The sequence below is a fragment of the Piliocolobus tephrosceles genome, chromosome 14 (assembly GCF_002776525.5).
Source record: "Piliocolobus tephrosceles isolate RC106 chromosome 14, ASM277652v3, whole genome shotgun sequence".
Classification (NCBI taxonomy): Eukaryota; Metazoa; Chordata; class Mammalia; order Primates; family Cercopithecidae; genus Piliocolobus; species Piliocolobus tephrosceles.
In genome coordinates, this window is record NC_045447.1 from 99,939,058 (window position 1) to 100,066,567 (window position 127,510).

General features: G+C 40.3%; 2 protein-coding genes and 1 long non-coding RNA gene across 16 annotated transcripts; 1 reads left to right on the forward strand and 2 right to left on the reverse strand.

The window, feature by feature from the left end:
* Nucleotides 1-21,766: 21,766 nt before the first annotated feature.
* ISCA1 (iron-sulfur cluster assembly 1) lies at nt 21,767-36,903 on the reverse strand. Of its 7 annotated transcripts, none has more exons than XM_023229559.1 (6): nt 36,525-36,903; nt 28,243-28,296; nt 26,096-26,201; nt 25,310-25,368; nt 22,112-22,192; nt 21,780-22,018 (listed from the first exon to the last, which is right to left on the reverse strand). In XM_023229559.1, the coding sequence occupies exons 1-5, from the start codon at nt 36,744-36,746 to the stop codon at nt 22,157-22,159; spliced, it is 477 nt and encodes a 158-aa protein (XP_023085327.1). In that variant the 5' UTR covers nt 36,747-36,903; the 3' UTR covers nt 21,780-22,018; nt 22,112-22,156. The 7 variants fall into 7 exon arrangements, with proteins under 7 accessions (XP_023085322.1, XP_023085328.1, XP_023085325.1 ...); XM_023229558.1 differs by having other exon boundaries at nt 21,780-22,035; XM_023229554.1 differs by lacking the exon at nt 25,310-25,368 and having other exon boundaries at nt 21,767-22,018.
* LOC111554181 lies at nt 36,345-41,815 on the forward strand. The gene is made up of 3 exons (XR_004228438.1): nt 36,345-36,921; nt 37,755-37,827; nt 41,101-41,815. It is a non-coding gene; the product is annotated as an uncharacterized LOC111554181 (long non-coding RNA).
* Nucleotides 41,816-41,853: 38 nt separating this feature from the next.
* Nucleotides 41,854-106,635, reverse strand: TUT7 (terminal uridylyl transferase 7). 8 transcript variants are annotated; one of them, XM_023229546.1, is made up of 29 exons: nt 106,499-106,635; nt 104,805-105,355; nt 98,442-98,623; nt 97,814-97,930; nt 97,123-97,300; nt 95,191-95,279; nt 93,122-93,173; nt 92,153-92,222; nt 91,224-91,350; nt 89,817-89,936; nt 80,738-80,887; nt 77,740-77,920; nt 75,278-76,350; nt 74,723-74,873; nt 71,980-72,066; nt 71,356-71,456; nt 69,638-69,695; nt 64,841-64,944; nt 64,056-64,145; nt 63,578-63,691; nt 63,326-63,403; nt 62,581-62,758; nt 59,347-59,394; nt 59,011-59,102; nt 57,068-57,183; nt 55,179-55,504; nt 53,108-53,181; nt 52,683-52,746; nt 41,854-42,867 (listed from the first exon to the last, which is right to left on the reverse strand). In XM_023229546.1, the coding sequence occupies exons 2-29, from the start codon at nt 105,322-105,324 to the stop codon at nt 42,800-42,802; spliced, it is 4,608 nt and encodes a 1,535-aa protein (XP_023085314.1). In that variant the 5' UTR covers nt 105,325-105,355; nt 106,499-106,635; the 3' UTR covers nt 41,854-42,799. The 8 variants fall into 8 exon arrangements, 7 of the variants coding, with proteins under 7 accessions (XP_023085314.1, XP_023085313.1, XP_023085315.1 ...); XM_023229545.3 differs by having other exon boundaries at nt 106,389-106,632; XM_023229547.2 differs by lacking the exon at nt 106,499-106,635 and adding an exon at nt 105,573-105,888.
* Between the last annotated feature and the right edge of the window lie 20,875 nt (nt 106,636-127,510).

Consider the following 127,510-nt stretch of genomic DNA (forward strand, 5'->3'; position numbering starts at 1 on the left):
GAAAGAAAGAAAGAAAGAAAGAAAGAAAGAAAGAAAGAAAGAAAGAAAGAAATGTCTGACTTTTCCTATAAAAACTTGTCTATGTAAGCCATCAGGGAGTTTGGTTCTTAAGCCTGAGAACCGCCCCAGTCTCCTTGCTTAGCCTCCTATAATACATGCCTCACTTTCTCTTGCTACAATCATGATGTCAGTATTTGGCTTTGCTGTGCTCAGCAGACAGACCCAAGTTCAGTTGGATAACAATCTCCCTCCCACAACCAAAGCCATTCTTGGCACCCTGAAATAGATGGGGATCCCCCACCTGGAGAAAGGAGGATGGGTGTCTCCCAGGCAGGCCAGCTCCAAGCAGGACCTGGAACACGCAGCCCCAGTTCTCTCCTGGCATCTCTTTCTCATGCCCAGGCAGAAGCGCCTAGGTTGTGCTAAATGACAGGGCTGAAGTGGAAATCAGAACACGTTCTTGTAGAAAATTCTCTACTAAAAATAGAAAAATTAGCCAGGCATGGTGGAGTAGAGACGGGACTTTATCATGTTGGTCAAGCTGGTCATGAACTCCTGTTCTCAAGTGATCCTCCCACCTCGATCCCCAAAGTCCTGTGATTACAGGCATGAGCCACCATGCCCGGCCTCTTGTGGAGTTTACAGGCCAGCAAGGGGGAACTTACAGAACATCATGTGTAATTCATAAGTTTGAAAGCTGTTAAGTGCGATGAAGGTTACCAGAGAGATCAGGGTGAAGAGGAGTGGGAGTGTGGTGATGGAGGGTTGCAACTTCCAATAGGGTGGTTGGGTTGACCTCACTGGGAAGGTGACATTTGAGCCAAAGCCTGCAGAGGTGACAGTGAGCCCTGAGAAAAAGGAGGGAGAACCTTCCGGGGCAAAGGCCATGTGCTGGAGGAAGAGCAGGTTGCAAGAGAAACAGGAGAGACGGAGAGAGGAGGGAAAGGAAGAGAGCCCTGTCTTCTTAGGGCCTTGCAAGGAGGGAACTGAGGAGCCACTGCGGGCTCAAAGAAAGACAGGAGCCGGCTTACACTCGTGTTTTTTTCCTCTGCCACAAGACTTTCTTTGTGCAGCAGGCTGAGCTGAGTAGTTGGCACAGATTTGTTTTGTTTTTCTAACTTACATTTATTCTTAAAGGAGCACTCTGGCTGCCATGTACAGCGTATAATTTATCAATTAGAAACTTAATAAAAGGCCGGGCGCGGTGGCTCAAGCCTGTAATCCCAGCACTTTGGGAGGCCGAGACGGGCGGATCATGAGGTCAGGAGATCGAGACCATCCTGGCTAACACGGTGAAACCCCGTCTCTACTAAAAACTACAAAAAACTAGCTGGGTGACATGGCGGCGCCTGTAGTCCCAGCTACCAGGGAGGCTGAGGCAGGAGAATGGCGTGAACCCGGGAGGCAGAGCTTGCAGTGAGCTGAGATCCGGCCACAGCACTCCAGCCTGGGCGGCAGAGCGAGACTCCGTCTCAAAAAAAAAAAAAAGAAACTTAATAAAAATGCTGAATACGCTGGGCGCGGTGGTTCACACCTGTAATCCCAGCACTTTGGGAGGCTGAGACGTGCAGATCATGAGGTCAGGAGATTGAGACCATCCTGGCGAATACAGTGAAACCCCGTCTCCACTAAAAATACAAAAATTAGCCGGGCATGGTGGCGGGCGCCTGTAGTCCCAGCTACTCAGGAGGCTGAGGCAGGAGAATGGCGGGAACCCAGGAGGCTGAGCTTGCAGTGAGCCAAGATTGCGCCACTGTACTCCAGCCTGGGCAACAGAGCCAGACTCCGTCTCAAAAAAAAAAAAAAAAAAAAAAAATTGCTGAATGCATGCTAACAGTACTTGTACAGTATGAGCCCACCATATAAAAAATGAAGCCAAATATGTATTTTATGTAGGAGAGAAAACATGTTTGTCTATCGAGTGAGAATCTATGCATAGTTGTGAATTCAGAGCTTCCTCTGGAAGGACGCACACCACGTTTTTTCGATGGAGTCTCACTCTGTCACCTAGGCTGGAGTGCAGTGGCGTGATCTCGGCTCATGGCAATCTCTACCTCCCAGGTTCAAGTGATTCTCCTGCCTCAGTCTCCTGAGTAGCTGGGATTACAGGTACCCACCACCACACCTGGCTAATTTTTGTATTTTTCGTAGAGATGGGATTTTACCATGTTGGCCAGGCTGGTCTCGAACTCCTGACCTCAGGTAATCCACCCGTCTGGACCTCCCAAAGTGTTGGGATTACAGGCGCGAACCACCACGCCCAGCCCTGCAGGCCACATCTTAATAGAAGGGACTGAGCAGGAAGGCACAAAAGCGGGACTTTGGCACTTTACTATTTCGAATGTTTTCCACTTTTTGGATTTGTTTTTTATAGAAAGCATGGGTTCCTTCGATGATGTGTTGCAGACCAGGCTGCCTTCCTGTTTTGAGGAGAAATTAGTCTCTATGGAAAGTGTCTGTCGAGTTACTATTATACTCAGTCCCATGACAGACCCTTTGGGAAAATGAAACAGTATTTGAAGCAATTCCTACTCTCGAGAATAATTTTCCAGATAGATAAGTGGGCATAGGGGATTTTCTCTCTCCCTCCTGAATTCAACATGATGATAGAGAATAAATTAGATGTTCAAGTATAAACCTTCCACTGCAACAGAAACGACTGTGGTATAATTTGAAATATATTTGGTCTCTGTCCCCAGTTCTGGCCATAGAGCACCTAAAACCCCTGCTTTTTTTTTTTTTTTTGAGACAGAGTTTCACTCTTGTTGTCCAGGCTGGAGTGCAATGGCACGATCTCCGCTCATCGCAACCTCGGCCTCCCGGGTTCAAGCAATTCTCCTACCTCAGCCTCTCAGACCCTTACCTATGATCCCCCAGGCTCTAGCCACCTAACAGGTGACAAAACTGCATTTAGCAAGCCACCTCGCCTGAATCTAACATTGAGAGTTCAGATTCACTTTCTTGCAGGCTTCCAGCACCATCTGGCTACATCGTTGTTAGGCTTTTCTAATAACAGCTGGTCCCCATACTCACAGACAGTTGCTTTGCAACTACCGTATTGCATCAATGTCACATTTTCACATTTCTGAAAAGCAGGCTGCATCTCACAATCAATCGGTCTCACACTTGATGCTGGCCCAGTGGCCTCCAGACTAGTTCCTATGACCTAGATCTGCATGAAATTGGACATAGCTGTTCGTAAGGCCATCCATTCACCTTATACACACACATATTATGGAGAGTACAAGTTGAGTTTAATTGCTGTTTCAAGTGCTTTCTAGATCTGCACCATCCAATACGGTAACCACTAGCCAAATGTGGTTACTGAGAGCTTGCGGTGTGAGTAGCCCAAATTGACATGTGCCGAAGTATGAAAACAGAATGAAAAGTATCTCCTGAGGGATTTTCATATCAATTACACACAGAAAAGATAATATTTTAGACACACTGAGTTAAATAAAATATAGTGTTAAAATTAATTTTGCCTGTATCTTTCACCTTTTCTCTTTCAAAATATTTTTTTTTTTTTTTTTGTAGAGACAGGGTCTTGCTTTGTTGCCTGGCTGGTCTCGAACTCCTGACCTCAGGTGATCCTCCCATCTCGGTCTCTCATAGTGCTGGGATTACAGGCGTGAGTCATTATGCTGGCCTCGTTCACCTTTTCTAAGCTGGCTATCTGGAAGATTTAAAATCACATGAACGACTTGCATTCTATTTCTATTGGACAATGCTGATCTCAAAGATAATACTGATTTAGTAGTGGTCATGACAGACACTGAATAAGGCAGTGGATGTATGATAAAAATCAATGCCTAAATAGATCTAAAACAGCTCTTCTTCTCTAAAACAAAGTAGATATGAAATAAAAATTTTAAGTGATTACAGAGCATGTCAGAGTTTAAATGGGAGTGTTTTCTTTCTTGGTGAATGAATAATTTTAAAGGTCTGTGAGCCCCAAACCCAGATGAAGAATGTTGGGAACACCACTGAAGCCTTCTGTCTCCATCCTCAGTTCCATCTTTCTCCCTCCCTAATCCCAGGGATAACCACTCTCCTGAATTTTGTGTTTAGCATTCTCCTTTTTTATTTCCATTTTTCACATGTGCATGTATCCCTGACAACATACTATATTGTCATTTCTGCATGTGTTTGAACCTTATGTAAACAAAAGCATCCTATAGATTTCTCCTCAAACTTACACCTCTCTTTTTTTGAGATGGAGTTTCACTCTTGTCGCCCAGGCTGGAGTGCAATGGCACAATTCCAGCTCACTGCAATCTCCACCTCCCAGGTTCAAGAGATTCTCCTGCCTCAGTCTCCTGAGTAGCTGGGATTACAGGTGCCTGCCACCGCAACCAACTAATTTTTGTGTTTTTAGTAGGGATGGGGTTTCGCCATGTTGGCCAGGCTGGTCTTGAACTCCTGACATCAGGTGATCCACCCACCTTGGTCTCCCAAAGTGGTGGGATTACAGGCATGAGTCACCGTGCCCAGCCACATCTCCCTTTTAAAAATTTTATTTTTAATCATGGTAAAATACATACCACAAAATTCACCATCTTAACCATTTGTAAGCGTAGTATTCAGTAGTGTTAACTGCATGTGCATCACTGTGTAACGAATCTCCAGAAGCCTTTCATCTTGTAAAACTGAAATGTTATACTCACTGAAAAACTCCCACTTCTCCCTTCCCCCTAAACCCTGGCAGCCACCATTCTGCGTTCTGTCTGTGAGTGTGACTACTCTAGGACCCTCATATTAGTGAAATCATACAGTATTGGTTTTTTGGGGACTGGCTTATTTCACTTAGTACGATGTCCTCCAGGTTCATCCACATTATAGAGTAATACTCCACTGTGGGTTGCACACCTCATTTTGTTTATCCATTCATCTGTGGAGGGAAAATTGAGTAGCTTTCACCTCTTTGGATTGTGAATAAAGCTGCTCTGAAGGTATATGCTTCCTATTTTTAGTGTCACCTGGAATTAGGTTTTCTTTTTTATTTGCCTGCAAATCACTCTAATTGATCTATTCAGGGCATCAGCACAGAATTCCAGGCAAGTAAAAAGAAAAGATTTATCACAATTCTCAAAGTAAAAACATGACTTTACAAAAGATGGTTTCCTGTGAGCAACAGGGGATGCTCACATTCCTGTTTTCCCCTAAGGAATCCTGATGATACTTGGGCACTGGGTCAGTTTGTCAGTTTCCACATCCCACAGCTTTCTTTTCACCTTATTTCTATTAATTTACAAAACCTCAGCTCCCAGTTATAAGTCTCCTGCAGTGACAGCTAGTGTTTGGTGGCCCTGTCAGGTGGCTTACAATTTACTCATGTGACAAACATGTCACCGAGTTCTCTACAAAAGCAAACATTACGGGGTGATTTCCCTCTGAAGTCTCCTCTCACTGCCGTGTCACGTTCATCTGCTGAGCAGTTGATCGTCTCAGCTGAGGACAGCTTGGCAAAGAGATAATAAATCCACGCTTGGTTGTATTTGACTTGGAAAGATTTTTTTCAGGTTCTCTTGCAGCATTTGAATGTAATTTTAAAGGACACTCAATCGCATGCCACTGATTTCTGTCACTGAGGGGTGAAGGAGTTTACTAAAGATTTGGAAAAAGTGAAGCCCTCTGCAGTGCAACCATTGTACTACAGCTTGGACTACCAAAGACAGCCTGACACGGCATCGACCACATTAACAGTGCAGACTTTTCAGTCCTGACAAGCAGGGTCAGGCTATAGAAGGTCATGATTACTTGGTGAAGACCCTCGGTGCTGCAAGCAGCCACTTAAAGCAGCCAAACTGGACTCGTGGATTAACACATGAAATAATTTTTTTAAAAATCTCATTTGCATTTCAAAAACCTTAACAAGTACTACTTTTCTCTCAACATCTAATTGTCTTGAGCAAGAAAACAGGGTATAAAGTGTATATGTGTTATTTAAATAATAAAAATACAAGCAACAAATAATAAAAATGCACTCACCAATGGGTTAACAGTATCATGAGACGTCTGGATGGCCATGTCCAAGTGAACCCCCTCCCTCCAACCACAGGCTACCCCATTCTCAGTTCTACGGGCATCATTGTCTTGTTATTCTCTGTAGTTTTGCTATCGATTTACATGTTCCTATCATGACAGTATTTACTTTTGAAAATGGAGTAGCCAGACGTGGATGAAAGGGAAAGCAGTGTTTCCCAAGCTAGATGCAGGCTTCCAGGGGATGGAGATCTGCACAGAGGCAGGTCCCCGTCTGGCTTCCACTTCCTGCGAGTTCACACGGGTCTCTTTGGGGAAGCCAAAGGGCAAAGTCTTGACTTAGTCCTGGATAACAGCACCACTGTTGGGACATCTGGTAGGACTCCACAGTGGGCCAGAGACAGCAATCCAGCCAAAATGCAGTCAGGGAACGGCACTGCTCTACATTTTTTGTATTTTCTGTAATTTTTGCTCCCTATGGCCAAGTATCAAATCTCAGGAGCAGATCAAAGCAGAACTCTTTGGGGTACAACGAATACTCTTTTTGCTCTCTCTCTCTCTCGCTTTTTTTTTTTTTCACCAGATTGCCAGGCTGTCTTTTTCATTGTTTTCTTGTGCACATTCCTCTGCTTTATCTTCTAACCTTCCTATTTTGTTTTCATTCACTTAGCTTATAAGAGTTGTTTTTAGGCTGGGCATGCTGGCTCACAGCCGTAATCTCAACACTTTGGGAGGCTGAAGCGGGTGGATGGCTTGAGCCCAGGATTTTGAGACCGGCCTGGGTAACATGGCAAAAACCTGTCTCTACAAAAAATGCAAAACTTAGCCAGGCATAGTGGTGCACCCGTAGTCCCAGCTACATGTGAGGCTAAGGTGGGAGGATCCATTGAGCCCTGGAGACTGAGGCTGTAGTGAGCCATGATCATGCCTCTCCACACCAGCCTGGACAACAAGCGAGACCCTTTCTAAATAAATAAAGAAGAAGATGATTTAAAAAGAGCTGTTTTTATCCCAAGTGTTCCTTTTCCTGTCATTCATTCACATTTCATGATGCAAAATTATCTTCTCTTATCCCTCAATGATACTCTGATTGTTCTTCTGACATTTTCTTCTGCCAACATCGTCTCTCTCTCTTTTTTGTCCCTGTTTGTTTTGGCCCCTACCTTCCATTATAAAGGCAGTCCTCTGATGGTCTGGGGATCATTGGTCGTCTGCTCAGTGAGAGTGAAATGCTAAAAAGCTGGCGGGAGGCTCTGCACATGTTGTTGGGACTCACAGACTTTGGGTGAATCCTTTGGGGGAGGGTCCCTTGATGTGATGAGTATCTTTAGGTTTTTCCTGAGCTGGTAGGATTCCCCGGAGATTTCCATTTGTCTGCACTGAGAGTAGAGGTTGCACTTATTATTCATTTATTTGCACAAATTATTTGTTTTTTCTACTTTTTGTTTGTTTGTTTGTTTTGAGACAGAGTCTCTCTCTGTTGCCCAGGCTGGTGTGCAGTGGCATGATCTCGGCTCACTGCAACCTCCGCCTCCTGGGTTCAAGAGATTCTTCTGCCTCAGCCTCCAGAGTAGCTGGGATTACAGGCGCCTGCCATCATGCCTGGCTACTTTTTATATTTTTAATAGAGACGGGGTTTCGCCATGTTGACCAGGCTGCTCTCGAACTCCTGACCTCAGCTTCCCACAGTGCTGGGATTACACCTGGTCAACTTCCCCTTTGCTCTCTGAAGTTAAGCTGAAAAATCAGCTGACGAAAGGCAGATTGATAGGAGAAATGGCATAGAAATTTACTAGAGTACATAGGGGGAAAATCACAGTGATTATCCTCCCACTTAATGGGGTACAAATGGTTATATGTTCATCTTCTGGGGGGCAAGGGTGATGGAGCAGTGTGGCTGATTTTATGGGGATAGTAAAAGATTTAAGAGGGTGGAATTCTATGGGCTTGAAGAATGTACAATGGCCTGGGACAGAGTCTGTTGGACACACAGAGCAGACAATGGTTTGTGACAAAAGTCTGTCCCAGTATGTTGACAGACTTCAATGTTTTTTTTCTTTTTAAACTTTGTTTTTCTTTTGCTCTTGAGAGAAGGTCTTTCTTCATGTGCTATGAGTTCAGTTAATGAGAACTCAGGGACAGGACTTAGAGGTAATAGTTTTTTTTGGCAAATCTGGACTCCAGGCAGGTAAGGGAACTTTGGAGAACAACTGTAGCCTGTGCTTTGGAAGGTGATACAGAATTGAGAGACAGGACATGGGAAAGGCCACAGAGGCCTTGAGGCTTCTTCCATTCAGCATGTCAAAGGGCCATATTCTGGGGTATTGGCTTCTGAACCCCAACAGTACCATATTTGTACAATAAGATCTTTGACAAAGCTGTTTGGCCAATAGCTCATTGTATTTTTCTCTAAGTATAACATATATGATTAACTCTGTAGCCAGGTTTATGATTCTTTACAATAATGTAACATGTATCTCTTTGTGTTTCAATAAGTAAGTCATTTGAATAATGTATTGGACACTTTTGTCTTTACTCTGTTTAATAATGAAATCAATCAGTTTTGTCCTAGAAAGTAATTCTTTGTTGTTTTTGTTACAGAGAAACTCTACTGGTTTATTAGAATGTTACTGTGTTTGTTTATTTAATACATCAGAAGTTTCAGTGGTGTTGTAGGAACAAAGGGAAAGCTTCTCCTCTACCCTCAGAAGGGTAGTTGAAAATGAATTGTGAAAAGGGTGTACAAATTTTTAATCTTCCTTTTTTTTTTGAGACAGAGTCTTGCTCAGTCGCCCAGTCTGGAGTGCAGTGGGGCGATCTTGGCTCACTGCAAGCTCCGCCTCCCGGGTTCACGCCATTCTCCTGCCTCAGCCTCCCGAGTAGCTGGGACTACAGGCGCCGCCACCACGCCCGGCTAATTTTTTATATTTTTAGTAGAGATGGGGTTTCACGGCACTAGCCAGGATGGTCTCGATCTCCTGACCTCATGATCCTCCCACCTCAGCCTCCCAAAGTGCTGGGATTACAGGCGTGAGCCACCACGCCCTGCCTAATCTTCCTTTTTTATTAAGAGACAGAGTCCTGCTATTTTGACCAGGGTGGAGTGAAGTGGCTATTCATAGATGTAGCCATAGCTCATAGCAGCCTCAAACTCCTGGGCTCAAGCAATCCTCCTGCCTCACCCTCCCAAGTAGTTGGGACTACAGGTGTGAGCCACTGCAGCTGGCCAAATGTTTAATAATAATTGATTTTTAGAATATGTTTACTTAGAAAAGTTTTATCAAATCTTTTTGGTAATAAAAACTCCTAGAGTTTTGCTAAGCTAAATAATGGATATTCATTAAGTATCTAGATGATATCCAAATATGATATAATGCCAAGATATTAATGATTAAATATGAGTTTATGCTCCTATAACTTTGGCTTCCTATTTTAGAGAAATAAAACTTATTTAGATCTGTTAGTAAATATGTCCTGTTTCACACTGAAATACTGTTTTGTTAGAAAGCCTATATTTCTAAAAATAATAAAATGTGTATCATAAATTGTTAGTATGTGACTAACAGTTAAAATTGCTTACTTTCTAGGTTTTCTAAGAGTTAACATCACAATTAATGTATATATAAACTAAAACTACCAAGTATAAGATAAACAATTTTGAATACAAAGTGTAATAAGAAAAGTAGAATGTGGTTTTGGAAAAAAATTATACAACATCATGAGAATGTGGTTTTTGTTAAAGGGAATATAATTTTGTCAGTTTAGAGGTTTTGAAAGTCTTTTTTTTAATTAAAGGAATAAAAAATAGATAAATCTAAATGGAAATAAAAAACTGGGGAAAGAAAGAATAAAAAAATTGTAAGAGGTTAAAGGTTTATGGAAATCTTATGTGTGGTCAAAACTGATTACAATTGAATGGATCTGTTTATCAGGTTTTATTAAAGTTAGTTTTAGCCTTAATAATACACTGATGCAAAGGCAAAATTCGGTTTCCTCTTTTAAACAAGATTTCCAGGTAGTATTAACAAGAGATAGTAAAAGGTTTTTCTTTAGCTTTTAGGTAACCTACACACACACACACACACACACACGAGAGAGAGAGAGAGAGAGACAGGAGATGGGGAGAAGAGGGAAGACGAGACAGATTCGGAGACAGATTCTGTTGGTCTCATGCTGTGGTTATTTGGTCTTTTTTGTTTTGTTTTGAGATGGAGTCTCACTCTGTTGCCGAGGCTGGGGTGCAGTGGGGTCATCTTGGCTCACTGCAACCTCTGCCTCCTGGGTTCAAGTGATCTTCCTGCCTCAGCTTTCCAAGTAGCTGGGATTACAAGTGTGTGCCACCACAACCAGCTCATTTTTGTATTTTTAGTAGAGACAGAGTTTAGATTAGAACAACTAGTTTATAGATACATTCCAGATGTTAATCTCTGTTTTTCTTCCGTAGAAATGCCTCTTATTAAAGATCTGTTTACCTGCAGAGTATAGAGAAGTCTAGCCCATCTGCAATGCCAACTTCTGGAATGGGAGAAAATGGTTTCACTGAACTGATCTATTCTCAGAACCAAGAGATTTGGCCAGGCACAGTGACTCACACCTGTAATCCCAGCACTTTGGAAGGCCAAGAAGAGCGAATCACCTGAGGCCAGGAGTTTGAGACCAGCCAGCCTGGTAAACAGGTGAAACCCCATCTCTACCAAAAATACAAAAATTAGCTGGGCATGGTGATGCATGCCTGTAGTCCCAGCTACTCAGGGGGCTTAGATGGGAGAATGGCTTGAACCCAGGAGGTGGAGGTTGCAGTGAGCCAAGATCACACCACTGCACTCCAACCTGAAAGATAGAGTGAGACCCTGTCTCAAAAAAAAAAAAGAGAAAAAAAAGAAAAGAAAAGAAAGAAAAAGAAATGAGACTAATTCAAGAATATATGGACAATATATTTAAATTTGCTTTTTCGCTTGTCCCAAATTTTTCCCACTCCTTTGCCTATCTCTTACAACTTCTAACCCAAATCTCTGAAAAGCCATGAACATGGCTTTTAATATGTGAAAGTTTTTTAAAGTTTCAAAGTAGGACAGAAATAAAAACAGTTTTACCCCCAAAATATCCTTCTCTGATACATTTTGAGGTGTCTGTTCAGAGAGCCAGCAAACAGAAGTAGCCCTGCAAAGCTGCGTTTCCTGGGGAGATTTGCATCTGTACGGAATCTGCCTTGATGCAGCCTGGCTTACTTCTGAGCCTTGTTTGATCTAGGAAAGATTAACTGAGAGTTTGACACCTTTGAAAGTCGGAAACATTTACCGTCTATTCTTTCTGAAGGCTGCTACCTGTGAGGTTTCATCTACATAGCAAGACCACCTTTGCTAGCCAGGCCTCCTCTTCTCTCCCCGCCATAACCTGTCATGCACCATAACCTGATTTACCACCGTCACTTGTTTTGGGCCGTTCTCTGAGCTCCTGTTCTGTTGGTAACCTCAAGATGGTACGGAAGCTTCTGTACCCCCACTGGGCGTTTGGAGTCATCACTCTGTGGTTCTTTCCTATGTGCACATTATAAAATTCGTACTCCTTTTCTCCAATAAATCTGCCTTTTGTGAGTTCTTTTTTTCAGCAAACCTTCAGAGAGCAAAAAGGACATTTTTCCCTTGGCTCCTGCAGGGGTATTGTTTTATGAGCCCTAACAAGCCCTCATCTGGCCAGGTTTTTGTTGTTGTCGTTGTTTTCTTGCTTTTTTTTTTTTTTTTTTTTTTTGAGATGGAGTCTCGCTCTGTCACCCAGGTGGGAGTTCCTTGGCACTATCTCAGCTCACTGCCAGCTCTGCCTCTCAGGTTCACACCATTCTCCTGCCTCAACCTCCCGAGTAGCTGGGACTACAGGTGCCCGCCGCCACGCCTGGCTAATTTTTTGTATTTTTTAGTAGAGATGGGTTTTCACTGTGTTAGCCAGGATAGTCTTGATCTCCTGACCTCGTGATCTGCCCACCTGGGCCTCCCAAAGCGCTGGGATTATAGGCGTGAGCCACTGTGCCCGGTCCCTGGCCAGGTCTTATACTTTGCTCAGGGGACTTGGGGAAGGAGAACTTTGATTTAATCTAACACGTTTTTCAGATGTTCACTGTGGCACTTCTCACTCACTCTCACTTTTCAGCTGCCGCTGTAAGATCATCACACCTGCAGACCTGCTTGACGCAGTGAGTCCTGGTTGCCACCCCACATCCCTCTGGAATCATGAGCGCTGTGTGTGTTCACAGATGATTCTGATGTGTGGAATATCCACTACTGTCTCCATCATTGTTTTAGGTTTCAATGAATACTTTTGAGCCACTGATTCAATCTAATATGACCCAATAGCAATGATAAAGACGGTAGATTAACTAAACAGAAATAAGCAAATGTTGTGAAACATATATTAACCAGAATGAACTGTATCCTGTTAATTGAATGTTATTTAAGAACATATGATTAATATCTTCGTGGAAAATGCTCAACATTTAAATACGCAGGGGCTATTAGGAACAAAATGAGATTTCTGGGAAATCATTACTTTGCTACATTTTCAATTTATGAAGTGTGACTACAACTGTTTCACTTGGGAAAGGAAAAGTAGCTCAGAGCAGTCGGAAGAATCTGAGGAATGCAAAATTTATCAGAGAGACAGGAGAGTCTCATTAACCCTATGCACAGGGTTAATTGTTTAAAGGCATTTTGTAGTTTTCTTTTATTCCCTGTAGTTTCCAGACTAGGTGATAAATTACCTAAAATGCTGAGTTGCACAATGTGACCCTCACCCATATCTTCATGTTTCTGGAATCTGTGATACAAAGAACAACGTATAGCCAATCAATCGCTTATGCTATTTTGAGTCGCCGTGGCATGCACCTGTAATCCCAGCTACACGGGAGGCTGAGGTGGGAGATCACTTGAGTACAGGAGTTCAAGACCAGCCTGGGGGTAACACAAGGAAACCTCGTCTCAACAAGAAGAAGAAGAAAAAAGAAGCTTACGGTATTTTAATGAACCAATGTAAACACTTGGTAAACAACTTTAGAACTACCCCTTCTTCTTTCCCTTTAAAAACCCACTTATAATTGCAGATTGGAGCATATATTCTGGGCAACTTGAATCAATGTCCCCAGGGTTGCAGTACTCGAACTTGGCTCAAATAAGCTCTCTACTTACATTAATTTTGCTTCGGCTTCTTCCTTTAGGCCAACACATTGCCTTTTCCTCTGAAGCCCCAAAGCCTCTGGGCTCACTGCAGCGACTACTGGGTTCCATGCTTTGGCAGTGCTGGTCTAAGTGAGCAGACTCCTTGGTGAGGAGATGAGAGCCCATAGGAACCTGAAGATTCCCCTGCAGAACGGCAGGCCTTTTAAACTCCTCCCTCCTGGCTTTCACTTGGAATCAGCTGGAGGCTCCATCAAGCCAAACAAGACAACACCTGCCCCTTTTTCAGTTCTCTCAGCTGTCACTTTTCATCTAGACTTCATCAGCTCCTGCCTAGTCTTTCCCCAAAATGCCTAATGGGCTTTCCTGGTTGATTTCTTTGATTTCTTACCCTTGAGTCTGGCTGTCTGCCCAGGGGAGCCGCTTGTCTGGCATGGCAGTCAGCACAGAGTAGGTGCTCAGTCATTTTAGGCCTTCTGCTCTAGTTGTCAGAGGGTGAATTGACAACACGATTGATTGATGGGGAAGGCAATTTGCTACTACTGATATAACAATCAGAACCGAAAATATGACAATCAGACTTAGCTCCTCAGAGAGAGGGGAAAAGTCTGTGGTCTTGGCCAGGAACAGATCAGTTGAGTGGATTTATATACCAACACAATGGATGACAAAGGTGACAGTGTCCTGTCACGATGCTTCAGGGAATGAGCGGTGTGGGCAGCTCAAACAACACATCTTGTGCTAACATGGAGCGGGGGAGAGCTCATCAATCCTGAGCAGATATTAGATGCAGAGGCCAGATTACTTTGTCTGGGTTTTATAGCTGTGCACACTCAACTATGAAGGACAACCTTTATTACTAAAACTTTTATAGTACGGGCGCTGTGGCTCACGCCCATAATCCCAGCACTTTGGGAGGCCGAGGGGGGCAGGTCACGGGGTTAGGAGATCAAGACCATCCTGGGTAACATGGTGAAACCCTGTGTGTACTAAAAATACAAAAAAATTTAGCCGGGCGTGGTGGCGGGCGCCTGTAGTCCCAGCTACTCGGGAGGCTGAGGCAGGAGAATCATAACCCAGGAGGCGGAAGTTGCAGTGAGCTGAGATCGCGCCACTGCACTCCAGCCTGGGTGACAGAGCAAGACTCCGTCTCAAGAAAAAAAAAAAAAAAAAAGGAAAAATTAACTCTATCATAGAGGATGAAACTCTCAATCCCTCCTTTGAAGTAATTACTTTTAGAGAGCTTGTTTGGAGGTTCTAGCAGGGGAGTGCATCTACTCATATACCCTTGGCCAAAGAACAGCCCTCCTCTATTGGGGAAGGTTGTCCGCAGCGTCTGGAGGGACGCGTGGAGTGATGAGGAAGGAAGGGGACACACACCTCGCCAGCCAGATCAGACAAATTAACCCTGGCCATCAGTGGGGTGACAGATGTTGCAGCCAGATCACCCTCACATCTGGAGATAATTGCTCTAAAACGCAATATTTGAAAACCTGAATTTTCTTGGGTAAGCAACTATTATATTGCTAATTTAACGAAAGACTTTTTAAAAAAATTAATATACTTAATTTTTAGAGCAATTTTAGAATTGGTTAGAAAGTACAGTGTTCCCACACCCCACCTTCCCTGCACCATACACACAGCTTCCCCTTTTCTTCACTACGTATGTTTGTGTGGTACGTGTGTTATACGTGATGAGCCAATATCAACGCGTGGTTATTAACTAAAGCCCATACTTCACAGTTTACATTAGGGTCCATTCTTGGTGTTGGGCATTCTATGAGATGCCACAATGTGCAATTACATATATCCACTTTTATAGTATCATACAGAGCAGTGTTGTTGTCATCGTTTTTCTCACTCTATCACACCAGCTGGAGTGCAGTGGCGTGACCACTGGTCACTGCAGCCTCAACCTCCTGGGCTCGGGTGATCCTCCCACTCAGCCTCCCAAGTGGCAGAGGAAAGAGAAAGGACACTGGGTGTGAGGGAGGGGTGCAAAGTCAGGACCAAGCATCCATGGGAACACGGAGAGGATGAAGGCACAGAGGCTGGGGAGACAGGGCAGGGCTGACAGTGTTGAAGGCTGGAAGGGATGAGGGAGTCTGCAGGCTCGGCACGATCAACTGGGTTCCAGCTTCTGTGACCTGCCTGGAGGAAGATAAAACAGGCTCCTCATCCTTATTGGTAAAGATAAACCCAAACCCCATCTCACCTCTCAGCTCTGGTCTTCCCACCCTGGTCACTGCCCACCTCACTCCACGCCTCCTTGCCAAGCCTAGGCTGGCTTAGCTTTCGCTGCTCTGTGGTCTCACAGTGCCCTGTGGCTATGGCTGTAGCTGCAATTACCACTTGTCTTACAGTTGTCTCTTCACCTGGTCATATCTGTCTTGTCTCCGCACTCCCAGGGCAGGGGCTGAGTCTCATTCCTCCGGCAGCCCCAAGGCCCAGCCCCACTCCTAGCATGTGTCATTGCTTCGTGTTGAGTAAGTGACTGTCCATTGTGACATGTGGACATCCTCAAGGTCACATAAACAGCTATATGACACTAAGCGATGGGGAATTCGCTTGCTGCTTGGTGGGGAATGGGAGAATAATAGGTGGGAAGGTGGTGGAGGACGATGGAAAGGCAGTTTTAAAGAGTGAACATTGAGTAGCTGAATTGTGAATGCAATTTCTTTTTTTTTTTCTGCCTCAGTCTGTGGCTGGGACCCCAGGCGCACGCCTCCACGCCTGGTTAATTTATGTATTTTTCTGTAGAGATGGGGTTTCCCCATGTTGCCCAGGCTGGTGTGAATATCATTTCTTTTCTTTTTTTTGAAATGGAGTCTTGCTCTGTCGCCCAGGCTGGAGTGCAGTGGCGCGAGCTTGGCTCACTGCAAGCTCCGCCTCCCGGGTTCACGCCATTCTCCTGCCTCAGCCTCCCGAGTAGCTGGGACTACAGGCGCCATGAATATAATTTCTAATCAGTCAAGTTTTTCCTTCTATAGACATGGGCAAAGTGCAAGTAAGAAATTGAGGGAGATAATAGGAGGTAGAGCTATGCTCTTTGCACCTGGCCAGCTATGGGGAGAAGTGGACTGGGGGCTGCTTGGCCGTGCAAATTCTCTTCCTGAGCCATGCAGCTGTGCTCCAGACTCCGTCCCCACCCCTGGGAGGTCCTTGTGGCAATCACTGAAAATTTTCCTGAAACAGCCATTTCCCGAGAATGCAATCTACTGGGTATTTAGTCTAATTGAGTTAACAACTTGTGAACACTGGCAACATATCCATAACATGAAACTTACCACGTTAACACATTTTAGGTACACAATTCTGTGACATTCAGTACATTCACATTGTTGTACCACGGGCACCGCCTTCCATCTCCAGAGCTTTTTGGTCTTTTCCAACTGAATCTGTGTCCATGAACTATAATTTCTCACCCCCTGTCCCCAGTCAATGGACACCTGGGTTGTTCCTACCTTTTGGCTATTGTGAATAATGATGTTATGAACATGGATGTACAAGAAAGTTAATAATTTTAAGCAGAATTTAAGAAATACAGAAGATTCTTCCAATGAGAAAATATTTCGAAAGCCTGCCGTTCAAAGGTGGTCTGCAGAGCAACGGCACTGGCTTCAATTGGGCCATCGCTACCGATGCAGAATCTCAGGCTCTGCCCTGGACCTTTGTTATAGAATCTGCTTTTTTTTTTTTTTTTTTTTTTCCCTTGAGACAGAGTTTTGCTCTGTCACCCAGGCTGGAGTACAGTGGCGCCATCTCGGCTCACTGCAACCTCCCCACCTCCCGGGTTCAACTGATTCTCCTGCCTCAGCTTCCTGAGTAGCTGGGACCACAGGCGCCCACCATCATGCCTGGCTAATTTTTGTGCATTTTTCATAGAAACAGGGTTTTGCCATGTTGGCCAAGCTGGTCTCGAACTCCTGACCTCAAGCAATCCACCCGCCTCAGCCTCCCAAAGTGCTGCATTACAAGCGTGAGCTACCTACTGCTCCCGGCCAAGAATCTGCTTTTTAACAAGACCCCCGGGTGACTTACTTGGCACCTTAAAGTTTGAGGACTGCTTCAAGACATAGAATCCATGGAGAACAATAAACGAGTACTTTATTTTTTTATTCTATTTTTTTGAGACAGGGTCTCGCTCTGTCATCCAGGCTGGAGTGCAGTAGCACAATTTTGGCTCACTGCAACCTCTGCCTCCTGGGCTCAAGTGATCCTCCCACCTCGGCCTCCCGAGTAGCTGGGACTACAGGCATGTACCACCACAGCCGGCTAATTTTTTTATTTTTTGTAGAGACGGGGTTTTGCCACGTTGCCAGGCTGGTCTTGAACTCCTGGGCTCAGGCCATCTGCCCACTTTTGCCTCCCAAAGTGCTGGGATTACAGGTGTGAGCCAACGCACCTGGCCCAATAAATGGGCACTTCATAACGAAAAGTTTGGGAATCACTAGCTAGTGGAAGTGAAAGCAGTAACCCACCAAGGCTGTCGAAGTAGGCTAGTTTTAAGCTCAGTACCACTGGTACAGAGCCCTTGTCCCACTAAAGGTGGGCGTGAAATGAAGCCTTCCCTGAACACTGCACAGCAGCGAGGGAGGAAGTGCGCCCACAGTGACCACACGGCTCTGTATTTCAATAGAGGCTGAGGCTAGGGTGCACCTCCCTCTCTCCTACCTCTCTTGTCTGATGAGACCCACCCGGGTCCAGGAGACCGAGTTCCTACTGGGGAATGAGCTTTTCAAAACAGCTCCTTGATTAAGGCAGGTTTGTCTAAGTTAATCAGCCACTAAGAGAATGACATTTCTCTGTATGGTTGTATTTGCAATTAATTTATGGTTCTTTTCAAAGAAGTTACTGTGGTCATTTGAGGGAAATACGGCAAATTTCCCCCAGATTTGAATATGGGACAATAATTCCCTAACTGTGTTGAAAGTCTTTCCCTAAGCTCTTGCTTTGATAGCCCATTAGCATACTATCCCTTTTGGCACAAGAAAATGGCTAAAAGGGACGAGAACTACAACGTAAGAAATGTCTACTCTTAGCAGGATGCCATTTATGTGTAGTTAGCTCATCACATCCCCCTCAGTTCTGAGACTGTTCTACAGAAGGTTACATGGCTACAAAATGACAGGAACCACGATTCAAATCCAGGCCCATCTCACCCCAAACCTACACCTTTCCAGGCCAGCCTCCCAGCCTGCACTGAGCTCAGGTGAGCTGTATTTGGGTTTATTCTGGGTTGATGTTGCCTCTGGCCCATGTCCTGTCTGCTCTAAGGCTGAAATGAGACACTGATGTTGCTTACAGCTCAGCTTAACACAGGCTTTTCCATTTCCTGATTTCTCAGGTATCAAAACATGACAAGAAAGGCCTTTTTTTTTTTTTTTTTTGGCATTTCCTGCTGAGTGAAACCTAGGAAATACCAGAAATCTTAGGGACATCTGATCTTGTAGGGATTGTTCCCAACCGTTTCCTGTTTGAGAAATAACATCATTCTGGTGGGTCCATTGACAGAGGGCTGGGAGGAGCCCTGCAACAATGGATCACAGCAGGCCTCTGTCCTGATAGCCTGATCCATTCAATTTAGCATCCTGATGTGGAAGAGTGGGCTTGTAACTGATCATGAAAAGCCTGAGATCTGCTGCTATGCGACAGATCTGCTGGCCTACCCATCACCCAGGGGCACTGCCAAATGGCCTAACACAACGACCAGTGTTTGTGAGCAGAGTGTGGACGAATGTGGTGCAACACACAGAACCTTCCTGGTGAGGGCTCAGGCTTGCATGACATGGTATGACACGGCCGTAGGATGGAGCCATTTTGCAAAAATAATTCTGACCTGCCCGATGCTAAATGAACATTAAAGCAGCAATTGCATTCCTGTCTCCAAGAACCTTTCAATATTATACAAGAGACAAGGACCAAAACCAAGGAACAGTACAAGTACTGCCTGTACAAATAGAAATGAGTCACAAAACACTGGCTGATGAGGTTGGGCTACGCATAGAGAACAGTACCATCCTTTCTGCCTCCTAAGCCTTCCTCACATGGGTCCCTGCTCAGGTCCTATTATAGCAGGCTTTGCAGTAGCTTCCTCCTGTCCTCATCAGCCAGCCTAGTCCAGGCCACGGTGACACTTCTAAATGCAATTTTCTAATGAGTGGCCCTAAACACTTTCAGTGGCCCCAAGGCCTACAGAACTTGCAGAAAGCCCAAATGCCCCAGGCGTCTACCTCACCCTTCAGCCTTCATGCTCCTCTCCGGGCCTCATTCTCCTGAGTGCTTCACTTCCCTGTGTTTTTAATTTTACTATTATTATTTTTATAAGTTCTAGGGTACATGTGCACAACATGCAGGTTTGTTACATATGTATACATGTGCCGTGTTGGTGTGCTGCACCCATTAACTCGTCATTTACATTAGGTATTTCTCCTAATGCTATCCCTCTCCCCCTCCCCCTCCCCACGACAGGACCTGGTGTGTGATGTTCCCTTCCCTGTGTCCAAGTGTTCTCATTGTTTAGTTCCCACCTATGAGGGAGACCATGCCCTCTGTGTTTTCAACCCTCTTTAGTACCATTCACTGTCTTTCCTCTTCCCCAAATCTCTCAACTAGGTGCAGGGGCCATAACCTGTAGGATACCTTTTTAGAAGCGCACTCTGTTAGTTCCATCAGGACATGCAGTATGGCCTAACAGCCAGGAGCACAGCATCTGGAGTCACAGGCACGGGGCGCCATTCTGACTCGGCCACTTCGTGTTACCTTAGCTATTTTATTTAAGCTGGGTTTTGGTTTATCTACGAAAAAGACAGTAGTCAGACCTGCGTTCTCAGATCGCTGAGATGATGATGTGTATTAGAACACTTCCAGGCACGCAGTGAGGAAGCAATCACCGCCAGCTGCTCACAACACTTACCATGGCCATCCATGCTCTCCGTTGGTGTTTCATTTGCCGGCTTAAAGCTCTCTGAGTTTGGGACTGTCTAATGAGCTGCGAAACCTCAGGGCTAACAGAGTCAGTGCTCACTACTGTGCCTGAGTGAACAGTTGAGAACCTTCTTGGAGGAGGTTCCTATAAAAAGCTCAGATGCCAGAGGGAAAAGCGCTTCAGGTAGCGATAATGCTCTCGTCCTGAGGACACGAGGAAGCCGCCCGGGGAGGCGGATGACCTCACAGGGGGAGGACAAGGAGGAAAGCCTGGCTAGCAAAGCCAGGGAGAGGAGAGCCACCTGAGATGGTCTCTCCAGGGCTGTGTGGAGAATCGGCAGCTCGGACTCTGGAAGAAACAGTGTTAGGCAGAGAAGACGCCTGGTGACAGGCAGTCTCGGCAAAAAGGACAGTCATTTTTTTTATTGGCTTTAGCAGCTGCTGTCCCAAACCCTCTCCCCTCAACAAGGCAATTTTATGATCACAAAGAGGCCACATTTTCTTTAATTGACAACTCAATGTCTACATACATACAGTATTGCACGAATTATGAGTGGATCAACAATTATATTATCGATACAAACTCATGAGCATTTACATAAAACTACCGCTCTAGGTTTATGTGTTTTGTGCCAGCTACTTTAGTGAATAAAAGAAACAAAGGAACTCAGCTTTGAATTCATGAGAATCAGCTTTCAAAAAAAGCATATATATCATCTCATAGAATACTTAATATGTCAAACCCAGGAAAATCAGTAACTAAGTGACAAAAGGAACACTTTTCAAGAAAAGTAGGTGATAAAAATGTTGGGCTAAAATACTAAGAACTTAAGCAACTGGACGGAGGAACCAGAAAGTGTATGCACACTGGGAATTTTAACAAAGGATCCCCATGTTCTCCTGCACAGTGAGGACCACATTCCAAAAGCATAACTCTGGGTTGCTACAATGTCTCTGCTACAATCCAGTTTCAAAGGTGAAAGAAACAAGATGGTAATTCACATAAAAAGGTTTTAAAATTCTTCCCACTCAAAATAAAATAAAAATAATATAATCTCTATCAAATTATAAAGAAATTCTATCAAAATGTTGACCACATAGAGAAGTCAGACCATTTGCCTTCACTGACTGCCTCAGAGGACAGAGCATGTGTCACCTACAAGGAAGGGGGTGGGGGGTAGAGTCCCTACTCTCCCCCGGCCTGTGGAATCGGGGTGGACAGGAGCCCTTTGGCTTCTCTGGGGTTTTGCTTCCTCACATAGGGAATTGAGGGAGGTGGGCTAGATGGCTTTAAGAGACTCCTCAACTAAAAGAATCAAAGTCAGCTTGAGATCCCCTCTCTGAACAGACATATAGGGTGGCAAAAGAAATGGATTAAAAAACAAATGGATGGCGTCTTTCTTACCTTTTGATACCATCACTCAGAACTAATCTGTACTATAGTTGAAGAAAATCTTTGCCTGGTACTATTAAAGGGTATGCAATGAGGCATCTGACAATGAAATTTTTCATAAAAGTGTATAAAAAGGCTATGTTAAGTTTGGGTGGGAAAAACAATGCACTACCATGGTACTACCAGCAGTCAGGATGTCCTGTCTCGGATTTTTGGAGTCGCCGATCTGGTTGGGAGAAATGTTGAGGGATGTTCAAGCCATTCAAAAGCGATCTAAGGAGTGCACACAGTTCAGGAAATGGATAGACAGGTGCCCAGGAAGGCAACTTTAATGAAGCTGGTTCTAAAACAAAGGATGCAAGAGACCTACATGATCCAGAGAGCGTGATGGCTTCTCACTTTCTGTCCCCTACAGAGAATACAAATATCATTTCTTCTGGAATCCAACACACTGGCTTCATTTTCAAGATGTATCACTTTATTTTCCAGCATGTGACAGTCACATGATTTCTGCAGTGAGCAGCAAGGCTTCCATGAGCTTTCCTGGAACCTACGGCCAGAAGAGTCCTGAGATTTCAAATATTAAAGCTTTCTCCACAGCCACAAGTCCCTTTGATGTTTGGGTTATTGAACACAAACTCACTGGATAATTTGTCTTCAACATAGTCCATTTCTGTTCCTAAAAGTGTTAGCTGTGCTTTCTTTTCGATGAATACTCTGACTCCTTGGGGAAAAGAAAGCATGTGTCATATAAAGCCAGGAGCCTTATGGAACTCGCTGATTCAAAGCACAAGTGAACTTTAAATAGTGACTATCGACAAAAGTCAAACAGGAAGCTTTGAACATTTTAAATTATTTCCTTAAGGAATTAAGCATTCAGTTTCCTGTCTGCCCTTTCTTTCCCACACACGAATTTATGTCACAAACAATCACAATAGGGGAGAATTTTATGAAAGTATCCCATGACAATTTTACGCAAAATGAGAATTTACCTTTCACTATACTTCACTCATTTTTCCAGTTTGCAACGTGAAGAAAATGTATATTCTCAGTGAGTTTTATGAAACGAAAAAAAATTTATGAAAATTCTGTAATAACATCTATACACTAGATACACAGATTTAAGCTTAAAGATATACAAAGGACTGCGATACAATGGGGCTATTTTAGTAAGATCAATCAGTACAACAATAGTTTTTTCTGGTTATGGGATGGAAAACAGGTACTATTCCCTAGTAATTACACAGGTAGAGGTCAGCATCTTTGTAAACACAATCTTTTTTTTTGACACAGAGTCTCGCTCTGTCACCCCGGCTGGAGTGCAGTAGCATGATCATGGCTCACCACAAGCTCCGCCTCCAAGGCTCAAGTGATCCTCCCACAGGATTACAGGCACACACCACCAGGACCAGCTAATTTTTGTATTTTTTGAGAGTCAGAGTTTCACCATGTGGCTCAAGCTGGTCTTGCATTCCTGGGCTCAAATAATCCTCCCACCTTGGCCTCCCAAAGTGCTGGGATTACAGGTGTGAGTCACAGTGCCCAGCCAACAAATACAATCAGTTTAAGAAAGCTTTCTAGTCTGGGAAACATGGCAAAACCCCATCTCCACTAAAAATACAAAAATTAGCTGGGCACGGTGGTGGGTGCCCGTAGTCTCAGCTACTCGGGAGGCTGAGGTGGGAGGATTGCTTGAGCCGGGGAGACAGAGGCTACAGTGAGCCATAATTGTGCCACTGCACTCCAGCCTGGGTAAGAGAGCAAGACTCTGTCTCAAAAAACAAACAAAAAAACAAAACAAAACAAAAAATTTTCTTCCTTATAAGAAATTGAGCCATTAGCTAAATATAAACAATATGTAATTAAGTCACCTCTTCTTTAAGATGAGAATCTTAAGGTTTATAATGTGTTATAATTTTCAAAATAATATATTTTTAAAAGGTCTTTATTGATTAGTAACTTTAGTTTAATAAGAAAGCGCACTTAGGAATCTAGGCTTATTCTCCCATGGAGGTAAGAACTGCAAGCTAAGTGCACACTTCCAATGACAAGATAAATTATTTATTTTAGATAGGTTTTAACAGATTAGAGGATGGAAGAAGGGGGCAGTGGTAAATATAATTAAATAATTTTAATTATAAATTAAATTTAATTATAATTAAATAGTTTTTAATAAAAATTGGAAATACAGGATTCCTCAAAAACATGAGTTGATAATACAGCTCCACTAAAAATACAAAAATGAACCAGGCATGGTGGTGGGCGCCACAATCCCAGCTACTTGGGAGGCTGAGGTGGGAGGATCGCTTGAACCCGGGAGGCGGAGGTTGCAGCAGCAAGCCGAGATCACACCACTGCACTCCAGCCTGGGCAAGAGAGCGAGACTTTGTCTCAAAAAAAAAAAAAAAAAAAAAAAAAAGGATTATAATGGAGCTGAAAATTCCTACTGCCTAGCAATGCTGTAGCCACCATAATATCACAAGACAACCCATTACTCAGGTGTTTGTGGTGATGCTGGTGTAAACAAACCTGCACTACCAGTCGTATAAAAGTCTAAGCATGTTCAATTATGTATACTGCATAATACTTGATAATGATAATAAATGCTTATGTTACTGCTTTATGTATTTACTATACTATACTTTTAATTGTTATTTTAGAGTGTACTTCTACTTAGAAAAAAAAGTTAACTGTGAAACAGCCTAAGGAAGGTTCTTCAGGAGGTATCCAGAAGAAGGCATCGTTATCAGAGAAGATGACAACTCCATGAGTGTTACTGCTCCTGATGGCAATGGGACGAGAGGACGAGGTGGAAGACAGGGATACTGATGACCCTGACCCTGTGGAGGCCTAAGCTAATACGCATGTTTGTGTCTTAGTTTTTAATTAAAATGTTTATAAAATTAAGAAAAAAAAAAAAAAAAGAAAAAATTAAAAATAGGGAAAAGCTTACAGAATAAGGACATAAAAAATTTTTGTACACTTGTACAATGTATGTTTCAAGTTAATGTTATTACAAAAGAGTCAAAAAGTTAAAAAAAAATCGCAAAGCTTACAAAGTAAAAAAGTTTCAGTAAACTAAGGTTAATTTATTACTGAAGACTAAATGTACAAGGTTTATAAGGTCTATAGTACTACAAAGTAATGTCCTAGGCTTCACATTCACTGACCACTCCCCTCCTCACTCACTGGCTCACACAGACAACTTCCAGTCCTGCAAGCTGCATGCATGGTAAGTGCCACATACAGGTGTACCGTGTTTTATTTTCTTCTCCTTCTTCATTTTTTTTTTTTTTTAAGAGACAGAGGTCTTGCTATGTTGCCCAGGATGAAGGGCAGTGGCTATTCACAGGTATGAACAAAGTACACTACAATCTCTCTTTTTTTTTTTTTTGAGATGGAGTCTCGCCTTGTCACCCAGGCTGGAGTGCAACGGCACGGTCTCGGCTCACTGCAACTTCTGCCTCCCAGAGTTCAAGCGATTCCTCTGTCTCAGCCTCCCAGTAGCTGGGACTACAGGTGTGCGCCACCACACTGGCTAATTTTTTGTATTTTCATTAGAGACGGGGTTTCACCATGTTGGCCAGGCTGGTTGTGAACTCCTGACCTCGTGATCCATCCACCTTGGCCTCCCAAAGTGCTGGGATTACAGGGGTGAGCCACCACGCCTGGCCAGTACACTACAATCTTGAACTCCTGTGCTCAAGGAATCCTCTTGCCTCAATCTCCTGAGTAGCTGGGACAACAGGCTTGTGTTAACACACCCGACCACATTTGATCTTTTACAGTGAAATTTTACTACACTTTTTCTTTGTTTAGGTATGTTTACACAAATACTTACCATTGTGTTAGAACTGTGCACAGTATTCAGGACAGTCACATGCAGTACAGGTTTGAAGCCTAGGAGCAATAGGTTATATCATCTAGCTGAGGCATGTGGTAGGCTCTGCCATCTGGGTTTGTGTAAGTACACCCCAGGGTATTTGTCTAATGTCACATTTCTCCCAATGTATCTCCAATGTTAAGTGATGTGTGACTGTATCTGCATTATACTTACTGCCTGCGCATCCCAAATCCAAAAAGCTCCCATGAGCAGTTCCTCTGAGTGTCATGCTGGCACCCACTTTGAAAGTTTTGAATTTGGGAGTGTTTCAGATTTCAGATGTTTGGGTTGGAATGCCCAACTTGTACTTATTTGACACAGATATAAAACTGCTGCTTACACAGAAACTCTTGGCTCACTGTGAGGTTTAAGGTTGGTTCCCTTTTGGACATAACAATGATCTTTCATAGTTAAAACAAGCTTATAGAATAATTTACCAATTAGTTACTAAGAGCACAGTCTCTGGAAAGAACTTTACTAGGCCACTTACTATGACCTTAAACTATTTAACCCCTCTGTGCCTCAGTTTCTTCATCAGAAAAACAGGGATAATATGGCACCACCCTCATTCAGCGTTGTGTATACATCAGTTAATACATGAAATTCCATCAAACAACGCCTACACACACCGTGAGCATTATTTACATAATTCCTGCTACTATCCTTATTTTTTACTTTGTGCTGTGCAAGGCTAACAATTTTAGGCAAAACAACGTGGCCAGAAAATGTTGGTTAAAAACTCACCATCTTGAATAACTTCTTCATCAGAATCTCCTTTTGTCTTTGTATATTCTAGAGTATAAGAAAGGCCATTACAGCCCCTGGTTCGGACACCAACTTTTACACCTACCTGAAAAAGAAGTGAAAACATAAACTTAGTTTTAAAGTAGTACAGATTAAACAATTATACTAATAAAGTGACAGTAGCCTCCCCACACCAAAATGGACTTTCTTTTACTTTTCGTAGCACAGGGTCTCACTATGCAGCCCAGGCTTGTCTTGAACTCCTGGACTCAAACAACGCTTCCACCTCGGCCTGTCAAAGCATTGGGATTACAAGGCAGGAGCCACCCTGTCCAGCCTGGGACTTTATCTAAAATGTTTTTGCTCTACCTTGTTCTGTGAGATATACTCTGAAATGTTTCCTTATGGTTAGGATTCACCAGGGTTCACAGTCCATCACCTGGCAATCCTCTCTCTAAATGGGATCTGAATTCTAGTGCAGACTTGTGTAGTCTCAAATACCAGAAAGCAAAAGACTGCAGTCAATACAGACAAAAGAAGTTTAAAAAAGTGACCAAACAGCACTTTAAAAATATCGATGTTTACATTAATGCAATATTCGAACAATATCTACCTGAGTTCTCAGTCTTAGGGCTGATCTGCTTTTTCATTTAAATAGTCATCCCTCAGTATGTGTTGAAAATTGGTTCCAGGACTACCTGAGTATACAAAAATCTGCAGACACTCAAGTCCCTTATGCAAATGGCACAGTATTTGTATATAACTTATACACATCTTCCCATGTCCTTTAAATAACTTCTGGATGACTTGAATACCTAATAATGTAATGCTACATAAATAGTTGTTATACTGTATTGTTTGGAGAATAAAAGTCTGTACATGTTTAATACAGATGCAACCTTCTATTTTTTTCCCAAATATTTTTGACCTGTGGTTGACTGAATCCATGTATGCCGAACCCACAGATACGGAGAGGTGACTGTATACAGTAAAAGTATTGTAAGTACTATTTCACCAGCAGTTCCTGATTCTGCAAAGCTAAATTCTTGTTTCATTAGGCCAATTTGTACTCTAGTCATTGGTCTATCCAAATTGAATCAGAACACTGATATCCTCTGAAATTTAATAATTTTAAAAGGCAGGTTTGAGAACTTCCATTACATTCTAACGTAGGTTAACAACAGAAACCAGATATCAATCCACAGTCTAATTATTAAATATTGATAGTCCATTACTTGAAATGATTGACAGCATTCCATCGGCAACTAACAATGTACAATTCAGATGATACACACACTCTTAGCTCAACAATTTTATATATAGGAATGGATCCTATGTAGGTGAACTAAGCCATGCTTACAGGTCTAGAACAATGAGCCTGACACACTGCAGCCACTAAATAGTTGCTGAACGGTGTTTGTGGCAGCACTGAATGAAAACGACCCTTTAACATGGGGACTGGTTAAAGAAATCGAACTTGTTCAATAGAATATACTCTACATGCAGCCAAGAAAGGGAGGCAGATCATTACATAATGATATGGAAATATCTTCAAGCCACATTATTAAGGGTAAAAAGCAAAGTGTAATGAAAACATTTATGGTAGGAAGAGACACATACAAGAATAACAAGCCCAGTCTAGGCCAGTGGTTGCCCTCAGGGAGACATTTTTGGTTGTGACAACCAAAGCTTTGTAGAATCAGGAACTGCTGGTGAAATGGTACTCACAATACTTCTACTCTATACAGTCACCTTTCCGTATTGGTGGGTTCCACATATGTGGATTCTTTGTTGTGGCAAAGAAGGGTTACTACTGGTATCTAGTGGACAGAGGCCAGAGATGCTGTCAAACATTCTACAATCTGTCCTAAAGTGTCAACTGTGAGGAGGCTGAGAAAATCAGGTCCAGCCACTTCAAATGTATACATTACTCCTGGAAGGACACAAAAGAGGTTGCTTCTTGGAAGAAAGAATGACTTCCTTTTAGTTAAATGCCCTTTTGTATTATTTGAATTTTTAAGAAATCTGAGTATATTTTACCTTTTAAATAAAAACCCCTAAATGAAATAATACTGTATATCACAGGATAAATTTATTTTGAAATACAGCTTCAGGTTTTTACTGAATAATTAACTGGTTTTACTTACATGCTCAGGCTTATCTTTAAGAAGTTGTTTTATCTTGTTTACTGCTGAAGGTGTCTGAAAAAAAGAAAATGATGTTTTTAGCTACAAAACTTGTTCTTCAAAGCCTCTTATTTATCAGTCTTTGTAAGTCTGTCTTTAACAAATTCATGTGATAACTTTAGGTTCCATTCTTCCCAGGTTACCTTATGGACTTTATATAGAAACACATAAACTATATTGAATTCAAAATACCCTCTTTATTTTAAAAAATATCTGCTAGCAACATCCTTTTAATCTTGCTCCTCAGTTCAGGTTGGTTCCCTGTCCTTCTCTCTAAGGTGCTATTCACTCACATCACAAATGCTATTTTTCTGGGCAGCATCTATTTTGTGCACCAACTCTATGCCCAGCAACCAGCATGCTGCCAACGACAAAGAGCCAATGAAGGAATCAAATATCTCACTGGGAATGCCAACCTTCAGGTGTTTTTCCTGTTGATTATTCGTCCTACGCTTTTTTTTTTCTTACTCACAATCCATTTCTAATCCATCAAAATGCATAGCTTGAGGAAACAGTGTTACCAGCATAAAATAACCCAGGGTATGCTTCTTGCACCAGTCCCACCACATGCTGACACAGATTTTTTCCAACGTGGATTAAACCAACATCTCAGGAGATCTAGATGAAGAAAACTAAGCTAGTCAATAACAGAAATAAGAACAAGGAGGAGCTGTTTCCCAGGAGAAATGCTGTTTAACATAGCTCGGGTGGGCGTCAAAATGAGAAAGACATCAGAGTTGGTGTGAACTAGGTCGGCATTACCAACTCCACTTCCTTGGGAAGGAGGCTGTTCTCCAGCATTCCTGGCCCACTTCCTAGCTGGGCCTCCAGGGTAGTCACCCTATGTGGCTTCTCTGACTTCTAGTCCCTTACTGATGAAACAGGGATAAGAGTTTCTCCACCTCAGGATTCTTGCGAGGATTAAATATTTAAACTCATGAAAAGCATTCAGGACAGTCAGGCACAAAAAAGCCAAGTATTATTATGATGATGAGAGTACATCATAATGAAGAGATTACGTGTGTCCCTCCTACTTTATCAGCTCCTCTAGCTGGCAGTGCTCTGCAGGCCCTTCAGTTCTTTGTACTGACATTTTACTGTATAGTAAAGTCGTTGAGACTGCTTCTGAAGTCTCAAAGTCTAGATATTACGACCTAAGACTTGGTAGTAAACTGAGGCCAGGACGGACACCTGGAGGAGCCAGCCCAATGGATGGCCCTAGAGTGTACTCTCCTGCCCTGTCGGGGTGGGCATTCAGTTAGATGAGCATGTTTAAACACAGTATAGACCCAGTTTAGAAGGGCATGAAAGTAATTAAGAATGTGAAGACCAACATGTCTTAAAAATTTAAAATAGAAAACAATGCACTGCACTTAAAGTGAATACTGTTTAGTAAAACTTTTAATTCAATTATTAATATACAGTATCTGTGTATATACATTTCTTATTGCATGTCACTGTAAACAAACAAACAAACAAACCACCGCCAGTAGGTGGCCTCTAAAGGCCTTTTCCCATGGTTCTATCAGAAAAGGAGGCAAGCAGTCCTACAACGCAGGGAGTAGCACGCAGGGGGCGGAAGGAGAAAACGGAAAGAGCAGGATTATGGTTTTGTTTTTGTTTTTTGAGTCACAGAATACCAACTTTAAATAGTTATAAAAATAGTTATTATTTTTAAAAGTGCTCATTACCCTTCTAAATCAGTGGTCCCAAATGTTTTTGGCATCAAGGACTGGTTTCGAGGAAGACAATTTTCCCACGGATAAGGGGAATGGCTTCTGGATGATTCAAGTGCACTACATTTATTGTGCACTTTATTTCTATTATTATATTGTAATATATAATAAAATAATTATACAACTCATCAAAATGTACAATCAGTGGGGGTCCTGGGCTTGTTTTTCTGCAACTAGATGGTCCCATCTAGGGGTGATGGGAGACAGTGACAGATCATCAGGCATTATTCTCATAAGGAGCACACAAACTAGCTTCTCACACCTGCAGTTCACACTAGGGTTGACACTCCTATGAGACTCTAATGCCGCTGATGATCTGACGGGAGGTGGAGCTTGCTTAGGTGGTAATGCTTGGCTGGTCGGCTGCTCTCACCTCCTGCTGTGAGGCCCTGTTCCTAACAGGCCATGGACCAGTACCAGTGTGTACCACAGGGACTGGGGACCCCTGTTCTAAATGATTGTCAATAAAAGCTAGCTTTCTTATCAACCACTTGCAAATTTTCACAATATTTTCCTATGTGCATGCTGAATAAATTAATCATTTACCGTCAAATAAAAATAGCTTTCTGTAAGTTTCTTTCAAAAAGGCAGAGCTTGGCTGGGCGGGGTGGCTCATGCCTATATTCCCAACACTTTGGGAGGCTGAGGTGGAAGGATCACTTGAGGTCAGGAGTTTGAGACCAGCCTGGTCAACATGGTGAAACCCCGTCCCTATTAAAAATACAAAAATTAGCTGAGGATGGTGGCACGTGCCTGTAATCCCAGTTACTCAGGAGGCTGAGGCAAGAGAATCGCTTGAACCCGGGAGGCGGAGGTTGCAGTAAGCTGAGATCCTGCTGCTGCACTCCAGCCTGGGAAACAGAGTGAGACTCTGTCTCCAAAAAACAAAAAACAAAAAGCATAGCCATGGAAAATACCTGCTGGAACTAAAATCTTAAACGTGGTCTTGATTTAATGTGAGTAGATCAAAGGCACAGACGGGCACACCATTGCATGATCTAAACAAAACAAACATGCCTGCTACACTACTCCGTTTACCAGCCCCAAATATATAATTTTTTTTTTTTATCTCCAAGTGGTTTTCTAAATTATCTAATTTGGTTTTACAAAGTCATCTACTTTCTTATTTTCTCAACTTTTAGCAGGAAACACTTAAATACAGTAAATGAAAACAATTCGTGTGGATTGGTCTACTTATCACAAAGTTGCTCATGTTTACATCTTATACTGAAGGGCTCTTTAAGGGAAAAGTAACATTCAACAGGAACCTGTGTGCCTGGGAAGCTGTTGTTACAGGAACTAAACATGTGTCTTAATTTTCCTGTCTCAGACCAAAACCAAACCTACTTCATTGGGAGGGTGTTACTAATGATGGATAACCCAGGTGAGTACTCAACCAAGGGAAAAGGTTCTTACGACTTTCAAAGTGACTGATCTGATTTTCAGAACAAGTGAGAGTCGTTAAACAGGGAACAGCTGGGACTTAAAAAAATTGAGCTATAAAAAGTACTTTTTGTGTGTCTCATTATCAGGGAGAGGCTAAGAATCCTACCCTGCTTTAAGTCTACATACTCTGGCAACTTTGTGCTTAGGGAAAATTCATGAGAGAAACAGCATAAAATCTTCAACTACACAGCATGCTGCAGGGCCTCGCAGAATGCCAGTACCAGTGCACTTCCCAGTACTAAGAAACATGTAATTCTCAAGAAATTTATGTACTATTAATGACTATAGCTTACCTGAGACTTGGCCCATGTTTTAAAATTTAAGAGCTTCCTGAATGCAAATCACAGGAATATGAGTTAAAGTGACAGGTTATCTTTGAGGTAAGATATTTTGGCCAAATTAAAAAACATAAATATTTCCAAGATGTTTCTGCTGTTAAAATTATGGGAAAAGGCACTGTAGATGAATGTTTTATCACTACTTCATAGCAATACAATTTCTAATCCTTGTAGGAGAAACTTTTCATTCTCAATCCTGTATTTCTTTAAGTAACTCCCCAGGCAAATTTCATTTTTTGCTGTTTAAGAAAACAAAATTCAATTAAAACCCAAAGTTAATTCTGTGATTATGCGTTCTAAACATGTGCCAACAACTTACTTTAATTTCATTACAAACATGGCATTTTAATGTCAACATATCAATTTTCTGGGGGAACAAAAGACGGTAAATAAAGAGAGCCAGTGAACAAGTATAGTGTATTTTATTAAACCCATTGTTCAACAGCCACAGCTGGCATTAGAGTGTTGTTTTTCTTTTGTCTTATTTGTGTATGTGTGTATACACACACCCAAAACACATATAATATACAAATATTTTATATATATATGTACACACACACACACACATATATATATATTTGTAGGCCAGGTGTGGTGGCTCATGCCTGTAATGCCAGCACTTTGGGAGACCAAGGTGGGAGGATGGCTTCAGGCCAGGAGTTTGAGACCAGCCTGGGCAACAGAGCAAGACCCTGTCTCTACAATAAATTAAAAAAATTTTTAATTTAAAAAAAATAAAAATTAGCAGGCATGGTGACATGTGCCTGTAGTCCCAGTTACTTGGGAGGCTGAGGTGAAAGGATTGCTTGAGTCCAGGAGTTTGAGGCTGCAGTGAGCCATGACCATGCCACTGCATATGAGCCTGGGTGACAGAGGAAGATCCTGTCTCTAAAAAGAAAAAGGTTTGTAATCACGGCATATATACATAATTTTGCAGCCTCCATTTAAACAATTTAACAATTGTTTTTCATTTCATACATGGTAATAAAAATATATTCACCATTTACTGAACACCTTCTAAGTGTTTAATGGTTTAAATGTATCATCTTTTAATTCCTGCTATTGTGATTTAGGTATTAAAGATTAAATAATTTGCACAGCATAAGTCAAAGAATGAAGAGTTACAACTCTAAAACTTAAAAAAATCATAATTTACAGAGACTACATCCTTCACCAACAGGATCTATTCTCATGTACTTAACCATTCTTTCACTGTTAGACTGCTAGGCTACTTCCAGTGCTTCTTGTGTAGTATTTCCCAAATTGCCTTCGGACAGAAATCTTAGTGCTTGGTCACTGTTCGAAAGGACTCCTGGTTCTAGTTCAGTGAACTAACACACACTTCCTTACTGAGCATTAAGCATTTCCTAGCTTCTCAACTGGACTCCAATAGAAAGTGAAGCCCTAAGGCACCTTCTGTACACAATGAATTCATCAAGAATGATCGTGGCTGTGCATCATCATTCTCTCACAGCATCATCATTCTCTCGCAGCATCATCATTCTCTAACAGCATCATCATTCTCTCACAGAACTTGGTTGAGTTTTAACGCACAGCTGTGACCCACCCCAATCCTACAAATTAGGGTTGCTCTGACTTGTACAATGATGGAAATAAATCTGTCTGCAAGCAGGGCAGCCTTTACTCTTCAATTCTTTAATCACATCTGGCTCCTGCAAGTTCAATTCCACTTGTCAACTTCTAGATATGTAGGGAAATAGGGAAGACGTAGATAATCTGATACTGACACCACTGAACTGTGTTATATTATCAATTACTTTTCCTAGCCTTTTGCTGACATCTGGTAGACTCCACAGACACAGCACTTTTTAAATGTTGCAACATGTCAAATTCCTAATATCAAAATTTATATATCCAGGTAACATGTATCCCTTCTGATCAGTTTTACTGAATTAGGTATACTTTTGTTTGTTCTTATCTGTCTCCACTTATTAGACCCAAGTAACATTTATCTCTTCCGATCAGTTTTACTAAATTACGTATACTTTTGTTTGCTCTTATCTGTCTCCACTCATTAGGCCTTTGACTGCATCAATATTTTTGCACTTGATGATACATGCTGATGTTAAACTATGCACAAAGAGCAATACAGGCCATAGTGTCCTGACTAGGGCACGAATGCTGGAACTAAAATGACTGCAAGCCCACCAACACAGACTGTGCGGAAAACAGCACTGATGTGCCGTCTCTCTGGTACAGCTTCTAAGACCACAGAGAAAAGAGCTTCTAAAGTCAGCCATACTGTAAGTAGGACGACACAGTTCAGACAGTAGTCTCCTGCAAGTTAACCAGAACAGCTGAGTCAGGCAACATGGCAACCCTGTGAACTGAGAACTGCTATGATAACATGTACTGAAGCAGAGGGGAGCAAGTGCGGAGAGAGACCAAAGAGGTGGCAAAGGCTTGGCCTGCGACTGTGTCCCTGTAGGCTGGGAACTGTATAACTCATTCATTTGTCCTGAAACACAGCAGATCTTTCTAAATTACTAGGAATGGAGAGGAAGGACCTGACTCAGAAATCCTGAAGGAAGGGCCGGGCGCCGTGGCTCACGCCTGTGATCCCAGCACTTTGGGAGGTTGAAGTGGGTGGATCATGACGTCAGGAGTCCAAGACCAGGCTGGTCAGGATGGTGAAACCCCATCTCTACTAAAAATACGAAAGAAAGAAAGAAAGAAAAGAAAGAAAAGAAAAGAAAGAAAAGAAAGAAAAGAAAAGAAAAGAAAAGAAAAGAAAAGAAAAAAAAAAAAAAAAATAAATAAATAAATAAATAAGCAAGCCAGGCATGGTGGCGGGCGTCTGTAATCCCAGCTACTAGGGAGGCTGAGGCAGAGAGTTGCTTGAACTCAGGAGGTGGAGGTTGCAGTGAGCCGAGATCACACCATGGCACTCCAGCCTGGGGACCCAGGGAGACACCGTTTCAAAAAAAGGAAAAAAAAAAAAAAAAAAAGAAAAAGAAAAAAAAAAAAGAAATTCTGAAGGAAAAGGTAACATGTCAAATGGTGATGGAGAAAGACATCAGGGCCAGGCATGGTGGCTCACACCTGTAATCCCTGCACACTGGGAGCCTGAGCTGGTGGACTGCTTGTGCCCAGGAGTTCGAGACCAGCCTGGGCAACTCAGGGAGACCCTAGGTGCATGCATGATGGTGCACAGCGGTGGTCCCAGAGACCTGGGAGCCTGAGGTGGGAGGATCGCTTGGACCCAGGAGGTTGAGGCTGTAGTGTGCCATGATTGCACCACTGAACTACAGCCTGGGAGACAGAGTGAGACCCTGTCTCCAAAAAAAAAAAAAAAAAAAAAAAAAATCAGTTAATAGAGTTGCTAGAGTTGCTAAAAAGCAAAAAATAGAAGGCAAAAACTGTTCCTGAACCTTCTGGCTCTTCCTGGATCTACCATTACCAGTGGAAGAATTCTGAATAACTCTTACTGAGATTCAAAGAGACACAAAGAATGGAGTTGTGCCCTCTAGTTCTTAAAACCTTGTTTAATTCTACATCCCATGGTGTATGAAAATTTACTTGCTCCTACAGAAAAGAGGTAATATAGAATGATACGTAATCAGTACACTAGTAGTGCCATATATAATCAGAGTAACATCAAAGGCCTAAAAAATTGATTATAAAAATAAATTCTCTCACCTGATCACAATTTTCTTCTACTTTGCTACAAACTTATTTTCTGGTAATAGGCCCTTTTGGCATTACATGCAAAAGAATCCATGAATCAATTTAAATCGTTTTTTTTTTCCAGTCTCTAAGTCAATGGTTGCATAAAGTCGTCTCCTTAACTAAGAGGGGAGTATATGTAGGAACGTGATCATAAGTTTTTCTTTTGGGGTGAAAATATTTTGGAACTAGATAGAAGTGATGGTTGCACGACACTGTGAATGTCTTAAATGGCACCGAACCCTTTAAAGGGGCTAATTTTATGTTATGGGATTTTCCTTCCACTAAAACCTGCACGGTGCAGCTGGAACACCGAGCTCAGTGAATCCTCTAAGTAATCAATGGTTGTACTCTGGTGCCCTGAGTGTTTGACCTTTCACCCAGAAAACGCTTTAAACTCACTCCGGGAAATCATCTTTTGTCCTAAGAGCCTAGGCTTGCTGGAGGCACAGAGGGAGTTTCAAAGGCCTCAACCACCCAGGACACCGGTAAGTAACGCTTTGCGCGCCGCGGCCGTGACCTCGGCAGCAGCAGGGGGCTTTGTTGCCGCTGGGCTCGCCCTCTGCGAACGCTGTCGCCCTGACACAGCGGTCCTTCGGCAAACCTCGTCCCTCCCCACCCCACGCACCTCCAGGATAGGACTCTGGGCCACCGTTGAGCACCCCCGGCACCGGGCACGTTCAGCCTCAGCTCAACCGGAGGGGCCGAACAGCGCATGCCGGCTGGAGCGTGGAAGCGATCGACCCCCGGGGACGCCCACCCCCGGGCTCCCCTCAGGCCCGCACGCGGTTGCCGCGCGGCCTGCCGGGAAACGTAGTTTCCGGGGGCCAAAGAGCAGCCCCGCCCGGGACTTGTTTATCGTTGCAAAGAAGGGCCGAAGGGGAAGGGGCGGCGAGGCTGTGCTGCAGGTCGGGGCAGCCCCGAGGTCTGACGTGTCCGCGCCCCTGCGGCCCCGCTCCCGGCCGCAGTGACCTCCCCTTGCACGGGGCGGACACGGGCAATGTCACGGGCCCCACCGCGCACCGCGAGCACTCACCAGGGTGAGGGCTGCCCGGGTGGGCTGCAGCTTCCTCTTGCTCACAGCCCGGACAGTTGCCCGGACTAAGGAAGCCGACATCTTCGCCGTCCTGGCGCCCCGCTGCCTCGGGCCGAAGGTCGGCCACCTCAGCCTCTCTCCATGGACACGGCGGGCGGATTGACGCCACAAGCTTCGGCGCACGGCGCTTTCAGGCCTAGCCCCGCCCCCCACGGCCACCATTGGGTGGGCTGAGTGAGTGACGGGCAGGGGGCGGGGCAAGCCGCTCGGGGCGGGGTTTTGCCGCTCAACGCCGGGGTGCTACCAGCTGGATTGCGCACGGTCGCCTGCCGTGGGGTTACTACGCTGCGGGGCGCAGAACCCGGGAGGAATGTCGTCACCGCCGGGGACGGAGTCGGTGTGACGTCGGGGAGCTGGCGGGAGGGAGGGCGGGAGCAGTGACCTCAGATGAGCTGACCCCGGATGCGCCGTAGCTTCGCCACCTGCCCCCGGGCAAGGTGCAGCGTCACCCTCTGCTTAAATACCGTGACAAACATCATCATAGGCGGTGACGCTTAAGGACGCATGTCAGCCCTGCACGGGGAGCTTATGCTCTCAAATGCAGAGTGATCGTTCCGATGCCAGACATCTACATCCATTTTCATTCTTCTTTTGTGGTTCAGCTAGGCAGTTCTTAAGAGCTGGGCGTTACCGCAGAACTGTATAATAAATCACCCCTCACCCTTCTCCCCAGCGTGCTGTACTGCTGGGAATGCTGAAGGGTGGTGACTAATGCAGTTTTCATTCTGGTGCTGAACTGGGAACCCAACCTTACTTGAAGATGTGACTGGACAGCACTGTGAATAGTCACATTTATAGCGAGCAACAATTACTGGATTTAACACGTGTTGTCAGACCTTGTCCTGGCTGCTCAGGGGCTTAATTCTGCTTTGATGCAATATGCCTGAGCACCAGACACTGTGCACAGGCGCGGTACCCGGGCATACACAGGAAGCCAGGTAAAGAGGGGCCAGGGAAGAATGAGATCCTGGCAGGACAGGGTTAGCAGATGAAAAGAGGAGGACATCAAGACAGGTGGCATTTGTCATTGAAGTGCTAGAAGTGAAGGGAAAAGGGCAGGAGGGGGTCTGTGGAGCAGTCCTGGGAGGACAGATTCGCAGTGTTTGGATGTGGAAAGAACTAATAAGTGAAACATTTTTTAAAGCCCAGTTTATCTTTGATCTCCTGCAGGTTCCGAAAGGAGAGTTCAAAATTCCATCAAGTAGTTCTGACTTCCTGCTACAGAAATGCAATCGCATTGACAGTAAGAGGATGCTTTTTTTTTTTTTTTTCCTAAGCCTTATCTGCACATAAAGAAACTGGGGGCCGGGCACGTGGCTCACGCCTGTAATCCCAACACTTTGTGAGGCCGAGGCGGGCAGATCACCTGAGGTCAGGAGTTCGAGACCAGGGTGGCCAACATGGTGAGACCCCCCCCATCTCTGCTAAAAATACAAAAATTAGCCGGGTGTGGTTGTGTACACCTGTCATCCCAGCTACTCAGGAGGCTGAGGCAGGAGAATCGCTTCAACCTGGGAGGCGGAGGTTGCAGTGAGCCGAGATCGTGCCACTGCACTCCATCCTGGGCAACGGAGTGAGACTCTATCTCAAAAAAGAAAGAAAGAGAAAAGAAAGAAAAGGAAGGAAGAGAGAGAGAAAGAGAGAGAGAAGGAAGGAAGGAAAGAAGAAAAGGAAAAAAGAAACGAAACTGGGGGCCAGGCGCGGTGGCTCACACATGTAATCCCAGCACTTTGGGAGACTGAGACGGGCAGATTACTTGAGATCAGGAGTTCGAGACCAGCCTGGCCAACATGGTCAAACCCCGTCTCTACTAAAAATACAAAAATTAGCCTTGCGTGGTTGCGGGCATCTGTAATCCCAGCTACCTGGGAGGCGGAGGTTGCAGTGGGCCGAGATCGTGCCACTGCACCCCAGCCTGGGTGACAGAGCGAGATTGTGTCTTCAAAGAAACTAAAAACGGGATGGGAGGGAGGGAGGGAGGGGCATAGAGAGGTGGTAGTGTGGTGGGTTTGTTTCTTGGCCTTCATCTTTGACTCCCTGGGGGTTTGGGATCACATATCCTCCCTCCTACAGATATTGTGAAGATTAAATGACAGGAGAAGTCCTTAGAGGGGTACAAGGCACACAGCCTCACTCAAATGGTAATTGTTAATGAGTACTTAAAGATGCCATGTATTGTGAAACTACTATAATGGTAGATAGATACTATTATGCGCTTGTCAAAATCCACACAATGTGTACCGCCAAGAGCGAACCCTAAGGTAAACTATGGGCACTGAGAGCTAATGATGTGTCCATGTAGGTTTAAGATGGTAACAAGTGTACCACTGTGCTGCACAGTGACAGTGGGGTACGCGTGGAAACAAGGGATACATGCAGCTCACTTCTTTCTGCTTACCTTTGCTGTGAACCTAAAGCAGCCCTAAAAATAAAATTTAATAAAAATAAAAGATGCCATGTCTTTTTTTTTCAATTACTGACACATTACACAGTTGCGCAGCATTTTACAACATTCAGAAAACCCCATGAGCATATTATATTATCTCATACTAGCCTCACAGCTTTGAGCTGAACAGGGCAGAAGCACGGGCATGGCAGTTTTACAGATGCTGAAACGCAAGGATTTTAGTAGAGAGCATTAGACACTATTGAAAAAATCTAGTCCTCAATTTTCTGATTCAGGATCCTGTGTATGTTTAACAGACTTCTTTCCTCTATTTAATACCCACTATTTAACAAAAACAAACAAAAAAGAAAAACCCTACTATTCAGTTTTTAACTTGGTTAGTTGTTTTGCACATAAGCATTCAGTCACATGATCTACTTGTTAGTTTCTAATATCACTTGAAATTGGCACAAGTCCCTGAAATAAGCTGTTAGAATAAATTTCACGATTATTTAAGCAGTATGTGAGCTTATCTCAGAACAGCAGCTGTCCTGTGGTGTCAAAATGAGGTGGGTGTGGTGTCAAAGGAGTTACAAGCTGTAACCACTTTTAGATTTCCACTAATATGTGACAGAACTTACAATAGTGAACTGTCTCACTCTGCACTTCAGGCATTAGTTTCATAGTTCTAGACATTTAAAAAAGTGTTTTCCTGGTAAGACCTCACTTGATATCACCACTCTATGGAAAGCCAAGTATGCATAAAGTGGAAACCGAACTGCCTGAGATTAGGGGACTGCCACACAGCTGGAAAACGAGGTAGGCCAGGCCTTGTCTAAGTCTAGAGTTCCATTCAGTGGAAAGTCTGTGAAGTTCTTGACTGCTGCTGTCCAAATATGCCTGCTTCCAAAGAAAAAACTACTGAGGGCTTTACAGTTTTACAGGGGTTTGTTAAATTCTGTTTTCAACGTGTGTGTGTATATATTTTTGCCTGTAACACTGGACTCTATTGATGTATCCAGGATCTTTTCCACTCATGAAAGAAAAAAAAAAAAAAAAGCCATTTGTCAAACATATTTCAAGAAGAAAAATACACTGAAGTTATCTAAGAACATTTAAAAACATTTTTGCACACTGCTGATCCTGCACACATTGAGCAAGAGTTTTTGTTGTTGTTGTTTTTTGAGACAGAGTTTTGCTCTGTCACTGACGCTGGAGTGCAGTGGTGCCATCTCGGCTCACTGCAACCTCCACCTCCCAGGTTCAAGTGATTCTTCTGCCTCAGCCTCCCGAGTAGCTGGGATTTCAGGCGCCCACTACCAAGCCCGGCTAATTTTTGTATTTTTAGCAGAGACGGGGTTTTGCCATGTTGGCCAGGCTGGTCTTGAACTCCTGACCTCAAGTGATCTGCCCACCTCAGCCTCCCAAAAAGTGCTGGGATTATAGGCGTTAGCCACTGCACCCAGCTGAGCAAGTTTTAAACACCATAGGTTGGGGCCACTGGACCACTGCTATACTAAAGAGATTTCATATTTTTGTTCCTGAGAGAAGGTGGCAAGGAGAACCTTGGTAATGGGACATTTGTAGAGCTGAAGACAGATAAGCTGGCTGCACCTGAAAGACAGCTAGGCCAATGGACTTAGCAAAGAGCAGATGTTTCAGTATCCCAGCTGGGGCAGCAAGATGGGGCTGTGACCACATCCAAGTAAAGAATCAAGGGCAATCCATTTTGCAGGCCTTCTGGTAAATACTGCTCATTGACCCAGGGATCCACTGTGAGGAACTGAAAATCAAACAAAAGACCCAGTACTTTGGGCAGAAGCTACCATAAGGATCAGATTAAAATGTAGGAAACTTTTAACATCCTTAAAGGTATACAAGAAAACATGGCTCCTGTGAAAAGGAAGAGAATATAAGGAAATTAAGGAAATGAGAGGTAAAGGAAGGTCAGTGAGGTAAATTCCAGAAAATTAGAAGTGCAATAAGAAAACCCATATTAGAAACAGGAAGCACCAGAATGACAGTAAAAATTGAGCCAGTCATGTAGAAATTAAACTTGAAGTTTTGCTAGCATGAAGTCGCTGGATAGATGTATTTCTATACTGAGGTAATTTTCTTTCTGAATTACAGGGATAAATTAAAAAACAGAAGCACCCAGGCAGAAAAACAAAACCTACAAGAGAACAAAAATTAGCCTGGTCTTAGACGTGTCTTCTGCTATAATGCCAGAAAACAACAGAACATCATCAATGGGCTTTTCAAAGAAAAGTGTGACAAGCATTGTAAGCCTAGTCGACTTTCATGCATGAGTTAAAGAGAAGAAACCAGAAGGGGGGCAGCTGAGGACAGTCACGTAGAGCAGCATCAGCCCAGGTTGCGTCATTCATTAGTTTGCGTTCAAAATGAGTAGGGAATGATCACTAATTCTTTCCACCACGGCCTCCAAATTCTGAAGTCTTTCATTTTGATATGATTTGTCTTAGCTGTGACTGTCTTCAAATAATTTTTTAAAAAAGAAGGGCACAGGGATATGCGTCTTCTGAATCTTCAAACATTCGGAATGTTTGCCCAGCAAGCACCCCCTGCGCCTCCCTGCCTACAAATTCCCCGCCCCCCCCACTCCCATCTGTGCCTTTTATAATAACAAATTTATACGTTCCCAGAGCCTGGAACACACTGGATGTTAACACACACCAATGACTGCAAGGGCACAAGTCAAAGGGAACTTTGTGTATACTATTTTAGAGCAGTGTATTTGTCCTTTCTTCTTTTTCGTTAAAATCCTCTTACTATCATTCCCAATGTCCTCACTCCTTGATCTTTTTTTTTTTTTTTTTTCCAGGAAATTTAGGAATCTTTCACTAGAAAATAATGTAGATAAAATTACAGGTTGAAATTTTGATTTTATTTCAAAATGATAAATAAACCGAGGCATAGTTCTGACCAGGTACTATGTCTGCAGGGCTTTTGAAATTAAAGAAACAGTCCAGGAGGGCTCCAGTCAGACCCAGAATGACACCAACCACACTTGTGACTGGCAGAGATAACCTCTTTGATCTTCAGGAATTTTTAAAAGTTCTTCATCCTAATTTCTGAATATCATAAAAAGTAAAAAGTACTTTCATTTTATTTTTCCTTTGAAAATGTTTTTAGTGGCAAACAGGACTACCTGTTTTCCTTACTTCATTTTGATAAGCATAGTAGTTACATGTCAGTTTACTTAAAATTAGAGAGGGAGACCCCAGAGACCTGAGTGGCACTTGTCATCCACTGAAGGCCCACATAAATAGGTACTCACGTTCATGTTATCACGTCTACAAATAGCAATAAAATGATGTCTGTCAATCGGAAGTACAGCAGTAGCAGTTCATACATATTTGATATGCTTTCACACAAGGATTCAGTAAACAACAATAAATATAATTTCCCCTCTTCAAAACCAAAAATGGATTTATATGGAAAAAGGGTTAATTTACTTGGGGTTTATCAGCACACCATTTTTAATGTGCTTTGAAAGAATTAAAAACCATGAAACTGTATTCATTGAATACCAGTCCATAGTTACATTTTTTTCTTTTAACCTGGCTTAAATACATACATCATGGCTTTCTATTAAAATCCTTAAATCTATGGGGATGGGTGGTGGACAAGACTATATTAAAAATTCTTCCTCATTAACAATTTCATTAAATTAAAAAAAAATCTGACATTTCCCTTAAATGTTAAGTTGAAGCCTGATCTACGCTGCTGTGTCCTGTGAAATGAACCTAATTTTCCGTGTGAATAGGAACGCCTGAGTGGCCATTTAGAGTGCTGCATTTTCCTTCCCTCATGATTCCTGCTGGGTCCTCTTCGCTGAGGCTTTTCCCTGAGTCATATATTTACTGGAAAGGCTACCTAGAGGAGGGGAAGAAACAAAACCCAATATAAATGAAACAAGCCTCACTTTATGACAAAAGCCATAAAATTACTTATTAATTAGTCACAAAAGCTTCATACTACAATTGGTCCTTGTTTAGAATCAAGTAATAAGACTAGATATTAAAAAGTATATATGCAGATGATTGGTTGAATATAAGCTTAGTCAAAATTCTTTCTGAATGCAGACAGGTTCCTAGAGTGATCTCATTTTAATACATTTACATATTCACTATTTCCATGCTGGTACAGAGCACCAGACAAACCTAAGGTTCTGCCTTGTATAATTCAGTATCTTCATTTGCAACCAAACACAATAGATTGCAAAGAATTATCTGACCAGAAATAATTATCTTAGATCATTACTCTGCAGATACAAAGCTGTGGATGGTAATCATTGTAGCAATAACTTATTGATATAAAAGGAAAACAGGAAATTTATATTTGCAGGTGGAGGACATGAATGAGGATTACTGATTAAAACCAATACCACGGAATAGTTACTAAATTTTGTTCTGGAGTCTGAACAAACAGATCAATGAAAAAACTTAAGACACCTGAGAAATTCTTGGTGATTATATGTAACAAAGTAATACATAATGAAGTTTGCATTTCAAATCAATGGGGCAAAGTATGAATTATTTGGTAACTGTATTATGTCAAATAAGTAATTTTGGAGGCAAAGAAGGAAGGTAGTTTCCCTCCTCACGGACCATATCCTTCTTCTCTACCCATTTCCAAGTGAACTACAGAATTAAATGTAACTAAAAGAAAGTCAGAGCATAAGAAATAGTGACTATTTAGGTAATCCTGGGGTAGGGTAAGAGTTTCCTAAGCACAGTACCACACTTAATGAACTTATAAGTCAACAGATGAAAGAATGAACACCAATAGACAACTAGGTAATGAAAAGGTAATATACAAAATAGGAAAAAAAATGGCATAAGTATATGAAAAAATTCAATATTGGGGTAATCAAAGAAATCAAAATTAAAACTATCAATTTTTGGTTACCAAATTATTAGGAGGAAGAAGGTCAGGAGGAGGTGGGTAGAAATTCTGCTAAAGAAATATTCATAAAAACCTTATAATTTAACAATGCAAAGAACTTAAAAGTCCCAAACTTACAATATGACCAAGTATATGAGGAACTATGCACATAACAGAATATTAGATATACACAGAAGGATAACTAATAATATGAAAAAACAAGGTATAAAACTATATAAATAGTATTTTCAAAAAACTACAAAACACCCCACCAATCATGTATTTGATGCCTCATTTTCTTTCTCTGTAAAATGAGGACAGTAATACCTGCCCTCGAAGTTATTGTGAAGATCAGATGAATACATGTAAAGCAACTGGAATAGTACTTGGCACATAGAAAATGCTTAATAAATGTGAACTATTATTACATTAATGTAAAAAGACAGGAAAACGTTATCCCCAAAACCTAAATAGTAGTTAATGGAGGGAGTTTAGATGGTTTTTATTTTCTTCATTTTACTTAACAATACTTTCTAAATTTTCCATAGCAAACATAGTAAGTACGCAAATAAAAACATTACCTAGACACATACTTTTCAAAGCAGGACATCTCGATAATCAACTCACAACGAAAAATATCGGCCAGGGAATTCAGTAAGAAATTTCAGTCAGGAAGAAACAAAGTACTCTATTGTTCTACTATTGTATTATTTATGCCACAGAGCGTCTATTAGTCTATAGGCACCCATCTTCGATATTGTGAACTGCACAAAGTATTGAGATTAGGTTTTTCAGCCAGGCACGGTGGCTCACACCTGTAATCCTAGCACTTTGGGAGGCCAAGGTGGGCAGACTGCCTGAGCTCAGTAGTTCGAGACCAGCCTGGGCAACACGGTGAAACCTCATCTCTACTAAAATACGAAAAAAAATTAGCTGGACATGGCAGCAGTGCACCAGTAGTCCCAGCTACTCAGGAGGCTGAGGCAGGAGAATTGCTTGAACCCAGGAATGAAGGTTGCAGTGAGCCAAGATCATGCCATTGCACTCCAGCTTGGGCGACAGAGCAAGACTCCATCTCAAAAAAAAAAAAAAAGAGATTAGGCTTTTCACCAGAGGGAAAAATGCTCAGATGACTACCTCCTACTCTATACACATATAAACTCTGGATGGATTAAAGGTCTAAATAGAAAAAACAAAGTTTTAAAGCTATTAGAAGAAAATAGAGATAGATGGATATCTTTATGACCCCAGGTTAGAGAAGAATTTCTTAAAGATGACCCTAAATTATGAACCAAATGATGATGAAAACGAATTATGGAAAACTAATAATTTGATTATCTCAAAATTAAAAACTTTGGAATGGCAAGACACACAAAAAGTTGAAACAGAAGATATACTGCAGGTAGACACTTGAAATTTATGCAATAATAAAAGAGTGGTATTCAGAATAAATGAAGAATCTTTAAAAATTAATAAGGAAATGATAATAAGGAAAATTAATAAGGAATTACAGACACTTACCACGGGTGTCGTGGTAAGTGTCTGTAATTCCAGCTACTCAGGAGACAGGAGGCAGGAGAATCGCTGGAACCCGGAAGGCAGAGGTTGCGGTGAGCCAAGATTGCGCTATTGCACTCCAGCCTGTGCAACAAGAGCAAAACTCCATCTCAAAAAAAAACAAACAAAAAAAAAGGAAAAGGGCCCCTTGCATCACCAGTCATACAAATACACATGAGAACAACAGCATAAGTAGTTCTCATCCATCATATTTGCAAAAATGATAATTCTGAAAAAAAAAAATCAAGTATTTGAAAGGATATAAAGAAATGACCCACACACTCCTGGTGTGAGTTCTAAATTATTTCAGTCAATACAAGGGTAATCGGATAGAATCTAACTAAAATGCACATAAGCAAGCTATGACCTAACGATTTGAACTGTAGATACACAAACCCTAAAGAATCTCTCACACATGCTCAAGGGGACTTCTATAAGGATGTTCACTATAGCACTGTTTATAACAGCAGAATATTGAATACAACCTAAAATTGGGTAATAAATACATAGAATATTTTGTATTCACAGGGTGGAATACTGCAAAGAAAAAACCCCAAATCTAAAAACAGCAACATATAAAAATTTTAAAACAGATGGGGTCTAGTTTGTTGCCCCATCTGGAGTGCAGTGCAGTGACTACTCACAGGTGCTATCAGTACTCCTGGGCTCAAGCCATCCTCCTGCCTCAGCCTCCTGAGTGGCTGAGACTGCATGCCCGCGTCACCATCCCCGGTTTGTAGGACATTCTTATTATATACCATGATATGCCATTTAAATTTAAAAATTCACCAAGGAGAAACATATGTTAAGGAATACATATGGAAGAGTACAAAAAAATGAACCAGAAGGGGCCGGGTGCAGTGGCTCACACCTATAATCCCAGCTACTTGGGAGGCTGAGGCAGGAGAATCACTGGAAGCTAGGAGGTGCAGGTTGCAGTGAGCAGAGATCACACCACTACACTCCAGCCTAGGTGACAGAGGGATACTTTGTCTCAAAAAAAAAGGGCGGGGGGCGGGGGAGGGGGGGAACTAGGAGACTTAACCTCACAATAATGGATGTTTCTAGGGCTGAGAGGGACATGACAGAGGAAACGCTCTTGGTGATGGTACTCAAGGCACTTCCACCACCTCCGTGACAGGTCTTTTATTTAAAAAAAGAAGAAAAAAAAAAAAAAAAGATTGAGCCAGGCACGGCACGGTGGCTCATGCCTGTGTGAGCTACTTGGGAGGCTGAGGTGGGAGGATCACTTGAGCCCAGGAGTTCAAGGCTGCAGTGAGCTATGATTGTGCCACTGCACTCCTACCTGGGTGACAGAGTGAGACCCTTCTAAAAGAAAAAAATAAAAATAAAATGGAAAAACTGCCAATTCTCTAGAAGGTAAGTTAGTTATTGTTATACTGCTACTTGCCCCTGTTTCTGTTTTTCCCAAAATGTTAAACCCTTTGGTAAGTACAGTACTAGTAGTTTTACTACTGTAGCATTTAAACATGTAATCTACTATATCCGAAAAATGTTCACTATACCTGAATATAAAATATTTGCATGTAAAAAAACAAAAGTACTAGAAATAACACGTGAATGAATTTTTATATAATATAGAGGAATAATGTGACATTTATAAAATTTGGTATCATATGAAACCATGCAAAAGTTGGCTAGATCACACTATTAAAACAAATATTCATCTGTATGGCAAACACATATAAGTGAGGTTAAAAGAATAATAAACTGGGCCGGGTAGAGTGGCTCATGCCTGTAATCCCAGTACTTCTGGAAACTGAGGAGGGAGGATCATCTAAGCCCAAGAGTTCAAGACGAGCCTGGGCAACATGGTGAGACTCCGTCACTACAAAACAATTTTAACAATCAGCTGAGTGTGGTGTCACTAGCGTGTGATCCCAGCTACTCAGGAGACTGAGGTAGGAGGATCGCTTGAGAGTTCAAGGCTGTAGGGAGCTGTAATTGAGCCACTGCCCTCCAGCCGGGGCAACAGTGAGAGCCTGTCAAGAATACTCCGATACAAAAGTACAAAGACATAAATATAAAGAAAGATAGATGAAATCATGTAAAAAAAAAAAAAAAGGTAAAGTTCAATGGTAATAATAGGAATTCAAGCAGGTGCAAAATGAAAAAAAGACTATCCCAATGAAGTCGGGGTATGGGAAACAATGTCACTGACTCTCCGGGATTGTCAACAATCACAATTTGGGAATACTGGCATCGCTGTCAAAATGTGTATACTTTTAAACCTATCATTCTGAGGAGTGGGAATTTATCCTGATGAAATAACAGTATGTGAATATTGTGAATATTCGCTAGACAAATATGTGAATATTCATTGGAGTGTTTTATGTAAACGGTGGTCTTTCAACCTGGGTCCATGGGTTCCTGAGCCTACCTGACAGGGCATGTGGCTTGGTCTCGGCTCACTGCAGCCTCCACCTCCTGGGTTCAAGTGATTCTCCTGCCCTCAGCCTCCCGATCAGGGGGGATTATAGGTGCACACCAGTACACCTGACTAAATTTGCGCTTTTAGTAGAGATGGGGTTTCACCATGTTGGCCAGGCTGGTCTCGAACGCCCAACCTCAGTTGATCTGCCCGCCTTGGCATTCCAAAGTGCTAGGATTACAGGCGTGAGCCATGGCACCCGGCCGCAAGGATAGTTTTGAGAGAGTCAATTTCCAGCTCTTCAACTTCCATATATACTCTTTCTTAAAACTTATATGCCTGTGAATGCCTTTATGGTCAAGGTTGAGGCTGGTTTTCAGGAATCACTCCACCTATCCTTTCTAACTGCCCTTTCACAATTATTCACCTACTTTACAAAAGAAAGGCGTATCTCCTAACCAGCCAAATCTTACTGTGGTGTATTGCCACGAGGCAAAAAAAAAAAAAAAAAAAAAAACCCAGAGAAGAGGAGAAGCAAACAAAATGCTAGTATCTGTGGTAAATGTAAATGCCTCTAATTAAAATCCAAATTTTTAGCTTTCATAAAATTACACTGATAGTGGATGATCATTACAAACAATTTTTGATGAGACATCACTGTGATTTTTGGTCATGTAATTAAGAAGGAATCAAAATAATTGAGTGGCACTATTGTAATGTATCTTCTATTCCCAAACTCTTAAAGTATTTCTATTATTTTTAATTTGCCATCATAAAGAATATTGGGGTTTTTCCATTTTTATCAACTATAAAAACAAAACAATTAGGGAGACAAAAGGAACAGCTTCATTCATGCAGTGAATAATACTGACCCAAAGATACATGAATGTATAGGGAAAAAAATCTCATCTTTCTTACAAATAAAAGTCGTTTTCAGTAAGTAAACATAAAAGGTAATTTTTAATTAAAATTTGTAACATGTGTTTTGATCAATTATATATTCTATTAATTGTGAAAACTCAATGTAGGAGACATTTTCATCCTTTGAGATTTAATAAAAAGCTTAAAAATTTATAGAAAATAGACAGGGTCTAGCTTGTCGCCTCTGTCATTTTTGTTGCAGATAAGCATGATAAGCTACTCAATAAAATATCTGAAAATGTGTAATAAAAATATATCATCTCAGGGAGAAGTTCAAACAAACAAACAAAATATATCATCTTATGCTGAAATTCTGCAGAAGTACAACAAAGGAATTCAAGGAGGAAAGGGAAATGATATATAATTTTTGCCTGTTAAAGAAGAGCTGAGCTGTATATAAATGATGGTGGGTATGAAAAAGCAATAATATTTATACTTCATTTGATACATTTAAGGCTGATTTAAAAGTTTTATTTTAAAATGTCAATATTTACAGACCCCCTCCCCCAAGAAGTTACATGCTTTGCAACTACAATGAAAGATTTAGATATCAACTTTAAAAATGTACAAGGAAATATGTGGATTTCCAATATTGTGGGAAAGAATATGCAAGCACAAGCTGTGAAGACACATGATATATCAAATATGTGAAAACAGCCAGTCCATTAATAAGACATGATTAAATAAACAATGGTATATTAATACACTAGAATATCCAAAAAAGGCTATCAACATAACGACAATGAGCTCTCCCCACACTATTTTAAAAAGTATTTCTATTATTTTAAACTTATTTTCATAAAGATCACTGGTTTTTGTTTTTTAAAATAAGCAGGCTTTAAAATTCTGGTCAATGATAAACGCTGTAAAAGAATACATCACCATGAGAGCAAAAAGACATCCACCAATCTCTTCCAGCAACTCCAATTTCTCAGATTCCAAGCCATGAGATTAAAATGGAATAAATAAAAAGACAGAGGTAGTTGTTTTTTCTTTTGTTTTTGTTTTTGGTAATTTTCTTTACCAAAAAAAGGGTAGGAAGATTAAGGAATAAAAAAGAACATTAGTTTTCTGAGATTCTCATACTGAATAAACTGTCATACATAAACCAGAGTAATTAACTTAAGCATAAAAATCAGTTTATCACTGTGGTACCACAATCTCTACATACTTTTGTTAAAAATTTCCATTATTTATTTGTCCTCCAAGTTAGAAGAGATCAATTACAGCAAGTGTTTGCTAACCACAGTAACAAAGGGCAGTGATAATTTACTGAGTGATGAGATGTGTCGATGCTGTGTTAAGTGCTTTATCTACATGAAGGTAATCCTTACAATCATCCTGTGAGGTGTTAGCACCAATTTACCAAAAAGGAAACTGAGGCACACAGAGGTTGCGTAACTTGACAGAGGTCATACAACTAGTAAATGGTTGGGCTGGATTTCAAACTCAAGTGTCTCACTCTAAAACTCATGTTCTTGACCATTCTCCTGCTTTGTCTTTTTATTCCTTCCAAATAAGTTCACCTCTAATCAATAAAACCTACTGCATATCTAAGGCATTGTGTGTGGGGGGATGGGGCGGAGGGAGGTAACAACAAACAGCAAGGACATTCATGGGATTTTCTATCTACTATGATCTCCTTTGGGAGGAAAGAACTATATGCAGCCTAGAGGAAAGGATGGGGGTAGGTATCAGCAGAGGAAAGAGAACTTGACTGAGTGCCTGCTCTGGGTGGTACTTTAATCTTCTTAGCACCCTATCAGATAAACGCTGTTAACACCAATTTTATAGATGACACATCTGGAGCTCAGAGAAACCACATCTCTTGCCTAAGGTCAATACACCATATATGGGAGTGGGGGGGGGGCTGTCCGTATCAACATGCTCTCTTGAGAAACTACCAGTGGCCCAAAGACATACTTAGCACTACGGAAAGGAAGAGCTATGGGGAAATTAACACTACTTACAGGTGAGATACAGTTCACATTTATAATAACATAAATAATTTGGATACACATATCACGGAAAAACTAAACACTTATATCATCTGTCATACACTTACTTGGAAGAGTCCAATTTATTGGATAGGATAGATTTTAACCACCTATAAATGTCTTCTTTTGTCTGGTATAAAGTAACGTAATTTTTTCTGGTATAAGCAACATAATTATTGCAATACATTTTTCCTGTAGTAAATTTAAGTTAATACTTTTTTTCCAGTTGCTCAAAAGATTTATAAATATGCAGGTTTTTTACTCAGAAGATAATTACAGAAATCATAACTTATTGTCAATGCCATTTCTAGGTATATGCCTAGCATCTATATTTCTCTCGCAATTGAACAACGCTGGCACTGGAAGACTTGGTGATACCCTGAAGGAAGAATAACATCAATGCGATCACCACCACGAACCTTTTCTCCGCTCTCACTACATGCAGGCGCTGTTCTAAGTACTTTTACGTGGATTTCTCCACATCCCTGTCAGGTACTACTATTAACCCCTGTTTACACGAGGAAACTGAGGCATATGGAGGATAAGGCAGTCTCTCAGAATCACAGAGCTAGAAATTACACCTACATAATTGTAAACACTATGCTATATTATTCTCAGCAAAATGAACACCGTGGCTATGCAAGAATTAGTTTTTTTTTTTTTTTCCTAAATAAAGTGTTTAGAAAGTGTCTGCTCAAGGCTGAAGCTTATGGCCAGATGTGGTGGCTCATATCTATCATTTTGGTATTTTTGGAGGCCAAGGTGGGAGGATAACATGAGGCCAGGAGTTCAAGACCAGTCTGGGCAACATAGTGAGACCCCATCTCTATAAATGGGGAGGCTGAGGTGGGTTGGTTTCTAAGTAGCTACCCTGCCTCCACACAGCAGCCATAAGGAGCCTTTTAAAACAAGATTCAGATAATATCACTCCTTGGCTCAAAACCCGAAAATACTCTCTTATTTCACTTAAAGGGGCAAAAAAACCAACAAAAACAGTCACTACCACTGTTGAAGGTGCTTCATAATCCAGATCTATCCACCCTCTGACTTCACCTCCACCTCCACCACTCACTCATCCTCCTGCCTGCTCCACTCTGTTTTTCTTTTTCAAATTTCTTCTCTCTCTCAAGTTTCCAACCCTGTTCCACTCCTGCCACCTGCCTCAGTGATGCTGTAGGCCAACACCTGTTTCCATCTCTGAGTTTACCGGTCTAACACCAATTTCCCCGGACTGGCCCCTTTGTTTCATTTGATTCTTTGCTTAAATGTTACTTTACCAGAGAGGCTGCCTCCTTAGCCAACCATTCTCTTTCCCTTTTCTTGTTTGGTTATTTCTTCCTAGCATTTGTCACCACATGACATATTATCTCTGTATCTCTTTATTGTCTACCCTCTTCTGAGAAGGATGCAGAGTAAATGAGAGAAGGGGCTTTGCTTGTTCACCGCCGTATCTTCAGTGTTGAGGCCGGTGTCCTGAACTTAGAAAGGGAGGGAGCGGCTGGATAACTATTTGTTGAAAGAATGAATAAATGAAGTAGCTGAGAGGTAACAATGGAGTTCAGGCTAAGCTTATTTTTTTTCTTTACTTTGTGTGTGGCAAATACTCTCCAGGAGGAGAAAACACTGCAGGCAAGACAGCAGCAACAAAAAGCATGGGACTGGAACAAATAATTGAAGACGCTGGTTGCCACTCGTGGGTGGTATAAACACCACTTGGAATTTACAAAACACACAGGCCCATGCTTACCCACTGAAGAATGAGCTTTAGGAAATAAAGGTAGAGGATGGGCAACCGTATGTTTTAAAGTTCCCCCAAGTCATTCTGATGTCCAATCCCTGTTAAAAGCATGTATTCAGAGAAAGAATCTCAAAAGGCATGTGGTAAAGTATGCAGTAAATAAAATAACACACATTTGTTTTTTTTAAAACCCACATACCTGACTGGGGACTCAAAAATATTGTTGTTTTTTGTTTCTTTTTGTCTTCATGTAAAAGCACTGCCTAAAAAATGAAATAGACTGGTTTACAAAATTGAAAGGAAGAGCATCTGAAACAGCCTTAAAACCGAAACCATATCCAAGGAGAGCTGAAATAAGGCATGTGGGTGGCAGAATTTTGCAAGTTAACTGAAAAGCGAGACCATATGCAGGAGTTCTGAAACAAGGCCCTGCCATCCGGTGCCCAGCAAGCCTCACCACGCACCACACCCACGTGGCACAGACAGAAAGAATGCTGCAGGTCAGCCACAGGAAGGAGGGCCCGGGCTGCCAGCATGGCGCCAAGGACCTGGCACAGAGCTGAGAGCACTCAGGGAGCATCTCCTGAGTGAACAGATGACAGACACACCTCCTTCTTGGTTTACCTGAACAAATGGACCAATTGGTTTCAATGGTACAGGTGAGGGGGATCCAAACATACGATCTGATTTAGACATTCCTAAAAAAGAAATTAGCATTTTTTGTCCCTACTTTACACTGAAAGCAGTAGCCCTGTTTTCAAATTTTCACAGAGACTGTCTGTTGGTGTGACAGAAGCTCCACTCAGTATATTGTGTGGACAAAGGAGCAATATATCTGAAGAAACAAGAGAGAGCAGCATAAGTTTTAGACAGGAAGAAGCAACTGATTATTTTTTAACTGCCACCAAGGGAAATTCCCTGTATCTATCTCCATATCTCCACTGTCAGTTCACGTTTAAAATATGACTACTAACTTCAGTGTGTCAGGACTGCAATCGAAAGGGACCACGTTTCCAGATAAGTGCTCTTCCTTATGCTTGATAATCCCCCTGCCACCCCAGACTCCCCCCTCTTTTTGAGTTGCTGCTGTCCCCCATAGGCTGCCAAAATCACTGTTCTAACTGTTGTGAGAGCTTCCCTAGTAAACAACTTAAAACTTGCTGCTAGCGAGAAAACAGAAATTCATCAAAGCTGGGGCAAATTCTCCACTTTGTTGTACCAAAGAGGAAGACTGTAATAATGTTTCAGTTATGAGTAATCAACACAGGCTTCCAGTAATTTTGGGAATAATTCTGGGAATACTATTTAAAACTTATCTATACTATTTACAGTTTCCTTACCCATAAAACTGCAGATATTAACGCATTTAATGAAGCTGTTGTAAAAATTAAATGAAATTATCCATGTAAAGTACTTAAAATACTGCCTAACTCATCATGAATGCTCAATGAACGTTAGCAACTATTATTGTAATTTCTTTTAAATACATTTTCCTCTTAAAACAAGACAAGAAAATCACTTTATTCTGGTATATGTCCTATGTGAGCAGCTAAAGCTGGATCTTTCATAAACATTTAAACCCTACTCTAAAAATAATAGATAAAAAATTGTAAATATTTTTCTTTTCATATAAAGCTCCTTTAAAAAAGAATGAGTATGATCTAAAAATCTCCTGTCTCAAAAAACGATACACTATATTGCTGAATATGATAAAATAAAATAGAAGAGAGGTATTCTTGTTCCAAGAACTATACACATGGAGTATTTTAAGGAAACTGTAAAGCAGCTGACAGTTTATGGTGTCCACAAACATATATATACAACTGAGGATAGTGACAGGATTGACTACTTAAATAGAAAAAAATTACTTCCCAAGATTTCTTTTCTATGCTCATCAAATTTCATCACTTGCACAGTTCTGGGAAGTGAGAAGGTAAATTGTTTTGTAAATCATTACTTACTATACACACACAAGGTACCCTTGTAGTTAGTAGTCTGCTTAAATAAGTCTGCTTAAAAGGTGCCCACAATAGACATTTCACCCATTTAGCAAAAATGGCCAATTTGTATTTAACAACTCAAAGCGGCCAGATTTGGGGATGGTGTACTAATGATGGCTAATAGATATTTTCTTCATCATAAGAATAATCATGCTCACTTGTAGAAAATCAAAATGATAAAATCTACAGAAAGAAATCTTCCATAATTCCCCTCTGCAGACATACCCACTGCTAACTATGCAGCCTATTTCTTTCTGTTCCCTTTTCTATGCATGTGCCTGTGTGTGGCTCACCTGTGCACAGAGCATGGTGTCCTGAGATAACTCTAGCTACCGCCACCCCTGTGATTTGATTTCACAAGTACATATACCAAGTAGCAAAGCTCAAGTTGCAGCTTCTTTTCTGGTCACTGAGGTTACATGTGCAGGTACCAGGGATGACTGCACTTTCACCTCACTGATAATCTTAGAAAAGTTCACCAAATGACTCTCATAAGACTCTAAATAAAGCCAGGAATAAGATATATGGAGGATCAACATTAAAGGAGGGGGAAGGGATTTTACTTTCTTGAAAACAAGATCTTTTGTGAGTAAATATATTAATAAAGAAAGATAACTAAAATAGTAAAGAACCCTAAAAAGGAGATTTCCCTTGAGATGTTAGAGCAAACATCAAGGTGTGACAGGTGTCCATACCTGAAGAGCCTTTAAACTGTGGGCATTCCTTTTTAATGTGCCCTTCTCTTCCACAAATAAAACAACGTTTTTCTCTTGAGTCTTTGTCATCCTGTCTCTTCCATTTTTCCACTGGTGGTCTGAGGATCTTCTCCCTCCCCAGGTCAGCAGCTGCCCGCACTGGCTTGGCTTTCTGAGGTGTGCACTGTATGGGCTTATCGTCTTTTGTTGACACCTCCCTTTCTGTGTATTTGTTGTGAATTTCTTTGTCCTCTTTGCTTCTTTTTTCCTTGTTCTCAGGGTATCTTTGGTTCAGGGCATCTTCCTGATCTCGCCGCCGTCTCACTCTGTAGAAGACATCATATTAGTAGCAAAAATCTAAACAGAAGCCTAACAAAATATTAAGGCAACTCCCAAAATATTAAGGCAATTCTAGATTTAAGAGATAACCAGGAATAGAAAGTTTAAAAGGAAAAGCAAGAACCTAAATGAAAATCCATCTTCTCTGTCAAGATGTTCCCTCAGGGTTTAAGGGTGCAGTTTTTCTTTTTCATTTTCGAAGTTGCTCTAGTGCTGTAAAACCAGTAACTGCAATGAGTGGCACTCCGTGGCTGAATGCGTACTTTGATACTGATGTAATGAAAGGCAAATCATACTCAGAGTGATTTCTTGAATGGCCTTTCTGGCACATTAGCATTCTTTCTTTACTAGGCACTGGAAATTTTAGATGTGAAGGCTTAAATTCACAAAGGAACAATGGTTATAAATGTCAAAATCATTTCTCCCTTGTCCTAATAATCACTGATTTTTGAGTAATGAAAAAAAGGACTGAAAAAAAACGCTTCTCAAATTCCAGATGGTAACCTAATTTGAGCACCACGTTTCAAAATATTACTGTACAGTTAAAAACACCATTACTGTACACCACTACACCATTACTGTACAGTTAAAAACACCACCACACCATTACTGTAGTTAAAAACACCATTCCTGTTACCACTACACCATTACTGTACAGTTAAAAACACCACCAAAACAACGTGTCCCAGGCAAGCAAGCAAAAACATGTTTCTCTTGCCTCCCCATAAACGCCACCAGAAGAAAGCATGGTGACTAAACTGCGTGGCTTACCTACTCACAACAATTATTAAGGGTTAAGTGGAATACAAACAAAGAGTGTTAAAATCCAGTGAACTGTTTGTGAATATAAATCCCAGCGTGCTGAACAGGTACTGTGCATTAGAAACGTCACTGAGCTCCTGAAGGAGCTCCTTTGTTCACTGACTGAAATGATTCTGAACTTCTCACTACTGTAAAAAGGAAGAATTTTTGTTTCCTCTTTTCACCATGTTGGCAAGGCTGGTCTTGAACTCCTAGCCTCAAGTGATCCGCCCACCTTGGCCTCCCAAAGTGCTGGGATTACAGGCGTGAGCTACTACATCTGGCCTTTTTTTTTTTTGAGACAGAATCTCGCTCTGTTGCCCAGGCTGGAGTGCAATGGTGTGATCTCGGCTCACTGCAATCTCCGTCTCCTGGGTTCAAGCGATTCTCCAGCCTCAGCCTCCCAAGTAGTTGGGATTACAGGCGCCCACCACCATGCCTGGCTAATTTTTAGTAGAGATGGGGTTTCACCATGTTGGTCAGGCTGGTCTTGAACTCCTGACCTCAGGTGATCCACTCGCCTCGGCCTCCCAAAGTGCTGGGATTACAGGCATGAACCACTGCACCTGGCCTCAAGTCATGTTTCAAATCACGTCATTTCATTAAAAAATAAAATAAAAAACTTAAACGTATCTGAAAACTGCTGGATTTCATGCAAGTGTATTTTCTTTGTTATAACAGTACCTCATTTAAAAATTGGGACATTAAGAAAATAAAAACACAACCACCCCTTTTGAACATTTACTTACTTTCTCCTCATAGGACAGTCTTTCATAAAGTGTCCGATTTTCCCACAAATTCGACAACATCTATCATTTGGGGCCAGCTCTCCTTCAGTTAACACATCTGGATCAAAAAAGTATTCCTAGAAGAACATAAATATATAGAAGTCTGAACTCTTCATGTCAGATCGGAACACAAAACTAACCAGATATTCAACAGGCATCTTACAATTCAATGTTGATATAACATTACTTTTAATAAATATTATTTATACTGCTTAATTCCAAACAAAATCTAAAACCATCAAGGTCTAACTCAGGATAGTTTTAACTAAATCCATTTTTGTTTATTCCTTTTAGTCATGCAGAGCACTCATGAGCCCTTAACCCTAAAGGTTTAAGCACACTTCTAAAGAAGCGGATTACACGTAACTGTGAATCAGTTTCCCCAGGATTGGGAGGGAGTTGAGGCCAGGTACAAAGGCTTTGTCTCCTCATCAAATCAAAAGGCTAAAACCTAATGAATTGAGAAACATGATTTGCATCACACAGATTATATTGAGGAAAAGAAAAAAAAACTATGTGTTGCTACTTTGCTTAGTTGTGGCTACCGAAGGAAAAATAACAGAACAAAGGAAAGACAATGGTCTAGCCTGTAGCCTCTTTGTACTAAAATTAAGGTGGAGGCCAGCAACATGAGCATCCCCAGGGAGCTCGCTGCAAAAGCAGTCTTGAGCCTGATCTCAGACTTGCTGAATCAGAATCTGCACTTTAACAAAATCCTCAGGTGATTTGTTCTAACAAGTTTCAGAAGCACTGGTGTAGAAGCCACATCAATATCTAGCAAAAACTAGATGTACAGATGTAATCAAACACTGAATGTGCCTATAAAACAATACACTTATGCTAAATTTTAAAAGTCTTCACTGGGAGGAGAGAGGGAATAGGGGGTTGTTGGTCAAAGGGTACAAAGTTTCAGATAGACAGGAGGAATAAGTTTTGAGATCTATTGCACAGCAGGGTGACTATAGTCAATAACAGTGCATATTTCAAGATAATTAAGAGTAAATCTCAAATGTCTCCCCACAAAAAGTGGTGAGGTGACATATATATGTTAATTAACTTGATTTCATCATTCCAATACATGTATCAAATCATCATGTTGTGCTCCCTAAATTATATGTCAATTAAAAATAACATTAAAAAGTCTTTATAAGGAAATTAATGCAGAAAGACATAAGATTATTCTTAACAAGACCATCTAGTCCCTAGCCATTTTTCTCTCACTGAAGTTATTTTTTTGACATAATTTTGCTTTGTTTTCAATAAATGTGGTTCCTTAAAAACTCAAGTATCAAGTTATATGAGAAGAGATACCTGTCTGCTACAGGAAGCACTGTTATCCCCCTAGTCCCAGCAGAAGATTTACTACTTTTTGCAAGCAGATTGGAAAATCTAGATTCTAGATATGTACAAACTGGGCTTGGCCAAGGCCGGCATCCAGCCAAATGCTGGCAGAACAGCAATGCACCTATGAAGGCTAGCACAGATAACCAGGAAAAAAAAAAAAAGGTATCAAAGAGGAAAACAAGAATGGAACAACCTTAAATCCATCTTCTCTATTAGGAAGCTACCTCAGGCATTAGAGTGTAGCTTTACTTTCTTTCTGTTTTCGAAGTTGCTCTAGAACTGGTACATGTTTCCCTGGTGCCATGTTACAAGGAAAAGCAGCAGCAGCAAAATTAATAATTTTTCCACCCAAACTCCAATTCTTGCTATTTCTCTCTATTCTGATCGCCTTTACCCAGGGATGTTTAAGAAAAAGGGGGTCTCTGGGAATTATTCTGTACTATAGTCATTTATTTTGGCTCGACTCACCGACTTTCTAAATATTTAGGTTACTACTGAAGTGATGTGTACAAAATAGGCACTTTTTTTTTTTTTTTTTGGTATTTCCAACAGACACTTACCATTTTTGAGGGGTAGTCCTTTGGAAATCCCTTGACAGGAATACCAAATACTCTTCTACCATTGATAAAAGCCTTCATTATAAAATTTGTCACTAAGAAGAAGAGTAAGAACTCAATGAGGTGGGTTAAAAGGAAAAGAGATTGTATTACAAATGACAAACTACCTGGGCCTGGTGGCGCCTGTTATTCTAGCACTCTGGGAGGCTGGGGTAGGAGGATCGCTTGAGCCCAGGAGTTTGAGACCAGCCTGGGCAACAAAAGCAAGACCCTGTCTCTATTATAAAAGTAAATAAATAAGTAAAATAAAAAATAAAATTGACGAATGAAGTAACTTACTTTTCCTTGATAATCCAGCTCCAAGATTATGATTCAAATCAAAGGGATCTAGGCAAAAAAATTTAAGAGCAAATAAGGTAATCATATAGAAAATGCCACTATTCATGCAATAAGTTCATAAAACAAGACAAGGATATCATCTACTTTGCTTATCATTAATAAGTTTTAAATTCACATCATAGAAAAGAAGTGCAAAAAAAAGTTTTAAATGACACCTGTTAAATGAGCTTAAAAGTTGTAATAAAGCTAAGCAATACCTATTCCTAAACATAAGGCAAGTTTTTGCACTACAGTGTTCATCAGAATAGAGGGTACTGCTTTATATTTAAATCATTATAAAGCTCTTTATGTTATGACCGGCTGCCTATTTTTGAACAAAATACTGTTTGCAGAAGACACATTAGCCTGATACTACTTAATGACACTAGTTTTGGAAGTATATAGAAGTTATAAATACATTTAAAACATTTTAGCACTAAATGTTCCCACTATGTAACAAGTTTCTTAAAGATCACTTTAGAAAATAATTCATCATGGAGATTACAAAACACACTTATAAGATAAAACACACAGAAATATACATCTGTCCCAGTGGCATGCCATTGGCTACCTGGATCTCGGGATGCAATTTCCAGTAAAAGCTTAATACAGACTCTCATTTGATCTTCTATGTCTGCATCTCAAACATCTTAGATAGCTGTATATATGATGTATTTTGGAATACTGTTTGTTAAATAACCCAGAAAATGGTAGGAATGATGAAAACAGTGCTAATGTCAAAGATGTATGAGAGGTCTGAATAAACTATCTCATGAAATAAATGGGGTTAAAAGCACTATTTCTAAATCCAAATACTGTTTTATAAGTGATCTAAAATAATATACACCCATAATGATTCATAATTTAGACATTATGTGTAGATATCTAACTTCTATTTTTTACATCCCTAAAACAATATTCAAGAAGGCAAAGAGAAAAAAGCGATGACCTTTTTTCGGGAATCCTCTTACTGAGAAAATGAAGGACTATGGATATAGTATACACAGAGAAGTAAAAAAGTAAAAAGAGGCATCTTCCACTAGCCAGTTACGCTGCTAGTGAACAGTAACAGGTGTAGCATATTGAGATTGAGACTAAGTTTATCGAAGTATAGGACTCTTCCTTCAGCTTAACCCTGCAATAATCACTGCTATGAGAAGGTTACCTTCATCAGTTTGGTCATTCTTTCTTCAAGTAATTTTTATATGTGTATGTGTATTTTTGGTTATTTGCTTGGTGTAGTGGAGATACTACAATATTAGCTACCGTGCAGTTAAAGAAACTACTACTGGTTGGGTGCTGTGGCTCACGCCTGTAATCCCAGCACTTTGGGAGGCTGAGGTGGGCTAATCACCTGAGGTCAAGAGTTCGAGACCAGACTGGCCAACATGGTGAAACACTGTCTCTACTAAAAATACAAAAATCAGCCAGGCATGGTGGCATGTGCCTGTAGTCCCAGCTACTCTGGAGGCTGATGACAGGAGAACCCAGGAATGTGAACCCAGGAGGCAAAGGATGCAGTGACCTGAGATCCCGCCATTACACTCCAGCCTGGGCGACACAGTGAGACTCCGTCCCCCACAAAAACAAAAGCAAATGACTACTATCACCACTAAAATGCCTCAATTCTAAAATAGCTGGTTATATGATTATGAATGAAGTCTTCTTTTTAGTTTAGCCTATTACTAACAGCTTGTCTGAAAGTAACGTAAAAATTAGAGGCAAAAGATAATAACCTTCAAAACTTAAAAAAGAATTAATAGGCTGGGTGCAGTGGCTCACACCTGTAATCCCAGCACCTTGGGAGGCAGAAGTGGGAGGATCACCTGAGGTCAGTAGTTTGAAACTAGCCTAGCTAACAAGGTGAAACCCCGTCTCTACTAAAAATACAAAAAAAATTAGCCAGGCATGGTGGTGCATGCCTGTAATCCCAGCTACTCGGGAGGCTGAGGCACGAGAATCACTTGAACCAGGGAGGTGGAGGTTGCAGTGAGCCAAGACAGCGCCATTGTACTCCAGCCTGGAAGACAGAGCGAAACTGTCTTAAGAAAAAAAAAAGGAATACCTTAATAAGTGACAGATGATAAGAACTGCAGTGATAACGAGAAGGAGTAAGTCAAAAGTTCTATGTGTTTGACACATGAGATTTTAAAAAATCAAAACTGTATTTGTAACCCATGGTGATCTGAATTTCATTTTACAAAAGTTCACTGTATCTTAATACTGCCAATATGCAGAAATAATAATAAAACCACAACTTAGAATAGTCCATATTATTTTTGTGATACAAATATATTTTAAAATTTTAAAATATCATTAAAATTTAAAAAAATATTTATTAGGTCATTTCTCAACTAAGCATTTAAATTCCATTTTGTCTCAAAATAAGAATCCTACAAATTGGAAATAAACAATCAACTATTAGCATCAATGGCTCCAATAGATCACTACCTGTAACAGAAAAAGAAAAGGCGGCCAGGCGCAGTGGCTCACGCCTGTAATCTCAGCACTTTGGGAGGCCGAGGTGGGTGATCACCTGAGGTCAGGAGTTCAAGACCAGCCTGGCCAACATGGTGAAACTCCATCTCTATTAGAAGTACAAAAATTTAGCTGGTTGTGGTGGAGGGCGCCTGTAATCCCAGCTACTCAGGTGGCTGAGGCAGGAGAATTGCTTGAACCTGGGAGGCGGAGGTTGCAGTGAGCTGAGATAGCGTTACTGTACTCCAGCCTGGGCAACAAGAGTGAAATTCCATCTCAAAAAATAAAAAAATAGAAGAAGAAAAGGCTTCTATATGGTCAAAATAAATGTCAAAATTTATATACAATTACTTATAGGTGAACTCCATCAATAGCGAATGAAGATCTTGAAAATTCACTTAGTGGCACTCTTCAAACTCCCGAACAGGAAGGTTGTAAAAGTCCCACTTTCTTGAAGCTGTCTTACCACTACTGCTGCCTTATTCTTCAGTATGTTATGTGTCCAACAATAGTAAAAAATTTGTCATGGTGAAATGGCTTCAGTCATTTAAAAACAAATCTTTAGGCTGGAAAGAGACAAGTTGGCCTGGTATGGACAATGAGACTGGGGCACTGCACACACCAAGCAGCTAGAAGAGCTCTGCAAGGAGGAAGAACAATGTCCTTACAGTTCAAGCCCTATAGTCCATTCAACTTCAAGTTTAATTGTATTCGTACCTTCAATAACAATGTATTTTGAGGTCCACTGTTTCTTAAAAGTTGTAAGCAGACTTTTTCTCCTGATGCTAATAACGTGTTCTTTAAAATCAAATTCCTCCGTGTAGAAACGAAGAAGGCCCAACCATAGCTGCCCGACAGATTCGGTATTTTTTCCACATTCTGGCCAATAGGCAGGCTAGAAATAGAAGGGAACAAGGGATACCATGGTCTTTAGTGAAGTGTTAATATCAATATTCATTTGTATCTTTGGGAGTAAATTTGGATGTATTTCTAATTAACTAGAGCTCCATTATACAACTTTTAATCTTTACTCTACGACTTGGAGATAGAAGAGCTCAGAGTTTTCAGTGTCGTCTCAGAACACGTTAGTCGGAGGATCCAGAAATAGATTCTAAGAGCCTTGGTGATACGTAGGTTATTAGATCTCTTTAGTTCAGTGAAAGTCTTTCTAAACTCTGGGTACAAAAACCATAGAACAAATATTCATTCACTTGGAATAAAGTTACTTAACCACTTGGAATTATTAGGCATTAAAGAAATACTAAATATAGTCCCTAGAAATTCACTTGGCTTAGTAAAAATATTTTCACATCAAAGAAAACATCTGTAAACACAATTTTTTTTTACTATCATAAGATAAATAAATAAAACAAGCAATAAAATAGTTGTTGGCCATCTACACTGTAGTATAGCTAATTTTTAGTCAAAGATATAGGAAAATCTTTACTCTTAAAATACGTACCAGTTCATCTATTTGATCAAAAAAATAAATATTCCAGCCATCAACAAATATTTCAGGTTTCTTTTCACCTTTGTATATCTGAAATTAATTTTTAAACTATTAGTATGGATTACAAACTTAATGCATTGATACAAAAACTTCTAGGAAAATAGGTAAAAAATTAACTACAGAACCACAGAATTTTAGAGGAGGAGAAAGGCTCAGAGAGCACCCAGTTTTCCAGAGAAGAAATACAATTTCATTCACTAATACCTCTTGAAGGACAGGAATGACCGGTGGATTCCTCTGCTGCAGAAAATATAGCACCATAAGAGTATATGCATATGATGATAAGCTGCCTCTAGATGCATCACCAATATCACACATCTAGACGGAAGGAAAACAAAAAAGGAAAACAAAGAACAAAGGAAAAGTCTGTTTTCTGCTAACTTTGCATCCATTCTATTATCACTAAAAGTAAAGTGCATATGTTGAGGACTAACATAAAAATCACATTTTCAAAGGCAAAACCAATCCAACCTAGCAAAGCAGTGGACAGTTGGCTACACGCAAGTTCAGGTCATTGTATAAAATTCAGAACAAAATTTTAGCTTTCTTCATAGGGTCTCCCAAATAGCTACATGATGCATTTCACATGACTATAGTTCATTAAAAAATAGATTTATGTTTTCAACAGTATTTAAAGATGCAATGAAATTTCCTGATAAGTCACAATAGGAAGCATACTCACCTTTGTAAATACTTTCATGGTATAGCACAAATACTTCACTCTGGGATCAATGGCGGAATAAGCAGATAAAAGCCTTGTGTTATGAAGGGCCTGTTAAAAGGAAATAACACTATAAGACTAACAATGAAGTGTAAAGGGTTTTTTTGTTTTGTTTTGTTTTTGTGGTGGTTGTTTTAAATAATGGAGATGCAATCTCACTATGTTGCCCAGGCTGGTCATGAACTCCTGGGCTCAAGTGATCCTCCCCCATCAGCCTCCCAAAGTGCTGGGACTATAAGCATGAGCCACCAGGCGAGCCTAGATGAAAAGATTTTAAGCTGGAATATTCTAAATAGGTTTACAGTGTGATTCATTTTAGGAAGAAGACATTTCAACTGAAATTAACCTTTTCTTTTTTTCCCTAAAGACAATCATCATTAACTTACTAGACAATAATAAAGAATTATAAGTAACATCTGACCTCATGGCTCTTGTATGTCCTTGGTCTGAACATCTAGAAAATAAGGGCTGGCAAAATAAACAACCAGTTCCCTTTCAGTAGACATAAGATCTCTCTGCAAAAACACCCCCAAAGGGTCAGACAAGTCCTATAATCCCTGAAACATATCTGAATTATCTTTGAATTCTCAGCCTCAGAACACTGCCAGGTTCACAGCAAGTAAGCATAACAACTCTTGAAAGATTGACTAAGATGAAATGAATGTCTTCTTTAACTTGAGGTTTCTGCAAGGTGTGACATTTGTTCCCTTTATCTCTCTAAACAAAAAGCCTGAAAAAAACCTTACCAATGTGTTATACAAACTGATATCTACTTCCAGACCACTTCTCAAATGGAAGAACTTCACAATTGGCACCTTTGCTGTTGTAATAGGTAAGATGTTTCTCAGACCTAAGTTGAGAAATAAAATGTTATCATTAAATACAGCAGCTGGAGATATAACTCACTCTTATGTTAATGTTTCAATATTAAGTTAGGTGTAAACCTAACTTTGGCCTGTTTCACTGCATTCATTAGGACTCATCAAAGAATTCCATTATTAACAAACATCTGGGAAGATTAGTCTGGCAAAGTTTACATTTATTAAACACATTGATACTAGAACTACAAGACTCAGTCACTCCCCTCTGGGAACTTACTGGGTCGTATGTACACATGTGTGCATGTGTGTACATGCATGTGTATACGGCTGTCAGTCAAATACCAAAACAGAGGAAACTACTACAGAGTCTGAACTATGTGGTTCCCACCTATTCTCTCCATGTGACTGTATCTAATTTGGAGAAAAGCCTAAGGGACAATCATCCTCCAAACAAATTACTCACCTTAAAGCTAGAAGTTATGAAGTTAATAGGAGTTAATTTCAATAGGAGAGAGGAAATTGCCTGAGCTAAGCTTTGAAAAAGAGAGAAAACCCAGCGAAAATAGTGGCAGTTGAGGGAATTTACCAGGCAAGGCAAACTGTACACAAAAAGCGTAGATGCCTGAAATAGAATGGTATGTTCAGGGAAGTTCCAGAGAATTGTACAGGTTACAGAATAAACATGAGGGAATGGAATATGAGGCATAGGAGATGGTGGAGAAACTGGGAAGGGCCCCACTACAGAACATACACATTTTGCTAAGAATTATCCTTAGAATCAAAGAGGAGCCGATGAACTGATCTAAGTTGGGAGGAATCACTGACCATATCTAGTTAGACAATACCCCTGGCAGTGGACAGACTGGAGGCACCAGGAATAGAGGCAGTGTGACCACTTATGAAAAATAACTGGGTGTGAATTTTCATGGTGGCATGGGAATACACAGAAGCAGCAAGGCATGTTTGAGAGCATCTGTAACTGGGTGGGGAGCAAGAGCTAGTAAGAGAGGATCAGGGCTTTAAGAGTAAGCGCTACCACTTCCTGAGCACCTAATGTGTGATAGGGATATGTAAGACTCCTTTACAAACATTACATCCTTAGGTTTATCACCCTCATCTGTAAGATGAGGAAACAGAGACCCAGAAAGATTCACAAGCTTAGGAATATGCAGCTGGTAAATTGTGGAGCTGGAATTCAAATCTAGGTAAGATTGACTCCTAACTTATACTGAACCTAGTGTGGGTCAGGCTATTTATCATTTCACCCGTTTTGTTGATTCCAAGGATGCCAATATCAACAACCATGAAAGAGGATTCAGAAGGAAGGGCAGATTAATGGAGTTGGTTGCTGCTGAAGGGAAGCAGTAAAGGGAAAGATAAGCTCATTCTGAGAGGTCAGAGTTTGAGTTTCTACTGAGAGAGCTAAGTACCTGCTTTCTAGAAAGCAGATACATAGTAATCATATCATAGAACACAGGACAAAATAAGTAGGTAGAAGACATTTCAGGAAAAAAATCTGTGTGGCAGACAGAGGAAATGAAACTTAATCTGATGGGGAAAGGGGGCAAGGAAGCTCATTTTGCTGAATACTTAGAATATGCTAGGCTTTGCACTTTAATGTATTATCGTTCTTAAACTTAAATGCCATAGAATTGTTATTTCCACTTTAGAGATGAGGAACTGAGTGCTTGTTATAAAGCTGAGTGACTTTCTGGGATTGCACAGCCAGCAATGGGGAGACAGAATTTAAAACCAGAGTCTGATTCCAGAACCTCCACCTAGTATTTGCTATCCCACCTCTAAATTAGACAGGGGCCCTTTTCTTCATATCCTTCCCATTCTGGAATTTGACACTGTTGATCATTATAACACTTCCGAGTCTAGGATTTATTCACAGCATATCTTCCCAGTTCCTTTTCAGTCTCTTTTCTTAATTTCTGTCTAGTCTCTTTCTCTCAATCTCTCTCTTTTTCTCCAAGGCTTTCAACGCAAAAAACAGTTTTACTTTCATCTTCAATTCTGACTGGCAACCCCATATTTCTCATTGCTTTCTGGAATGTTAACTCTTGGAGATTATATGCTCATGGCAAACTAAACACTTCCACACAGGTGGTTCTCTGCAAATATTCCTGGTTCTCAAATACCCAGATATCAACCTCAGTCCTTACTTCCTACTTGTAGGTACCAAATCTAGGAAATTTTCCCACTTGGAATCTCTCATATCGTTTTCCTGTTAGTACCAGCGGCACCCTGGCTGAGGTCCTGCTGCCCTGTCATCTAGATTATACTTTCCCTAAAACACCACACCAGCTGCCTAAAAACCTTATGTTATGCTTTCATTGGGTCCTTTCCCTCCTGAAGAAACTCCAGTGTTTCCAAATATCTACCGACTTCACCTTATTTCCTAGTATTTCCCATTTGAAAATCTCCAAATGTACCAATCTTCTCACTGCTCTCCAAAATATCCCACAGTCTCACATTCACATCTATGCACTTAGAAATGATTTCTTTTCCCATCCTTTTCAAATTGTATTCACCATCATCCGAGATCAGAGCAACCTTCATCTCTTCCATCAACCTCCCCTGTGCAACTCTTTCCCACATTCTCTCTTCTTAGAAGTTATTTAACTGAATATTACCTTACACTGTTACATAGTTTGGAAGATTACCTTACCTCTTAAGATATGGAAGCTTTCAAAAGAAAAACATACAGATTTTTTAACTTTTCCACCATCCCTAAGTATCCAACACAGTGCTGTGCACATTGGAGGCACCCAATAAAATACCTGGGGAGACTGTTTGAAAGCTACGAAGTTTTAACCGTAGCTCTCTAGTTGTTATGAAATTCTTGTTCCACGCAATCTGCATTCCATTATTATTATACATCATCTGTGTGCCTAAGTCATTTCTAATCTAAAAATGATCTGTTTTTAACATTGTTCCTTCTTAGGAAATATATACTGAGGTATTTAGGGGAAAGGACATAATGTCTGCAGCTTAATCTCAAACGGTACAGGAAGAAATTGAGAGCAAGCAAAAGATGGAATGATGAATCAAATATGGAAAATGTTAATTGGTGGATCTGAATAAAAGCTATAAGTGGAACTCTTTATGCAACTTTTGCTGCTTTCCTTTAAATGTGAAATTAAATTATTTCAAAACACAAAGTTATAAATCTAGCTCAATACTAAAAAATTAATAGTCATGCTAACTTAGTACTTTAGTTTCTTTGCACGACCTTCAAAACAAAACAAAACAAAACAAAACACATGATCTTTAGAGGTGGAATTCCCAAGTTAAGGGAAATGTTTACTTCAATGACCAAAGAAAAGTATGTGTGTGTCTAGGTGTCAGGGCATGTTCATGCTGTGACTTAAAGTCTGTTCCTAACCAAAATGTACAAAAACTTTTCATGGACAGACCATGGATTTTAAGTTCCTGAGGACAGGGGCCATATATTGTTCACTTTCATTCTCAGTTCTTAGCACAGAAGTTTGCTGAACTACATTTTAAAAGAAGATTTTTCACTGTTAACGGTATCCACAGCTGCCATGACAACAAAAGGATATGTTAACAGCATTTCAATTCTGTGCATGGTTTACAAAATCTATACATTTATAGCTGTAAATACTCTAGAAATTACCCAGTTCAGTTTTCTCAATTTATCAATGAAAAAAAGAGATCAGGCCAGGCATAGTGGCTCACACCTGTAATCCCAGCACTTTGGGAGGCCAAGGCAGGAGGATCACTTGAGTCCAGGAGTTCAGAGACTAGCCTGGACAACCTAGCAAGATCCAATTTCTTAAAAAAAGAGATCACTTCAAGTGAAGGACTTGTTCACGGTCACACACAGCTTATTGAGCAAAACAGCTGCAAATTCAACCCACAAGCCCAGTCTGGGGTGCCTTCCTTGACACTTCACACCATCGGCAACTCCCACACTTTGACTTACACAATGCCAACAAAGGAAAAGAATTTACAGACTTTCTTGCCTGTCTGGTGTAGGCTTTGTCTTGAAATAAAACTGAGCTAGGCAACAATATGCACATAAATTATCACCAATTCCTCAGTCTTTCATACTTAGGCATAAAAGATTTTAAAAAGACATTAATATTGCAATTATTCTATGAATGAGCTACTATACTGCTTCATGGCATCAGTAAACTCTAAATACAATTGGCCTTTTATGTCTGTCGGTCTTGCATCCCCATATCCAATCAAACACAAACCAAAAATATTTGAGGGAAAAAAGCAACTAATAAAAAAAACTAACGATATAACAATAAAAAATAAGACAAATAAAAAATACAGCATAACACTATTTATATAGTATTTACACTGTATTAGATGTTAGAAGTAACCCAGGGATGACTAAAAGTATATGGAAGGATGTATATAGGCTATATGCAAATACTATGCCATTTTATTTTATTTTATTTTTATTATACTTTTTCTAGGGTACATGTGCACAACGTTTGTTACACATGTATACATGTGCCATATTGGTGTGCTGCACCCATTAACTCGTCATTTACATTAGGTATATCTGCCATTTTATATAAGGAACTTGAGCATCTAGGGATTTTTTTTATCTGCTGGGGAAGGGAGGGGTGAGGGGTGATGGGTGGGCCTGGAACTAATACACCATGGATACTGAGGGAAGACTATATAAAACACTAATTAAAAGTCAGAAATATTTTTAGAAAAAGTCTACAGAGGTACCTGAATGTTTTCTGAGGACTCTTGCTAATTCTTCAATAGTTCTGACACAGTCCAATCCCTGCAACAAAGAAGGCACAAAGAACTTAACCAAAACTGGAAGACAGGTTCTGAAACTGGCTATAGTTTCCATAACCTTCAGAAATAATGTAATTTCAAGTCAGTCTATATATATATTTTTCCTTTCTAGTTGAGTATTAGAGTCAGTATTCACAGGAAATATCCTGAGGGCACAAACACCACTAAATACACTACTTCCTAATTATTTTTGGGTGTGCAACAAAGGCTAAACTCAGTCAGGAAGTCTATGGACCCAGGGCTTCCAAAAAAGTCTCTGAACCATGGCTGAGGACCTTCATTTCTTCCCCTCCACATAATATTACTCGGATGTACCCCATGTCCCAGAATAGCTAAGAGGAGGCTTCTGTGCCCTAGCTCATTTGTTCTAAGTAGACCTTCATTATAGTTTAAGAGTTGATGAATTGCTGTGGAGAGTGATTAAGCTCAAATTATTTCCCTACAGGACTAGCCAGAATTATAATGTATATAACTAAAGTCATACAGCAAATACAAATAGTATCTCAAATAAATCATTCTTTAAAACATTTGGGCTGACTCTATCAACATATGCCTTTTTGATGGTTATAAAAATCCCAGAACATACTCAGAATGTTACTTTAGAAATGCTCTCAAAACTAGTTTATGTAAAAAAGTAAATAAATAAATAAACCTTGAGGATGTATGATAGGGTCATTCCATATGTTGAGCCAATCTTGCTTATATACTTCATTCAAATTCAGGCTAGATCACTTTTGACTATTTTCCCAAATCAGATACATCCTCAAAATAGAAAGACTTGAAACTAAGAAAAGATACAAAAAAGTCTTCAGCAACAGCAGCATCATTCATTTGGATATCTAGCATTTGGACTTCTGTTAAGGATTTAAAAGAACAGGGACTCAGCACTTCCCAGACTTTATACCTTTATATAGCATTTTATATTTTATAAATGCCTTCAGATATCCCAGGGGCTGGCAAGCTTGTTTTGCTTTGCGTGCCATATGGTCTCTTACAACTACTAAACTCTGCACTTACAAAGTGAAAGCAGCCATAGACATTACATTTGTGAATGGGTGTGATTCTGTTCCAATAAAACTTTATTTACAAAAACAGGCAGTGGGGGGTGAAGTTAGCCCAAGGGCCATCATTTGCTGACTCCTGACCTACATGATCCATGATAATGTGTACAAAAATTAGCAGAGGCAGGAGGAATAGATATTATACTTTATCGATTATTTACCAAAGACCACATGTTTAGGTACTGATGAAACCAAGTTTGTCTCAAATCCAGGTCTCTGGACTATAAGGTTAAGTACTCTTATCATTTACCACACTGCCTGTCTGGTAATAACCTTATGTGGGTGTGTGATCCAAGTCAGCACAGTAGCCAAGCCAATGGGACACTGGAGAGATTGGTTTGGCTATGTAGAATTCCCAGGCATCACTTTCCAATCCACTTTTTGCTACGGGGTGAAAGTATAACCTTTCTACTCCTCACAACCTTCCTAAGCTTCTCAATGTATCTGGCCACAGACTGTGCCAAACAGCACACTCTATATGGTATGCCCTGATCAATTTGGAAAACACCAAGCTGTAATGTCAGTCTAGATTGGTTAAATCACACTGCCACAGCAAATGGAAGTTTTATGTGGTCACTGTACCTCAGCAGTTTCAAGTCCATTAATTGTCATACAGACGTCAAGGTCACTCTGTTTGAACCCAAATCCATTTTTGGAGGAGCCAAACAGGCTCAATTTAGTTCCTGTTAGGGATATATGAAAAGTAATAACTAATTACCTGAGTACATTTCATTTTTGATCAAAATGGCCCTCTCATGAATCAAACATACCCAGTTGTTTAACTATCCTATGTTAATCTCACACTTATGCTCTCTGATTAACTGGGCATTTATTCTAAAATCTTTTTCTCTCAAAGCTTCCCTTACATACAAGCTGTATATGGCAAGAAAGATTACCAGGTGCTTCTTTATTCTTAAATGCAAAGACATTTCAAGGAAAATGTTAGATCACCTCAACACATTTAATAATGTAAGCTTAACTTTGACTCTAAACACAACATTCAATGAAATTCACTAGGCACTCGCTAGAATAAACCCTACACTGTTTCTGTTGGTAAACAAGGATTTGGCAGACCAAGGACCATCCTGGGTATATCACAAAACAACGGAAACCCTGATTCTCAAAATCAGTGTGCTTATAACACAAGAACTCACTTGGAAGAAAAGTCACACTACTTTTCTTAAAAATAAAAAATAAATCATTTACCTGGAAAGTCTTGTCTTATGAAACTTTCTAGGTTTTGCCGAATATGTTCACGAGCCTGTTCTTCTATAATTGTTGGAGAAAAATCCTCTGTTTAAAGATAAACAGACATATTGACAAAATAAGACTGTTGACGCTCTTAGAAAAAGCTGAAAAAAATTATTTTTTAGAAAATAAAACTTATAAGCTTAAATTTTAAAATTCCTAAATTGTTGTATCTTCTCAGTAGACAGCATTAACAAGGTAAAATTTGTTTTTTATTTTTGAGACGAGGTCTGGCCCTGCTGGCCAGGCTGCAGTGAAGTAGTGTGATCTTAGCTCACTGCAACCTCTGCCTCCCAGGCTCAAGCCATCCTCCCACCTCAGCCTCCCGAGTAGCTGGGACTACAGGCATGTACCACCATACCTGGCTAATTTTTTAACAGTAATGTAAAATTTAAAATATCCCTTTTTAAAGAATCTAAGAAGTGCTGTTGAAATGGAAAGTAATTTAAACAGGGATCTCCACCTGGGTTTCCTGAAAGACACCAGGGTTACAGAAAGGGCCTTCAGGGATCCCTACCCCATTAAAGTGGGAATTTAAAAGTTTGTGAGCATTTGCATGTATTTTTTTTTCCCTAAGGGGAACCTAGTTTTTTCACAGCTCATAATATCCAAAAAAAAAAAAGGTTTCAAAAAAAAAAAAAAGCACTTAGACACGTGGTTAAGAGCACGTGTCTTCTGGCACAGGTGAACGAACACCTTATGATGAAGCCATGTGAAACAAGCTCCTTCATTTTAAGCAGCTGAACATCTCTCCTTTAAATGTTTTCTTTTTGTAAAACTTTAAGCCTCTCTACACCAATGCTTCCCCAAACTCGTGTTCCTTAAAGGGCTGTTATGTAGGCTATTAATTAGTGTTACTCAAAAAGTATTCTATGTTCAAATTTTAGAAATAATATTTCTCAGATACCTTCATTACGCTAATGTGTCCTGGAAATCTCTAAAGGAGATCGACCGTCCCTAAGAGAGAAGGGAGCGTGTAGCATTATTCCCTACTTGGCCTGGGTATACTTCTGGTGATGAAATACTATTCACTGCATCTAGAAAAAGGATGCCAGTTGGGAAATGCTAGTACTCTAATTTTAAGACCTACAAAGATCCTCAGTAAGGCAACTTTTGGCCCCTCACAGAGACAGCATTTTGAAATTCATATTGAGATTCTACCCTCTCTTCCAACCATTTTGGGAAAATTATGAACTGAGACTCTTCAGAAAATATCTTTTTTCTGGAAGAAAATGTCCCTCCCTTATCCTCATCCTTACTTTGTATCCTGGCCATCCATTTTTGTAGCAAACTTTTCAAAAACTATTATATAACCTGGTCCCTTCTTTCTGGGGCCTGGATCTGCTTACACAGCAGGAGGAATAACGCCACCAACCTTTACATAGCCCAGCTAGCCAGGGAAGTGTGTCCAGGCTTCAAGTAACTTCAATTTTAAACTTTGGCCGGGCACAGTGGCTCACGCCTGTAATCCCAGCACTTTGGGAGGTCGAGGCGAGCGGATTACTGGAGGTCAGGAATTTGAGACCTGCCTAGCCAATATGGTGAAACACGAGCTCTACTTAAAAAAAAAAAAAATTAGCCAGGCATGGTGGTGCATGACTGTAATCCCAGCTACTCAGGAGGCTGAGGCAGGAGAACTGCTTGAACCCAGGAGGCGGAGGCTGCAGTGAGCTGCGATCGCACCACTGCACTCCAGCCTGGGTGACAGGGCTAGACTTCGTCTCAAAACAAAAAAAAAAAAAATTTTTTTTTCTTGGCAGAGTAATGGAAAATTTAAATGGGGAAAGATATTTAATATTTAATACTAAGCTTTAAAGAGAAACCTGCTGGTCGGGTGCCATGGCTCAAGTCTGTAATCCTAGCTCTTTGGGAGATGGAGCTGTGTGAATCACTTGAGGTCAGGAGTTTGAGACCAGCCTGACCAACATGGTGAAACCCTGTATCTACAAAAAGTATAAGAATAAGCTGGGTGTGGTGATGCATGCCTGTAATACCAGCTACTTGAGTGGCTGAGGCAGAAGAATTGCTTGAACCCAGGAGTCAGAGGCTGTGGAGAGCTGATGCCACACCACAGCATTCCAGTCTGGTGGACAGAGCAAGACCCTGTCTCCCTATCACCCTCCAAAAAAAGCAACCTGCTGTGATTGCTATGTATCTTGATGCAACAACTCTGCTGTTAATAAAAGAAAATACAGAAGACACTTGACATTAAAAGAAAAATAAAAGATCCTCCACTTGCTTGAGCCCAGGAGTTCAAGACTTAGCCTAGGTAACACAGGGAAACTGTGTCTCTACAAATAATGAAAACATTAGTCAGGCATAGTGGCATGCATCTGTGCTCTCAGCTACTTGGGAGGCTGAGGTGAGAGGATCGCTTTAGTCTGGGAGGTCGAGGCTGCAGTGACTCACGACTGCTCTGCTACACTCCAGCCTGGGTGACAGAGTGAGATCCTGTCTCAAAACATTAAAAAAATAAAAAATAAAAAAGATCCTCCCTGCATCTTTCCTCATCTTTCCTTGACAATTATTGCATGTCCCAAACAGAACAGACATGACATGGAACACTTGTGGATACAATGGAGAATGGAACAGACTTGTTCCCTATTAATGTTTAGAGACCTAAATAGGATAGTGATTCTAAAGACTCGACTAAATGTCAATTTAATATTTTGACAAATCAAAAGAAATGTGAATAACTTACTATAACACTGGATACAGACTTGATCTAAGATATTTAAAAACTTGGGTGTTAACGGTGGCAGAGGTTCTAGCTGGATTCTTTTGAAGTCTTCAGGACAGTCCTTCTTTAGATGACCCTCTCGTTTGCATAAACTGCACACTACCGTAGGAGACTGCAGGAATATGGCAAAGTAAAACAAGACTTAACACTTTATTTGCCAAATAAAGGAGTCTGGAATCATGTTTTAAAAGTACATAGTCTCCTATTCACTTTCCAAAGGAAATGAAAATGTAACATGCGTCCACTCAAATGATCTGAGAGTTGGGGACATCCTATGGTATCATTAGGAGAAAGAGGTAGTTATTTTCACTACTAATAGCATTCCCTTCCTCTGCTAATTCTCATGAGTCTTAAGGAGGAAAGGAGAGCGAGCAGTCATATCAGAATGAAAGGCCAACTTGTTAAACACTACCAAAACAGAACAACACCTAGTATATAAAAATTGAAATTAAATGCATTCAAATTCCTTATTAAAGTCTCCTAGTTCCATATATGACTAGTGGTGGTACTGATTACCTTTCCTTTGGTGAAGATAAGTTTACTGAATTCATAAAAAAAATCAGACTGATCCACAGGTGAATTTTCTTCACATACATTTTCTTCCTTAAGACTTATTTTATTAAGTTCCACTAGGAGAGCTCCTTCTACATGTTTTCCACATTCTTTCATGTCTTCATACTTAGCAGGGTCGCCTAACTCATCATCCTCTTCAGATAGGGCATCCTCATCCCCTGATCCCGTGTAGGTGTTGTCTAATTCATCTTCATTAGCCATGCCATCTTCATCTTCCCTTTGGTTAACGGTGAGTCTAGGTTCTTCTTCCTCCTCCTCTTCTTCGTCTTCCTCCTCCTCTTCATCAGAGGGAATCATTTCTGAAATCTGGCCCTGTACTGAGTGGGTAAAGTGGTTTAGAGAGCCTTCTAGTTCCTCAGTACCTTCTACAATTTCTCCATCAAGATCAGCCTTGTTATCTAAAGTAGCAAGTCCCTCACACTCTTTGGCTGTAGGATATTGGAAGCCTTCTAAATCCAAAGAGATCTCTGACTCATTATGATGTGTGCTGCCACAGACAACATGCCCTCCACGTTTCTGATCAACAGCCAACAGATGCTTGCCCTTCCTACCAACTTTCTCTTTCTCGTTTTTCCTTCCTGTTTCTTGATGGTGTACTTTATCATCCTTGTAATCATCACAGTTAACATCTGCTCGGATACAGTCTGAGTTTTCAGGGTGGACCCTGATGTGCTCATTTCCCATTTCTTCTGTTGGTGGACTTCCAAAGCTTTCAGCAGTCTCTTTAAGAGTAAGTAGCTGTACCTTACAGGTATTTGCAGCTGAACTGGTAGCACCAGGACCTTGAGCCAAAACTGAGTTTTTAAGCTTATCATCTTTTGTTTGCACATCTGGATCATGATTTATTACTTCTGAAACACATGTAACTGCATTCAGAGGCTTTGGAAGGCTGGATTTTGTAACTTTGTGTGGAAGAGCAAAATACTTGTATGTTGTCCTTAAACAGTGAAGTATATATTCAAACACAGGTTGACTATTTAGGGTTCTTGCCACATTTCTTTTAACAGAGTAGGGATCTGTAATAAAAAAAAAAAAAGAAAGAAAGAAAAAATCCATCTCTTCATATACTACTGTATTTCATGTTTTAAAACTTAGCCTGCTGCAGATAAAAACAGACAACAAACAACAGTAAAATTTATCTTGTATTTTATAGGCTTAAAAAAAAAAAAAAAAAAAAAACTGGGGGTGGGGAGTAAGAAAATAGAGTTTAAGAACAAAAAGCAATATTTTCTGAAACATCTGCTCTATGAAGGGAAGCCATTCTGTTCAGAACTAGTACCCCTTCTCCCTACTGTGCTCTGTGACTGTGGAGGTAGAAAAGGTGTTATCAGCGTGGCTCTCAGGCCCTTGGGAAGGAAGATCTTCCCACAAGGCTCTGCTGCTGAGTGCTCTGCCTCCCCACTCAGTCAGGCCCTGCGGTTTATCGAGCTTACCTCCACTCTTCTGCCCTGGGAAGCCCCATCACTGAATTGGCTGGACTGAATTTCAGGGGCGAGAGGGAGGCACCAGGAGGAGACACCACTTCTCTCAATCTTTTCTCCTCCCCTAGAACTCCAGCAGGTTAGGCAATTGGCCAGAAGAGCTGAGCCACAGAAACTGCAGGGGAGGGTTTAAAAATGTGAGATCCCCATGATTGCACACAGAATTTATGCAAAATGCAAAAAACCCTCTTATGCAACATAAAGCTTGAAAAAAAATCAAGCAAAAACAAGAGAATTCCATTTAGGAGGTTCTTTAAATTATTTAAAGGAGGAGAATTAAGATTTCTAGAGGGGTTTCAACCTCCTGACTTTGCAAAGCTGAGAAGAGCTAGTTCATTTAATGGTATCTACAGGGCACATCAGTGTGTCTTTGATAAAGTGATTTCAGTTAAACGAGCCTTCACTAAAAATGTGTTTTTATGAATAAGTTCTAAATGTTACTGTAGATATGTCAAAAATAACTACTCATTCTCTCTACTGGAGAGGAATCCAATGGAGAATGACATTTTTGACGAGAAAAAGTATCGTCCTCACCTTTGCAAAACTAAACAACTTCAACAATCCACAAATGGACTGAATTAAAAAATCTAGAGGTGAGAATGGTAAAGAGGAAAGGGGGATTTACACATCACTGTGAAAAACATACTTGAGGCATTTAAGTGGTTAAGCAATCTACAAAGAAAGCAAGGACTCAGCCAGCCATTATTCAAGTTGTTTATACTTTAAAAACCCAGGGTGAAAACAGTTTGATTCCTTGAAATGACCCACAGTAACACATGCAAGATTCTAACTATTTATTTCCCTTTGAGGGCAGGCCTACCTTACTTGTGGGAGCTGAAACGAGACTGAAATAAAAAGCATGCTGTTAGACTGGTCCCTTTAAAAAAAAGAGTCGGGGGGGATAAGGTAAACATTTTGAGATACCTTCAATGGCAATGCGCTTTTTGGGCCAATCCTTCAATTCCCGAGATATCAATTCTTTGACACGAATACTTATCACTAAATCAGCCACATTAAATTCTAAAGCATAGAATCGCAGCAATTCCACCCAGAGCTGCCCAACTGGTACTGAAGGCTGGTGTTTCATATCCAATATTAATGACACCTATTAATAGCAAAGAGAAACACACAGGTTATTTCAGATGCAAGTACAATCTGGAAAATTAAAGATCATTCAAGTATCAAATTTTAAATATCTGGAAAACCTTAACAAAGATATAAGCCTGATATTTATTCATCTAGATAAATCAATCCTAACTTCTATTTTGTTTGTGGTAAAACAGCATTACTTCACTGCATTATTAGGATTAGAGTATGCTATAATCCAGTCATTATCACAGGAATAGACAAGATGGGTTTTATTTAACCAGACAGCGCTCCTAATTTTGAACTGTTAGTAACAGGTGGAGAGGACTGTGCATAGGTTGCTAATATTCTCAGCACTGAACTCTTCCTGTTACTGCTGCTGGAGGCACCTTGATAGTCACAGACACACAAAAATGGACAGTAGCTAAAGGCATAGAGAAAAAGGAAAAACACTCCTCTCACTGCCCTGAGAAGCTACATAAGCACACTGACTCTGTCAGTGGCAACTGATTTTTAAAGTCAAATAACTCTTGCCATCAGAAATTGACACTGGTTTTACAGTTACAGACTTCTGACAAGTTGGAACACAACTGTGATATATTAGAAAGTACATATTACTTAGGATAGGGGAAAATACGGGCCCAAATAGAGATTCTGCCACGTCATATCTCTTAATTGCTCTGTGACTTAGCTTCTTCATTCTCAGACTGGTAGCACAACACAGTGGCTAAGAGAACTGGCTTTGGATTGGGACAAGCTGAGATTTGAAATCCAAACTCTGCCATGTACTAGCCGTGTATGATCCGGGTCAAGGTCTATAATCTGTCTAAGCCTGGGTTTCCTCATCTGAAAAATGGGGATAACAGTACCCACCTCATAGGGTTGTTGGGAGGACTGAGTGAGATAGTGTCTGTAAAGTGCTTAGCACAGTGCCTGGCACACAGTGTTCAAAAAATGGTCGCTATCATTATCTGCAGAGTAGGGATGATACCACCTATAACACAGGATAGTTATGAGGATTAAATCAGAAACAAGGGAAAGCATCTGGCAGACTTGGTTGCTCTCTGTATTTTTTCACGTAGGTATAGCCTTGTTAAGTACAAGAAATCCATATATCACTGAAACACAACGTCACAACTGTAAGATGCTCTTAAGAGGTAATCTAGCTCAACTCCTGTACATGACAAGAGAAGGAACTGCAGCCCCACGAGTGCCCATGGCTTGTCAGAAGGTTGCACTGCCCGGTAGTGGCCGAATGAGAACAATGTCTCAGTGTCTCCTGATCTCAGTACAGTGCACACCGTATGCAACCCCACAGTGTCTGGAGCTCACTGTATTTCAGAAGTGGCAGCACGATTAATCTTTCCAAATAACACAAAAATGTAAAAATAAAGCATTAAATGGATTTACAGCAATAACTTTTCCTACAATTCACACCGAAGAAAAGTAATTTCCTCCAAGGTGCACAAATTTGTCTCCAATCATACTTTATTAAACTTCAAAACCAGTGGTATATTTTTTTCAACCACAAAGGTTCTGTCAAGTAATATAAAGTCATCTGGTGGTTTTACAAGGCAGAACTGATGAAAAATGGAAGTTGTTTAGGTCCCAAACACTACAGTTTGAGGACACAAATAAACCCCCCAGAAATTTTAAGCATTATTCCATTTTACCTCTTTATCCATAGCAGCATTACAAAGGATTTTTAAGCATCTCACTGAAACGACTTGATAATACCGTAACATGAAACTGGAGAGACCTTTGAAATAGCTAGACTACAGGAACTTAAACTGGTTTTCTTTAAAGCAGAGAACATTTTCGTTTTCAAATAAAGTAAGAATAGCAGCTAACATTTACTGAGTGCTCACCACATGCTTGGCACTGAGTTAAGCATTCTGTAAGTAACCCTATGAGAGGGTACCAATATTATCCCCATGAGTAGGGAGGAAACTGGTGCACAGAAAGGCTAAGTCACTTGCCCAAGGACACACAGCTGGGAAGTGGGAGAGCTGGGATACAAATTCACATATTCTGGCTCCACAGCCTATACTCTTCTCCACTACAGAGACTCCAAATAAGAAACAGATAAAAGTGGTTCTGGTGGCAGCAGGGGTAGGGTGGAACCACCACTCTCCTCCTCCTCCCAGTATTCAAGGATTCTAGAAAACACAACTGGAAAATCTGATTCACCACTAACTCCTCATTTTAGGCATGAGTAAAACATGAACTGGAGGAGTGACATGACTTGTTTGTATAGAGCTGGGATTCGAATCCAAGAATTTTGTGGATATTACTGTCAATTTACCCCAAAAGATAATGGGAAGATCAGGGGTCTTTCACCTATTGGGAGAGAATCTTATTTTATTACTAGGATCATGACATTGCAGAGATTTTTGTTTGAAATTCTAATGGCTATTCTTCTCTTGTGCATAAATTCCCTTGCCCACCCCCAACAGTATGGGACCAGTACATTAAATCATATATGCATTCACTGTAATTTTAGTAACTGAAAACTAGTTAACCTTTCATACATTTAAACCTCATAATACCACCTAAGATTAAGCTCTTTGTGGATAGATACGGATTTACCTTTGAATTTTGAGTCTCTTTCAAAGGACCTGGCACAAAGAAACGACATAAGTAACTGTGGATTTAGTGATCTAACTTTTTTTTAAACCTTTTCTCATTACTTGTTGATTCAAGGTACTAAATAGACTGGCAAACGAAAGAGCCATGAAATAGTTAAGATAGTTAAGGAAAGAAGACAAGGCTGACTAATCCACAAACTTCACAATTGGCAATTGAAATTGACAACTAGAAACAAACGAGAACAGACCTGTCCCCTTTTAATGGGTGTTTCTCTCGGTGCCTCTTTGGCTGTGTCTGTATCCCCTGCAGCACTGTCTGTATATTCCCAGATCACAACATCTGTTTCAATGTCTTTAAGGTTGAAATTCCCCAGTTTGCTTAATGAGAATCCTTCAATCTAGGAAAAATTAGACACATGCTAAAATAAGATAGAAATAATTGTATATCAAACATAGCCTACTAATCTTAGAATAAAAAAAATACTCAAAGAGTTCATCAAAAATACAAAAGATATAATTAGCATCTATACATTTAAAAATATTTTTAAAAGTAAAAAACAAGGCTTTGATTTGCTAAAGGAATGGTGACTTTGTGAAATAATTCCTCAGTAAATATTCTAAGAGTAGGCAAAATGGCCTAGTGGCTGACGTCATGACGGTTCTGAAGTAAAACTGCCTGGTCCCAAATCTCAGCTCCTTCATATACTAGCTGTACGATCTTGGGTAAGGTACTTAGTCTCTGTAGGCCTCAGGTTCCTTTGAAAAGGGTAATACTAGGACTTCCTTCATGGGATGGTTATGATATTAAAAAAATGACCATAAGGCACTCAGATAGAGGTAGTATCTGCTTATAGCATACAGCACATAGTAACTGCTTAATAAATACAACTATATTGCTAGAAAATGAAAATTACAAGAACTAGATCCAGTTAATTAGAAAATAATTTTAAATACTATTAATTCTAGTTATGCTGGACATTTTCAAAGTAAATTTTATGTGCTATTAATGAATGTTAATGCAAAAGAACATTAATGGTCTGGCTGAAAAGGCTCGTGAAATGTCAAACAGAGCTGAACAGGTTTCTTCATTGTATGATGGGATTCATCACAGCCTTTAAAACAGGTTAATGAACAGGCCAGGCGTGGTGGCTCACGCCTGTAATCCCAGCACTTTGGGAGGCCGAAGTGGGCGGATCACCTGAGGTTGGGAGTTCGAGATCAGCCTGACCAACATGGAGAAATCCTGTCTCTACGAAATATACAAGATTAGCTGGGCGTGGTGGCGCATGCCTGTAATCCCAGCTACTCGGGAGGCTGAGGCAGGAGAATCGCTTGAACCTGGGAGGCAGAGGTTGTGGTGAGCCTAAATGGTGCCATTGCACTCCAGCCTGGGCAACAAGAGCGAAATTCCATCTCAAAACAAAAACAAAAAAACAAACAAACAAACAAAAAACAGGTTAATGAACAAAATAATATGCGATGGAGTATGGATGTGACATCACATTTCCCAAATGTATTTTTATACCAAATGGGCTACTTCATTGGTTTAGAAGAGTGATCCTTCTAATCACTCATGCATTCCTTTCCAGGGCCTGAGTAACCTGGCCCTTTTCTACTTCTCTGACTCTTCTATCTTCTTGACTCAGAGATGACACCTGGTATTCCCTCTGCTTAAAATGCTCTTCCCCCTAACAAAGTGACACAGAGTATGACTCATTCTCCCTCACTTTATTCAGCTCTGCTCAAACGTTTTCTCTAAGGAGCTCCACATTTATCATTCTCTGTCCTCCTTACCCTGGTTTATTTTTCCTCAGAGAAAGTACCACCACTGCACATATATTTATTAGTCTCTTGCCCCCAGTGGATGTATAAATTCGAGGGCAAGGATTGTGTTTTGTTCACCACTTCCTTTTTTTTTTTTTCTGAGGCAGAGTCTCACTCTGTCGCCCAGGCTGGAGAACAGTGGCACGATCTTGGCTCACTGCAACCTCTACCTTCTGGGTTGAAGCAATTCTCTTGCCTCAGCCTCCCAAGTAGCTGGGATTACAGGTGCCTGCCACCATGCCCGGCTAATTCTTATATATTTTTTTTAGTAGAGATGGGGTTTCACCATGTTGGCCAGGCTGGTCTCGAACTCCTGACCTCAGGTGATCCACCCACCTTGGCCTCCCAAAGTGCTGGGATTACAGGCAGGAGCCACCATGCCTGGCCCTGTTCACCACTTTTAACAGTAACCCCCAGAACTGTTAGTGCCTGGCCATGGTAACTGCTCAGTAAAGATTTGTTGACAGACTGAACTAGTCTTCCACAGAAAACACTTTGAAAATATTAGGCGTAGTGATTGTGTCTTGGTTGGATGTATGTATTCAAGATTTTTCTCAACTGGGTAGCTTGCCTTTTTATTTGGTGATGTTTTTTCTGAAGAGCTGCAGTTTTAGAATTCGATAAAGTTTAATTTCTTAATGTTCTTCTTTATTGATATGGTTTATGCTTGTAGTATTTTAAGAAATCCTTTCTGAAAAGGTTTTTCCCCAGGTTTTCTTCTGGGAGTTTCAGAGTTTTTAACTTTTATATTTAGGTCTTTGACCCAGTTTTGTTTGCAGCTTTTTGAGGTGGACCTTTAGGTCACTGAAGACCTTTCTTTTTGAATTTAAGCATTTAAATCTAAAACTTGCCCTATGCACACTATTTTAGCTGCATCTGACAAATTTCATATATCTTGTATTTTTTTTTTTTCTTTTTTTTTGAGATGGGGTCTTGCTCTGTTGTCTAGACTGGAGTGCAGTGGTGTGATCATAGCTTACTGCAGCCTCGACCTCCTGGGCTCAAGCAATCCTCTCACCTCAGCCTCCTGAGCAGCTGGGACTAGGGTGTGTGCCACTATGCCAAGCTAAGATATCTTATATTTTTATTATTATTTAGTTCAAAATATGTTATAATTTCCCACTTGAATTCCTCTTTAATCTATGGAATCCTTTCAAATGCACTGATTTATTTTAAGAACCAGCATAGGCCCTCCTCTGGGAGGCCAAGAGAGAAGGATCACTTGAGCCCAGGAGTTTGAGACCAGCCTGGGCAACATAGTGGAACCTTGTCTCTTAAATCAAAAAAAAAAAAAAAAGAACCAGCATGTAGTCTACCTTGATGAATGTATCATATGGACTTGAAAAAAATATGTATATCCAGTTTTTGGGTGTAGTGTTTTATCAATATCAGTATCAATTAGGTCAAGGCAGTCGGTATTGTCTATCAGTTTATACTGCCTATACTGATTTTTTGTTTAGCTAACACAGTCAGTTGATGAAGGCTGTTAAAGTCTCCTTGTCTGATGGTAGAATAGATTCCATCAGTTTTTACTTCATGTATTTTGGTGCTCTCTTAATAGGTGCAAACACTTATGATTGTTTGGTCTTCCCAATGAATTGACCCTACCCTAATAAAATGTCCCTTTTGTCTTTGGCATGTTTTGTTCGCTTGAAATCCATCTCACCTGATATTAACACAGCCTCTCTCATTTGGTTACAACTTGTATCTTTTGCCATCCATTTACTTTTAACCTATAAGTCTTTACATTTTAATTTATTTCTTCCAGACAGAATATAGTCTTGCTTTTAAAATTCATTCTGAAAGGGATTTATTTAAAATGAAGGCACAGCCCTGTCAACAGAGCAAACAGATAACCTACAGAATGGGAGACAATTTTTGCACACCATACATCAAAGGTCTAATATCCAGCATCTATAAAGAACAAATTTACAAGAAAAAAAGAAACAACCCCTTTAAAAAGTTTGCGCTAAGGGCATGAGCAGACGCTTTTCTGAAGAAGACATACATGCGGCCAACAAACATATGCAAAAAACTCAACATCACCAATCATTAGAGAAACATAAATCAAAACCACAATGAGATATCATCTCACACCAGTCAGAATGGCTACTATTAAAAATTAAAAAAAAAAAAACAGATGCTGGCAAGGTTGTGGCAAAAAGGGAACACTTTCCTCAAAGAGCTAAAAGCAGAACTACCATTCAACCCAGGAATCCCATTTCTGAGTATATACCCAGAGAAATAGAAATCATTCTACCATAAAGACACATGCATGCGAATGTTGACTGCAGCACTATTCAGAACAGCAAAGATGTGGAATCAACCTAAATGCCTATCAGTGATATACTGGATAAAGAAACTATGGTACATATACACTGTGGAATACTATGCAGTCATAAAAAAACCAAGATCATGTCTTTTGCAGGAACATGGATGGAGCTGGAGGCCATTACCCTTAGCAAGCTAACGTAGGAACAGAAAACCAAATACTAAATATCACAAGTTCTCACTTATACGTGGGAGCTAAATAATGAGAATTCATGGACACAAAGAAGGGAACAATGGACACCAGGGCCTACTTGAAGGTTAAAGGTAGAAGGAGGGAGAGAAAAAAAAAAAAAAAAAAAAAAAAAACTATTGGGAACTAGGCTTAGTACCTGAGTGATAAAATAATCTGTCCAACAAACCCGTGACATGAGTTTACCTGTATAACAAGCCTGCACGTGTACCTTGAACCTGAAAGTTAAAAATAAATAAATAAATTCTGGTAATCTATGCTTTTTAGTGGGGATATTTAGTCTATCAATATTTAAGGTGATTACTGATATCACTGGTTTTAGGTCTAACATTTGAGTGTTTTCTGTTTGTCCACTCAGACAAAATTTCCATTTGGTTCTTTGAATATTTCCTACTTCTCTAGCTGACATTTCCTATCTCTTCATTTATTCCAAGTGTATTATTTCCTCTGTCATGAAGCATAGCTATAATAACTGCTTTAATGTCTTTGATGGTTGCATCTGGGTCATCTTGGAGTTTGCCTTTGTTCATTTTCTTCTCCTTTGAGAGTAGGTCTCACTTTCTTGGCTCTTTTTGAGCAATTTTGGATTGTATTTTAGACATTGTAAATATTATATTATTAAAATTTTGAATCATTTATTTTACTCCAAAAAGTGTTTTTGTTTTAGCAGCAGGTAATTAACTTGTTTAGGCAAACTGGAAATTATCACACGTCCAGTACACTGTGGCTCAGATCTTGGATCAGTTCTTTAAACCTTGGCTCCTAACTATATTCAGTCTGCCCCACACAGGCCTGGTTTAGGAGTCTGGCATTAAAATTTTGAAAAATTCTCAGTCATTAGTCCTTCAACTATTTCTTCTGTTCTTTTTTCTCTTTCTTCTCCTGTTGGTCTTCCCATTATACATACGTTTCAATCTTGACTAACTGACCCAGTTCTTAGGTATTCTCTTCCTTTTTCCTCTCTACTTTTCAGTTTGAGAATTTTCTGTTGCTGTCACTTCAAATTCACTGATTTTTCCTGGCTATGTCTAGTAGACTAATGAGACCAAAAGCATTATTCATTTCTGTTACAATTTTTTGGATTTCTAGCATTTCCTTTTAAATCTTTTTAGAGTTTTCACTTCTCAGCTTATATTACCCATTTATTCTTGCATGTTGTCCATTTTTTCCATTACAGCTTTTAGCATATTATTATTTTAAATTACTGGTCTGACAATTTCAACATTTTTGTCATATCCAAGTTAAGTTCTGATACATGCTGTCTCTTCAAACTGTGCTTTTTGCCATTTTGCATGCTTTGTAATTTTTTGTTGAAAGCTGGACATGATGTACTGGGTAAACAGGCTTTTAGGATGAGCTTTTGTTTATCTGGCTGGGAATTAGGATGTTTACTGTTTTCTGCAGTTGTCGTGGCTGAAACTTCCTCTGGTGTCCTTGTTTTTGTCTCCCTTGTTGCCTTTGTGTTTCCCTAAAGACTTCTTACAAAAGGTCTGAGACTTGTAGTTCAGACCTTGTGATTCCTGGAGAGGGGAAACACTGTATAGTCCTAAGATTAGGTCTCAGTCTTTTAGTGAGCCTGTGCCCCTAGACTGTGACCTTCATAAGTATTTCCCAGTCCTCCTACTACCACCCCTACTTAGATGAGAAAGGAAGGCTAGAGGGATGGAGTTAGGTACCTCCCTTCTGGCTAGTAAAACCCAAAGTGGTTAGGCTTCAGTGAAATAGTACCTCTGGAGGGCAGGCTTTCAATAATAAAAGAATGCTCTGGACATTATTTCTAAATGGCTACCTTTTCTCTCATCCTGCCAGAAGCACTGGGAGATTTTTCCCAGGTCTTTACCCTCAGAACTTAGTGGGATTCCTGGAGGTATAACTCACACAAAAGTCTAACGAAGCCCTCCTAAGCATGGAACAAATTTTTAACCCTCAAGCTTGTCCAAACTGAGCCTTGGGAAATTCTGTCAATTACACTTTAAATTTTTCTACCCTAGTATTGGCTTCAGTGGCAGGATTCCGCTCCTGGCCTTCTGCTCTGGTAAGCTGTGCTTCACTGTATTACCCTGCTCTCTAATTTTGGGGGCAGTGGTTTGCCCATGACATCAACTGTCTGATGCATCCAAAAAGGATTGTTGATTTTCCGTTTGTTCAGTCTTTTCTTTCTTGTGAGGATGAGAGTGACGACTTCCGGGTTCCTTTCACGCCAAACTAAACTGGTTCAGGAGTTGGCCAGAGACATCCTGAGTTTTTATACTCAGGGTTCTTTTTAAGGGTTTTAAGGGGTCCACTTCTGTTATCTTTCCTTTCAGTTCCTCCTCCTGTACCCCTTATCTGCTGGTGGCCCTGGTTTCTCTGGCCAGGAAGAGGACTGATTTTTGTTTTAAATCAGAGCTGCCCTGAGGGGTAGAGCTAGAGAAAAACAGGAGACTCACTCTGTGTTGGTCATTTGCTCCAAGTTTTGACTCCCCTCTAAAGCCTGTTAGCATTTGTTCAGTCTGCAGGATATTCATGCTGTTGTTTCTGTATTTTGCCCAGAGTTTATAGTTGTTACCTCCAGAAGGATCACTTGATTAGGAGTTCACGCTTCCACACCATAAGTAGAACTTGACTTTCTACTGAAGAAGAAAAGGACTATAACATTTGTTCTCCTTCCTTGTTTCAGGAGTTTTACATTCATTATTTCATTTAAGGTCCAGTATGACACTGAGGCTCAGAGATTAAATAACTTGCTCAAGGATGTGAGTGGCAAAACGGAGATGAGTCCCAGTGCTGTTAAACCTGAAAATTACCCTTTTTTCTACTATATTATCTGGCATCTCTAAAGTATGAATATCTGCTAAGGACTGGGTTTGCATAATATAAAATTATTCTTCATTCACAACTCACTATGATTAACCTCAATCATATCAAGATTTAAGGACAATAAAATGGGATTTTTGATTGGGAATAAAGGTCGGAGAGGATTGGAGTCTCCAACATGGAAGAGATCTGGGTAGGCTGGGACAGAATGACTAAAAGATTTGTGAAAAGACAGATCAGAAAACACATGCACAATACACTAAACTTCTTGACAGGGAATTTGGTCTTGTCTATCTTTGTACTTCAGGGACTACTACAATGACTAGTATACACAGTGCTTTAAATATTTTGAAGGAATTAACCTTTAGATACTTTCACGTACATAATTATGAGGACCTCATTGGATTTTCTGCAGAAATAATGTATGTAAAATATCTAGCATAAAGATACTTAATAAATATTAGTTCCTTTCTCTTCACTTCCCAACTAGTTTAAAATGCTGAAAACCACAGGATCGTTTTGGTTCAGGTGGTAGCGTGCCTTAACGGATCCAACGATTTCAATCCAGTGTTTGATCACCACATACCTGCTTTTGTCATTAAATTATGAATAAACAAATGATCCAATCAAAATCAAATTGAGTATCACTTTAGAGAGTTTCCAGTATCACTGACAAGGAAATAATATGCTGGCCATAGGAAAGGGTATCCGTACTACCCTGAAGTATCCTTAGGAGAATCTCATCACCAGAAGAGATTTTTCTTTTTCCTGCATTCTCATGTTAATGACAGATGACTACTTACAGAAGATCAAGACACATGAAAAAGCAGATCTCACTCATTAAGACGGTAGCAAGTAAGGCAACTTATCCAACTTGTTTCAGGGTTTTTTTAGGTGCAGGAGTCCAACTGATTTGATCCTATCCTAAATTTCTGTCTCTCCTAGATCAAGGTGACAGGAAAACTTCAAAGACTTTCACAGATTCCTACTTGGGTGTGCTGGAAAGAGTTATTTATCAACTAAGGGTTGACTTTGTTCTCTTGCTCTTTTTTCTACCAGGACAGTAGTCTGGTAGAGATACCCTCTCATGGCTCTGAATTCTCTCATTTCAATACTACAGGCACAAAGAGAACTACCTTTAGGTTACTAGGATACACAGCATGCAATAATCCCTTATGCCAGGATAGTTTTACAAGTGAGTTATTCTACTTCAGTCTTTATTCCCAGGGCCTGGTAGCTAAAAGTCCCTGCTTAATCTCAGCTTATTAAGTATAAGGAAAAAATTCTCTTTAAATATATTTTTTGATGTGTACCCATTGTTAAGAACTCCTTAAATGAGGAGAGAAACCTGTGTGCATTAAGAAAAGTAGTTACAATAGCCAATGTGTCAAAGTAAGCTTTTCACTAAGAGTCTTTCTATAAAATGGGAGTCTTTCTACACATAGAAGTATATCAAGGTAATACCAAGGGATTAAAAATAAGGTTTCTAAGAGGATGAGCTAATATCATTTTGACTCTTTCAGATGGTCTCTTCCTAAATCTTATTTGAACAAATCAACTCAACATTAATTTATCCAGAAAGAAAGAGTGATCACATGAATTCTAATTCATCTTAAAAATAATGTTAAAATATTATTCAAGAGATGACTATTAGGTTCTGCAACTTGTGGTACAGGTAGCAATCTCAATGTTTATATATATATGTGTGTGTGTGTGTGTATATATATATATATATATTTTTTTTTTTTTACAGGTTATGGGGAGAAATAGATTAGAAACAGAAAGTAAGTTATAGTGTACCAAATGCTTCCCACAGTCTGTCTGTCTGGAGGTGATATGTAAAGTCAAGTATCAATTTAGAAAACTGTACCCCAAAAAAGAATGTACCAAATGGTAAATTTACAGGGTCACAGTCTCTTGTTTGTCTCAGGACCATACATATTTCAAAAATTAAGAGATTTTGCAGTCTAGAAAGGTAATAATATCCCTAAGCAGGTTATAGGGCAGCATACTGAAATCAAACACATTAGTATTTCAGCAGTGAAAGGTATGAGTATTCATACTAGTAGAATAAATAAATCCATATCAGTTCTGGTTAGGTGTCTAGATTTTGAAATTATGCAAAATTTAATTGTGGACCTGTAATAAAATCACTTCAGATATATAAGCAAAAAAATGTTTTATACCCATGATCCTAGATATACAGGCAAAAGGGGTTCTTTCCTCTGCTGAAGAAAGAAAATGGCCATCAGGGCAAACACATAAGGTGGCAGACCTCCTTCTTCAGGGCGATCTATACTGCAAAGCTACAAACAAGAGAAAAGAAAGTTAAGCATTCTTTTTGTATGAATTTGTCATTTACACGATTTGGCCTAAAACCTGTAACCTCATTCTTGTTTATTACATGATTTACGGTAATTCTTCAGATGAAAATAGCAGTTATAAAATATACAACTTCCTTACACTTTTGCAGCAACCACATATTGTGGTTTTAAGTGATAGTTTCAATTTCAAATATTTAATCCTGTTAACCATACTCACTTGTGGATGGCCCTAAAATATTACTTCCTATTTTATTTTTTGATATACATGGTCAATTCATTCATTTGGTTAGAATACATGTTAATGAATTAAAAATATTTGTTCAGTTACAAATGTAAGCCAGTTCAATGGTCCTCGTACCCTAACCCATAGCGTCTTGCATATGCATGCTTTGGTCACAAAGGTTGGTGTGGGGAGAGAATGTGGACAAACTCATCATCACTAATGGAAATAACAACTAAAAAGGCACATTCTACTTAGTGATGAAGCAGGCGGTGGTTTTCAAAGGACAGCATATTATAATTATAATTTACCCAGTGAAGAGTGGGAAATCCTTTGTTCATTCAGGATCCAAGAAACAGGAAGTATCTATTGTTATTGATATACCTGAATCAGTAAAGCTTTTGCTTATCTCTAAAAGCACATACACAGAATCTCAATTTTTTTTTTTTTTTTGAGACAGAGTCTCACTGTGTCACCCAGGGTGGAGTGCAGTGGCGCAATCTCAGCTCACTGCAACCTCTACTTCCCGGGTTCAAGCGACAGAATCTCAATTTTATAATCATGACTCAACCTTACATTTTGGGGGAATGTTAAATCTTCTACTGTTTGAGTATTTTAATTGAAATATATTTAAAACATTATGGAAATGTAAACAAGATCAGAGAGTATCTCCTATTTTTTGCAGTCTCTCTGTATGTTATTGGATATGATATGAGAAGCTTTAGCTCAACTTTCCTTTGCCTAACAACCACTGTGGTAAACTAGTTAAAATGTAAGTTCCTGGGCCTTATCCTCTGAGATTTGACCCACAAATGTGATTTTTAATAAGCCCTATAAATCATTTTGATCTTTTGAGCAATACTGTTAAAGTGAAATAGAAACACTGAATCTTCTGTCTGTACATGTTTCTATTGCAAAATTCAGATGCCTTTCTCTTTTGATGTCTATAAATTTGCATTTGAACACTGGAGATTAAATTAAGTAAAAATTAAAGCATACTGCTTACACTATATGTAGAATATATTCATGAATAAAGAACTCAAGCCTACCTTTGCCCAGTACCTAAACGCAATCACCAAAGGAACCAGCTTTGGTTCTAGTTTTCCAAGGGCAGTTAAATGCTTTGTTGTTAGACAAGCATTTTCATTTCCTGCGCTCACTTTACAGAGAAGACCACTGGTGAGAGGCGAGGGATGAGGATGGGAAAGAAAAAAAGAAAAAAGTGTTATACAGGTCTGAAGGTGTCTTTTATGCCAACAACTAATATACATGGATAATAAATACTTCAAAAAGAAAAAGCTTAGAAGTGAAAAAAACTTACTACATCTTTATGGGTCATTTAATAAAGTAAATTTTCTTTACAAAAAAGATATCGTGGCTATTTTCTGAGTAAACTTTATTTTTCAGATCCATAATTCTGTTTTCAAATATTAAAATTTTTTGGGGGGGGAAATGCAAATAAGGAAAATATTATAAAATGTTTCAAATGGGAGCATGATTCATCTCTGTAACAATAAGAGTGTTTTCCCTAGAGCTGGAGGAATGTGCCTAATGAACAATCATTACAGCCCATAAACCACCCATTTACAGTAGTGACAGTAATACTTTCAAACAGAGGGAGGGAGAGAGATAAACCCGAGAGGTCACACTGTTACTCAGCACTGCCATAAATGCTGCTAAAAAGGATGGCAAATACAGGTGATTACGGCAAGTAACCATTTAATAAGGCTGTTTTTTAACAAGCTGAAATGGACTGAAATGCTTCCTTCCTATATTTTTTCTTTTAAGTCATTTTATTATTTTTAAAATAGGATTTTCCCCCTTCATATCAAATGCCAAAAGTATAGGGAGAATGTTAGTAGGAACCCTGTGTGATAACCAAATAAAAAGCTTATAATTTTAAAAATTGGATGTAGTAAAGAACTTGTGCTTTTGGTGAGTTGATAGTTAATAAATAAACAGCTTAAAGAAATGAGACCTTTGCTTTTCTCTGCACACCACCACTGGCACCCTAGCATGGAAGTCTGCGTCGACATCAATAAAAGAGTCTGAGGAAAGAAGAAAAAAAAAATTAAGTGGGTTAATCAAAGCTTTGTTTAAAAGCAGAACCTGATAAAGTACAAGTACCAGTAGTCCCTTAGCTGTGAGTCTTTTGAAAGACCACTACTAAATAATGCTCTGAAATAACTTGAAAAGGAAAAAATATTATATTCAAAAACCAAGTTATCACATTAATATAAAATCCTTAGTTTGTAAAGTGAATGTTTCATTAAAAGTGACTACATCATCGGATCGGAAAATTCAAATGTTACATGGATAACAATTAAAAATAAAGGTAATACATTTAAAAACAAAGTTGCTGTAAAAGCTACTAAAATATTCAGTGTCGAAATATGTATTGATTGAAGACAAAATTTAACCAAAACAAGGAAGATGGGGATGACTAATTCAAGAGATGACAGTTTCATGAGGACTATGTAAAACACAAAAAGCCATAAAGCCCCAAGCTGGACATTATATTAGACAACTGATAAACCTAAATGGGCACAACTGCGGATTCATTAATCAGGGTTGGGTTACACCTATTCACTGTTGGTAAAATATTGATTTTAATCATTGATAAAAACAGATTATCCTTTAGTTTTACCCTCGAGAGTACATTTTACATATTTTGCATTTCTTAGTCACATCTAGGATTCATTTAATCTTTATAAATAGTGACGATGTCATCAAGCTAAAAGCTTTACTTATGAAATGGTTATTCTGCATAGTAGAACTACTAACAGGACTTTAGTTAATAATTCATGGGCATTTGCTTTGCTTTTTGCTTTGGATATTACCCATAAAAATAATTTTAAAAGCATGCCTTGCTATTTTCAAAGTTTGAGAGATAGGATATATCCAAATTATAAACATAAAAATTTTAAAATGTGGAATTTGGCCTTACCACTGTTCTTTAAACAATCTTGAACAAGTAAGAGGACATCTGGCTGAGACATCTAGGAAATAAATCAATGAATACATGAAATTATTCCTAAGTGATTTTGCTTCACTGATATAAGACTCATCCGAAGTTCCCCAAATTCCTTTCTAAATGAGAAATGCACATTGCTACCAAAGTACTTGCTCACTATGCTGTTTGCATATGTCAGTCAAAGACAGACAGATCAACACCAAATGAAGATGAATGTGGGCAAGAGACCTACTACACAACTAATAATTAACTAATTATTGATGTAATTTGCCTCTCAACAAGTCTCAAAGTGGTAGCTGGAAGTCTGTCAAACTAACAATATTACCTCTCACTCTAATATCATTGCAACAGATAGTTTACTGGTTCTGGAGTCAGTCTTGCATTTCTTTTTAAAATCCTTGTTTTGCATTAGAACCAGAACAATTTAAAATCATCAACTGTATCCTTACAACTCTCAATGACTTCTTACTGCCCTTCGGTCAAAACCAAATTCTTATTTACCAAGGTCTATACGATTCTGCAAGTCAAGCCCAGCCTACCTTGCCATCCTCATCTCCTGCTCTTCTTTTTCTCGGTCCCTTCACCACACTTACACAACCCTTCTTTTAGCTCCTTGAATATGCCAAGTTCTTTATTGATTTCGGGTATTTGCAAATGCTGCTCCCTCTGCCCGAAACTCTTTTCCTCCCTGTTTCCCCCTCTCCTGCAGGCTCCTTTTCATCTTTTAGAGCTCAGCTTAAATGTTCCCTCCTCAAAGAGGCCTTCATGACTGCTGTATCTCTGCCCAGCCCTTGTCATTTTCTATCCCTGAACCTTTACCTGCACAGCTCTCACTATAATTACAAGGTAATTACTAATCTCCTTTACTAGATGAGTTCCATAAAGAGGAACCATCTCTGTTTTGTCCTTTATAACCTAGTATGTCTGCCATACAAATGGGATTAGTGAATATTTGCTAAATGAATTAATGACACCAGATCAAAATAAAATAACTGCTATGGCTGGTAAATCACTGATCAGAATTTAAGGTTAAAAAACAGTCTACTGGGTAGTTTACCAGGTAGCTACAGCAGTCAGGTATAGAAAGAAGTAAGAGGTTGTAAAATAGAACCTCTGGGGCCCCAGAATCTGGACTTTGTTTTGAGAGAGGTGGGGCTGGCCAGGCTGTTCATGAACTCCTGGGCTCAAGTAATCCTCTGACCTCAGCCTCCCGAGTAGCTGGGATTAGAGGGTTAAGCCACTGCACCCAGCTCAGAATATGGACTTTTAACAAGCAATCCAAATAACTGCAAACAGATCATCTACAAACAGGCCTGTGGGAACTACCAGTAGAGAAATGGATAATCTACTAAAGTGCCTTCTGGTTTTTTCTTTTCTTTTTTTTTTTTTAAAGAGATAGGGTCTCACTATGCTGCCCAGGCTCATGCAATTCTCAAGTGCAGTCACAGCTAACTACAGCTTTGAACTCCTGGGCCTGTGATCCTCCTGCCTCAACCTCCAGAGTAGCTGGGAATACAGAACTGTGCCATGCCCAGCTACACTCCAGTTTTAAAATTCTAACTCATCAACATACTTTTAAATCATGCTTAAACCAGAAATAGAGCCTAGGTGTGATTCTTTAAAAGCCTAATTATTCTAATAACATAGGTATACAAAAAGAGGAAACTCCAGAGATAATTAAGCTTTCAGATCATAAATGTTTAAATATCTATACTGTTTAAAATCTGAATTCCCTTTCTGCCACTGGAAAGTTGATTTTATCAAGAAAATTTACTCCTTTTAAGTAACAGAACCTAAACACCCCCATCAGGTGCACTTGGTTGAAAAACCAGTGTTGGATGTATAAAAGATCCACAGACTAAAATAAGTATGATAATTTGCAGAGTATTAAAAAAAAAAAAAAGCTCTGAAACTGAAGGCAAGCAGATGCTATCATTACACTTAAAATATCTTCAAATATCTAAAATATATTCATAGTTTACATTTGCAAGAAAGAATTTCCATACCACTGTGAAAATGCCAGCATTTCATTTTGTACTTACAATGGCTGGAAATTGGATGTCAATGTTTACATCTGAATTTTTGAAACCCAATCTGCTACAGGATGACCCATATAATCTTAGGGAACAATCTAAAAAATAAACAAATAAATGAATAAATAAATAAATAAATAAATGTCATAAATACAGTAGAACTTCTCAAAAGTTATAACAAAACACTGCTATTTCAGAAACAGAAGCATCAATTAAAATTACACAAAAAAGCAAACTTGTATTCAAGACTAGCATAAACAAAGGATAGGAATCGGTAGCTCTTTGCTCTTCACTGAATTTAACAGGGAAGGCTGCATCAACTATGATTTAGCTTTACAGCCACTCTTCATGTCAGTTGTAAAACGTCAAACTGCTACATTATCATGTATTTTATGAAGAAAATACTCTTATCTAAATGTCACATTTTATGAGGAAATTCTATTTAAAATAATTTTTAAAATGTGCCAGTTGAAAAAGAATGCCTTTGTTTAAATTTATAAACCTGATAGTATATTCAAGAGCTAACGCAAACGTTTCTTTTCACCTTTTAGAATGCACACATAGGTGTAATTTACTATAAAGAGATTTCACTAAAACAATAATAAAAATAATCTTTTGACATATTTAATATGAATTTCTCAATATGAACAAAAAGCATTTGCTACAACATAATCCCTATAGATAAACTTTTGAAAAATAATTACAATATCACTGATATAATTTAAAATGCTAAGCAGCAGGCACTTCACTCTTCAGAGGAATACGTATGTGTGTATGTGCACTGTCTATATTATAGTATTTATTTTCAATGTTTTACTATGATGTCAAAATAGTATCCTTTCTCATCAGGGGTTGGTTTTCTTGTTTGTTTAAGGTTTGCTAAACTTCAAGTGATTTCGCTGGGTTTTAGCAGTTTTCCACAACAAAGTACATTCATTTTTACATGAAATTTTACAGTAAAAATCATCAAAATTACAATGGACTTTTTAGGAAATACCTATATAATAAAATAAGTAGATTATTTTTCCTTATTCTTATGAAAGTAGATCTGTTACAAATACTATATGTATGATCTTTCAGTAGAACAAATAGTTTCAAGATTTATAAGGTGACAAAACACAAATAATGATTCCAACCCTAGCTGTGGATCAGAATCACTTGTCAAGCTTTGTAAAAATAGTTGTCCATGATTTCACAGGTAATTCTGATGCACAGCAAGGACTGAGAATGATTAAGCTATTCCAACCATTTACCTAAATACGAATGGCCAGGGGGGGTTGGGGGACGATGTGGGGTGGGGTTTGTTGCTATCAAGGATTGACAGCAGTTGTGTCAGGTATTGAGCATATCTGACCTTAAATTTTCATATAATACACTCCAAATAGTTGTCCCCCCTCCCTATCACGCCAAAGGTCTAAAGTTAAAAACAGGCAGAAGACAGACATAACTTGGAAAATCAACTCAACAGTGCATAAAATCCAATACAAATTTATTAAAACTGGTTTTCAAAGTTCATTTTAGATGCTGCAATTCTTTTCAGTCCAGTTAAATAAAATCTTTTTTTTTTTTGACATGAATAACCTGAAAATAACTTCAGGATACTTCTCTTGATTTTAACTTAAAATATGGTGTCAATTTAGATGAGTAGAAAGGCAAACAAATATATACACAAGAGTCCCATAGTGTCCCAATAATGCAGGGCATTCAACTTAAAGTTCACACACAGGGTAAAATTGATAATGGAATGACAATGCATATGAAAGTCCTTGTTACCTTGGGGAAAGCTAGGGAAAACAAAAAACAAACAAAAAAAAAACACAGAAAACACGAGAGCTTCATGACATGGGAAATAAATTTTTATTTGGTGAAAATTACTACTGGTAGGAGAAATGAATGAGGTACTTTTAGGTAGTTAAATAGAAAAACAAATCTAGAAAATACCTGGTAACTTGTGTTGGAACACATTTTCCATGATACGTTTAATTTCTAGCCTCTGTTCCAAGTTCTCATTGTGTAAGCCAAATTCCTGTACCACTTTGTCAATGGCAATGCCAACTGCATTTATCTGGGAGGGTGTTGGTGGGGGTAACGTAGTGAGCAACTCTTCCTCTTGCTTCTCCTTTTAAGATCAAATGTTGAGATTAAAAATGACTTACACATAGTTTTTACCTTCTACCATTCACGAAGACAACGCCCTATAGAGTTTTCTTTTTCTTAGCCCTCCCTTCTCATCTTAGCTGTGTTATTTTTCATCCTATCAAACATATACATACTTCCTTTTGCACATAATGTGGATCAGTGATAACAGAGGATAGGCGGGCATAAGGAGAAAGTGTAAGGAAAGAATATTAAAAACAGCACTTACAAACACTGTTTGCTTTAATACTAGTATAAGGACATATACCTGGGTCCTATCAATGACTTCATATATCCTGATGCTGCCCTTAAGGAAATTCACAAAATTAACCAGTAAATACATCTGACCAGTATTATGTATTTTGGCTCAAATATATTCAATAAATAAAGCAGTAAAGTTATCAATATCATAGCCTTAAGGAGAAGAAAGCCACAGAGATGACAAATAGTAACAACTCACAGGTAAGCAGACTTGTTTGGGTTACATTCAATTTACCTTAATGTTTTTCTTGTGCCTCTTCTCCTTGATATGCTTATGGGCAAATGCAATGGATTCAATTAAAACATCACAGAGTCTGCAGGTGTACTTGGCTGCAGGGTAGTTTCGTGGTCGCTATAATTTGAAGAGATTTATTTAGAGAGACATAAGTAAAACCAAATATTCAGATAAACAAAATCAGCCAGGAAATGATCTCCCCTTCAATTTCTTTTCTCTAAAGAGACAGGAGTTTCACCGTGTTGCCCAGGCTGGAGTGAACTGGCTATTCACAGATGCCATTAGAGCATACTACAGCCCCAAACTCCTGAACTCAAGCAATCCTCTTACCTCAGCCTCGCAGGTCATTGGGGCTACAGGAACGCCACTGTGCCTGGCTTCTTCTTCACTTTTAAGATTGCTACTGTCATTGTTCCCTTTATCACTACCCTAACAGTCATTTTAGGTACAATAGCAATGACTCCTAATCCTATTAAATCACACTGGATATCACTTTTAACTTGTAGTGCTTAAATACTGATAACCAAAGTAGGATATCTAATTGATCACAGCATGCATACTCAATTAATAACAAAATTTAGGCCAAAACCAGGGTTCTAACCAATAAATATATATATAAGGATGTTACCCTTTTGAGCCTGTCAATGCAGTCTCTCTTCAGTCTCTCCTCAGCCTGCTGTAAGCCTAGCAGCTCCTTCGTTGAAAGCACAGACTCGTCGATCACAGGGCCTTCCAAGTCTCCATCCTGCTCATTTTCCTCATTTCTAGTCTTCCGTGGCTTCCTAGGTCTGGACCTCTGCTTCTTGTTTTCTTCAGTGGGGGGAGAAATATTATCGGCAATATTAAATAATGCTACTCCTGAGTAAAAAGCAAATCTTACGTATGTATTAAATCATGTGAGAGAATAAATCCCATCTGAATGCAGAGCAGAAGGAAAGGTGGCTGTCCCATGGACAACATGCTTGAATATTGTATTCAGTGAGTGCATCACTTGCAGACATTAATCCATAAAAATCATCTTTTTGGAAAACTTAAAAGAATTCTACTTCAGTCATATAATTTGATCTTTATTATCTCTTCCTGGTATACTGCTGAGCACAGTAAAGCAACAGAAAAATTATAGGCAAGTGTATGTATAATTCTATTATATTTAATATATTACAATACATATTGTAAATATATCTTATATATTCCATAACATCTGTAAGTACACCTGTTACTCTCATTAAAACCACCCATATTTGCTTTTATCTTCTATAAGTGAACAATCTCAATAAGGCAAAATGGACAATGTACCCCTGGACGACTCAGAAATCAACTATATCCTCATCTAGAGTGAAAAATCAATCATTTATTTGCAAATTTAGACTTCGATAACACATAAGCTGGGTCCCTCCATTAATATGAAGAAGTCCAAGCCAAAATTTTATTTACTAAGGACAACTATCTCTCATTTTACCTTTACTTTCATTTTAGCTTCTTTGAACGGCCTGTATGCTGAGCATATTTCAAAGGAAAAAAAACAACTGGCAATTGAAACAAAAGTTTTCTCTAAGTACATCTGTTTATAAACTCTAGTAGTTCTATAATCCTTATAATGAAAAAAATAATCCTGTTCCTTTTTAAAAGCTACAACTTTTCAACTTGTTAAAGTGATTGTGGGATTAAACGATAAAAAATTGCTTTAGATAGTTCTGATAACTTATATCGAGCTTTAAAAAATGAAACTATTAGTAACACATTAGTGCTTGGAAATATAAACTTACTGAAACGCCCTACATGAAGTAATTCCTCCATCAAGTTTTCAGAGGAACTCATGACTACTAGTATGGCAATTACAATGAACTGGCTGGCTGAAAAGGATTTTTTATAGGACCTCCAATTTTTAAAAAGCTTGCTGAGAGCTCTAAAGGATAGGAAGCAAGCATTGTGCTAAAACTACCTGAGATGACAATCACAAAATTCTGCAAACAACTTCCATAATATGAGAAAATTAAAAAAAATAAAGCGTTGGAAAAGCAGTTTCAAAAACTCAATCAAAACACACTGAACAAATAAAATAGTAAAAGGTAAGTTGTCGTTTCAACAGAAAATCAGGCTACCTTGGGCTACCTTAATACTTCCTTTTTAATACCCCCCCACTCCCAATTAAATTATTATAATCTTATAGGGCCTGCATTTCTGGTCGAAAACAATTTTTTTTCAGATAAGCATTTCTTTTACTTAGAGATATAGCCATGCTCATTTAGTAAACATTATCGAAAAAAGTTGCATCTAACTTCAGTGTTTATTACAGGTTTCTTAGGCAAAAACTCATTACAAATTTAAAATAACATTGCAATATGCTTTAGAAAAGCCCCTGTTAGTTCGCAAGCCAGTAAGTGATAGGGAACCGAATTTCTTTTTTAAACTCTTCCTCTCTTCTGGTCACAAAGGCTTCTCCATATAACTACATTTGCTGTCATTTTCTAGAAAGAGTAACTTCTCTCTTCCTCCAAAGACCACAATTAACTCCTACTGCTTTTATACAAAAGTGGATGGCTGCAGAAATTCTGTCAGATAATGGCAGCTACCACGATGGTGTATCTTATTATGCAATAGATGTAAAGCACTTTATATGTACTGCCTCATTTAATCCCTACAGCAATCCTGTTAATACTAATATTGTCCCCATCGTACAGATGTAATTACAATGAACTGGCTGTCCCCATCGTACAGATGGGGACAAGGCTAATTCAAGAGAATAACTTCTCCAAGAACACATGGCTAAATCAAAGGGACTAAAAATACAGATTAAAATATGGATGGGGCCAGGTGCAGTGGGTCATGCCTGTAATTCCACTTTGGGAGGCTGAGGTGGGAGGGACTGCTTGAGCTCAGGAGTTCAAGACCAGCCTGGGCAACATAGTGAGATGTCATCTCTAGCAAAAATGAAAAAAATTAGCCAGGCAAGATGACTCACTCCTGTGGTCCCAGCTACTTGGGAGGCTGAGATGGAAGGACTGCTTAAGCCTAGGAGGTGAGGCTGCGGTGAGTCATGATTGCACCATTGTACTTCAGCTGGGGTGACAAAGTGAAACTCTGTCTATAAAACAAACAAACAAAAAAAGGATGAAATCCTGAAATTCAGCCTTCTAACTAACAACATAAAAACTGGAGAGAAATTACTAAAATCCCTTCTTGGAACATACGCATTCACATCTGGAGTGGACTAGCACTGAAAGGCAATATAACCTTCTAAACCTAGTTTCACAGGCATGTGTGGTAAAAACGGTCAAAATCTCACCAGAGGGACTCCTGGAGGGTAAAGCTAGGTACCAATGAAAAATTGTCGGCCAGGTGTGACAGTTCATGCCTGTAATCCCAGCACTTTGGGAGGCTGAGGCAGGCAGATCACCTGAGGTTGGGAGTTCGAGACCATTCTGGCCAACGTGGTGAAACCCCGTCCCTACTAAAAATACAAAAATTTGCTGGGTGTGGTGGCAGGCACCTGTAATCCCAGCTACTCAGGAGGCTGAGGAAGGAGAATTGTTTGGGAGGCTGCGGTGAGCCAAGATCGCACTATTGCGCTCCAGCCTGGTTGACAAGAGTGAAACTCCATCTCAAAAAAAACAAAAGAGAAAAAGAAAAATTCTCATAATTACTTGCAGGAAGACTACCTGGCTTACCTCAGATTTATTGTAATAAGAGTTCCCTATATTCAGCATTCCAAGTTTCTCATATTTTATTTGTATATGGTTCACAAAGGACATGTGTATTTGAGTGGATGCTTTCCAGCTAAGATCATTAATGGCAATGTCCCAAATACATTAAATTGGCAATCTAGGACATTTGAGGGCTAAAGTAGGGGCAGTAATGTAGAGCTGAAAAAAACAGAAGGTAGTACTGTATTTAGCGGAAAACAAAAAGCAAATGTATTATAATTTCCATTATATCTTCTCACATTGTTAAATAAGACCCTTCCTTATTAAGACACAATTTTGATAAAGAAATTTCAATCTCTTTAATGAGATCCTTTTTAGTTTATACTTTCAGTTGAATCTCTCTAAAGTAAATAATGTTATACCAAAGCTTAATACTTCCTATATGAAGATTTTCAAGGGACAGAAACTGAATAATTCTTTACTTAATAACTGTGAAAGCATATACCTGTGTGTCATACAGGGAAAACACGCAAGCTTTTGAATTACCTCCAATAAAAAGAGAGCAAAATTAATTTCTTATTCAAATACATTTAAAAGCAACTTCTTTAGTTGCTTTTATAAGAATACAAATAAAATAAGAAAACATAAGTTTCTGTGGTCAGCAAATAGTTCCTTTTAATGTGCAGCTGCAAATTTTTGATAAACTTTCTTTTTAAAATGCTTTGCAGCCAGGTGCGGTGGCTCACACCTGTACTCCCAACACTTTGGGAGGTCAAGGCAGGCAGTTCAGGAGGTCAGGAGATCGAGACTAGCCCTGGCCAACATGCTGAAACCCTGACTCTACTAAAAATACAAAAATTAGCCAGGTGTGGTAGTGCGTGCCTGTAGTCACAGCTACTCAGGAGGCTGAGGCAGGAGAACTGCTTGAACCTGGGAGGTGGAGGCTGCAGTGACCCAAGATCGCACCACTGCACTCCAGCCTAGATGACAGAGTGAGACTCCGTCTCAAAAATAATAATAATGATAATAATAAAGTAAAATGGTTTTCAAGATCAACTTCTACAAGACTGACTACAGGTAACAAAATTAAATGCCCACATCCCACCTAGACACAGTAATACAGAAACACTTAAATAGACACAATTTTTAACAAAGAAAAACACAAATTAAAAGCCCAGAAATTATCAAGAAATTTCGGCTCCGCTGTCAGGATTTCAGGTCCAGCGAGGCTGAGTTAATGGCCAGAGTAGCAGAGTCCCCAATTTTAGTTCTACTTCCTCATTTACTGCTCTGCATAAACAGGTCTGTGTAAATTTAACCTCTCCGAGTTGCAGCTGCCTGATTTGTAAAATTGTGATTCCATCTTTGATATATCACAACAGAGTGCTGCATCAGATAATTCTGTAAGCTATTCCTAGCTTAAAGATTTAAGTTTTATGTCTCCCTACTACTTAACGCCTTTATAACACTTCATTCTGTTTCTGCTACTTGATATTGATATATACTCTTAATTTTCCAATTTAAAAATATCTGAGGGCCAGGCGCGGTAGCTTACACCTGTAATCCCAGCACTTTGGGAAGCCGAGGCGGGTGGATCACTCGAGGTCAGGAGTTCAAGACCAGCCTGGCCAACAGGGAGAAACCCTATCTCTATTTTAAAAAATAGAAAAATCAGCTGGGCATGGTGGTGTGCACCTGTAGTCCCAGCCACTCGGGAGGCTGACATGAGAATTGCTTGATCCTGGGAGGCAGGGGGTGCAGTGACAGGAGGTCACATCACTGCACTCCAGCCTGGGTGACACAGCAAGAATGTCTCAAAGAAAAAAAAAAAAAATCAGGCCGAGTGCGGTGGCTCACACCTGTAATCCCAGCACTTTGGGAGGCCAAGGTGGGTAGATTACCGGAGGTTAGGAGTTCGAGACCAGTCTGGCCAACATGGTGAAACCCTGTCTCTATAAAAAATACAAAAATTAGCCGGGTGTGGTGGCATACCCCTCTAGTCCCAGCTACTCTGAGGGATGAGACAGGAGAATGGCTTGAACCCGGGAGGCGGAGGTTGCAGTGAGCCAAGATCGCGCCACTGTACTCCAGCCTGGGTGACACAGCAAGACTCCATCTCAAAAAATAAAATAAAATAAAAAATAAATAAATGGATCTGACAACTAGAAGAATCTACGAAAAAAGAAAAAATATCAAATAGCACATTTCCCCCCATTTAATATCAGTAAGTGCTTGAGACTTTCATTTTTATCCTAAGACCTTATAGAAATAAAAGACGACCTTTTTGCTTTTAAGTATTCATATGCATGGGACACAAACTCAAACGCCTTATAGGTAACCTGTGTATGAACTGGCCACTGTGAGAAAACATGAAGAGAAAAGGCATTGGGCAATCTAGAAAGTGTCCATATTCCCTGAATGCATTTAAACTAAAAAAATTTATTTAACAGTGCTGGCCAGTTTGAAGCACATTCTGTACGACCACTAAAAAATGCTTTCAGTCAATAAACTTACAAGTCCATGTTTCAAACTATGATATTGTCTCATTTTTTTCCATCCAATTTGTGACTTTATTTCATTTCAGTAAATATTACCCATTAGATAAAAATAACCTTCCTGTTTGTAGAAATCATTGCCACATGGACAAAATCTACTTTTTACTTTTAGAAAAACATATTACCCAATTAACCAAGCATGTGAGGGCACTGAGAAATTAGTTTTTGTCTTACTGAAACTAAACAACAAAGCTTGAATCTATTTCTGACTTTCTAAACTTGTTTCTCAACCTGTTTGTCATGATCCCTTTTGAAAAACAAAGATCTCAGATTATCCATCTCGGGACACTGACACTACACCCAAAAGATATATCTCCTATGGCAGGAGATATACACAGTGTATACTGTGTTTTTACATCAACAAGTAAGTTTTTTTAAAAAACAACCTCTATATTTTGTCATTTATATTATGAACACATTAATTATTCAAATACAAAATTATAATCATAATTTTGAAAACACAAAAACCACTGAGCAATCACGATATGGTCCCCTGGGGCATATAGCTACCCTCTTCTGTAAAAAACACGTTACAGAAAACATGTTTACTTAAGTAAAATTAGCCTTGGGGCAAAGTAAACTTTTAAAGGGATCAACATGTGAAATGTGTTGAAGCTGCCCAAATATCATGATTACAATCCTTAAAATAATCACACTAAGTGACCACTTCTTAAAACAGAAACTATGAAAAACTGAAACAAAATTGCTGAAAGTAACAAAATTCATTTGGATGAAAAAGAATAAGACATTGCTGACTCTGAGGTTGTGATGTGACAAGTTGGAAAACATTACCAGGACTTCCTGCTTCCATTTCTGACGTGGTTTCTAGGCTTGTTAGGTCTTTATGAAACAGTCGTCTCACAGTTCTGCAGCCTCTTGTGTCTTGCCACCGATAACCGTCTTCATTTTCTTGAAAGGAGTCTTTTCTTTGTCGGTTTATAACAGGAATTCTAGGTCCAGGTTTGAATTCTCTCCAGTTGTCTGAATTACCAGTATGTTCATCAGACAGCCATCTCTTACTCTGATCTTTGTGGTTGTCATTCATCCAAGCAGGTTGACTGTAGATTGGGTTTTTAAATGCATATGGATTGCTGGAAACAGCACATGGTCCTTTTCTGGGGGTATTCCCATAGTTCCCTGGTGTTATCTTTTTTTTTTGAAGGCCCTTTTCCATTTTACTGCCATGGCCTTTAGCATGGTCATCTATTATTAAATAATCTTGTTGGGGGTGACCCCTTCTGAAGTCATCATCATCCATAGTCCCCCGGTCTTTAGTGCGCTTCGCGAAATAAGGTTTTACTGTATCTCCCATGGTCTTTGACTTCAATTTTCTTACTTTGCACCTGAAAGAAGGCATTGTGGGAAAATATCAAACTGTATAACAATATATCATACAAGTATACAAAATAACACATTCATGGTACAGATGCCCAAAGCCTGTGAAACTCTTTCCCTATTTTTTTAAAGTAAAAATTCTATCACATTCTTAATAATCAGTGCCATACTCTAGAGGTTGGGAGGCTTGGTCCTCTAACAGTCTTCATGAAAATTAATACTTACTATTTAGCATGAAGATTAAATCTGTGAATAAGAGAACGTCTATAGGTTCCAGTAGCATAGTAGAGTATTACTCAAACCAAGTATGGTCGCCTTTTTCCTCTGTAACAAAGCGTTTCTCTTCAAAGAAAACCTCATCCCTAGGCAATATTATTACTAAACTACCGAAACAGTCTTTTTTTTTTTAAGTTGGCAATTACTTGTAAGTGTTATACACCGAAACTTTACGTGAACGGAGTACTACATCTTTCAACTCCAATTTTCCGTCCCTTCACCACCACTACTCTGGACAGACCGGCTTTGAGCGCTTAGGTTACGGAGGGGTTGGGCTCCCAACCAAGGTGCAGCTGTAATCAAAGGGGCTGGGTTTCCGATCAAGGGACAACTCCAGCTAACCTCCTCAATTCCCATTCTCCAACCCCAAACAAGTTTGGTTTTGTCAGGAACAGCAATTCCCTGAGGAATGACACTCCTCTTCAATCCCCATCTGACCGCTCCACCACCGATCTGCCTTAGTTTCCACCCTTTTGAGACCGACGTGGAGAAAGAGGAGGCGTCCCTGCACTCCTGGCCAAGAAGCCACCGTGGGGACCAGGAAGCAGGAAGTGACCTGCTGTCTCCATGGGGTTCCAGGGTTCCCCCGGCCAGCCAGGGGGCCAGAGCCGAATGTCTTGACCCAAATCCCATCTTCTGCGCCCGCAGTCTGACAAAAAGTGAAAACACGGACTCGAACCCGAAAGCTCAGTCTCTGCCGGCCTGGGGGTTCCTCGGTCACCCAAACTGGTGCGAGGAAGCCGGCGGGGGATGGAACCAACGTACCTCCGGGGCCAGGCCGGACCACTACTCTGGAGTCCAGGAAACCAACTGGAGAATCAGCCCGGAGGCGAGTCTGGCAGGGACGTTGGGAGAAGGCGCCCAGGAGCACTCACCACCTTCGCCGCGGTCCCCAGCCTCTTCCTATCCCGGCCGGGCTCCCTCTCCGTGTTTTCCTTCGGCCCCACTTCCGGCGCTCAGCGCTGTCTCATTGTGCGCGATTGGGAGCCGACTGTGCCCCCGCCCTAGCGCTCTGCCGCGCACACCGGAAACGCGCTCCGCGCCGCGCCCCGCCCCGCGGTGCCCCGCCCACGCTCCGGCCCCTCCTCCCTGCCGGGCCCCGCCTGCCGCGCCTGGCCCCGCCTGGCCTGTCTAGTCCGGTGCCCCAGCGCACTCCCTCTAGGTGTCGGGCCTCAGGTCTGGGTCCCGGGTGCGCCCTTTAGCGCGGGCGGATTACTGGCTCGCTGGATAGCCGGTTCGCCGGCGCGCGGGGGCCAGGCCCGAGCTTCTTACCAGAGCAGCGCCTGCTCCTTCTCTCTCCGGGCTTCGACGCTCCTCTGGTTACCCTCTCTGCTCGGGGCGCTGAATGCTCGGGAGAGGCGCGGGAGCCCAGACTTACGCACCCGGAGAGGGACGCGGAGCCGGCGGTCGGGCACAGTCGCCTTCCCCGCGCTCGGGACCTCGGCTTTGCCCCAGGGTGCTCACCGGTTGCTTCTAGGGGGAGTAAAGTCTCCGAGGCCTCGTAACGCTCTTAGTGTTTTTCTGATATTTCGGAGTGATTAATGTTTTCGTGAATTCCTAATTGCCGACCTTGTAGAAATGCCAGCATTTAAAACATCCACTGCTCACCCATATCTCAAAGTGGTAAAGGAAAATGCTCTGCTTTTTTCTTAGGTTGTGTAAGGATTACTTTTACTTAAAAAAAAAAAAAAATTAGTACATTTCGAAGAATATGTTTAATGGCAAGGGAGCGTTCAATTCGAATTTTTGAATAACGCACACCTCGAATTCGGTGTTGCTTTTTATTTATTTCTTTACTGTATGACTTTCCTTGCTGTTTTCAGTGTTCTAAATGCTTTGAAAAGCATCAAGCAACTAGTGAAATTAGGGAGCGTTGGGAAAATCGAGTTTCCATTTCTCTGCTTTTTTAAACCATGTAAATAGAAAGCTATCAGGTCCTATGGGGCAATGGCCTTAAAATAATAACACGCAAAGTACTGGCTATGCCAGTAACTGTTGTGAAGGCTTTACAAATACTAACTCCTTTATTTTATTTATTTTTGTAGAGACAGGGGTCTCCTATGTTGCTCAGGCTGCTTTCCAATTCCTGGCCTCAAGCCATCCTCCCACCTTGGCCTCCCAAAGTGGTGGGATGACAGGGGTAATCCACCATACCCAGCCTTAACTTCTACAATCCTCACAACTTCAGGAAGACTACATCATTATCCCACTTTTAAAGATGAGGACATTTAGCACTTGCAGTGAAGTAAATGGCACTGCTGCAATCCAAACCCTGAATATGAGGCTGTTATTAACCATGTGGCTATATTAAAAGGGATGTAAAACACATTCCTACAACTTTTATATAATTCCTTACTTAGATATTTTGATTCTGAAATACATGAGGATCAAACTGATAATCTTCAACAGGCAGACAGTGGCCTTGAAAATACAGAGTCCAAAAGGGAGTGTGTGATGCACGATTACATTAATTCTGAGACAGCAGCGTCACCATGCTCCACCCAAACCAGTAATTCCTGTACAAAAGAACTGGTTTAGAAATCTGCCTCCACCTAGAGTTCTAGAGTAGCAGTAGAGGACGCATCTTTTTAAGGATTTAAATACCTTTTTTTTTTTTTTTTTTTTTTTTGAGATGGAGTGTCACTCTGTTGCCCAGGCTGGAGTGCAGTGGCATGATCTCCACTCACTGCAACCTCCGCTTCCACCTAGAGTTCTAGAGTAGCAGCAGAGGATACATCTTTCTAAGGATTTAATTTTTTTTTTTTTTTTGAGACAAGAGTCTTACTGTGTTGCCCAGGCTGGACTGCAGTGGTGCGATCTTGGCTCTGTCCATCCTCTGCCTCCCAGGTTCAATTATCCTGCCCCAGCCTCCCTAGTAGCAGACATATACCACCATGCCCGGTTAATTTTTGTATTTTTAGTAGAGAGGGGGTATCACCATGTTGGCCAGGCTGGTCTTGAACTCCTGATGTCAAGTGATCCACCTGCCTCGGCCTCCCAAAGTGCTGGGATTACAGGTGTAAGCCACCATGCCTGGTCGGATTTAAAATATTTTTGCCGGGCACTTTGGCTCCTGCTTGTAGTCCGGGCAACCCTGGAGGCTGAGGTAGGAGGATACCTTAAGCCCAAGAGTTGGAGGCTGCAGTAAACTATGTTGGTGCCACCACACTCCAGGCTTGGCAACAGGGCAATACCCTGTCTCTCTCAAAAATAAATTTAAAAAATAAAACGTTTTAAATTTGCATTTTCTTCAACGTCTTTCCCAAAGCCCAACTTCTTTTATTCTAATAGTTGCTTTTAAGATTCGTCTTGAGGCCAAATCAGGCTCTCTAAAATAAGATGCAGTGCTAATCAAAATATATTGACAACAGAATATACCTTTTTCTGTCCATATTATGCTGTGATGGATATTTAAGTTGGTCCTAGGAATCCTTACAATCTGGTTGGAAATTTTGGTTTGATTTTTCTTTGGATGTCACTGGAAGGATTAATGAGTTTCTCAGAATCTTTGTGGTGATTGCTTCATGGTCTTGACATATTTCCAACAACCTGGAGCAGAAATGTGAGGGCAAAGGCTGCTATTTACTGTTAAGCTATGCTCGGAGGACATTAATACTGCTCCATATGTTACAATGTATTTTCTATCTTGAGCTTAACATTGTAATACATCTTGAAATTTTTGTGATTCTATCTTGAAATTAACATTGTAATACATGTACTACATCTTGACATTCTTCTAATTCTATCTTGAAATTAACATTGTAGTACATGTAATACATCTTGACATTCTTGTAATTCTATCTTGAAATTTACATTGTAATACATGTAATACATCTTGATATTCTTGTGATTCTATCTTGAAATTAACATTGTAATACATGTAATACATCTTGAAATTCTTGTAATTCTATCTTGAAATTAACATTGTAATACATGTAATACATCTTGACATTCTTGTAATTCTATCTTGAAATTAACATTGTGGTACATCTTGACAAGTCAACTTTTAACAAACCCAGTGCTTTTTTTCTATACAGCCATGGAGTCAGAAATACAGGAATTATATTCATAGTTTTATCAGCCGAATTTTTTTCCCCAGTGGTTTATTTGGTTTGATTTGGTTTGGTTTTCGGTTTTTAGAGCTCTAATGCTTAAATGCCAGTGGTTTTTATCCATGTTGTTAGCAAGTTATGTTGGTTCCTCCTTCAAATCTGTCCGGAGTCCAGTAACTTATCACCACTTTCTCTGCTTCCGGCCAGATGCTCACCACTATCACTTGCCTCCACCTTGTCCTCCCATCTACTCTTTTTTTTTTTTTTCTGAGATGGAGTTCGCTCTTGTTGCCCAGGATGGAGTGCAATGGCATGATCTCGACTCACCACAACCTCTGCCTCCTGGGTTCGAGCGGTTCCCCCACCTCAGTCCCCGGAGTAGCTGGGATTACAGGCATGAGCCACCACACCTGGCTAATTTTGTATTTTTAGTAGAGATTGGGTTTCTCCATGTTGGTCAGGCTGGTTGTGAACTCCCAACCTCAAGTGATGCACTCGCCTCGGCCTTCCAAATTGCTGGGATTACAGGCGTGAGCCACTGTGCCTGGCTCCTCCAATCTACTCTTGACACAGTAGCCAGAAAATGCATGTTAAAAGCCAGAGTGAGCTCCCCCTCAAAACCCTTCACTGGCTCCCAATTTCTCTGAGAGTAAAAACCAAAGTCCTTCAATGGCTCAAGGCCTTTCCCTTTACCTACCGATCTCAGCCCTTATTCCTCTTACCCCAGTGATATAATATAAAATAGATTTGGCCTTTGTCCCCAGTTTCTGTCATAAAGCTCTTAAAATCCTTGAAATTTTCTGAGTGATAGAAGTGTCTTTCTGTGTTCATAGTGAGCCCCTAAACTCCTGAGTTTATGCCAATGAGATGATTTAGGGTGGGGGCCCTACATAGCCTCAGCATGGGGGCTAATCACCAGAAAGACCAAGTGATTGGAGGAATAGAGGGTTAGAACTTTGAGCTTCACCAGCTGACCTCTGTGAAGGGGAGGAGGGGGCCGGAGATCAAGCTCTCTAAGTAGTCTTGAACAAAAGGATTTGATGAGAGTCCCTATAGTTGAACACATGTAGGTGCTGGACATTGGCTCACCTAGAGAGGGCATGGAAGCTCTGTGCCTTGCTGCCCAACCTTGCCCTGTGTACCTCTTCATCTGGCTGTTCATCTGTGTACCTTATAATATCATTTATAATAAATCAGTAAACGTGTTTTCCTGAGTTCTCTGGGCTACTGGGGACACGGGAACCTCAGAAACCAGCTAGTCAGAAGTATGGGTGGCTTGGACTCATGATTGCTATCTGAAGTGGGGGCAAGCTTGTAGGGCTGAGCCCTCACCTGTGGGATCTGACACTATTGCCAGGTAGATAAAATTGAAATGAATTATAGGACACCAAGTTGGTATAATTGCTTCTGCAAAGGCAGAAGGAAATTTATACCCTCAGAAGTTTTGATGGTTTGAATCTATAAAACAAACTGACAATAGACAGATTAACAGGAGAAAAGACATATCGATTTATCAACTTGCAAGCTAGCAAGAAGCAAACAAAGTATGAAACTCAAAGAAGGGCCAAATGGCTGAAGCTTAAATAGGACCCTGAGCTACAGAAAGAAACCAGGGCCTCTGATGAGGAGGTGGTGACCAAAGTCATTGAAAGGTGATGGTAGAGTAAGTGTGTGGCAAGCAAAAGTTTTCTTATTATACAGATAACAAGTCTTTCAGACTAGAAAAAATGGTTTTAAAAAATAGGTGAAAAGGCTGTCCAATCAGATGTGGTGGCTCACACCTATAACCCCAATACTTTGGGAGGCTGAGGCCTGAGGATTACTTGAGCCCAAGAATTTGAGACATGTCTGGGCAACACGGCAAAACCCCATCTCTACAGAAAATATAAAAGGTTAACCAGGCGTGGTGGCACACACCTGTAGTCCCAGCTACTCGGCAGACTGAGGTGGGAGGATCACCTGAATCCAGGGAGGTCGAGGCTGCAGTGAGCTGTGATTGCACTACTGTACTCCAGCCTGGGCAACAAAGTGAGAATCTGTCTAGAAAACAAACAAACAACAACAACAACAAAAAGCCTGTCCAGGTACATCGTCCTGGGCTCTCCTGAGACACAAGTTCATCTTCTCTAGTTAGTGTAGATTCCAAGGAGGGGGTCTAAGACAATTGCATTTCTTCTGCAGAAACTTCCCTTAATCAGGTAAAGGAAGTTTAGAGAAAGTCCCTCCCTGCCTGTAGATGGGTGAGGGTGGTGGGGTGAGGCAAGAGAAAATCAGACAGTCCTTGGTTCTGAGATTTATTTCTAAGCCCTTTCAATTTCCCCCTTAAAAGTACTCAGCCATGCCAAAGTGCCACAACTTGGGGCATTATTTTCTAAGCTCCAACACTTGGTATGTGGGGAAATCACCCACCTCCACTTATCTGGTCACAGAAGTATGCTGCATTGAATGTGAGAATAGAGTGGAAACTATTTTTTTCATTACACTCCCTCCCATACACACACATTGCACCCTGGCTATGCTAGCCTTGCAATTCTTCCATCACAAAGCCTCAGGGCTTTGCCCTGGGTGTTCCCTCAGCCTAAAACAGGTTCCCTTAGATATGTATATTTGTCACTTCCCCTTTCCCTTCATGTCTTTGCTGAAAGGTCACATTCTCAATGCAGCCTATTCTGACTACCGATTTATTTATGTATGTATGTATGTATTATTTATTTTATTTATTTATCTTTTTGAGACGGAATCTTGCTCTGTTGCCCAGGCTCGAGTGCAGTGGTGCGATCTCAGCTCACTGCAACCTCCACCTCCCAGGTTCAAGCGATTCTCATGCCTCAGCCTCCTGAGTAGCTGGGATTACAGGTGCCCATCACTACGCCCAGCTAATTTTTTTGAATTTTTAGTAGAGATGGGGTTTCACCATGTTGGCCAGGCTGGTCTTGTACTCCCGAACTCAGGTGATCTGCCCACCTCTGCCTCCCAAAGTTCTGGAATTATAAGTGTGAGCCACCACACCCAGCCCTGTCCACCCATTTAAATTGTAATCTAACACTTTAGCTGGTGTATTTTTTTGTCTTGTAAAAATAATTCAAAATCTAAACTGTTGGAACTTTAAATTTTTTGAACCTTAAAGAAACATGCTTATGGAGCCTGAGTCACTTGACAGGCAGCTGTAACCTAAGCAGCTATAACCTAGGCAGCTGTAGCCTGTGTTTCTCTCATCATAGATTAACCTTCTTCTTTACCTACATGGTTTTGTAAAATGTTATGTGACTAATGGGCTCCAGAGAAGACCCCTTTCCTCTTGACTGTTGATCTTCATTATAGATTACCTTTGCTCTTAACTCTCTCACACTAAGGCTTATGACTAGCACATTGTCTAAGAAGGAACATTAAATATACTTTTAAGTTGGGAAGAAAATGAAAACAAGCTGTATGGAAAGGAAAACAAACCATAACTAATTTATAACCCATAAATCAGCCTTTTATGGAAAATTTTGCCATCACAGTGGCTTATAGGCTGGGCATGGTTGTTTACCCTATAATCCCAGCACTTTGGGAGGTCAAGGTGGGAGGATTTCTTGAGCCCAGGAATTTGAGACCAGCTTTGGTAACATAGTGATGTTATATATAAAGTTTCGGTGCCACAAAATAAATAGCACTCGAATATACAATTTTCTTTTTGATTCTCAGGAAGGCAAGGTACTTCTATAGAAGGGTGCACCCTCACAGATGAAGCAATGGTGAGTGCACACGTGGACAAGGGAGGGGAAGGAATTCTTATCCCTGACGCAGGTGGCCCCTGCTGCTGTGTCGTTCTCTTATTGGCTAGGGTTAGACCGCACAGGCTAAACTAATTCCGAGTGGCTAATTTAAAGAGAGTGATGGGGTGAGGGGTTTGGCGGGAAAAATAGTTACGACAGAGCAGGTAATCGGAATGAGTCAGGGTGGAGTAAGTAATCAAAAAAGGTTGCTATATGAGGAAGTTAAGTTTAAAAGTAGAAGGCAAAGAATTGAACATATTGACATATTGATTATTTGAAAAGAAATTTAGGACTCATATCCAACAACCCCTCCCCTTGTATTTCCTTATAGCTTTCTTTTCAAACTTTTTTTCACATGCCTTGGCTTAGTTATTTTGCTTGATTTTCCAAAAGAAGAAGCTTCTCTGGATAAGGTGGAGGATAGTTAAGGGGGGTTTTAGTAAGTGCCATTTTTATGAGCCTCTGCGTCAACCCACTGATGCATGGTGTGACACAGCACCCAACAAGAGTAAGTACACCTATTATGGCTGCGAGGGAAGTAAGAATTGAGACTATTATTGCTTCCATTTACCAAACCACTTTTCTAGCCGTCCTGAAAAGGGGTCATTTACCCCTGAGTTGCTGGCTAACTCATTGGATAGAGCAATCAGACCTTACAATGTCTTTGTTATACTTCCATTAGGGGCAGTGTTGTTTGGGATGAAGGTGCAACATTGAGTTTTAATCATGAGGCAAACTCCTCCTCTTTCTGTTAATATCATGTCTAAGGCTAGCCTATTTTCCCAAGCCATCTGGCTAGTATCCTCTAATTGTTCAGCTATTCCTTTAACAACATCTCTAGTGTAGTTAATAAATCGCGGTTGGTTGTAGTAGATGTAATTTATCCAATCTACATTTTTATTGTCACCTACCAAAATATTGACTCAAATCCTGCAGCTATTTGATTTCAGGCTTTAAATTGATCTGGTATTCCCCATGGGACTCTAATTGTGTCTAAATAAACATGAGAGTTGAAAGACCCATAAGGGGCTTCCCTCGCTTTATGATGTCTTATTTTTCCTTCCTCTGGTTGATGAGATGCCTTGGCAAAAAGGATAGCCAATTGAACTAAAGCACAAGTGCCACTTCAGTTATTGGCAGAGTGTCCAGTAAAGGTCCGTCACAATACCACCACACATCTGCTTGGGGATGAACAAGGGCTGACTGATTGATAAGCTCTTGAAAATTCTTAAGCTCACTGCATCCCTTCAGGTCTCCAAGGAATGCTAAGTTTCCTCCCTGTCGTGAGAGACATGAAGTGAACTTAGTATTGGGAGATGGAAGCTGGATGGCCCTTGGGGGCTGACCCACAGGGTGCCAGACTTTGGGCTATAGCAGAGAGAGAGCTTGGCACAACTTATTACTCCAGGCTGTACAATCCTGGAAAAGAGCTACCATGCAGCCTACTACTCATGGTCGACTGGAGGATCACCCTAGTGGAAAGGGGACAGTCTGGGCCTCTGGCCTGCCGTGCGCACAAGCATAACAATTGCTTTTGTTTAATATGTGGACGGAATATTTGATCCAGTCCAACCAGGCATTTGCATCTTGGTATCCTGTCTTAATTGCCAAAGTTTGTTTTAAGTGTTTAACTTTTATGATCCTCTAGTAAAATGAATGCATGGTTTTAGGAAATTACAAAAACCAGTTGGGGCAGTCCATCCTTGTGCTTTAGTGGTCCACAGAACGCTGGATGAACTATGGCATGAAAGCTCTACATCGGGGGGCAAGACTCCTGGTTGGCACTGGGGTCTTTATTGAAATCTCCCCAGATTAAATGGTCCCAATTTACTAAGACCCAGTCTGGGGAGAGTCAGGAGAGACAGAGGTACTTTTCTGAAGTAGAGAGCTGTCTTTGACTTGGCAAGTCCCCATAACAAAGCAAGTATCAAATGCAATAGTTTGAGGCAAAATTGACTTGCTTATGTTATAACTAGATGGTCAGCAATAGAGCGAGGAAAGAAGCAAGAGTAACTGAATAGATGAAAGGGAGTTAAATTGTTCTTAGCTTTAGTTTGGTAGGGTTTTCCCCTGGGACCATGGCCCACGACTCTGGAGGGGGTTTGGCGCTTTGTTTTTTCTTTTTCTTTTTCTTTTTTTTTTTTGAGACAGAGTCTCGCTCTGTTGCCCAGGCTAGAGTGCAGTGGCAGGAACTTGGCTCACTGCAAGCTCCGTCTCCAGGGTTCACACCATTCTCCTGCCTCAGCCTCCCAAGTAGCTGGGACTATAGGCACCCACCACCACACCTGGCTAATTTTTTTTTTGTATTTTTAGTAGAGATGGGGTTTCACCGTGTTAGCCAGGATGGTCTTGATCTCCTGACCTCGTGATCTGCCCACCTTGGCCTCCCAAAGTGCTGGGATTACAGGCATGAGCCCAGCCAGTGCTTTCTTGACTCAGGTGTGATGTGTCCCTCCTTCTGCTGTACGAACAGCAGTCTCAGTGGTTAGCAGCTCAAGGTAGGGTCCTTCCCAGGTGGCTCGAGTTTTCCTTCTTTCCACCCTTGGATGAGAACGTGGTCCTCAGGCTGGTGCTGGTTTACCAGAGATTCTAGGAGTAGTACCTGTGCTAAAAGACTTTAGTTTTGAGGGAAAGGAAGGTAGAAGATAAACCAAGTAAATGATTTCTAAGAAATTCATCTTTTGTTTTAAATGTGGGGATATCAGCAGTGGACTTTATAATCCTTGGTGTCTTCTTACTGAGAAGCACCTATTTTTATTAGTTTTTAGACCAAAGAAAGTCAAACACCATTTTATATTTGACAATGCTTCTTGTATGATTTTTATACCTGATAAGCTAAATTTCGCCTTTGTATTAGTGTGTTATTAATGTTACAATCAATCTTGATAAAATCATGTAGACATATTTATCTAATTTTAACGTCTAACCATAAGGTAAGATTTTTATAGACTCTTTTTAACCTTTTATAATTTTTGTTAAAGAGCAGGTTAGTGCTTTAAGAAAAATCCATTGTGTTTTTATTTTAATATCCAGTTCACAGAAAAACTGGATGATATCCTTTTAACTTTAGCCAATATGTTTACACACAGAATTTCCTTTATAATTAACATTTTGAAACTTGCTTAAACCTTCAAAACAAAGTTGTTTTTTTTTTTTTTAACCTTTTAATGAAGGTAAAAATCCACATTCTTATGCCTCCTTATAATCCTTTTACTAAAAGTATATTTTATTTTCCTTATACACCTTAAACATAAACTGTTTCTTCAATAGTTTTACATTCAGGAGGCCTAATTACTGTTACATTATACAACATTTCTTGCATAAATTCCCTTTTATAACACACATTTTTTTTTCACAACTTTCACAGACAATTCGTTGACATGCCTCAACTTTCTGACTTGTTGCAAATGTCCCTTTCTTTAAACAACCAGTTAATTTATTTTAGGACAAGAATTTACCATATAACATTCTTTTTACATAAATTCTCCTCCCACCCTCCCTCCTTTTTTTCCCCAAAGATGATAACCATTCTTTTCCAAAGCAAACTTCCTTGATATCTGTGGACTAGACAGCCTAAGGCCACAAGATGAGAAGTTAGGATAATTCATGTTACACTGTTAACTTTTAGCAAACTTTAGTTTGTTGAAAACCTTGTAAGTTTGGGATTTTAATTATCCTTTGCTATTAATAAGACCTTGTTTAGTCCAAATTAACTCAGAATTGGTACAAATGGTTGCTTCATGGTTCTGTAAGTACTTCAAGGCTTGGCTGAGTGCAAACAGCTCACACGTTTGAGCAGACCAAGTGTTGGGCAATTTTCCTGACTCTCTTTCTACGGGAGTTTCTCCATCAATCACTGAATACCCGTTGTGTCTTTTTCCCTCAATCACCCGGAGGAACCATCTATGAATAAGTGCCGTCCAGTCTGGAAGGGGGTTTCCCCTGGGTCTGGTCAAACCTTTGTATGGTAATCAATTAAATCTAAACATGTATGTTCCTTCCTTAGATTTGGATTTCTTGTCAGGAAACTTGCTGGGTTGAGTGAATTATCAGTGGTCAATGTTAAATCATCCTTTTCTAACAGAATGGCCTCATACTTAAAGATTCTTGCGTCAGTAAGCCATCTCCCTGCTCTTTGGTTTAAAATAGTCCTAACTTGGTGAGGCTTGCTTACTGTCAATTTTCCTCCAAAGGTTAACTTTCTGCTTTCCTTGACTACTATTGCCGTAGCCGCGATGCATTGAGGCCATCCATAAGTGACTGGGCCTAAGACCTTTGATAGGAAGGCTACGGGCTGCCGGCGGCCTCCGTGTTCTTGAGTGAGCACTCCTAAAACTACTACCCCACTGTCCACATTAACAGAAACGTGGAATGGCTTTTCTAGGGAGGGTAAGGCTAAAACAGGGGCAGTTATGAGCCTTTCCTTCAGCTTCTTGACTTGATCAGCTTCGTCAGAAGTCCACGGGAGATGGTTAGGATTCTCCTGGGCAAGTTTTTGATATAACAGTTTACTGTGCAGTACATATGAGTCAATCCATAAGCGGCAGTATCCGACTAACCCTAAAAAGTTGCTGACACGATTCCTTTGATTAGTTCAGGCCATATGCTTCACTTGTCGGCACTTATTAAGTGGCCTAAATATTTAACTTCTGGCTCTACATACAGAAGCTTTCTTTTTGAGACTCGTAGTCTCTCAAACTGCAGATGGTTAAGAATATGTGTAGAGAAGTCAGTTACCTCCTCTATATCTTCACCAGATATGAGAATGTCGTCCATGTACTGAAGAAGGCATATTTGTTCTGGAAGGCATATTTGTTCTAGGATGACAGCTTTTTCTAGTACTTGTTCTAAAATGTGGCCGAAAAGATTAGGGGAGCCCTGAGTGGGGATCCTCCCACTCAAAAGCAAATATATCTCGGCTACCTTCAGTGAGGGGACATGCCCAAAAAGCATCCTTCAAATCTATTACAGTAAACCATTGATGATTATATGGACTGGCAGTATTGGGGTGTTACAAGGGGACATACAGGGCTCAAGCCCATCCTTAATAAGCCCTTTGACTACAGGTTTTAACCCTATCCTACCTTCTAGGGGAATAGGGTATTGCTTCCTTCTTACTACTTCTCCCAGGATTTTTAGCTTGATGTGGATCAGAGGGACTTGGAGTTTCTGTCGGTTTTCTTCTTCAGACCAGATATTAGGATTAATATATCTTTCATCTGTAGTGGTGAGTAGCTTTAATGACGTGAGGAATCCTCTTGGGCTGACTTGTAGACCTATGCCCAACTTTAACATTAAATCCCTCCCCAGTCAATTAGTTCCTGCTTCAGGGATTAACAAGAACTGAATATAAGCTGAACGATCCTGGTATCTAACTTCTGTGCTTTCTAAAATTTTTGCTCTAAATCCTTCCCCTTTTACCCCAGAGACTAAAAGTTCCTCTGAGGAGGAGACAACATTAGATGGGAGGGAAACAAATAGAGGAGCAGGCAGTCCCTGCGTTGACTAAAAAGGTGATAAGCTCATATTTAGATCCAACCTCCAAATTTATCAAGGGCTCCTGGTGGGACTCGATAAAAGAGAGAGCCTCTGAACCCCCTATTCTTCCTCGAAAGTCATGAGTGGAAGGGCTTCTTTTTCCTTTCTTAGTTTAGGACATCCTCATTTGAAGTGGCCTGTTCTTCCACATCTATGGCACCTATCTTGTCCTTCCTCCCTCTTAGTTCTGGGATTCCTTAACCCTGCTCTTCCATACTCTTTAGAGGGTCTGGTAGGTGAGGACTTTGGTTCTCCAGATGGAGGCTGGGGTTCTTTTAGAGAGGGGTCTTTACGTTGGGAGGGAACAGGCTGGTGGGATGGTAATTCCCAAGAGTCAGGGTTATAAGGAGGAAGGATAACGTGAGTAGAGGGGGGAATTGGAATGGGATCGGAGGTGGTAGCATGTCTGAGGGGAAAGACTGGGGACACTGACTGGGGCACACTGAGTCTAGGGGATCCCATGCACTGGAGTCTTTAGGCATGACAGCTGGTTCCTCTGACTTTTCATTTTGAGGTGCTGGATTGGGTTCTTCCCTGTTTAAGGGAAAAAGGAGGGCTGGTCCTTGCTTCCAACAAAGGGCATAGCCTAGTTCTTCTTGAGACACTGGACCTTTATCATTAACATATCGGATTAGAAGCTGACATGTTACATCCTCATTCGACACAAACTTTGGCCAGAAGATTGAGGGTTTGAAGATGGGTCCCTGAGTCCAAATAAAACAGCAATATTTTATCATTTGTTGCTTTTTTCTATATTCAGTCCTTTCCTTATCCTTCCAGTGTTTTAGCATGAGACCTAGGGGGCTACCTGGGGGGCTATCTTTGTTACCATCTTTATCCCCTTTGCTCCCTGTCTTACTTGGGGTATTTCTCATCTTGATGGTTTTGGGGTAAGGTTCAAGTTTCAATTTCCCTTGCTGGAAATTTTTCACCTTGTGGGGTGAGGCTCAATATCCCCCACTGGCAATTTCTTGCCTTTTGGGATGAGGCTCAATTTCCCCACTGGAAATTTCTTGCCTTTCGTACTACTGGAGGTTCGTGTTAGGTTCAATCCCCCGCAGCAGGGATGTCTTGCCTCTTTTTAACCTCTATGCTACCCTGACAAAGGAGTACTTCACCGCCCCCTGCCCACTCCCCGTGGCTTTCTTAACCTTAGTCCCGACCACCAAGGAAATACTTTACCGCCTCCTATGGCTTCTCCTTCCTTGATCTGTGCACAGAGTCATTGCTGCAGTATGTGAGGATCCTTTAAGCTTGGTGGCTGGCTTTTTTTTTTGTCCCCCGCGTTGCTGAGAGCTTGGGTTATTCCTTGCACTGGGTGGGTCTTGATTTCTCACCCCTGAAGTCATCTCAAGTGGGCAGGGTGCTCCTCCTCTTGAGAGAGAAACAGAAGCCATCCCCGGAGGGGAATGTAATCACAGGCGAGCCCCCAAATTGTTATATGTAAAGTTTTGGTGCCACAAAAGAAATAGCACTCAAATATAAAATTTTCTTTTTGATTCTCAGCAAGGCAAGGTACTTCTATAGAAGGGTGCGCCCCCACAGATGGAGCAATGGTGAGCGCACACTTGGACAAGGGAGGGGAAGGAATTCTTATCCCTGATGCAGGTGGCCCCTGCTGCTATGTCCTTCCCCAATTGGCTAGAGTTAGACCACACAGGCTAAACTAATTCCAATTGGGTAATTTAAAGAGAGTGATGGGGGGATTGGTTTGGTGGGAAAAATGGTTATGACAGAGCAGGTAATCAGAATGAGTCAGGGTGGAGTAAGTAATCGGAATGAGTCAGGGTGGAGCAGGTAATCGAAAAAGTTTGCTTTATGAGGAAGTTAAGTTTAAAAGTAGAAGGCAAAGAGTGGAACATACTGACATATTGATTCTTTGAAAAGAAATTTGGACTCATATCTAACAATAAGACTCCTGTCTCTACAAAAAAAATTCTAAAATTAACCAGATGTGGCATGTGCCTGTGGTACCAGCTACTCAGGAGGCTTAACTGGGAGGATTGCTTGAGCTCTCCCACCTCAGGAGTTCAAGGCTGAAATGGGCTATGATCATGCCACTGCACTCAGATCTGGGCAACAGAGTGAGACTCTGTCTGGAAGAGAAGGAAGGGAAGGAAAGGGGAGGGGAGGGGAGGGGATGTGAGGGGAAAAGCTTATAATCCTGACTGGGCACAGTCCTGGCTCACATCTGTAATCCCAGCACTTTGGGAGGCTGAGGCAGTCAGGTCACTTGAGTCCAGGAGTTCTAGACCAGCCTGGGCAACATGATGAAACCCCAAAATACAAAATTTAGCAAAAAATACAAAAATTAGCCAGGTGTGGTGTCATACACCTGTAGTCCCACTTTGGGTAGCTGAAGTAGGAGGATCACTTGAGCCTGGGAGGTCAAGGCTGCAGTGAACCTGATTATGCCACTGAACTCCAGACTGGGTGACAGAGTGAGATCCTGTTTAAAAAAAAATACATAAAAATAATCTTTCTTTCTCTTTCTTTTCTTTCTTTCTCTCTCTCTCTTTCTCTCTCTCTCTTCCCCCACCCCCCTTGTCTTTTCTTTTTTCTTTTTGAGACAGAGTTTCACTCTTGCTGCCCAGGCTGGAGTGCAATGGCACGATCTCACCCACTGCAGCCTCTGCCTCCCAGGTTCAAGTGATTCTCCTGGCTCAGCCTCCCAAGTAGCTGGGATTAGAGGCACCCACCACCATGCCCGGTTAATTTTTTTTGTATTTTCAGTAGAGATGGGGTGTCATCATGTTAGCCAGGCTGGTCTCAGACCCTTGACCTCAGGTGATCCGCCCACCACTGCCTCCCAAAGTGCTGGGATTACAGGGGTGAGCCACCATGCCCAGTAATAAATTTCAACAAAGAAAATATTACAATCTTGTTACAGGAACACCAAGTTCATATGCCTGCTGCATAGCAATAGACCAATACACTGAGACAGCATGGTTTGCAGCAGAGAAAGAGTTTAATGATTGCAGCACAGCCAAGTAGAAAGGCAAGAGGAATCCTCAAATCCACATCCTCTGGGGAGTTCTGGACTTGGATTTTTAAGGAGATTGTGGAGGGCAAGGGGCTGGAAAATTGCGGCTGTTGATTCATTGTGGTAAGGGGATGAAATCATCAGGATGTGGAAACTTCATTCGTTGGTGAGTCAGCTTCTCATAGAATCCTACAGACCAGCTGGCATCAGTAGTTTCAGTATGCAGGATCTGAAAGAATATCTCAAGTGGAAAACAATATTTCACAATGCTTAAGTTGCTATCTCTAGAACAGTTAAGGGGAAGTATAATCTTGTGACAGAGTTTGTGTGATTCCGGTGCAGTAGGCAGTAAACAACTATGAGGAAACAGGTCAGAGAACAAGCTGACCTAATAATTAATGCTGAATGTGCTGCAAGCTTGGTTTGTTTTCATTTCTCCCTCTCTCTTTTTCACTGATTAATTTTATAAAGTTTATAGGAACAGTTTTGATCCTGTTAAATTTCTTTTAATTTTGGAGCACTGACTTCATTTTTCTGCAGTCTGTATTTCCAGGTTGGCTATTCCCAGTTTTTTTGCTGGAATAAACTCATTCAAACTGAATTCTGATTCTTTTGGTTATTTCAAGTTGATAGTTTTATAGAGCTATATATACCTTGTTACCTGACACATCATTTAGCTATTTATTATTGTTATTTATTTCCTGTCTTTTATTTTATTTTCCACTAAAATATAAATTCCACAAGGGCAGGGATTTGCCTATTGGGTTAACCTGTATGTCCTCCAGAACCTAGTATTTCATGAGGTATATAAACCACATTTTCTTTATATGTTTATTTTACTGGACACCTAGGTTGATTCCATATCTTGGCTATTGTGAATAGTGCTGCAATAAATAGGTGGAGGCCAATGTCTCTTCTATGTGAAGATTTTCTTTTCCTTGGATAACTTCCCAGTAGTAGGATTGCTGGATCATACAGCAGTTCTATTTATCTTTTTTTGAGACGGAATTTCCCTCTTGTTACCCAGGCTGGAGTGCAATGGCGCCATCTCAGCTCCCTGCAACCTCTGCCTCCTGGGTTCAAGCGATTCTCCTGTCTCAACCTCTCAAGTAGCTGGGATTACAGGCACACACCACCATGCCCAGCTAATTTTTGTATTTTAGTAGAAACAGGGTTTCACCATGTTGGCCAGGCTGGTCTCGAACTCCTGACCTCAGGTGATCCACCCACCTCGGCCTCCCAAAGTGCTGGGATTACAGGCGTGAGTGACCATTCCTGGTCCTATTTGTCATTTTTAAAGGGAGCTCCACACTGTTCTCCATAGTGGCTGTGAAGGTTGCATTCTCGCAAACAGTGTATACAAGTGCCCTTTTCTTGGCCAGGGGCGGTGACTCATCCCTATAATCCCAGCACTTCGGGAGGTTGAGGCAGGAGGATCACTTGAGCACAGGAATTTGAGACCATCCTGGGCAACACAGTGAGACTCCATCTCTGAAAAAAAAAAAGAAGGAAAGAAAGAAACATTCCCTCTCTGTATCCTCACCAGCATTTGTTGTTTTTTGTCTTTTTGAAATTGTCATCCTAATTGGGGTGAAATAATACCTCACTGTGGTTTTGATTTACATTTCCTTGATGATTGGTGATATTGAGCATTTTTCATATATTTGTTGGATTTAGCCATTTGTATATCTTCTTCTGAGAAGTGTCTATTTCTATTATTTGCCCATTTTAAAATCTGATTATTTGTTATTTTGCTGTTGTGATATTTCAGTTCCTTGTATATTCTGCATATTAATTTCCTGTCAGATGAGTAGTGTGCACATCTTTTCTCTCATTCTGTAGGTTGTCTTTTCACTCTGTTGATTGTTTCCTTTGCTGTGCAGAAGCTTTTTAGTTTGATATAATTCTATTTGCTTATTTTTGCTTTTTATCCTATGCTTTTGAGGTCTTATTCATAAAATCTTCTCCCAGACCAATGTCATGAAGCATTTTTCCTATGTTTTCTTCTAGTGGTATTATTGTTTCAGGTTTTACATTTAGGTCTTTGATCCATGTTCAGTTGACTTTTGTATAGAGTGAGAGGTGGGGATCTAGTTTCATTCTTCTCTATATGCATATCTAGTTTATCAAGACACATTTTTTAGAGAGACTGTCCCTTCCCCCATGAGTGTTCTTAGCACCTGTTAAAAATCAGTTGGCTGTAGATATGTGGACTAATTTGGGAATTCTCTATTTTGTTCTGTTGGTCTATGTGTCTGTTTCATGCCAGTATCATGCTGCTTTGATTACTCCAGGTTTGTAGTGTATTTTGAGGTCTGGTAGTGTGATGACTCCAGCTTTTTTCTTTTGCTCAGGATTGCTTTGGCTACTTGGGGTCTTTTGTGGTTCCATACAAATTTTAGGATTTTTTTTCTATTTCTGTGAAGAAGGTCATTGTTATTTTAATAGCAATTGCACTTAATCTGTAGATTACTTGGGAGAGTACTGTCATTTTAAGAATATTAATCCTTTCAATCCATGAGCTTGAGACAGCTTTCCTTTTTTTTTTTTTTTTTTTTTTTTTGAGATGGGGCACCACTCTGTCACCCAGGCTGGAGTCTGGAGTGCAGTGGTGCAATCTTGGCTCACTGTAATCTCTCCCTCCTGGGCTCAAGTGATCCTCCCACCTCAGTCTCTCCAGTAGCTGGGAATACAGGCATGTGCCATCATGCTTAGCTAATTTTTGTAGTTTTTGTGAGATGGATTCTTACTATGTTGTCCAGACTGGTCTGGAACTCCTGGACTCAAGTGTTCTGCTTGCCTTGGCCTACCAAAATGCTGGAATTACAGAAGTGAGCCACCGCACCCGGCTGTCTTTCCATTTTTTTGGTATCCTCTTCAATTGTTTTCATCAGTGCTTTGTATTCCTTATAGAGGTCTTTTGCTTCCTTGGTTAAATTTATACCCAGGTATTTTATTTCATTTTATAGCTGTCATAAATTGGATTGTCTTCTTGATTTCTTTATCAACTATTTAATTTTTCATATATAGGAGCACCACTGATTTTTGTATATTAATTTTTTATCTTACAACTGTACTAAATTTGTTTATCAGTGCGAAGTGTTTGGTAGAATCTTTAGGTTTTTCTATATGTAAAATCATGGTGTCTGCAAACAGGAACAATCTGACTTTCTCCTTTCCCACTTGGATGCCCTTTATTTCTTTTTCTTGCCTTATTGCTCTGGCTAGGACTTCCAGTATTATGTTGAATAAGAGTGATCAAAGTGAGCAACCTTGTCTTTTATTTTTATTTTTATTTTTTTTGAGATAGAGTCTCACTCTGTCACCCATGCTGGAGTGCAGTGGCCCAATCTCAGCTCACTGCAACCTCTGCCTCCTGGGTTCAAGCAATTCTTGTTCCTCAGCCTCCCAAGCAGCTGGGACTACAGGTGCGCCAGCACACCTGGCTAATTTTTTGTATTTTTAGTAGAGACAGGATTTCACCATGTTGGCCAGCCTGGTCTCAAACTCCTGGGCTCAAGTGATCTGCCTGCCTCAGCCTCCCAAAGTGCTGAGACTACAGGTGTGAGCCACTATACCCGGCTGGCAACTTTGACTTGTTCCAATTCTTAGAGGAAAATCTCTTAGTTTTTCCCTATTCAGTGAGATGTTAGCTGAGGGTTGCCTTATATAGCCTTCATTATGGTGAGGTACTTTCTTTCTATACCTAATTTATTAAGGGTTTTGATCTTGAAGGAATGTTGTGTTTTATCAGAAGCTTGTTTTGCATCTATTGAGATGATAATATGCTTATTGTCCTTAATTCTATTGATGCAATATATAACATTTATTGATATGGATATGTTGAACCATTTTTCCTTTCCTGGAATACATTCCGTGTGATCACTGCATATTATCTTTTTGATATGTTATTGGATTTGGTTTGCTAGTATTTTGTTGAAGATGTTTGTGTCTGTGTTCATCAGAGATACTGGCCTGTAGTTTTCTTTGTTTATTGTGTTGATTCTGGAATCAGGGTCATGCTGGCCTCATAGAATGAGTTAAGAAGAATTCTCTCTGCTTCAACATTTTGGAGTATAAGAAAAATTGGTATTAATCATTTAAAGGTTTGGCCGGGTGCAGTGGCTCACTCCTGTAATCCCAGCACTTTGGGAGGCTGAGGAGGGTGGATCACCTGAGGTCAGGAATTCAAGAGCAGGCTGGCCAACATAGCAAAACCCCATCTCTTCTAAAAATACAAAAATAAGCTGGGTGTGGTAGCATGCGCCTATAGTCCCAGCTACTCAGGAAGCTGAGACAGGAGAATCACTTGAATCTGAGAGGCAGAGATTACAGTGAGCTGGGACCACACCACTGCACTCAGACCTGGGCAACAGAGCAAGACTATGTTTCAAAAAAAAGAAATTCTTTAAAGGTTTGGTAGAACTCAGCAGTGAAGCCATCTGGTCCTGGACTTTTCTTTGCTGAAGTACTTTTTATTAGTGATTCAATCTCATTACTTGTTATTGATTTGTTCGGGTTTTCTATTTCTTCTTTGTAGGTTGTATGTGTCCAGGAATTTATCCATTTCCTCTAGGCTTTCTAATTTATTAGCACATCATTGTGCATAGTTGTCGCTAATGAGTCTTTGTATTTCTGTGGTATCCATTATGATATCTTCATTTTTGGCTTTTGATTTTATGTATTTGGATCTTCTCTCTTTGTTTCTTAGTCTAATATTTTATTGATTTTGATTATCTTTCCAAAAATCAAATTTTTGTTTCATTTATGTTTTGTGTGTTTTTTTTTTTTAGTCTCCATTTTGTTTATTTCTGCTCTGTTCTTTATTATTTCTTTCCTTCTACTAATTTGGGGTTTGGTTATTTCTTTCCTTCTACTAATTTTGGGTTCTTGCTTTTCTAGTTCCTTGAGGTGCCATTAGGTGGTTTATTAGAAATCTTAGAAATCTTTCTAGTTTTTAGATGTAGGCATTATTGCTATAAACTTGCCTCTTAATACTGCTTTTGCTGGGTCCCATAAGGTTTTCTTTTGTTTGTTTGATTTTTGTTTTGTTTTGTTTTTTGAGATGGAGTCTTGCTCTGTCACCTAGGCTAGAGTGCAGTGGCATAATCTCGGTTCACTGCAACCTCCGCCTCCCGGGTTCAAGCAATTCTCCTGCCTCAGCCTCCCAAGTAGCTGGAATTACCAGCATCTGCCACCACACCTGGCTAAATTTTGTGTGTGTGTTTTTAGTAGAGATGGGGTTTCACTGTGTTAGCCAGGCTGGTCTCGAACTCCTAACCTCGTGTTCTGCCTGCAACAAACTCCCAAAGTGAGGGATTACAGGTGTTAGCCACTGTGTGCAGCCAAGTTTTGATATGTTGCTTGCCTGCCTGCCTGCCTGCGTGCCTTCCTCCCTCCCTCCCTCTTTCTCTCTCTCTTTCTCTTTCTTTCTTTCTTTCTTTTCCTTCCTTCCCCTTCCTTCCTTCCTTCCTTTCTTTCTCTTTTTCTTTCTCTCTTTCTTTCTTTCTCTTTCTTTCTTTCTTTCTTTCTTTCTTTCTTTCTTTCTTTCTTTCT

Excerpts from the sequence above, each read along its gene's own strand:
- ISCA1 (XM_023229554.1), bottom strand. The coding sequence starts at position 36,746 with ATGGTGGCCGTGGGGGGCGGGGCTAGGCCTGAAAGCGCCGTGCGCCGA. Across the intron at positions 22,193-26,095 it reads TGAAGAAGTTATTCAAGATG|GAGTCAGAGTATTCATCGAA; the intron begins GTGAGTTTTTAA and ends CTTTTCCCCAAG. Across the intron at positions 22,019-22,111 it reads TGTTGAAGACAAATTATCCA|GTTCCAGGAAAGCTCATGGA; the intron begins GTGAGTTTGTGT and ends TTCTGGCCGTAG.
- TUT7 (XM_023229546.1), bottom strand. The coding sequence starts at position 105,324 with ATGGGAGATACAGTAAAACCTTATTTCGCGAAGCGCACTAAAGACCGG. Across the intron at positions 97,931-98,441 it reads GCATTGACAGGCTCAAAAGG|CGACCACGAAACTACCCTGC; the intron begins GTAACATCCTTA and ends TTCAAATTATAG. Across the intron at positions 62,759-63,325 it reads TTGATCAAATAGATGAACTG|CCTGCCTATTGGCCAGAATG; the intron begins GTACGTATTTTA and ends TTCTATTTCTAG.